Source organism: Bidens hawaiensis, unplaced genomic scaffold (assembly GCF_021521415.1).
Source record: "Bidens hawaiensis isolate Kalapana, Puna unplaced genomic scaffold, B.hawaiensis_p1.1 tig00000458_1, whole genome shotgun sequence".
In the NCBI taxonomy this organism is placed as follows: Eukaryota; Viridiplantae; Streptophyta; class Magnoliopsida; order Asterales; family Asteraceae; genus Bidens; species Bidens hawaiensis.
In genome coordinates, this window is record NW_027491030.1 from 861,816 (window position 1) to 1,005,994 (window position 144,179).

General features: G+C 37.7%; 7 protein-coding genes and 2 pseudogenes across 7 annotated transcripts; 7 read left to right on the forward strand and 2 right to left on the reverse strand.

Moving 5' to 3' along the window:
• The first annotated feature begins 13,894 nt into the window (after window positions 1-13,894).
• On the forward strand, window positions 13,895-16,423 carry LOC143625268 (uncharacterized; annotated as a pseudogene).
• Window positions 16,424-18,104: 1,681 nt separating this feature from the next.
• LOC143626215 (amino acid transporter AVT6C-like) lies at window positions 18,105-20,901 on the forward strand. The gene is made up of 5 exons (XM_077096365.1): window positions 18,105-18,493; window positions 19,147-19,299; window positions 19,397-19,603; window positions 19,739-20,204; window positions 20,775-20,901. Exons 1-5 carry the CDS (start codon window positions 18,106-18,108, stop codon window positions 20,899-20,901), a joined length of 1,341 nt encoding a protein of 446 aa, XP_076952480.1. The 5' UTR covers window position 18,105.
• A 9,873-nt stretch (window positions 20,902-30,774) lies between these two features.
• LOC143627557 (amino acid transporter AVT6C-like) lies at window positions 30,775-33,596 on the forward strand. The gene is made up of 5 exons (XM_077097350.1): window positions 30,775-31,163; window positions 31,817-31,969; window positions 32,067-32,273; window positions 32,409-32,874; window positions 33,445-33,596. Exons 1-5 carry the CDS (start codon window positions 30,776-30,778, stop codon window positions 33,569-33,571), a joined length of 1,341 nt encoding a protein of 446 aa, XP_076953465.1. The 5' UTR covers window position 30,775; the 3' UTR covers window positions 33,572-33,596.
• Window positions 33,597-38,772: 5,176 nt separating this feature from the next.
• On the forward strand, window positions 38,773-46,610 carry LOC143626225 (amino acid transporter AVT6C-like). Its single transcript, XM_077096375.1, has 6 exons — window positions 38,773-39,239; window positions 43,652-43,868; window positions 44,342-44,494; window positions 45,006-45,209; window positions 45,610-46,075; window positions 46,369-46,610. Exons 1-6 carry the CDS (start codon window positions 39,093-39,095, stop codon window positions 46,484-46,486), a joined length of 1,305 nt encoding a protein of 434 aa, XP_076952490.1. The 5' UTR covers window positions 38,773-39,092; the 3' UTR covers window positions 46,487-46,610.
• Window positions 46,611-49,199: 2,589 nt separating this feature from the next.
• LOC143627569 (carbamoyl phosphate synthase arginine-specific large chain, chloroplastic-like) lies at window positions 49,200-53,952 on the reverse strand. The gene is made up of 4 exons (XM_077097359.1): window positions 52,605-53,952; window positions 51,486-52,178; window positions 49,475-50,978; window positions 49,200-49,395 (listed from the first exon to the last, which is right to left on the reverse strand). Exons 1-4 carry the CDS (start codon window positions 53,901-53,903, stop codon window positions 49,361-49,363), a joined length of 3,531 nt encoding a protein of 1,176 aa, XP_076953474.1. The 5' UTR covers window positions 53,904-53,952; the 3' UTR covers window positions 49,200-49,360.
• A 23,416-nt stretch (window positions 53,953-77,368) lies between these two features.
• LOC143625278 (FBD-associated F-box protein At5g22730-like) lies at window positions 77,369-79,949 on the forward strand. The gene is made up of 4 exons (XM_077095661.1): window positions 77,369-77,398; window positions 77,984-78,814; window positions 78,906-79,049; window positions 79,134-79,949. Exons 1-4 carry the CDS (start codon window positions 77,369-77,371, stop codon window positions 79,434-79,436), a joined length of 1,308 nt encoding a protein of 435 aa, XP_076951776.1. The 3' UTR covers window positions 79,437-79,949.
• A 13,640-nt stretch (window positions 79,950-93,589) lies between these two features.
• On the forward strand, window positions 93,590-95,505 carry LOC143625284 (FBD-associated F-box protein At5g38590-like). The gene is made up of 4 exons (XM_077095666.1): window positions 93,590-93,691; window positions 94,104-94,886; window positions 94,954-95,064; window positions 95,158-95,505. Exons 1-4 carry the CDS (start codon window positions 93,590-93,592, stop codon window positions 95,503-95,505), a joined length of 1,344 nt encoding a protein of 447 aa, XP_076951781.1.
• Window positions 95,506-98,317: 2,812 nt separating this feature from the next.
• Window positions 98,318-100,754, reverse strand: LOC143625290 (F-box/LRR-repeat protein At3g26922-like). Its single transcript, XM_077095668.1, has 4 exons — window positions 100,698-100,754; window positions 98,959-99,735; window positions 98,746-98,886; window positions 98,318-98,632 (listed from the first exon to the last, which is right to left on the reverse strand). Exons 1-4 carry the CDS (start codon window positions 100,752-100,754, stop codon window positions 98,318-98,320), a joined length of 1,290 nt encoding a protein of 429 aa, XP_076951783.1.
• Window positions 100,755-143,477: 42,723 nt separating this feature from the next.
• LOC143625295 (F-box/FBD/LRR-repeat protein At4g26340-like) overlaps window positions 143,478-144,179 on the forward strand; it is a 2,475-nt pseudogene continuing 1,773 nt past the window's right edge.

Here is a 144,179-nt window from a genome sequence, read left to right on the forward strand (position 1 = left end):
TACACGCCTAACCCACTATCAGCCTACCCAACTCCCCCTATAGTCCACAACTATGCCTTAACCAATCCCGCACTCCCTGCCCCGCCTCCTAAGAAACCTTACACAGGAACCCAACCCTTTTGCCCAACCTGTAGACTTCACCACCCAACTCAGACCCCGTGTCGACAATGTAACCGATGTGGCCGCGTTGGTCACTCAGCCGAATACTGTAGAGTCCCTCCCGCCAATCCAATTGCGCCAATACCACCAGTCTACCCGCAGAACCCACAACCAACCTACCAAAACCCACGACCCAGATCGTGCTTTAACTGCGGTGATCCCAGTCATTTCCGGAACGCGTGCCCGAGACTACAAGTTCAGATTACGCAAGCGAATCCGGTGAACCAGATTTCGAACCAAGTGACGCGCGGACGAGCTTTTAACATAACCGCGCACCAAGCGCAAGCGAATAATGACGTAGTTAATGGTACATTTTTGCTTAACGGATTTTATGCTTCTGTACTTTTTGATACTGGCGCCGATCGAAGTTTTATTTCTCGCGCGTTTGAGCAGAAGCTTGCGCGACCGCGCAGCGATTTAAAAGAAAATTTTTCAGTTGAATTGGCTAATGGCGAAACTGTTTTAATTAACTCAGTGATTAAAGATTGCACGCTTAACCTTAACGAAAACGATTTTCTGATCGACCTCATCCCCATGCCTCTTGGAAGCTTTGATGTTATCATTGGTATGGACTGGCTCTCGAATAATCGCGCCGAAGTTATTTACGCCAAGAAGTTGATTCGCATTCCTCGAGAAAATGGTGATCTTCATATCTACGGCGAAAAACCCTCCAGTGGTCTTAAACTTATGTCTTGCGCCGAAGCCCAAAGACTCATGCGGAAGAAGTGTATTGCATTTTTAGCCCATGTGGTTAAACCCGATGAAGGAAAGAAGAAGCTTCGCGATATCCCTGTTGTGCGTGATTTCCCTGAAGTTTTTCCTGATGATCTTCCTGGTATCCCTCCCGCTCGTGAAGTCGAGTTCCGTATTGATCTTGTCCCTGGTGCTTCCCCCGTAGCTAAATCTCCTTACCGTCTTGCGCCCGCTGAGATGCAAGAATTGGCAAGTCAACTTCAAGAGTTGACCGCTAAAGGATTCATTCGCCCTAGCTCTTCGCCCTGGGGTGCTCCGGTGTTGTTCGTTAAAAAGAAAGATGGTTCGTTTCGCATGTATATCGATTACCGCGAGTTGAACAAACTCACCATTAAGAACCGGTATCCCTTACCGCGTATTGACGACCTCTTTGATCAACTCCAAGGTGCCTCTTGTTTCTCCAAGATTGATCTCCGCTCTGGCTATCACCAGTTGCGCATCCGCGATGAAGATGTTCCGAAGACTGCTTTTCGAACTCGTTATGGCCATTTTGAATTCTTGGTCATGTCCTTCGGTTTAACCAACGCACCCGCCGTTTTCATGGATCTAATGAATCGGGTGTGTAGGCCTTTCTTGGATAAATTCGTGATTGTGTTTATCGATGACGTTCTGATTTATTCTAAGACCAAGGCCGAGCATGAGCAACATCTTCGGTTGGTGTTGCAAAAGCTTAGAGCCGAGCAGCTCTTTGCCAAGCTCTCCAAGTGTGAATTTTGGTCGGATGAAGTACAGTTTCTTGGCCATGTTGTTAACAAGATGGGTATCCATGTCGACCCATCCAAAATTGAAGCAATCAAGAACTGGATTACGCCATCCACTCCTACCGAAGTCCGTTCCTTTCTGGGCTTAGCTGGTTATTACCGGCGCTTCATTTCGAACTTCTCGAAGATCGCTTTGCCTTTATCAGCTCTAACGCACAAAGGTAAACCGTATATTTGGGGCTCGAAGCAAGAAGAAGCCTTTCTGACGCTCAAGCGTTTGTTGTGTGAAGCTCCTGTCCTTGCGCTACCTGAGGGTAATGAAGATTTTGTCGTGTATTGCGATGCATCCAACCAAGGTCTCGGTTGTGTTCTTATGCAACGAGGCAAGGTTATCGCTTACGCATCAAGGCAACTTAAGATTCATGAAAAGAATTATACAACTCACGACCTTGAACTAGGCGCAGTGGTATTTGCCTTGAAGATATGGAGACACTACCTTAATGGTACTAAGTGTATCCTCTACACTGACCATAAAAGCCTTCAGCATATCTTTGATCAGAAGGAACTCAACATGAGGCAACGCCGATGGAGCGAACTCATCAGCGATTACGATTGTGAGATCCGGTATTATCCTGGTAAGGCTAATGTGGTAGCCGATGCGCTCAGCCGAAAACCCTGCCAGCTTAACTGTATTTTGCCGCGCACGCAGCTTCACTTCGCGCCGATCCAAAGCAACCTTGAATCGCGCATTCGTGACGTGCAGCGCGCATCCATCAGTAATGGTAACCTTCGCGCCGAGTTAGCGTGTGGCGCGGAAGCGCACTTTGTCCCTAATCTGAGTGGAATTCTCTGCTATCTCAATCGCATCTGGATTCCCTTTGATGAGGATCTTCGCGCTGATATCCTGAGTGAAGCGCACAAATCTCGATATTCCGTTCATCCTGGCGCCGATAAAATGTACAAGGATTTGCGCATTACTTATTGGTGGCCCGGTATGAAGAAGGATATTGCTGTGTTCGTAGCTAGATGCCTGACTTGTTCTAAAGTAAAAGCTGAACACCAACGCCCATCTGGTTTGCTCGAACAACCAGAAATTCCTACGTGGAAATGGGAAGGTATAGCGATGGACTTCATTACCAAGTTACCTTTGACAGCAAGCAAACATGATAGCATTTGGGTAATAGTGGATCGTTTGACTAAGTCTGCTCACTTTCTGCCCATTCGTGATAACTACCGTGTTGAGCAACTCGCGCAGCTTTATGTCAAGGAGATTGTCTGCCGCCATGGTACTCCTTTGAGCATCATATCCGATCGCGATGGCCGTTTTATATCTCGCTTTTGGAAATCTCTCCAATCTGCGCTAGGAACTCGCTTGGACATGAGTACGGCATATCATCCTCAGACTGACGGTCAGTCTGAGCGAACTATTCAAACTCTTGAGGATATGCTCCGATCTTGTGTTCTTGATTTTGGAGGTAATTGGGATTCACACCTGCCTTTGATCGAGTTCTCTTATAATAACAGCTATCATTCCAGTATTGGTATGGCCCCATTTGAAGCACTTTACGGTCGTAAGTGCCGCTCCCCGATTTGTTGGAGCGAAGTGGGTGAAACTCAAATCACAGGACCCGAACTTGTTCAAGAGACAACCGATAAAATCGCCAAGATCCGTGATCATCTGCTGACTGCCAGAAGCCGACAGAAGAGTTACGCAGATCGCAGGCGAAAGCCTCTCGAATTTCAAGTTGGTGATCTTGTTCTCCTCAAAGTGTCGCCTTGGAAAGGTGTTGTCCGCTTTGGGAAGAAAGGTAAGCTTGCCCCTCGATATGTTGGACCATTTAAGATTCTCGCGCGTGTGGGAAAAGTTGCCTACAGACTTGACCTGCCGCCCGCGCTCAGTAATGTGCATCCGACGTTCCATGTATCCAATCTTAAGAAGTGTTTAGCTGACGAGAACCTTCACATCCCACTTGATGAAGTTCAAGTTGATGAATCTATGCATTTCGTTGAGAAGCCTGTTGAGATTATGGATCGCGAGGTTAAGCAAACCAAGCGCAGTCGTATCCCTATCGTGAAAATTCGCTGGGAGTCCAAGCGCGGAGCCGAGTTTACATGGGAAAGGGAAGATCAAATGAAGATCAAGTACCCGCACCTGTTCTCTGCGCAACCTACTTCGAGATAAATTTCGGGACGAAATTTCTTAAAGTAGGGGAGACTGTGACATCTGACCCGATCCGACCCGACCCAGGTACCCGTTTCCCTTATCCGATCTCTTTCTTTTATGATTTAATATTTATTTATACTTATATTTTACTTTTAATAATAATAATATATTTTCCTTCCCGCCTCTTCCTCTCTTTTCCTTCCCGCCGTCCCGTCCCTCTTCTTCTCTCCGCCTTCTTTCTCTCTTGTCGCCGTCCCGCCCTTAAGCCTTGAACCCCCCTTCTCTTATTTTTGTGTCCTTTGTTTCTTCCCGCCTAAGGTTGTCTGCGCAGCTCCACGCGCCAGACTCCTTACAAGGAAGCCTGCGCGAAGACCAGTTGTTCCTGCGATACGCGAGGCGAACTGTTCTCGCAGCGCGCTAAGAATTGTAGTTCTTCTCGCAGCGCGTTAAGAACGGTAGTTCTTCCCGCGACGCGCTAAGAATGGTAGTTCTTCCCGCGGCGCGCTAAGAATGGTAATTCTTCCCGCGGCGCGCTAAGGATAATAGTTCTTCCCGCGGCGCGCTAAGGTTTGTTCTGTCAGCCTTCGCCCTCGCGCGTGCGCTCGAGCCTTCTCGCGCTAAACCCTTTGAGTTTCCTTCTGTTTAATCTAGCCGTTTGCTCTTGTGATGTCTTATCTTCTGTGCTGTTGACCTAACCTGCCTTATGTCTGAAAAGTTACTTTCGGCGCAGCATGCGCACCAACCCCATTGGTTGACAGAAAAAGTGACTGACATTATCTTTTGAGATCTGCTTTTTCCATGCTTGACCAGTACCTTTATCTGAACCGCCCATGCTTTTACTGTTACCTGTCAGCTTTTCCCTTGTCCCCTGCAGCTGCCATATCTTTCCATATCTTTTGCTTTTGTTTTCTTATGCTTTTTGATATCTTTTGCTTTTGGAATCTTTTGCTTTTTGAGATCTTTTCCCCTTTTCTAGGGATTGTGTTCCCTAGGGTTTCCCTATAAATAATAATGTTATTTTCCTAACACTTCACACACAAACACTTATTTTAACCTCCTCCTTGATCTCTCTGCCGCCTCCCTCTCTGCCTCCGTCTTCCTCCCTGTTCTGCCCTGCTTTTCCGGTAATATATATTATATATAATAATTTACTTATTAATTATGCTAACTTATAATCAAGACTTAAAACCAATCATTAAAACAATAATCTTTAATTATAGGTTAACTTGTGCTTGTTTAAAGTTGGTTCTTGCTTTATCTTACACCGCATCGTTTATCAAGTGAGTAATCTCGTACCTAATCCCTTTTTATTTTTAAGGTTTTGGGATGTTCATGTGTTCATACAAACTTAGAGTCTTAAACTTATTTATGAACTTTAGTCGCGCAGTATCCCATGTGTTGAGGACGTTACTTGGCTGTTTATTTGTATGTGTGTATCATTAACCGCTTTGTTCGGCCTATTCCGAAGTTTTCATGGATCCATTAGATGAACACGGGAGACCTATCGTTTACGGTTTTCTTTGTTTACACTTGCACAGATGTTTTCTTGTTTTTGTGCTCATTTGGGAGCACGGATTGAACTATGAACTATGAGCTATGATCTATTTAGGCTTGATCACAATCTGATTACACCCTTGTTAAACACCAGACATACACGTGTTGCGCGCAGATTTATTGTTATCTATGTATTGTATTAAACTTGATTTCTCACCAACACGCAAGTGTTTGACGTTTTATTTTAACACATGTTCAGGTTTGCTGTAGCTACATTTGGAGATTGTGGACACGTAGGACGTTTTTACTTTTGGACCTAGATTAAAATGTATCAAGACAAGTTATTGTTGTTCGAATATTCTGCCTTATAATATATTGATTATTGTTGTTTTATGTTATCTTCTGTCTACTTTGCGTGTGCGCGAATGAATGTATTTATTAAATATTGACACCCAATAGTGTCACGAGTAATGAAACAATATGTGGCGCCCCGATGTATAATCCGCCTTTGGTCGGGGTGTTACAGATGAGCTCTGACCTCTTCTTCTAATCGTGCAGTTATAATACTCTTCCGTACCTAAACGCATGTTGTAAAAGATAGTCTAATGTTAGACACAAACACACACTCGCAAAAGAAACAAATAACTACTAATTATTGAATGGCTTACTCTGCATCTGGCATCCATCTATTATATATGGATTTCCATGTATTTCAAAGTAGGTTGGACTGTTGATATTGCATTTCCAAGAGTCCATTGAAGTAGCATTAACCATATCAACCTCCACTTTTAATAGGCGATAACGGCAACAGTCTGGTTGATCATCAACCGAGAGAGTCCACAGCAGTGATACTGGAAGATAAGAGTTGTCCTCTGCAACGGATTTGCGAAAATCCCTTCTTTCATTAAGGTATGACTCCTTATTCACTAATAAGGCAGACCCACAAGCTCTGTCCGAGCCCGTAAGATTCATGCTGTAAGACTTTAGATGATGTGGAAGTGTTGTTTGACAACAAGTGATGCCAAGGCAGTTGTTCTCATCACTAGCACTGTCATTACGACATGTGGTGGAACATCCGGTGAGCGAGGTACCATGATCATCCATCATGATAGCATTACCACACCCCTCAAAAACAAATATATTTTGTAATTTGGAAAAGATGAAAGGGCTTGTACCAAGATCGAGGCTGTTAGTCTGATTGCAGTTAGAGTTGATTGGCGCGTTTATAGTGAAAGTTTGATTTTCTAAGTCAACGCCCAAGACTTCGAGATGGTTAAGTGCAGAGAGATACGGCTTGGAGGAGTTGCAATCAACAGTGTACCATTCGTTGATAGAACAGTTTGCTCCGATTCGAAAAGGGTATGGAATCGTGATGGTCCCACACGTATCATTGCAGCCGTCCTTGGCGTATTTTACAGCCGCTGTTGATGTTAAAGAAAGCAAAATAAGGAAAATGTAAACTTGAATAAAATTCTTCATCTTTTTAAGGACAACTTATGATTGATGCAAGAAAATGTGAGGAGGTGTTTATGCTTATATATTACAAAGATTTGGAATTCAATATTGCCATGCAACAACTGGCAATTTCTAGCAGTCAACCAGTGGCTCAACAAATTTGGAATTAATAATATCTAGTGGCTTAACAAATTGATGTAATTAAGCTCCAATCACCTAGCTAGTCATCCATAGATTAATTACAGTGGTATATTTTAATTATGTATATAACAAGTTGGTGTTTAGATTTTCAACCAAATAGTCAAGGACAGTAATTATAAAAGCAACTGCAAGACACCAGCACTCTTTAGTGAGGTCACTTTGTTTTAATATAGCAGGAAATGAATTGCCTGCAAGCTTTTAATATTAGATTAATAGCATAATCTAATTGCATTTTATTAGGATATAATGTCACCAAGCCACATGATGCAAGCTAGTAACAATAATCAACAGTAATTAGCAGAGTGAAATTCATTGTGAAATTTCAGGTCTTCAAAATTTATTTCATGATATGTTATGTTAAAACTTAAAAAAAATACTAAAATAGACATGGTTGACCAAATCAAACTCTTCAAAATAAGCAAATAATAAAAACCCAACCAAAATAGGCATACGATACCTGATATAATTACAACACATAATTCATTTGGGCACCTCTAGCTAGTAAGCAGGGTAACCAGAATTCCATGTAAAAGTGACTTGGCAAGTTCATTGTATTGACAATTGTCTCAAGTGGACTACACGTGTGTCTAAACGTGAATAAACATGCTACAAAAGTGTCTTGTTTACTAGAGGGTAGGGCTAAGATGGTGCCTCATGATTTTTGCGCTTGGGAAATTTCGGTGCCTGACAAGACTTCTTTTCTTTGATATGATGAACTTTGTAATGGTGATAAGACTAAGGTGGTGCCTCACCTTCAGCGCATGGGCAAGTTCGGTGCCTGATACGTCTTTTTATGTTTCTTTGGAAGGAGGCAAGACACCTTCTTAGGATCTTAGGGGCTGTTTGTTTACATCTGAATGGAACCATTCAGATGTAAACATCTGATTTGTTCAGACTTCAGACTGTTTGGTTCCAAACAGAAAAACATCTGAATGGTTAAAATTAGGTCTGAATCATTCAGACTTGGTGTTGTGGCTGAATGAGACAGATGCTCATTCAGATCTGACTCATTCATATCTGAATGAACCAAACATCCCCTTACTCCCTTAGCCTCTTTATTCACGTTTAGACACTTGTGTAGCTTCACTGAGACACTTATTATTTTGGTGCTTAGAGGTGGCAACGTGGATTATGTATAGAATTGTATTGGTTATACTTATTTTGGATGTAATTTTTATTTTTGCATGTTTTGAAGAGTTTGTCAAGATGCGTATCTTGATAATTTTTCGGGAATATGTTTTGTCTGATAAGGGTCTTCAAAAATATAACTCGTTATAACATTTATGAATACTTCTACTTTAAGATTATGATCGTTACCAACCGGCAACTGCTGCCCTTATTATTTAATAGAACAAGTCTAAGGCCGGCTTTAGAAGGGTTATAAAAGTGTTTGGGTTCATGCATGCCTTCTAAAGGAGTTCAATATTGTAACTTGTATAGTTGTATTATAAACAATAAGCATAAGTCAAAGTACGAATCTTGCAGTGAGACGGAGAGACTTTTAAGAAACATTTTTAATAATCAGTATTTCTGTTTGGTTTTCATTTTCAGATCATTTTCTTGATTTCAATATTGTATTTTCAATCAGTTTTTTTTTTAATTATAGTAATCATACTAACTCTCATCAACCTTATAAAATGATGTCTAATTCTATAACTTTGAAACATCTATCATAAATCTCCTTTCTAAATCGAGCCAACCAGAGATGAGTAAAGCCAACTCAGTTTAAAACCGAGCTTGAGCTACGATTTTCAGCTAGGTTTCAAATTCGAGCAGAGCCCAAGCTTGCGTTAACTCGGGTCATGGGCAACCCTATTTCAAGTAGCTTCATGTTTAATCATATTTTGAAGTATACTATCAGCCATTATATATGCCATTTTCAAAAGAATAAAATATGCATAACTGTTTAAAAAATTGTTATTATTATTTGATTGTATTTCCATGTTATGATGAAAGGTAATAAACATAACATGTTACATTCATGATCAAATGGATTTTTCACAGACTAATATATTGGATTAAGAGCAAGTTATGCTTTTATTATTGGTTTATTGGGGTTTCTTTTAAATGTGAAGGAACCTTTACATCATCATCTAATTTTAAAACCATAAAGACAGTTAATTAAGTATTATATATGAAGTGGATATTTAATTAAATAAAAAATAGCTTTAAAAAAGCAGTTGACTGTTTGTTTGTTTATTTATAATACATCACACTATTAGATATTTGCTGAGCAAACGTGTAAACTAAATTATGTGCTTAATATAAAAGAGTTATTTGTTTTATGCGAAACGTAACTATATTATAAAGTGCATCAAGTGACGGACTAAAGAACAAAATTCATAGGGTCAGAAGAGGTTGGTGTCAAAATTTCAAGGGTCGATTAGGAATTTAATATAGGAATATCTTTAAAAAAAATTTACAGCCGATACATGATTGAACTCATAAAAAGCCAATAAAATTCAAGTTATTATAAACTTGGTTAAACTCTACACAAGCGAGAAAACAAACTCTTGTTGCTACCGCGCAGCCAAAGCCCGCTGACATTGCGCCGAACAAACCCTCTCACGACCCCCCCCCAAGCTGTCGTCTGCGAAGTGCCAAATACGTCTCTCATTTTCTTTAACTTTCGATGTTGGCTTGTCTTTTAATTTCTAGTGGGCTTCTAATCGTTTGTAGTTTGTATATTTTCAGCCCTAGTTCTCTTCTTTTAACTATATCCAGCCCAACTTATTATTGGTAGTTCGGTACCGTCCACCACTTGCTATTGGACTAAAACCACATATGTGAACTAATCACAGAGACGACAAACCGCAGTTTACTCTTTAGTTTTTTATTTCTAAACCTTAGAGCATTGAGCGAGAACTGGATAGGTTGATATTTGAGATGTCGCCCTCTTTCGTGCTACTTTCTTCCGTTTCTTACACTTCTTACCTCACTTAAGTCACATTTCTCATCCGTTATTTAAAATATCGGACACCTAATTCTTTCTCTCTTCCATTTCGACGCCACCTAATCCTTGGGTCATATTCTCTCTCCTTTATCTAGACGCTACTTAGGCTGTGTGTAATGGGGCGTGGAATTGGGCGAGAACACCCCCCCCCCCCCGGCGATATGTGGGCGAAAAGGGGCGGGGGCGGGGTTCTTTTGTCGCCGATTGGGTTAAATAATAATATTATTATAACAATTTGATAATTAAAACAATATATATATATATAAACATACACATTCTTCTCCATTTCATATCCATTTCATACACAATTCATACCCAAATTCTTCAAAAAATCTAGCAAAATGAATCCTACAAACAACCCCAACCAATCGAATTCCGTGGAACTCACCGCTACCCTGAGAGAAATCATCAAAAAACACAAAAAGTGTGTCGACGAACTCAACGATGCCATGAGAGAAAGCAACAAACAACACGAAAAATTACCGCTATGTTGAAATTGTGGGTAATGAGTGAAGAATACGAATCCCTCAAAGCGGCCGGGTTACACGAAGAGGCCGCATTATTGCAACGACAACGAATTGAAAAAATTCGCGAATATTATGGATATTAGTATTTTTTTTTAGTTATGTATTTTTTTAATTTTTAGTTATGTATTTTTTGTATTTCTTTTTAAATTTAATGCATTTTTATTTAATTATTTAAATAAATTGGTTTTTATTTAATTAGTTTAATTATAAAAAGAAAATAATAAAAAAAGATACTGTGAGCCCAACTTGTAGCCCCTACACCATTACACCCCAAAAACAAATTCGCCCCCTTTGCTGACTGGGCGCCACGTGTCACAATTCGTCCCCCATTTGTAGTCCCTCCACTACACATAGCCTTAGACTGACTGCATCAGTTCAGGGCAATTCTTATTACAAACAGCCTAGTCAGCATGCCACATAAGATTTCCATTCATTCTTTTCAGTTTTCACAAACATTTTTTACCTACAACCAATGTTTTGAAGATCGGATCGGACCGGCCGATCTAACCGGTTGAACCGGGATTCAGAGACTAAGCCGGTCTGGTTTACTACCCTAGAACCGTTTTAAAATTAACCGACCGGTTAATGCGATTTTGCGGTTGAACCGGTGAACCGGCCAACTCGGTTGAACCGGCTAACTAATTCTGAAGCACATATGTTTTTTTAGGCTATGCATAGTGGAGGGGCTACAATTGGGGGCGAATTGCGCCGTGTGGCGCCCAATCAGCAAGGGGTAAGAATTTGTTTTTGGGGTGTAATGGTGTAGGGGCTACAACTTGTAATATAATATATATAGGTATTGGATCATTTTAGAAGTTTTTTTACAGCGAGAAGTGCGAGAAGTGAAGGTGTAACTCCATTAATCCCTAATTTCACTCCATTTCTTATATGTAGGTGTGTTGTGTAGGTGCGTATGTACGTGTGTAGGTGTGTATGTACGTGTGTATGTACGTGCGTTTGTATATGTGTAGGTATGTAGGTTTCAATGTGGCTCGGTACATTTGTATGTGTATATGTAGGTTTGAATGTGTATTAAGACATAAATACAACAAACCTACATACATGTAGGTAACATCATAAGCAAGGGAGTGAAAAATTAGAGATTAATGAAGTTACACATTCACTTCTCGCTGTACTATCACTTCTCGCAAGATCCATCCCCTATATATATATATATATGTATATAACACACACACACATCCGTACATGCCGGCCCCACCACCACACATTTCGCCCCTTCTTCCAGGCGACTTCTTCTCCTCGCCCGCGTCCCTTTTCGCCCAGAAAAATCTCAGGGGGGGCGGTGTTCGCGCCCCTTCTCGCCCAATTTCGCCCAAATTCGAGCCCCACTACACTCGGCCTTATAGATAGGGACAAGCTTTTGGTTTTTGTATATGGGCGATGTGGGACATAGAAATACAAAACAAAGAAAGGAAAGCTTTTGAACAAAAAATTTTAGATGACCTTTATAGGTTTCGAACAAGGGAAGTTTGATTGGTGGATTTTGTAATTTATCAACTCAAACAAGTTGATATTGTTGGTGTTTATGTGATTATAAAATAAATTTATAAAATTGAACTTTCAACTTTAAAGAATAAAATTCTAATATATACTAATTAATCAATAGTTTGGAACGAACACTCATTACTCTATATTAAGATACATAAAATTGATAGTAATCTAAGTGTTATGATTTAAACAACTGTTATTTTCAATACATTATACATAAATAAAACAATAAATAAAGTAGACTATTTATTTACTATATTTAAAAGACTAAAAATTAATTATGATGTCATCCGGTTTAACCGGTCCGACCAGTAAACCAATAAGTCCGCCGGTTCGTTTTCCGACCCGGTTATGAAAACATTGCCTACAACAATAACATATTCATTCTTCCCACAAACAATCTCATAATTTTCACATCACCAACATTAGGGACCCACCAACCATCATCCTTCACCATCCTTGAGGAAGGATCTTTAAGGATGGATGACCCTCCACAATACATTTCTTTTTCATCCTTCTAACAAATCTCCTTCACATAAGCCATGGATTGCCTTGATACGGAAGGTCTTACTACTTAGATCATCTTCTCTCTTCTCCATCTAGAAGCCTCCTAATACTTAGATCATCTTATCTCTCATCGATCTAGACGCAAACTAAGATTCAATCTTCCATTTAAAACACATGATCAGATCCTCTTAACATGTCATCACAGAAGACAACTCACTTCCTTTGACAATTTTAGCATATTTTATTATTATATCATCCTCTCCTTCTTTTTTTAAAAAAATATGTTACTTTTCTTGAGTTGAATGACCCCGATTGTAAAAACAAATCCAAACCCCATAATCTTACCTTCTAAGGCTATATGTAGAGGGCGCTGGTTAGGGGCGATTTTCGGCGACAAAGGGCGCAAACACCGCCCCCTAAGCGATATTTGGGCGATTTGGGGCGGGGGGCGGGGTTAGTTTGTCGCCGGCGAGAATGATTAATAATAATATAATAATAATAATATTACCGTTGGGGGGGGGGGGGGGGGGGGTAACGGCTAAATATAAAAAAAAAATTCAAAACTTAATATAAATATCAAACCAATTAAACCATTGCGTGTATAATAATAATAATGTTACCGTTGGGGGGGGGGGTAACGTCTAAATATAAAAAAAAAATTAAAAACTTAATATAATTTAAAGTATATCTAATTTAAAAACCCTATCATACACAAACCCAAACATAAAAATACCAATCATTTTTAATATTTTCATACTTCTTCAAACTCAATGAGTTCCCCGGATTCCACGAACTCTGCCGAGATTTGGATCAATTAATCAACGAGAGTCGAAGAATTCATCAGATTCATCGAAAAGTGGCGGAAGAGCATTTAGAGGTCACGAACGCGGTTCGGGCCGTCGCCAATAACATGGTGTCCGGATTTGCTTCATCTACGGCACCACGCAATGTTGTAAAAGTAGGTTTCCAAGGCCGAGTACTCAACGAGTACTCGCTACAAGGTATGTCGCCGATGCGAGTTTCTTTAATTCCGCCTACAAGCTAAGAACTGATTAAAGGTGGTCAACCTCATTTAGAATCACATCTAGTCGGTGAACTTGAGCCGATTTTTGCTTAAAAAATAAAGTACAACTCGTATATCTTTAATATTAAAGAATAAATATCATTTTTTTTTACTAAATGACTAACAGTTTTTAGAATAATTTATTATTTAAAAATGTATTTCTCTTATTTATATTGATATTTACTTATGTTATTATAAATATTAGTAAATTTATGATATTTGGCATACATATAATATCCAAAAATTAATTTTCTTTATATTTACCATGTCCGAGTACTCTCCGAGTACTCCCAGTACACCTAACTCCCCAGTCGGCCGCCTAGGGTCCGCCTAGCGACTTTTGCAACCTTGGCACCACGTAGACGGTCATATATCATTCGGGATCGTATGCAAGCGAACGCTCGTTTAATGAAGGACTACTTCGACGACACACCTACATTTAACGACGATATGTTTCGACATAGTTTTCGGATGTTCAAGCGTTTATTTTTGCGCATCGTTGGAGATATGGAGCGGGAGTTTGAGTATTTTCAACAGAAACCCGACGCAAGAGGATATTTAGGATTCTCCGCCATCCAAAAGTGTACTTCGGCTCTACGTATCCTCGCATACGGCAACACGACCGATATCAATGACGAGTATTTAAAGAAGGCTGAGAAAACAACGAGAGATGCGTTGGAGAATTTTTTTATCGGTAATATTTAAATTGTTTGTATTAACTATTGTTTTTAATATAAATATTGTTTAATAATTTATTTGTATAGGGATAATACAAGTATACTCTCGTCGTTATTTGAGGATTCCTACTTCAAACGACCTGCCTCACATATATGATGTACACGAAAGCAAACATTCTTTTCCAGGTATGATCGAGAGTATAGATTGCATGCATTGGGAGTGGGCCAACTGTCCAACCGCATGGTGAGGTCAATACACTCGTGGTGACCATGGAGTGCCAACGGTTAGTCTTCAAGCCCACACGACCTCTGGATATGGTCAGCCTACTTCGGCTCAGTCGGGTCCAACAGCGACATAAACGTTCTCAACATGTCACCCGTGTTAGAGTATTACATCAGCCGTAGCATACCGGTCTTACCGTTTTATGCCAACGATACCTTCTATCGTCACGAATACTATTTAGGAGATGGGATATATCTAGAGTACTCGATCATCGTCAAGACGTTTCAAGACCCTATCGAAGAAAAAAGAGATTATTTTAAGAGGAAGCAAGAGTCCGCGAGAAAGGATATTGAGAGGTGTTTCGGGGTTCTAAAAAAACGTTGGCATTATGTGAAAAACCCTTGTCGTGTATGGACGTTGGCAAAAATGAGCGATGCCATGTATACGTGTATCATATTGCATAATATGATTTTAGAAGACGAGGGAAAAGCAATATGTCAACACTATATACCAGGAAGCGTTCCAGAACAGTTCCCTGAACCAACCAAAGACCAACGAACGTATAACATTCACCAGCTCACATCAAGTGATATACATAACCAACTGAAGGTGGATTTGGTTCAACACGTGTGGGATAATCGTCCCGTTGAGGACGAAGATGAGGACGGAGAGGAGGACGAAGACGAGGACGGGGACGAAGATGAAGACGAAGATGAATAGATTAATTTTTTTATTTGTATTTTTATATGTATTTTGTTGTGGTGAGTTTTTTTATTATAATTTATCTTTATTATTCGTGTGTTTTTTTAGTTTTATGTATTTTTTTGTATTTATTTTTTAATTTTAATACATTTTTATTTAATTATTTAAATAAATTGGTTTTTATTTAATTAGTTTAATTATAAAAAGAAAATAATAAAAAAAGACACTGTGGCCTAACTTGTAGCCCCTACATCATTACACCCCAAAAACAAATTTCCACTCAATGCTGACTAGGCGCCACGTGTCACAATTCGCTTCTAATTATAGCCCTGCACTACACATGGTCTAACAACTAAATGTTACTCTCTCTAGGAATTAAACAACTGACCTCATTCTACACAATTGACTTTTATAATTACATTTAACTATAGATATATTGTTAACAATTTATTTAGGAAAATGGTTATTTAAAAAAAAGTTTCCGTCTCTTTTATTTGTTATTCTTTTTTTTTATTTTCTATTTTGTAACTTACCATTTTTTACTTATATTTAAAAATAATCATTAATAGTTGCATAACTCATATCAAAGTTACGTACACTTATAGAAAAGTAGTACTACATATGATATGAACGTTTAGTTGGCACAATACGTAAATACAATACCTTTTTATGAGCTCATTTTGAGTTTATTTACGGTAGCACTTTGTCATAAAAACAAAGCTTTTTATTTTAATAAAAACGTGTGCTTTCTAATGGATAATGTATTTAACGTGTTAAAACTATTATCTGTTTACAACAATTTGAATAACAAAGTTAAATAATGAAAACGACATTAACCATTTCAAAAGTCTATAACTTATTTTTATACAATATATATGGTCATAACATATTATGAAATTGCTGTCTATTAAAAAACTTAAGAAAGTTTTTATTATATGATATAGTTTTGTTAAGTTAAAATAAATAAAACAAAAATGCATATGCATGATACATACTTTGATAACTATCAACTTACATTACTTCTTTTTAGAAAGAAAATAAAAGGTAAACATTTAAATTGTTAAAAACAACCAACTTGAAGTTAATTTTCAATTATTTCGGATAAAATTTATAAGATTCTTCTTTTATAAAAAATATATATATCAAAAGAGTATTGTTACTTTGTTAGGAAACTTATTTATCAAAAATGTGTTGGTTTAAAAATATTTAATGTTTAACAAATTAGATACAAATAGTTGTAAAATTTGTTTGGTAGTCTCTTAATAGACATTAAGAGGCTACCTTTTAACGGTTAATATTCTCTTAATGGTTAGTCTTTTAACCATTCAGACTTAAGGTTAGCTTCTTAATCATTAAAAGACTATGGACCATTAAAAGACAGTCTCCTAATAACCGTTAAGACACTACCAAATAATACCTTAATAAAATTTGTCCTCTCTTTATCCCAAGAGAAACAGAGTATGAATTTGCTTAGGTTCAAGAATCAAGACCAAGTGAATCTATTTATTTATATATCTTCCATAAATAAAATTTATAAGATCTTAATCATCGTCATACACATGTGATCAATTAAAATTATTATAAAAGTTTCGTATAATCAACAACAAATAATGAATTTGTAATACGTAGTGATTGAATACAAAGTAAAATTAGAAAAAAAAATTATTTAATTCTCTCTGTTCACTTTTTTATAGTATCTTTATAAATCATTAATAATAATTAGATTTATCTTTAATTATTAGATTGGATTTAAATCTACTAGATCATTCCTCCAACAAAATACATTTCACGCCTTCATTACCTTTTAGCTTTTGATGATTAAACATTCCAATTTTGGTCGCTTGGGTGTGTGAAACACATGGCCTACAAAAAGGTGTTTGAGATGGGAATTGGATTACTAGAAGTTGGTAGTGATGACCAACCAAAACAAAGTTGCCAAATGCGTAAAGTAACCTACAAACGCACAATTATTTTTGAGCGGATTTACTAAAACACATCGCCACACTTAACCACAACGATCAACTCTAGTTCTTAATCAACTTTATATTATTATCGGGTTGTTAATTTTTTATTGTATTTTAATTAATATATTCTTTTCATTTAAAAAATAATTAATGACGTGACACTTTTCACACCATGTAGAAAGTGAAATCACGCCTCACCTTTTCAGCTTCGTGTAAAAATGAGATGACACTTTAGCGATTGACTCAATGTTTAAGATGTCGTCCCCTTTCGTGCTTCTTTCTTATCTTTCTTCCTATTCTTACCCTTCTCTCTTCACTCGAGTCACATTTCTCATATGTTGTTTAAAAAATAATACACCTAATACTTTCTCTCTTCCATCTCGACGCCACTCTCTCCTCCATCTAAACACCACCTAAGATTTAATCTTTCATTTAAAGAACATGATCATATTCTCTTAGAACATTCACAGCCTAATCCTTATCCATATTCGTATAATTATATTAAACATCATAACTTGTTATCTCCTATGTTCAATTAAATAATAATTTTTTATACATTTATTATTATTATTATTATTTTTCTCACTCCTCTACTCACAACTATTTTCAGAAAATATTAAAAAAATCAAACTGTGAGAAAAGTGAAACCACGAATTTAACTTTTACACATAATATTTCTTTCTCATATACTCACAATAACTTTTTAAAAAGATATTAAAAATTCATTCAATAAGAAACATGAAACTATAAATTTAACTTTCCTATCTAACAAAATTTCTCCTAGTGGGCTACAAAAAGAAAAATCTTCCTTTTGACAATCTTAGCATATTTTATTATTGTCCTTTCCTTGTATTAAAATCTCTTCTTTATATATTTCTTGAGTTGAGTGATGTCGATAATAAAAACAAATCCAAACCCCATAACCTTACCTTTTATAAATCATTTCTGCAATCAACACTGCTGTTGACAATCACACATTTGTTCCTACTTTAATAATAATATTAATATTAATCTCATCACCGTCACCGTCACCGTCACCAAACATCCACCATCATGAAACCCGAAATCAACCCGGATCCAACTTCAACAGTACCCCTTCTACCCAAAACCCACCCGCCGGAAACCGAACTCTCCGGTGAATCTTCCATCTCCGGCGTCGTGTTTAACGTGTCAACCAGCATGATCGGCGCCGGAATCATGTCGATTCCGGCGACCTTAAAGGTTCTTGGAATAATACCCGGGTTTGTTGTTATTATGGTAATGGCGGTGTTGGTGGAAGTGACGGTGGAGTTCTTGTTACGGTACACTAATTACTCCGGCGAGGTGAGTACTTACGGTGGTGTCATGGCGGAGTCGTTTGGGAAGGTGGGTTCGGTTGGGTTGCAGATCTGTGTCATGGTTTCGAACCTTGGTGCACTCATTATTTACTTGATTATTATCGGTAAGTTGTTACTTTTATTATATGTGTTTGATTAATCATTAAAAGATAAATGATCCAATTATAATAAAGAGGCGCACGTATTGATGCTATACATATACATTATGACTCGTATGATGTGCCGGTCTAACATGTTAGACGAACTTGTATGACCGTTTTGACTAGGGTAGAAAATTATAAATGAGTTTATCCGAGTTTGAGTTTGTGTGTTAAAACTTACGAGAGTTTGAGCTTAGCTCATTTCGAACTCTAATGCAACTTTATTTTTAAAGTTTGAGCTCGGCTCATTTTATTACTCTTTAATGATTTAAATGCATTTATATTTTTTTTTTGTATATAGTTTTTTGATTACATATTATACGTTGCTTTTATCATAGTTTTATGTATAATAAATTTATTACAAAAAATAAGTTCAATACAAAAGTTGTATAAATAATATGCTCTAAGCTTGTGAGCTAGCTTGAACTCGAAACGTGAAACCTGGGCTCGTGCTCGGACTCCGTTATTAAAATTAATAGGCCCGAACAAGTTAACTCGGCTTGATTCAAGTTTTTAGGCTTTTAGAACCCTACGTATGAACATTCGACCTTATGGCATGTAGCCATTCAGTTACAGTTTCATTTTCATCAAGCATTTTGATTGATTTCCTTTTGCAGGAGATGTTCTGTCGGGATCCCAATCCGATGGAGTACTACATTCGGGGATCTTACAAGAATGTTTCGGGTTTCATTGGTGGAATTCACGAGCTTATTCGGTCTTGTTCATCGTGCTCTTTGTTATGCTGCCTCTTCTATTGCTTCCTCGAGTAGGTTGGTATTGGTACCCATAATTTTGACTGCTTTTGACTTTCAAAGTCAAACTGACTTAACAACTAATTCATTACTGAGTTACTGTTCTTGTTTACAGAATCATTAGGTCATGCTTCAGCAGTATCAATCCTGTTAGCAGTCGTCTTTGTTGTTGTCATCACGGGGATGGCCATTTACGCAATGCTGGAAGGCAAAACTCAAGAACTCAAACTCGTCCCTGATTTCAGTGACGGGTCTTCTTCGGTTTTCAATCTTTTCACAACCATACCCGTCATCGCCACCGCCTTTTCCTGCCATGTTACTAGTAATATTTTACTTTCATATAATATTATTACATACCCGTTGTTGGGTTGCATGTCAGTGCAACTCAACAACGGGTCTAACTGGTTTGACCATGTGGATATGGTCTGACTCTGACATACTTTTATTTTTCCTATAGTTCACCCAGTGCGAGCGGAGCTTGAAAACCAATCAAACATGAAATCAGCGGTCCGGATATCTCTAGTTCTAAGTGTTGCAATCTACATAGCGGTTGGGTTCGTGGGCTACCTTCTTTTTGGTGACTCGATCATGGCGGATATGTTAGTGAACTTTGATCAAACCGCTAACTTGCCTGGCGGCTTGTTGGTTAACGCGGTTGTTAGATTAAGTTACGCGTTACATTTAATGCTCGTTTTTCCAGTGATCTTTTATAGTCTAAGAGCTAATGTGGACGAAATGATCTTCCCGCGAAAATCCCTTCTAGCCAGTGATACTATGCGATTTGTATCGATCACGTGCGTGTTACTAGCTTTCATCTATTTTGTAGCGATTGCGGTCCCAAACATTTGGTACTTCTTTCAGTTCATGGGATCGACTACCGTTGCTTGCATCGCGTTCGTGTTCCCGGGTGCTATTGTTTTGAGGTAATAATTTCATTCATTTCATATTTGTTGGTTGCAAAATAATTTTAGAAGTTCGTTAATTTATTAAACGAATGAATAAACATGATTGTATGTTCAATTAGTTAAATGAACGCACACAAACAAGGTCTCACTCGTTCATTTTCATACGTATACGTTTGAAAAAGTTTGTGTTCATGTATGCACAAAAATACTATGTGTATTAAATATTTTTACTAGTATGTAATATGAACCAACATGAACAACGTATAAGCCAATATATTCTAAGTATTTATATTTTTCATGAATATATATAATTGTTGTTTGTTCATTTATGTTCATTTCTCTCATAAACGAACAAACATTAGCAAATTTCTTTACATAACAAATGACTACGAATAAGAAAATTTATCAACTTTTTGGTTAAACTTAAACAAGAAAACTGTTCGTGTTTTTTTTGGGTTAAAACTTAAACGAGCCAACGTGAACAAATCCCCTGCTAATGTTTGTGCGGTTCATTTGTTGTCCTTAAAATGTATCTTAAATCTCTCATTTGGAAGGGATCAAAACCGACACCTTATTTTTTATTGCCAGGGATGTTCACGGGATTTCTTCGAAAGTAGATCGGACGATGGCGATAGTGGTGGTGATCCTGGCTGTGGTGACTAGTGTTATTGCCATTTCAACTAATTTGTATAGTTCAACCGGAAACAATTCCTAATTTTTTATTTGTTGTAATCAAAAGGACATAAATGATACTAAATATGATTTATAATACTTTCTTGAAAACTCAGTTCTTCTATGAATTACTGTATAAAGTTATGCATATTGTACTTGTTTTTTAGAATGTTTGGTTGTTCATTATAAAACAAAACGTTTTGTTTGCTAACGTCTCTTCTTTTTCATGTCCTGAATATAATATTAACAACAATTATTAATAAGATTAAAAGGTTATGGCCTACCTATTCATTTTTCTGTCGGTTTATAATGATATTAACAACAATAATAACACTTTATTTTTAAAGCAGAAGGTTTTGGTTTTTCAAGTTGGTTATATAAATAGACCTCTACTTTTATTTAATTATTTAACCAGATAGTAAACCTGCCGCGTTGTGACAGTAGAATACGAATTCAGTTGGTATCATTTTAGTTTTTGCAACACCAAGGCTAAATATAAATTAATTTTGTAAATACCCAAAAGAGTATCGGGACACATACAACTTACAATCCAAGTGACACGAATTTGGTCGCCGTCGATTAGGTTCGTGTCGATATATGCATTAAACCCTAAAAGTTAATTAATAGACGCCCAAAATAGTATTGAAACTCGTATAGCCTATGATACAAAAAAAATAATATATTTAAAACGACGCTTATTCGGTCGGTAATAGACGGACATAGCAGTGGCGAGTCGATGTGAATTCGAGCGTTATCAGCTACGTTTGTTACGTTACCGAAAGTCCGAAACTAAACCCAAAACTAATTTCCTCAAGTTAGTATATTTAAATAAACACGGGAGTTGGGTCGATAAGTTGACGCAAATTTTTCGGTATTAGTTAGGTCTACAATTATGGAACTAAACCTAAAAACATTTATCATATTTTAAACAAAAAAACTTGTTTTTATATGTAAATAGATAATAAAAACACAAAAAAGAGTAGCTAAAACATTTTGTAGCGAAGAGACTTGATTAAGAAAAAAAATTACCGTTAATATAACAACAAAACAACAAACATAACAAAAAAAAACATGAAGCCAGAGGCTCGAACTCAGGTGAGGTGGAATCTTTTGCCTTCGAAAGATTTAGGAAATACCACTTTAGCCATCAGACCAAAGCATCAGTATAGATAAACATTAAAATTAAATATAAAAATCATCAAATAGTTGGTGCTAAAAAGATCCTGTGGCACCGACTTTTTGATATTTATCTATAGTATTAATTCTATATTGAAAGCATTCGAATCTTTATAGTACAAAAGATGTGCACGCAAAAGCCTTGAAACTATACTCTTAAAACCTATTATAAATCTAAAAAGAAGTTACGTTTAGAAAAAAGGACACACTTACAAATGACATTGACCTTCTGGTACAAAACATACGAGTATTGATCAAGACTCGAGACTTTTAAGGTCACATGTTTCTTAAGGGGGTTTTCCGATAGTAGTTAGTTTCCTCGATGTTGTGCTAAGTGAGTTAGGTCTGAAGCGTCAAAATTCAACGTAAACGGTTAATATTTCGTATCTGAAAGACTTACTCGGATAATATAGATGATTTCAAACACTGTGAAAAAAATTGGATACATGTGATGTAGTCACGCCTTGCTTCATAAACTTTTAAAAGATCTCATTTAACATGTGTGATGTTATACAGTACTATTTTTTATAAAATATATTTTTATTGTATCCATTGATGCCTTTCAATTATTTATAATGATTCATGTAGATTACGTTTCAAACCTATATATTTAAATGATTACTAACAAAAAGAATCAACTTCCAAATAAATCCAACCCAATGAGATCTTCTCAAGGATTGAATCCAAGTGGTATTCAACATTGCCAGCACTACTTGTATCTTAAATAACTATATTTTAATTGATAGTTGTGTGAGGTGTCATACAATAATATTTATGATATTATTATTTATAATATTTATAATCATGAATGAAGTTTTCAATATTATAATTAATGATACAACAATAATACATTTCATATATTCATTAATTTAGTAATTTTACATTAAAGACAATATAGTGGGATTCTCTCGCTCAATACGGCCACACAAACAGCATGTACATGTAGTGCATAATATGGGAAAAAAAACACCTTTTAACCAGCTCGTATTAAAACTGAAAACCATAAAAAAAAGGATATTGGTTTTTAATACTCTCAACTTTCACTCATTGGACAATAACACTCTCAACTTACAATTTATCCCTCACCACTCCCAACTTGTAACTTGTTTTCTTCTAACACTCCCGAACTTAACGGACCATAACTCCGTTAGTTTTTTTGCTGATGTGGCATATTTTTGCTGCTTTGGCATGCTATGTGGAAAAGATATTATTTAAAAAAAAATAGAAAACCCAAAAACACAAATACTAGGTATCTATATACACACACAAATGTCTATACACGCACACACATGCAGACACAAACACCACCGCCGTGTACACCACCTCTGTCTACACCACCACCACCACAAAACTCCACCACTTCTGGCCTCTATTGCCAGCTTCACACCACCGTCAGCCTCACTTTCTTCATTACCAGCAGTGGTTTCCGCCGGGGTGGCAGTGGCGGCGGAACTCGCCAATCTCCTTAATCTTATTATGCAGTTTTGTTACTTAATTGTATTGTCCTTTGTGTCTTTGTTGTTAAAAAAGCACCGCCAACAACTACATGCGAATCTAACAAGTAATCTTCAAGTGCCGTCATCACGTTTTTCTGGCGAGTTCTGCCGGTAATAATAGAGTAGCAATTCAAGGTAATAAACATTGTGTTCTACTTTTTTCTTTATTCTGATCAAAAGCCCTATTCTAATGTATTCAAACTGTAAACAAAAGAATTAAATTTTAGCAAAGTTTGGTCTAGGGTTTGGTGGTGATGGTGAAGGCAGTCAGACAGACAGTGGAGGCTGGCGGCGGTTGAAGAAACCGGTGGTGGTGGAGGCCGATGTGGTGGTGTAGACGGTGGTGATGGTTTGTTGGTGGTATTTGTAGTAGTGTGCATGTGTGTATGTATACAATATTTATGTTTTTGGGATTTCTTTTAAATAATGTATTTTCCACGTAGCATGCTAAATCAGCGAATACATGCCACGTTAGCAAAAAAACTAACGGAGTTAGGGTCCGTTAAGTTCGGGAGTGATTGAAGAAAACAAGTTACAAGTTGAGTGGTGAGAGACAAATCGTAAGTTGAGAGTGTTATTGTCGAATAAGAAAAAGTTGAGAGTATTAAAAACCAATATCTCTAAAAAAAATTACCGGTACCGATAACGATGTTGTTTAGTCGATCTCGGATATGTTTGGTACGTTAACAATACAACATTATAGTAGTATGGCATGGTAGAATCGTTTATGATATAATAAAATGTTTTATTTGAACATAACATTGCTCTTAACAAAAATTATGTCCAAACGTAAAAAATATATACACGTGTAGTTGTGTATTTATATTTATTTAAAAAATAACGAACCTAATAGAAAGATCAAATTAAAAGATAAAGTCATAGTAAAATCTAGTGAAAGTCTAAATCATATGAAAAGATTTGATAGGGTGGATACTATTGAGACAGAAATGATAATGATAAAGATATAAAAAAATATTATTTAACTGAATCTTCACTTGAATAGAGATAGCAATGAGGCAAGTCGTGGATAAGCAATTAAGCATCGACAATCTCAATCAAATACCCGAATAAAACAATATTTCATAAACGGTCCTTTACTCAACGTGTACTCAACTGATTATTAACAGACGAGCGTTGATATATCTGCATGCTTCGGGTATATATGTTACTTTGTTAAAAACTATAAGATTCCCGAGTACTTTTGAAACAACCTGCTTTTTATAACTTTATTGCATAAGGAAATTAGAAATATAAAAATGTGAGTTTATTAATATATTACTCTATCACCCATGGACAAAGTAGGATGAAAATAAAATGGAAATGTTTTTTTAGTATTATTTGAGTAAACAAGCATACGTGTTTTAGTTAACAAGGTCATATAACATCTAATCATCTAATACTGTAACGGTTACCATACCAAAATGCCTATTCTATGTTTTGTGTTTTGTCATTGGATTCGGGAATTTTTATTTTATTTTATTAATGTATTTATCTATTTTGTTGTTGTGTCATCCTTCGACAAGTTCGACATATTCATGTACAAATGGGTGCCATTGGAAAATGGGCACATGTTTGAATGAGTGCTTTTGTGCTTATAAGTACAAACATTTCTACACATTTGTTTGCTATTACTAAAATCACATAAATCACTTGTAAAACCCCTATTTTTATTTTATTTTTCTAGTTTTTGACTTTTCATTAGATTAACAAACTGATTAAGTAAAGTAACATATAAACAAGCAACAAGCGATGCCACGATAGCGAAGTAGTTGTAACTTGTTGCTATAGAATCACAGTTTAAGCATCCACAGATTGTTGCAGTATTCGCTATTTCCGTATTTCGTCCAACTTATCATCTTACGTCCATAACCGATTAACATTCTACACACGATATTTAATTATATTTTTTGAGTAAATTCGTGAATTATTAAAAGGAAACTAGCGAAAACAGGAGAGTAAAGTATTTTAAATACAATTATACAAAAGGTTAATTAACTAATAATATAGGTTATAACAAATCCTCACTTGTAATGTTGTTTCAGACATGAGTTGAATTTCCACGTTTGATTGACAAGGACTTTATAGTTTTTAATTTTTTATACTTTTGTTACGTTAATAACAATACATGGTATATGCACACCAAAATTGAGTTTGTCTTGAATACCAAATAAATCCAAGTAAAAAAGAAAAAGAGAAAGAGGACAATGTGTTCCAGGTTGGACGTCCGGATTCATCCCAAGTTAAATTGCTCTTAGTCAAATAATTAAGTATTAAAATGTTGTTAGTCTTTATCATCTTACCTCATTAACGTCTAGATACATTTAATTGTATCTCTAATTACACATGCCACCCTCTTTTTTTCTTTATTTTAGCCTTCAAAAATCTATTCACAAAATAAAAATAAAAAATAAATGTCTATTTTAAACATCGTTTAGTAAAATGCGAATGGATACTTCAGATAATTGAGTCCGGTATCATCTAATAACATTGTCTCTCTCATTTCACATTTTTTTTTTATTACTTTTTATTTCACATGTTTAAATGATAATTTTGCACTTAATTTAAACCAACTTTTTGGCTTAATAAATACACTCCCTACCATTTTTATGCTTACTACAACAATCACACACAAGTACACTGTACACAAAACACTTGCACTCAGTCTTAATCATCTGACCACAAAACCGTCCACATACATTTAACCGTACACCACTCGCCACATCCACCCCTACCTACATTCCAGTTATACATGTCCACATAATTTTCCAATTCTACCCTCCACATAACCACCTCACCATACCCATTTCCGTCATTTCACCCACCCCAATCAAATTATAAAACCAACACCCAATAACAAACTCAACACGTCTAATAATAACAACAAATACAGTGATGACGTCAGCAAACTCCGATACCATAACTCCATTATTACCGGAACACGATACTCCGGAGAAGCAGCCGTCGGTGTCTGGAGCCGTGTTCAATGTTTCCACAAGTATTATCGGTCCCGGAATCATGTCGATTCCGGCGATTCTTAAGGTGCTCGGAGTTGTTCCAGCGTTCGTGTTGATTGTGTTGATTGCGGTTCTGGTGGATGTTTCGGTGGAGTTCTTGTCGAAGCACGAGATGAATCTGACCTGATCCATGACGATGTTTCCACGGATTTCGAGATGAACGAACCACGCCTTGATCTTCTTCTCCGGCTGGTTTGGATCTGCAATGACTTTTTGGGGGTGTGGAGGTGACCGCTAAGAAATCTCCAGGATCTCTTGTTCACAGACACAAAAATATGGTGGTGGCTCTTATTGAGAATGACCAACCCCTAATAAGGAGGTGGAGACCTCCTTATATAGGGAGCCTCATGGCCACCATCATGGTACCCTAATGGGCCTAGCCCAGTTAGGGTTACCTCCACAAAACCCCCTCAGCCCAATAACATTGTATTAGTCCATATAATAAAATAAGCCAAACATAATAAATTTAGGGTCGTAAAACCGGGTTTAGTACCATACCCCTACAAGCCCCCCCCCCCCCAAGTCCAGCGTTGCTCCTGGGCGCGCAAGCGTTTAGGTGGAACGCTGGACTTTATGAGGTGTGTTAGGGCGTGAGGCGGTTTTTTCCCTTTTCTTCGGCCTTATCTTTATTGTCTTTGAGTTTTGGGAGGTTTTCTTCATGATGGTAACGTGTTGTGGTTTTTATGATAATGATGGTGCACTAGCATGAATAAGATATAGCACGCCGAATAATAAAAGCCTGCGCGCGAGGCGACTTATGAGCTATAAGAATAATAAAAGCTTGCGCGCGAGGCGTCTTACGAGCTATAAGAATAATAAAAGCTTGCGCGCGCGGCGTCTTACGAGCTATAAGAATAATAAAGGCTTGCGCGCGCGGCGTCTTACGAGCTATAAGAATAATAAAGGCTTGCGCGCGAGGCGTCTTACGAGCTATGAGAATAATAAAGCTTGCGCGCGAGGCGACTTATGAGCTATGAGAATAATAAAAGCTTGCGCGCGAGACGTCTTACGAGCTATAAGAATAATAAAAGCTTGCGCGCGCGGCGTCTTACGAGCTATGAGAATAATAAAAGCTTGCGCGCGCGGCGTCTTACGAGCTATGAGAATAACAAAGCTTGCGCGCGAGGCGACTTATGAGCTATAAGAATAATCGTCCCGTTGAGGACGAAGATGAGGACGGAGAGGAGGACGAAGACGAGGACGGGGACGAAGATGAAGACGAAGATGAATAGATTAATTTTTTTATTTGTATTTTTATATGTATTTTGTTGTGGTGAGTTTTTTTATTATAATTTATCTTTATTATTCGTGTGTTTTTTTAGTTTTATGTATTTTTTTGTATTTATTTTTTAATTTTAATACATTTTTATTTAATTATTTAAATAAATTGGTTTTTATTTAATTAGTTTAATTATAAAAAGAAAATAATAAAAAAAGACACTGTGGCCTAACTTGTAGCCCCTACATCATTACACCCCAAAAACAAATTTCCACTCAATGCTGACTAGGCGCCACGTGTCACAATTCGCTTCTAATTATAGCCCTGCACTACACATGGTCTAACAACTAAATGTTACTCTCTCTAGGAATTAAACAACTGACCTCATTCTACACAATTGACTTTTATAATTACATTTAACTATAGATATATTGTTAACAATTTATTTAGGAAAATGGTTATTTAAAAAAAAGTTTCCGTCTCTTTTATTTGTTATTCTTTTTTTTTATTTTCTATTTTGTAACTTACCATTTTTTACTTATATTTAAAAATAATCATTAATAGTTGCATAACTCATATCAAAGTTACGTACACTTATAGAAAAGTAGTACTACATATGATATGAACGTTTAGTTGGCACAATACGTAAATACAATACCTTTTTATGAGCTCATTTTGAGTTTATTTACGGTAGCACTTTGTCATAAAAACAAAGCTTTTTATTTTAATAAAAACGTGTGCTTTCTAATGGATAATGTATTTAACGTGTTAAAACTATTATCTGTTTACAACAATTTGAATAACAAAGTTAAATAATGAAAACGACATTAACCATTTCAAAAGTCTATAACTTATTTTTATACAATATATATGGTCATAACATATTATGAAATTGCTGTCTATTAAAAAACTTAAGAAAGTTTTTATTATATGATATAGTTTTGTTAAGTTAAAATAAATAAAACAAAAATGCATATGCATGATACATACTTTGATAACTATCAACTTACATTACTTCTTTTTAGAAAGAAAATAAAAGGTAAACATTTAAATTGTTAAAAACAACCAACTTGAAGTTAATTTTCAATTATTTCGGATAAAATTTATAAGATTCTTCTTTTATAAAAAATATATATATCAAAAGAGTATTGTTACTTTGTTAGGAAACTTATTTATCAAAAATGTGTTGGTTTAAAAATATTTAATGTTTAACAAATTAGATACAAATAGTTGTAAAATTTGTTTGGTAGTCTCTTAATAGACATTAAGAGGCTACCTTTTAACGGTTAATATTCTCTTAATGGTTAGTCTTTTAACCATTCAGACTTAAGGTTAGCTTCTTAATCATTAAAAGACTATGGACCATTAAAAGACAGTCTCCTAATAACCGTTAAGACACTACCAAATAATACCTTAATAAAATTTGTCCTCTCTTTATCCCAAGAGAAACAGAGTATGAATTTGCTTAGGTTCAAGAATCAAGACCAAGTGAATCTATTTATTTATATATCTTCCATAAATAAAATTTATAAGATCTTAATCATCGTCATACACATGTGATCAATTAAAATTATTATAAAAGTTTCGTATAATCAACAACAAATAATGAATTTGTAATACGTAGTGATTGAATACAAAGTAAAATTAGAAAAAAAAATTATTTAATTCTCTCTGTTCACTTTTTTATAGTATCTTTATAAATCATTAATAATAATTAGATTTATCTTTAATTATTAGATTGGATTTAAATCTACTAGATCATTCCTCCAACAAAATACATTTCACGCCTTCATTACCTTTTAGCTTTTGATGATTAAACATTCCAATTTTGGTCGCTTGGGTGTGTGAAACACATGGCCTACAAAAAGGTGTTTGAGATGGGAATTGGATTACTAGAAGTTGGTAGTGATGACCAACCAAAACAAAGTTGCCAAATGCGTAAAGTAACCTACAAACGCACAATTATTTTTGAGCGGATTTACTAAAACACATCGCCACACTTAACCACAACGATCAACTCTAGTTCTTAATCAACTTTATATTATTATCGGGTTGTTAATTTTTTATTGTATTTTAATTAATATATTCTTTTCATTTAAAAAATAATTAATGACGTGACACTTTTCACACCATGTAGAAAGTGAAATCACGCCTCACCTTTTCAGCTTCGTGTAAAAATGAGATGACACTTTAGCGATTGACTCAATGTTTAAGATGTCGTCCCCTTTCGTGCTTCTTTCTTATCTTTCTTCCTATTCTTACCCTTCTCTCTTCACTCGAGTCACATTTCTCATATGTTGTTTAAAAAATAATACACCTAATACTTTCTCTCTTCCATCTCGACGCCACTCTCTCCTCCATCTAAACACCACCTAAGATTTAATCTTTCATTTAAAGAACATGATCATATTCTCTTAGAACATTCACAGCCTAATCCTTATCCATATTCGTATAATTATATTAAACATCATAACTTGTTATCTCCTATGTTCAATTAAATAATAATTTTTTATACATTTATTATTATTATTATTATTTTTCTCACTCCTCTACTCACAACTATTTTCAGAAAATATTAAAAAAATCAAACTGTGAGAAAAGTGAAACCACGAATTTAACTTTTACACATAATATTTCTTTCTCATATACTCACAATAACTTTTTAAAAAGATATTAAAAATTCATTCAATAAGAAACATGAAACTATAAATTTAACTTTCCTATCTAACAAAATTTCTCCTAGTGGGCTACAAAAAGAAAAATCTTCCTTTTGACAATCTTAGCATATTTTATTATTGTCCTTTCCTTGTATTAAAATCTCTTCTTTATATATTTCTTGAGTTGAGTGATGTCGATAATAAAAACAAATCCAAACCCCATAACCTTACCTTTTATAAATCATTTCTGCAATCAACACTGCTGTTGACAATCACACATTTGTTCCTACTTTAATAATAATATTAATATTAATCTCATCACCGTCACCGTCACCGTCACCAAACATCCACCATCATGAAACCCGAAATCAACCCGGATCCAACTTCAACAGTACCCCTTCTACCCAAAACCCACCCGCCGGAAACCGAACTCTCCGGTGAATCTTCCATCTCCGGCGTCGTGTTTAACGTGTCAACCAGCATGATCGGCGCCGGAATCATGTCGATTCCGGCGACCTTAAAGGTTCTTGGAATAATACCCGGGTTTGTTGTTATTATGGTAATGGCGGTGTTGGTGGAAGTGACGGTGGAGTTCTTGTTACGGTACACTAATTACTCCGGCGAGGTGAGTACTTACGGTGGTGTCATGGCGGAGTCGTTTGGGAAGGTGGGTTCGGTTGGGTTGCAGATCTGTGTCATGGTTTCGAACCTTGGTGCACTCATTATTTACTTGATTATTATCGGTAAGTTGTTACTTTTATTATATGTGTTTGATTAATCATTAAAAGATAAATGATCCAATTATAATAAAGAGGCGCACGTATTGATGCTATACATATACATTATGACTCGTATGATGTGCCGGTCTAACATGTTAGACGAACTTGTATGACCGTTTTGACTAGGGTAGAAAATTATAAATGAGTTTATCCGAGTTTGAGTTTGTGTGTTAAAACTTACGAGAGTTTGAGCTTAGCTCATTTCGAACTCTAATGCAACTTTATTTTTAAAGTTTGAGCTCGGCTCATTTTATTACTCTTTAATGATTTAAATGCATTTATATTTTTTTTTTGTATATAGTTTTTTGATTACATATTATACGTTGCTTTTATCATAGTTTTATGTATAATAAATTTATTACAAAAAATAAGTTCAATACAAAAGTTGTATAAATAATATGCTCTAAGCTTGTGAGCTAGCTTGAACTCGAAACGTGAAACCTGGGCTCGTGCTCGGACTCCGTTATTAAAATTAATAGGCCCGAACAAGTTAACTCGGCTTGATTCAAGTTTTTAGGCTTTTAGAACCCTACGTATGAACATTCGACCTTATGGCATGTAGCCATTCAGTTACAGTTTCATTTTCATCAAGCATTTTGATTGATTTCCTTTTGCAGGAGATGTTCTGTCGGGATCCCAATCCGATGGAGTACTACATTCGGGGATCTTACAAGAATGTTTCGGGTTTCATTGGTGGAATTCACGAGCTTATTCGGTCTTGTTCATCGTGCTCTTTGTTATGCTGCCTCTTCTATTGCTTCCTCGAGTAGGTTGGTATTGGTACCCATAATTTTGACTGCTTTTGACTTTCAAAGTCAAACTGACTTAACAACTAATTCATTACTGAGTTACTGTTCTTGTTTACAGAATCATTAGGTCATGCTTCAGCAGTATCAATCCTGTTAGCAGTCGTCTTTGTTGTTGTCATCACGGGGATGGCCATTTACGCAATGCTGGAAGGCAAAACTCAAGAACTCAAACTCGTCCCTGATTTCAGTGACGGGTCTTCTTCGGTTTTCAATCTTTTCACAACCATACCCGTCATCGCCACCGCCTTTTCCTGCCATGTTACTAGTAATATTTTACTTTCATATAATATTATTACATACCCGTTGTTGGGTTGCATGTCAGTGCAACTCAACAACGGGTCTAACTGGTTTGACCATGTGGATATGGTCTGACTCTGACATACTTTTATTTTTCCTATAGTTCACCCAGTGCGAGCGGAGCTTGAAAACCAATCAAACATGAAATCAGCGGTCCGGATATCTCTAGTTCTAAGTGTTGCAATCTACATAGCGGTTGGGTTCGTGGGCTACCTTCTTTTTGGTGACTCGATCATGGCGGATATGTTAGTGAACTTTGATCAAACCGCTAACTTGCCTGGCGGCTTGTTGGTTAACGCGGTTGTTAGATTAAGTTACGCGTTACATTTAATGCTCGTTTTTCCAGTGATCTTTTATAGTCTAAGAGCTAATGTGGACGAAATGATCTTCCCGCGAAAATCCCTTCTAGCCAGTGATACTATGCGATTTGTATCGATCACGTGCGTGTTACTAGCTTTCATCTATTTTGTAGCGATTGCGGTCCCAAACATTTGGTACTTCTTTCAGTTCATGGGATCGACTACCGTTGCTTGCATCGCGTTCGTGTTCCCGGGTGCTATTGTTTTGAGGTAATAATTTCATTCATTTCATATTTGTTGGTTGCAAAATAATTTTAGAAGTTCGTTAATTTATTAAACGAATGAATAAACATGATTGTATGTTCAATTAGTTAAATGAACGCACACAAACAAGGTCTCACTCGTTCATTTTCATACGTATACGTTTGAAAAAGTTTGTGTTCATGTATGCACAAAAATACTATGTGTATTAAATATTTTTACTAGTATGTAATATGAACCAACATGAACAACGTATAAGCCAATATATTCTAAGTATTTATATTTTTCATGAATATATATAATTGTTGTTTGTTCATTTATGTTCATTTCTCTCATAAACGAACAAACATTAGCAAATTTCTTTACATAACAAATGACTACGAATAAGAAAATTTATCAACTTTTTGGTTAAACTTAAACAAGAAAACTGTTCGTGTTTTTTTTGGGTTAAAACTTAAACGAGCCAACGTGAACAAATCCCCTGCTAATGTTTGTGCGGTTCATTTGTTGTCCTTAAAATGTATCTTAAATCTCTCATTTGGAAGGGATCAAAACCGACACCTTATTTTTTATTGCCAGGGATGTTCACGGGATTTCTTCGAAAGTAGATCGGACGATGGCGATAGTGGTGGTGATCCTGGCTGTGGTGACTAGTGTTATTGCCATTTCAACTAATTTGTATAGTTCAATCGGAAACAATTCCTAATTTTTTATTTGTTGTAATCAAAAGGACATAAATGATACTAAATATGATTTATAATACTTTCTTGAAAACTCAGTTCTTCTATGAATTACTGTATAAAGTTATGCATATTGTACTTGTTTTTTAGAATGTTTGGTTGTTCATTATAAAACAAAACGTTTTGTTTGCTAACGTCTCTTCTTTTTCATGTCCTGAATATAATATTAACAACAATTATTAATAAGATTAAAAGGTTATGGCCTACCTATTCATTTTTCTGTCGGTTTATAATGATATTAACAACAATAATAACACTTTATTTTTAAAGCAGAAGGTTTTGGTTTTTCAAGTTGGTTATATAAATAGACCTCTACTTTTATTTAATTATTTAACCAGATAGTAAACCTGCCGCGTTGTGACAGTAGAATACGAATTCAGTTGGTATCATTTTAGTTTTTGCAACACCAAGGCTAAATATAAATTAATTTTGTAAATACCCAAAAGAGTATCGGGACACATACAACTTACAATCCAAGTGACACGAATTTGGTCGCCGTCGATTAGGTTCGTGTCGATATATGCATTAAACCCTAAAAGTTAATTAATAGACGCCCAAAATAGTATTGAAACTCGTATAGCCTATGATACAAAAAAAATAATATATTTAAAACGACGCTTATTCGGTCGGTAATAGACGGACATAGCAGTGGCGAGTCGATGTGAATTCGAGCGTTATCAGCTACGTTTGTTACGTTACCGAAAGTCCGAAACTAAACCCAAAACTAATTTCCTCAAGTTAGTATATTTAAATAAACACGGGAGTTGGGTCGATAAGTTGACGCAAATTTTTCGGTATTAGTTAGGTCTACAATTATGGAACTAAACCTAAAAACATTTATCATATTTTAAACAAAAAAACTTGTTTTTATATGTAAATAGATAATAAAAACACAAAAAAGAGTAGCTAAAACATTTTGTAGCGAAGAGACTTGATTAAGAAAAAAAATTACCGTTAATATAACAACAAAACAACAAACATAACAAAAAAAAACATGAAGCCAGAGGCTCGAACTCAGGTGAGGTGGAATCTTTTGCCTTCGAAAGATTTAGGAAATACCACTTTAGCCATCAGACCAAAGCATCAGTATAGATAAACATTAAAATTAAATATAAAAATCATCAAATAGTTGGTGCTAAAAAGATCCTGTGGCACCGACTTTTTGATATTTATCTATAGTATTAATTCTATATTGAAAGCATTCGAATCTTTATAGTACAAAAGATGTGCACGCAAAAGCCTTGAAACTATACTCTTAAAACCTATTATAAATCTAAAAAGAAGTTACGTTTAGAAAAAAGGACACACTTACAAATGACATTGACCTTCTGGTACAAAACATACGAGTATTGATCAAGACTCGAGACTTTTAAGGTCACATGTTTCTTAAGGGGGTTTTCCGATAGTAGTTAGTTTCCTCGATGTTGTGCTAAGTGAGTTAGGTCTGAAGCGTCAAAATTCAACGTAAACGGTTAATATTTCGTATCTGAAAGACTTACTCGGATAATATAGATGATTTCAAACACTGTGAAAAAAATTGGATACATGTGATGTAGTCACGCCTTGCTTCATAAACTTTTAAAAGATCTCATTTAACATGTGTGATGTTATACAGTACTATTTTTTATAAAATATATTTTTATTGTATCCATTGATGCCTTTCAATTATTTATAATGATTCATGTAGATTACGTTTCAAACCTATATATTTAAATGATTACTAACAAAAAGAATCAACTTCCAAATAAATCCAACCCAATGAGATCTTCTCAAGGATTGAATCCAAGTGGTATTCAACATTGCCAGCACTACTTGTATCTTAAATAACTATATTTTAATTGATAGTTGTGTGAGGTGTCATACAATAATATTTATGATATTATTATTTATAATATTTATAATCATGAATGAAGTTTTCAATATTATAATTAATGATACAACAATAATACATTTCATATATTCATTAATTTAGTAATTTTACATTAAAGACAATATAGTGGGATTCTCTCGCTCAATACGGCCACACAAACAGCATGTACATGTAGTGCATAATATGGGAAAAAAAACACCTTTTAACCAACTCGTATTAAAACTGAAAACCATAAAAAAAAGGATATTGGTTTTTAATACTCTCAACTTTCACTCATTGGACAATAACACTCTCAACTTACAATTTATCCCTCACCACTCCCAACTTGTAACTTGTTTTCTTCTAACACTCCCGAACTTAACGGACCATAACTCCGTTAGTTTTTTTGCTGATGTGGCATATTTTTGCTGCTTTGGCATGCTATGTGGAAAAGATATTATTTAAAAAAAAATAGAAAACCCAAAAACACAAATACTAGGTATCTATATACACACACAAATGTCTATACACGCACACACATGCAGACACAAACACCACCGCCGTGTACACCACCTCTGTCTACACCACCACCACCACAAAACTCCACCACTTCTGGCCTCTATTGCCAGCTTCACACCACCGTCAGCCTCACTTTCTTCATTACCAGCAGTGGTTTCCGCCGGGGTGGCAGTGGCGGCGGAACTCGCCAATCTCCTTAATCTTATTATGCAGTTTTGTTACTTAATTGTATTGTCCTTTGTGTCTTTGTTGTTAAAAAAGCACCGCCAACAACTACATGCGAATCTAACAAGTAATCTTCAAGTGCCGTCATCACGTTTTTCTGGCGAGTTCTGCCGGTAATAATAGAGTAGCAATTCAAGGTAATAAACATTGTGTTCTACTTTTTTCTTTATTCTGATCAAAAGCCCTATTCTAATGTATTCAAACTGTAAACAAAAGAATTAAATTTTAGCAAAGTTTGGTCTAGGGTTTGGTGGTGATGGTGAAGGCAGTCAGACAGACAGTGGAGGCTGGCGGCGGTTGAAGAAACCGGTGGTGGTGGAGGCCGATGTGGTGGTGTAGACGGTGGTGATGGTTTGTTGGTGGTATTTGTAGTAGTGTGCATGTGTGTATGTATACAATATTTATGTTTTTGGGATTTCTTTTAAATAATGTATTTTCCACGTAGCATGCTAAATCAGCGAATACATGCCACGTTAGCAAAAAAACTAACGGAGTTAGGGTCCGTTAAGTTCGGGAGTGATTGAAGAAAACAAGTTACAAGTTGAGTGGTGAGAGACAAATCGTAAGTTGAGAGTGTTATTGTCGAATAAGAAAAAGTTGAGAGTATTAAAAACCAATATCTCTAAAAAAAATTACCGGTACCGATAACGATGTTGTTTAGTCGATCTCGGATATGTTTGGTACGTTAACAATACAACATTATAGTAGTATGGCATGGTAGAATCGTTTATGATATAATAAAATGTTTTATTTGAACATAACATTGCTCTTAACAAAAATTATGTCCAAACGTAAAAAATATATACACGTGTAGTTGTGTATTTATATTTATTTAAAAAATAACGAACCTAATAGAAAGATCAAATTAAAAGATAAAGTCATAGTAAAATCTAGTGAAAGTCTAAATCATATGAAAAGATTTGACAGGGTGGATACTATTGAGACAGAAATGATAATGATAAAGATATAAAAAAATATTATTTAACTGAATCTTCACTTGAATAGAGATAGCAATGAGGCAAGTCGTGGATAAGCAATTAAGCATCGACAATCTCAATCAAATACCCGAATAAAACAATATTTCATAAACGGTCCTTTACTCAACGTGTACTCAACTGATTATTAACAGACGAGCGTTGATATATCTGCATGCTTCGGGTATATATGTTACTTTGTTAAAAACTATAAGATTCCCGAGTACTTTTGAAACAACCTGCTTTTTATAACTTTATTGCATAAGGAAATTAGAAATATAAAAATGTGAGTTTATTAATATATTACTCTATCACCCATGGACAAAGTAGGATGAAAATAAAATGGAAATGTTTTTTTAGTATTATTTGAGTAAACAAGCATACGTGTTTTAGTTAACAAGGTCATATAACATCTAATCATCTAATACTGTAACGGTTACCATACCAAAATGCCTATTCTATGTTTTGTGTTTTGTCATTGGATTCGGGAATTTTTATTTTATTTTATTAATGTATTTATCTATTTTGTTGTTGTGTCATCCTTCGACAAGTTCGACATATTCATGTACAAATGGGTGCCATTGGAAAATGGGCACATGTTTGAATGAGTGCTTTTGTGCTTATAAGTACAAACATTTCTACACATTTGTTTGCTATTACTAAAATCACATAAATCACTTGTAAAACCCCTATTTTTATTTTATTTTTCTAGTTTTTGACTTTTCATTAGATTAACAAACTGATTAAGTAAAGTAACATATAAACAAGCAACAAGCGATGCCACGATAGCGAAGTAGTTGTAACTTGTTGCTATAGAATCACAGTTTAAGCATCCACAGATTGTTGCAGTATTCGCTATTTCCGTATTTCGTCCAACTTATCATCTTACGTCCATAACCGATTAACATTCTACACACGATATTTAATTATATTTTTTGAGTAAATTCGTGAATTATTAAAAGGAAACTAGCGAAAACAGGAGAGTAAAGTATTTTAAATACAATTATACAAAAGGTTAATTAACTAATAATATAGGTTATAACAAATCCTCACTTGTAATGTTGTTTCAGACATGAGTTGAATTTCCACGTTTGATTGACAAGGACTTTATAGTTTTTAATTTTTTATACTTTTGTTACGTTAATAACAATACATGGTATATGCACACCAAAATTGAGTTTGTCTTGAATACCAAATAAATCCAAGTAAAAAAGAAAAAGAGAAAGAGGACAATGTGTTCCAGGTTGGACGTCCGGATTCATCCCAAGTTAAATTGCTCTTAGTCAAATAATTAAGTATTAAAATGTTGTTAGTCTTTATCATCTTACCTCATTAACGTCTAGATACATTTAATTGTATCTCTAATTACACATGCCACCCTCTTTTTTTCTTTATTTTAGCCTTCAAAAATCTATTCACAAAATAAAAATAAAAAATAAATGTCTATTTTAAACATCGTTTAGTAAAATGCGAATGGATACTTCAGATAATTGAGTCCGGTATCATCTAATAACATTGTCTCTCTCATTTCACATTTTTTTTTTATTACTTTTTATTTCACATGTTTAAATGATAATTTTGCACTTAATTTAAACCAACTTTTTGGCTTAATAAATACACTCCCTACCATTTTTATGCTTACTACAACAATCACACACAAGTACACTGTACACAAAACACTTGCACTCAGTCTTAATCATCTGACCACAAAACCGTCCACATACATTTAACCGTACACCACTCGCCACATCCACCCCTACCTACATTCCAGTTATACATGTCCACATAATTTTCCAATTCTACCCTCCACATAACCACCTCACCATACCCATTTCCGTCATTTCACCCACCCCAATCAAATTATAAAACCAACACCCAATAACAAACTCAACACGTCTAATAATAACAACAAATACAGTGATGACGTCAGCAAACTCCGATACCATAACTCCATTATTACCGGAACACGATACTCCGGAGAAGCAGCCGTCGGTGTCTGGAGCCGTGTTCAATGTTTCCACAAGTATTATCGGTCCCGGAATCATGTCGATTCCGGCGATTCTTAAGGTGCTCGGAGTTGTTCCAGCGTTCGTGTTGATTGTGTTGATTGCGGTTCTGGTGGATGTTTCGGTGGAGTTCTTGTCGAAGCACGAGATGAATCTGACCTGATCCATGACGATGTTTCCACGGATTTCGAGATGAACGAACCACGCCTTGATCTTCTTCTCCGGCTGGTTTGGATCTGCAATGACTTTTTGGGGGTGTGGAGGTGACCGCTAAGAAATCTCCAGGATCTCTTGTTCACAGACACAAAAATATGGTGGTGGCTCTTATTGAGAATGACCAACCCCTAATAAGGAGGTGGAGACCTCCTTATATAGGGAGCCTCATGGCCACCATCATGGTACCCTAATGGGCCTAGCCCAGTTAGGGTTACCTCCACAAAACCCCCTCAGCCCAATAACATTGTATTAGTCCATATAATAAAATAAGCCAAACATAATAAATTTAGGGTCGTAAAACCGGGTTTAGTACCATACCCATACAAGCCCCCCCCCCAAGTCCAGCGTTGCTCCTGGGCGCGCAAGCGTTTAGGTGGAACGCTGGACTTTATGAGGTGTGTTAGGGCGTGAGGCGGTTTTTTCCCTTTTCTTCGGCCTTATCTTTATTGTCTTTGAGTTTTGGGAGGTTTTCTTCATGATGGTAACGTGTTGTGGTTTTTATGATAATGATGGTGCACTAGCATGAATAAGATATAGCACGCCGAATAATAAAAGCCTGCGCGCGAGGCGACTTATGAGCTATAAGAATAATAAAAGCTTGCGCGCGAGGCGTCTTACGAGCTATAAGAATAATAAAAGCTTGCGCGCGCGGCGTCTTACGAGCTATAAGAATAATAAAGGCTTGCGCGCGCGGCGTCTTACGAGCTATAAGAATAATAAAGGCTTGCGCGCGAGGCGTCTTACGAGCTATGAGAATAATAAAGCTTGCGCGCGAGGCGACTTATGAGCTATGAGAATAATAAAAGCTTGCGCGCGAGACGTCTTACGAGCTATAAGAATAATAAAAGCTTGCGCGCGCGGCGTCTTACGAGCTATGAGAATAATAAAAGCTTGTGCGCGAGGCGTCTTACGAGCTATAAGAATAATAAAAGCTTGCGCGCGCGGCGTCTTACGAGCTATGAGAATAACAAAGCTTGCGCGCGAGGCGACTTATGAGCTATAAGAATAATAAAAGCTTGCGCGCGTGGCGTCTTACGAGCTATGAGAATAACAAGAGCTTGCGCGCGCGGCGTCTTACGAGCTATGAGAATAACAAGAGCTTGCGCGCGCGGCGTCTTACGAGCTATGAGAATAACAAGAGCTTGCGCGCGCGGCGACTTACGAGCTATAAGAATAATAAGAGCTTGCGCGCGAGGCGTCTTACGAGCTATAAGAATAATAAAAGCTTGCGCGCGCGGCGTCTTACGAGCTATAAGAATAATAAAAGCTTGCGCGCGAGGCGACTTACGAGCTATAAGAATAATAAAAGCTTGCGCCCGCGGCGTCTTACGAGCTATAAGAATAATAAAACCTTGCGCGCGCGGCGTCTTACGAGCTATGAGAATAATAAAAGCTTGCGCGCGAGGCGTCTTACGAGCTATAAGAATAATAAAGGCTTGCGCGCGCGGCGTCTTACGAGCTATAAGAATAATAAAAGCTTGCGCGCGAGGCGTCTTACGAGCTATAAGAATAATAAAAGCTTGCGCGCGCGGTGTCTTATGAGCTATAAGAATAATAAAAGCTTGCGCGCGAGGCGACTTACGAGCTATAAGAATAATAAAAGCTTGCGCGCGCGGCGTCTTACGAGCTATAAGAATAATAAAACCTTGCGCGTGCGGCGTCTTACGAGCTATGAGAATAATAAAAGCTTGCGCGCGCGGCGTCTTACGAGCTATAAGATGATGATAATGACTGGCCCACAAGGGCCTCCTCCGCGCAGGATGGATATCCCGGCCTGTTTTCAAAATAATAATGGAGGCACAAGTGGCCAGATAATAATAATGATGTCATAGGTGTTTGTGCGGCTCGTAGCCGAACCTGCAAAAACATGTCAACTAAAAGTAGATGTATTGCATGGTTCCCATCCTCGGGCAAATTATGAGGTGTGCCCAACCTTTAAGCTTGGCGCGTGGCCTATGGTTTTATGAGGATTCCCAACATTTAAGTTTGGCGCGTAGCCATATGGGATATTATGAGGATTCCCAACCTTTAAGTATGGCGCGTAGCCATATGGGATATTATGAGGATTCCCAACCTTTAAGTATGGCGCGTAGCCATATAGGATATTATGAGGATTCCCAACCTTTAAGTATGGCGCGTAGCCATATGGGATATTATGAGGATTCCCAACCTTTAAGTATGGCTTGTAACCATATGGGATATTATGAGGATTCCCAACCTTTAAGTATGGCGCGTAGCCATATGGGATATTATGAGGATTCCCAACCTTTAAGTATGGCGCGTAGCCATATGGGATATTATGAGGATTCCCAACCTTTAAGTATGGCGCGTAGCCATATGAGTACAATCATGGTTGTTCTTATCCTGATTTGGATTAGACTGTTCATTTGTTATGTCGCTTATGCGCGGCCTGCGCAATGTATCCTTTATTCTCACGCGCAGATGTGGTGCGTGAGCGTGCATGATGCGTGAGCATCTAATATGCATGAGCGTACGTGAAGCCCAATAACATATGTGATGCGTGAGCATATGAGATGCGTGAGCATGTGATATGCGTGAGCATACGTGATGCGTGAGCATATGTGGTATGCGTGAGCATACGTGATACGCGTGAGCATGCGTGATGCGTGAGCATGTGATATGCGTGAGCTGTGGCGTAGAGTAATCGCCGGGAGCGCGCGTGCGATCCGCTGTGGCGTAGAGTAATCGCCGGGAGCGCGCGTGCGATCCGCTGTGGCGTAGAGTAATCGCCGGGAGCGCGCGTGCGATCCGCTGTGGCGTAGAGTAATCGCCGTGAGCGCGCGTGCGATCCGCTGTGGCGTAGAGTAATCGCCGGGAGCGCGCGTGCGATCCGCTGTGGCGTAGAGTAATCGCCGGGAGCGCGCGTGCGATCCGCTGTGGCGTAGAGTAATCGCCGGGAGCGCGCATGCGACCCGCTATGGCGTAGAGTGATCGCCGGGGGCGCGCATGCGACCTGCTGTGGCGTAGAGTGATCGCCGGGAGCGCGCATGCGGCCCGCTGTGGCGTGTAGTGATCGCCGGGAGCGCCCATGCGGCCCGCTGTGACGTAGAGTGATCGCCGGGAGCGCCCATGCGGCCCGCTGTGACGTAGAGTGATCGCCGGGAGCGCGCATGCGACCCGCTGTGGCGTAGAGTGATCGCCGGGGGCGCGCATGCGACCCGCTGTGGCGTAGAGTGATGGCCGGGAGCGCGCATGCGGCCCGCTGTGGCGTGTAGTGATCGCCGGGGGCGCGCATGCCGCCCGCTGTGGCGTAGAGTGATCGCCGGGGGCGCGCATGCGACCCGCTGTGGCGTAGAGTGATCGCCGGGGGCGCGCATGCGACCCGCTGTGGCGTAGAGTGATCGCCGGGGGCGCGCATGCGACCCGCTGTGGCGTAGAGTGATCGCCGGGAGCGCGCATGCGGCCCGCTGTGGCGTGTAGTGATCGCCGGGAGCGCGCATGCGGCCCGCTGTGGCGTGTAGTGATCGCCGGGAGCGCGCATGCGGAATCCGAAGTTGATCCACATGGAGCGATTTTGATCCGCGGTGGCGCGCACGATCTAGAGATTTTGAATATCCACATCAGGTAGGTTTTATGTAAAACCAACATATCTAATAGGATTTATAGAACTACGAATATGAAGTGTGACTGTTGCTCAAACGAACCCAGATCTGAAAAGATCATAACTAGATTTGGTATATTTCACTTAGAAAAAACACAGATCTAAGGGTTTTCCCCAAAAGTTCGGTGGTATTTCTTCCTGTGTATTTCCAGATCTGGAAGTATTTTTAGATCTACGGATTTTTGTATTTCCATAGAACATATCTAAAAGAAGAAACCGTAGACCCGAGATATTGATGAACAGATCGGAGGGCCGAGACTAGAAGCGAAGCGTGGTTCATTGGCGTCCCACGGATGGCGCCAATGTCGAAGCACGAGATGAATCTGACCTGATCCATGACGATGTTTCCACGGATTTCGAGATGAACGAACCACGCTTTGATCTTCTTCTCCGGCTGGTTTGGATCTGCAATGACTTTTTGGGGGTGTGGAGGTGACCGCTAAGAAATCTCCAGGATCTCCTGTTCACAGACACAAAAATATGGTGGTGGCTCTTATTGAGAATGACCAACCCCTAATAAGGAGATGGAGACCTCCTTATATAGGAAGCCTCATGGCCACCATCATGGTACCCTAATGGGCCTAGCCCAGTTAGGGTTACCTCCCGGAATCATGTCGATTCCGGCGACTCTTAAGGTGCTCGGAGTTGTTCCGGCGTTCGTGTTGATTGTGTTGATTGCGGTTCTGGTGGATGTTTCGGTGGAGTTCTTGTTGAGGTTTACGTACGCCGGTGGATCGACGACTTATGCTGGTGTGATGAAGGAGTCGTTTGGACGGGTAGGATCGGTTGCGGTTCAGGTTTCGGTTATGATCACCAACCTCGGGTGTTTGATTATTTATCTTATTATAATCGGTACGTAATTATAACCGAATTAATAAAAAAAAAGCTAGAGACGAGCCTTATTGAGCCCGAGCCTCAAATAAAGCTAATCAGGCCCGAGCTCGAGTCTTGTATGAGAAGCTAGTTTAGGAAAGTTTTTTACTCTTTTGGAATTTTAAATATTAATAGTACACCGCGAAGCCGAGCTTTGGCTTGTTAAGGTACATCACACTGAGCTTAGGCTCATATAAATTAATTAATACATAATAAATAAGCTGAGTTTGAGCTTGAAAAAATGACTCACGAGCCAAGCTTGAGCTCTCGGAAGTCAACTTGAGTCTAGTGGAACTCAGGCTTGACTTGTTTGTAAATTGTAACACCTTGATTTTTGTTTAATTTGGAAGATTTTGGTTTGATTGATTACAATTGTGATTATAGATGATAGATCTACAACAATATTCTTTGATTTGGTTCAATTTCATGATTAGTTTGTGTTGTATAATCAGGAGACGTGTTGTCCGGCGATTCATCGGGAGAATTGGTTCATTTAGGCGTGTTGCAGGAATGGTTCGGTATTCATTGGTGGAATACACGCGCCGTGGCTATCTTGTTTATTGTCATCTTCGTTATGCTTCCGTTGGTCTTATTTCGCCGTGTTGGTAAGTGTAACGGTTATGCTATTGCTATACCACCCTCATCTGATTTCATGTCATCAAATAGTTGTCCACAAAACACTTAGACGACCTTTTTGATAAAAAAAGTCAAACTTCAAAAATTATTGGTCAGAATGGTCATTTGAACAATATTCGGATGATTGTTCTGACCATTGAACGGATCTTGTAGGATTCGCAAGAATTTCTTTCAGAAGCATATTATTAATCGATGGTTGAACTTTGAAATTTATTCATCAGATGGTTGTTTAAATATTATGACAGTCAATCTACGAAAACTTTTTGTTAAAACGGCCATCCGACTTCTATCCGGACAGTCATTTAAAGCGGTGTGAGATTAGATGTCAGACGACGTATGCATATGGGACTTTATTATTATATTGTTTATAACATTGTTTATTGCAAATCTATGAGTGTGACATAAACCTAACTTGCTTCTTTTATTGTTACATTTAATTCGTTATCTTAAATCATTGATGGGTTTGATTCGTACAAACAGAATTGCTATCAATGAGCTCATTAGTTGCCGTACTTCTAGCGGTGGTGTTTGTCGGAATATGTACAGCCATGGCGGTAGCCGCAGCGGTCAAAGGTCAGTCAAGGAGTATTAGACTGTTGCCGCAGCTAGATGATCAAGCGGCATTCTTCAACCTCTTTACCGCCATCCCAGTTATTGTTACAGCTTTTACTTTCCATTTTAATGGTAACAATTGATCAACATGACAACATCTTAGGTTAGACCAAAATATGTGATCATACCAATAAAATGACACTACTAGAGTTATTAAACATGTCACGTGATTGGTTTTTTACATGAGCCACTAAAAAGTTTAGAACAATTTTTTATTTTATTATTTTTTTAAATGGACCTACATGATCAGAACCTTTTAGAAACACACTTGAAGTGCTTAAAATTATCTTTCACATTACAAAATAATAATGAAAACGGACATGAGAAATTATGTATTATTAATCAATTATGTAAACCCTACTAATATATATTATTAACATGCTAACATTTAGTATTCACTCATTTTTAAATGATTATTAAAGATTTAACATTCTTATTTTAATAAAACCTGTATTTGTTTTTGTTACTCTAGTTCATGCTATTGGTATTGAGCTTGGAAGACCGGCTGCAATGGCATCCGCATTTCGAATCTCTCTAATACTATGTGCTCTCATTTACTTCTCTATCGGGATATTCGGCTACATTTTATTTGGAGACTCAATTGAATCCGACATTTTAGTAAACTTTGATCAAGCAACCGGATCAACAATTGGATCATTATTAAATGATACCGTTCGATTAAGCTACGCGTTGCACTTGATGCTTGTGTTCCCTTTATTAAACTTCTCTTTGAGAGCAAACATTGATGAACTACTTTTCCCCAATAAGGCTCTTCTTGTTAAAGACACAAAAAGATTCTTGTGCCTCACATTTTTTCTCTTGGCAATAGCTTACCTTATTGCCATAGCCATTCCGAATATATGGTATTTCTTTCAGTTCATGGGATCAACATCTGCGGTTTGCATTGCTTTCATTTTCCCTGGCGCGCTTGCTTTGAGGTAAGTCGTGTGTGTACGTGACTGCATGCGTAAAAACAAACATATCTTGTAAAAACTTAGTTAGCTATTGGTTGGGTTTGGGGAGGTTGGGATGCGGGAAACCTTTCACAGTAATATGCGTGCGTGCATGTATATTACGTTTATTTATTTTTTTACGCGTTAGTGCAAACAAACCCACAAAATTGCTTTTCCAAATGTTTTTTTTTAATTAAAAAGGTTTGATTATTATTGAAGTAATTTAGAGCAAATAATAACCATTGTATATTCTCAAAAGTTTTAATTTTCTTTTGCAGAGATGTTCATGGTATATCTTCAAGAAAGGACAAGATAATTGGAGCAACAATGATAATTCTGGCTGTGATTACAAGCACAATTGCAATCTCCTCCAACATTTACAGTTTGGGAAGCTAGCTAGCTAGCTATGATTCTTTTGTTGTGTTTTATTGTATAATAGTTATTGCTAGTTTGCTTTCTTCATTTTTGTATGGAAGAGAAGTTGGTATTTTTTATGTGATGTATCACAAATTATATATTATTTATGAGGAAACAGTTAAAAGATTATTGGTATAAAATAATATGTTCTTAATTTTTAAGGAAATAATATGTTCCTAGAAGGCATTTTTAACAATTAAGAAGAGGTGAAGGCTTAAGGTTGAGGGGTGTGGGGCTTCGACGGGGGCGCTAGAGCCCCTCCGCTCGCGCCCCCAGGCGCTAACACCACACCACCGGGGCGCTAACGGGGCGCTAATGCGAAAATCCATGCAGGCGTGAGCCTGTTAGCGGGAGAAGAGAGAGAGGAGCTTGTTAAATTTTAGAAAAAGAGCCGTTGGGCTCTTATTAAATTAAAAAAAAAAAATTTCCTATATAATACTCCATTTCACCCATTTTTATACCACAACTTCAAACCTTCACCCAAAATCAATTCATCTTCTCAACTTTTTTTAAAAAAATGGCTGGAAATTGGTACCCAAACCTTGATTCAGATTATATTGACGACGATTTATGGTCGTCACCGCACCAACCGATGTTTTATTCGGAGCCGCAAGAATCATCCGGCTTTCAACCATCCAACACACAACCGTCTCCTAACTTTGTTGTTCCGGAGACACAAGAATCACACGGTGAAGCTACGGGACCAAAAAGACGCGTCCACCGGAAAAAACAATTTGCAACGGACGGGTCGGGACCGGCTTCGACTCCGAGGACGAAACGGAAAGCCACTCCGTGGTCATCGGATGAGAAGGAAGCCTTGTGTCGGGCTTGGATAGTCATTTCTGAGGATCGGCGTTGCGGTAATTGTTTTAACGTTTTTAAAAATGATTTTTAATAAAAAAGTTAAATATAAAAGTTAAATGGAAATCTAATTTATTTATTCATTTTGCAGCCGACTACCAAAAGAGCAAGATTTTTTGGACAAAGGTTAAGGAGACGTTCTACATGCTCGTTGGGAGTACAGAGCGGAACGCCGATATGATTTCGGGTCGGTGGTCCGAAATCAGAAAATTTGTCGGCTTGTTTACTAATCTTTTCAACAGGAACAGCGGTCGTATGAGACCAAGTGGCGGAGGAGGAAACGTCTTCACCGCCGAGGAGGCGGCCATTGGGAAGGGACGCCAAGGGGAAAAAACCGGCTGAGGGGGAAGCCGTAAACATCGCCAATCTTGTTGAATCCCTCAATAAATTCAACAAAACCATGGAGGTGGTCTCTAATGACAAAAAGGAAAAAAGTCGAATGAGAGATTTGGACTTTCTTACTAGAGACTTCGGTAACCTAAATCTGGTCGATCAAATGCTAATGGAAAAGCAAAAGGAACGTATCCGAAAGAGGTTGATCGAAGAAGACCAAGCCGAAGAATAAGAATAATGTTTTTTTTAGTACTTTAATTTTTATTTTATTTTTAGATATTAATGTGTTTTTTTAAATAATTTATGAGTTTTTTTAATAATACGTTGTTTGAATATATTTATAAAAAAATAAAAAAAAAATTTGCTGGAGCTCCTGCTGGAGCCCAACGGGGGCTCCAACACCCCCCTTATCCAGTTTCTCTCTCTGCCACACGTCATAATATTATTGGTTGGAGCCCCCATTAAAGCCCCCATTAAATCCCCCACACCTCTCAGCCTAATAGAAACAAACTCTACACTCTTTCTAAAGTACAAAATGAGTAGTTAAGGACCCCATACTGACAAAATGATTCATAATAATAAAGGTGATAGGTTCAAACATAAAGTAAACAATCATAACCTTTGGTTTGACATGCTCATTTGGTGGATGGTACATGAGTTCAAGATTAGAAACTCTGTAAATGATTTGATCGTGAGCTGGTCGATATTGGCTTTATAAAATCTTGAATCAAACCGAGCTTTAGTGAGTTTGAGTTTAAGTTGGAGCTATTTAAATAAACGAGTTCCGACCCATGCTTCATATACCAAGTTTGACTAGCCTCGCAATCCCAATATGTATATAGATTTAAGAATTCGTATTTTATATAATAAATTAACTAATAAATAAAAATACGAATATGATTATAAGCTAAATTACGACTAGATTGATTTGCTCCGCTTTATAGACATGATTGAGGACAACAGTTCATGGAGACGTAAGATAAATGATATAAACTTTTAGAGGAGTGTTTAGATCTTTGTATTAGACTTGTTTTTATGACTAGCTTTTCCTACACTCTTTAATATTCTTTTGTGTTAGTTTTGCCTTGGCGTATAGATCGATAGGGAAGTTTATAAGTACTTTCAAGTGAGTTTTTGATACTTTTATAAAAATCCTTGTTTTGCTATGTTGCCTGTTACTGCTATATGTTTCACACCATCACTAGCCCACTCTCCACAAGACGTTGAATAATCTCAGTTAATCCCGATTTAATCGCTAGTCCACACTCCACTGACCGACTAGCGATTACTACAACACTAATCACACCCAATATATTTTTGCACATTCAGACATTTTAACCTTTTGAGTGAACCTGAACCCTTCAAACCTAACAGTAAACATTTTGTATATTGCAATATTTTTTATCTTTGCCAAAAATGCCACCATATTTTCAGCCTAACAACCTACCAAACATTATCAATCACTTATCATATATTCATATCAGTGACATAATTTCCAAAACCAATATTAAAATATTCAAACAGGCTATATAAAAAAATTAGTTCTTACAAATACCACCTTATTATGTGTCATCTGTTAATTAAACAAGCATCACAAAGGTGAAAAACAAAACACTCATGTTCATCATAACACATAAAAAAAACTACTGCAAAACAAACCTACAACTCCCTTGCAACCGCCGCAGCCGTCTTACCTGCAAAAAAAAAAAAAAAAAAAAAGTGACTTTGTACTTAATTATAATAAAACAAAACATAATAAAAATATTGTTTTACCAATTTCTTGCTCCACAAAGTAATCTTGAATAGCAACCATTTTAAACTTGGAATTTTTCAAGCTTCTTATAGCTTCACAAGTAGCCAAAGCACCCGAGACCGTTGTAATAACAGGAATCTTGTAAGCGAGTGCCATTCGCCTCAACTGACGCCCATCAATCTGGTCCAGATCATCGTTAGAACTCGTAATCACCATTAAATTAATTAACCCGTTTGCAACCATATCACCCGCATGCGGTCGACCTTCATGCAACTTCAAAACCCGCTCAACTGGAACCCCATCCATTTCCAAAACATGAGCAGTCCCAGAAGTTGCAACTATCGTAAACCCAAGCTCCAAAAACGCGGGTGCAAGTTTCCCTAGATGTGGTTTTGTCATATCGTTTAGACTAAGGAAAACAGACCCCGAAACAGGTAGTTTTTGGCCCGCTGCAATTTGAGACTTTGCGAACGCGATTGAGAACTCGGTATCCACACCCATTACTTCACCCGTGCTCCGCATCTCGGGCCCGAGAAACACGTCACACCCTTGAAACTTCTCGAATGGTAAAACCGCTTCTTTAACAGAAATGTGTTTTGGGATGATTTCGTGTGTTAAACCGAGCTCGTTAAGCGACATTCCCGACATTACAAGTGATGCATATTTGGCTAACGGGCGTCCTATTGCTTTTGAAACAAATGGCACCGTACGCGAGGCCCGCGGGTTTGCTTCAAGCAAGAAAACTTCTCCCGATCCCGTAATCGCATACTGACAGTTCATAAGCCCGCATACGTTTAACCGTTTAGCTAGTTTTGTGGTCCATGATCGGATAGTTTCAAGGCTAGACTTTGAAACCGTTTTTGTTGGAATCATACACGCGGAATCACCGGAATGAACACCCGCTTGCTCGATATGCTCCATGATTCCACCAATCACCACGTTCCCGTGCAAATCCGCGAGTGAATCAATGTCGATTTCAATAGCATCCGATAGATACCGGTCAACCAAAACGGGTCGCTCCGGGTCAACTTCAACCGCTGTTTCAAGATAAGTTATTAACTTCTCGTCACTGTACACAATCTCCATGGCCCGACCACCCAAAACATAAGACGGTCTGACAACAACCGGATACCCGATTTCAGACGCAATAGCCAACGCATCGGCATCACTTTTAGCAATCCCGCCTTTCGGTTGTTCAATTTGTAACTCTTTTAAAATAGCATTGAACCGTTCTCGGTCCTCCGCTGCATCAATGGAATCAGGTGATGTGCCCCAAATTTGGACCCGACCGCCACTAGCCGATGGTGGTTTGTGTTCATCTAGGTAGCGTTGGATGGGCAGGGCGAGTTTTAGAGGGGTCTGACCACCAAACTGCACGATGATCCCACCAGGCCGTTCGATGTCGATAACGTTAAGCACGTCCTCAACAGTTAAGGGCTCAAAGTAGAGACGGTCACTTGTATCGTAGTCGGTGGATACAGTTTCGGGATTTGAATTCATCATTATAGTTTCATATCCTGCCTCCTACAAAAGTTGAATCAAATTAAAAAAATTAGTAAACTGGTAAAAACTAGTTAAAATTCAGTAAAAAAGTAGTAAAGAATAGCAAAAATTAGTAAGGATCAGTAAATATTAGTAAAAGTTCATAAAAAATTAGTAAAGATTAGCAAAAGTTAGTAAAGATTAGTAAATAATTATAATAAAACTGTCAAAACTTGTTGAAGACTTGAAGTTAGTAACAGAATTAGTAAAGATTAGTAAAACTTGGTAAAAACTTAGTAAAAACTAAAAAATTAACAGCTAAATAAAAAAAGAAAATATTAGTAAAGCTTAAATAAAATAGGAAAGCTAGTAAAACTAAATATAAATTATAAAATCTTAGTACAAAACACGAAGGATTGGTAACAACTGGTAAGAAAATAGTAAAAATTAAAAAAGATTAGTAAAAATAGTACAAGTTGGTAAAAGAATTAGTACAAATTAGTAAAAAACAGCTAGTGACATAGAACAGAGTAAAGAAATAAGACTAACCTGAAGAGCAAATGAAGCATGACAGCAACAATAGTCAAACTCAATCCCTTGACCAATTCGATTGGGCCCACCACCCAAAATCAAAACTTTTTTCGTTTTAGTTGGAGCCGATTCACATTCGTAATCATAAGATGAATACATATAAGGAGTGTTTGCTTCAAACTCAGCAGCACAAGTATCAACCCGTTTGTAAGCCGGAACAACTCCTAAAGTCAACCGTTTGACCCGAACTTCTTTCTCAGTAGACTTTGTAGCAAACGCAATCTGTTTATCACTAAACCCGCGTTTCTTAACCTCGTAAAACTCATCTTTACTCAACCGAGATAAACTTTTCGCCATTATATACTGTTCAACATCTACTAATTCTTTAAGTTGCGTTAAAAACCATTTGTCAATGAAACTTATTTCATGAATCGCATCCACTTTCATGCCTCGTTTCATTGCAGCGTATAGGGCGTGAATACGGTCCGGGTTTGGGACCCGCAAACTGTACTTGATTTTTTCCCAGTCCCAATCAAGCTCTTTGATTAGTGCACAGCCCCAACCCGAGTAACCACATTCAAGTGATCTAACCGCCTTCTGAAAAGATTCTTGAAATGTGCGTCCAACTGCCATGGATTCACCAACCGACATCATTTGTGTTGTCAATACCGGTTGAGATCCTGGGAATTTCTCGAATGCAAATCTCGGTATCTGAAAACAAATTGTAGATTTATGAAATTAATAGCAACATATATAATTAACCAAAAAGACCATTTTTGTCAAAAAAAAATGTAAAAATCTTATAAAATCCCAGGTAAAAAATCTCTCAAATTAAGATAAAAGAATAAGTCAGTAACTTCAATTTATCTTACTCTCATTATATTCCTTGACCCATAAAAAAAATCAGCCACTTGGAAACTGAAATTGTTTATACAAATATTAAAATCTGATGATAAATTTAATAACTCAAATCCAGACATCCCCTAACATAAGATTAAATATTCAAATCAATTAACTAATCCTACAGGTCAATAACTAAATTATCACTTTAGATATCACACATCCAAACACCAACATTTAACATGAAGTCGTGAACAAAGTGAAAAACATAATATAAAGGTTAACAATGGTTCTAACCTTTGTGACAACATAATCAATCGACGGTTCAAAACTAGCCGGTGTCTTCATAGTAATATCATTCGGAATCTGATCCAAAGAATACCCAACCGACAACTTAGCAGCCATTTTAGCAATCGGAAAGCCCGTAGCTTTAGAAGCCAAAGCAGACGACCTCGAAACCCGAGGATTCATCTCGATAACCATAACCTCACCATCTGCAGGATTCACCGCAAATTGCACATTCGACCCACCGCATTCAACCCCAATTTCCCTAATAATCGCAATCGAATAATCACGAAGCCGTTGATACTCCTTATCGGTCAAAGTCTGCGCAGGCGCAACAGTAATCGAATCACCCGTGTGCACACCCATCGGATCGATATTCTCGATTGAACAAATAATAACCACATTATCCGCCAAATCCCTCATAACCTCCAGTTCATATTCTTTCCATCCTAATAAAGACTTCTCAACTAAAACCTGTGATGTCACACTCGCTGCAAGTCCCGACTTACAAATCGCCTCGAATTCCTCTTTATTATACGCAATACCCCCACCCGAACCACCTAATGTAAAAGCAGGCCTAATAATCAATGGAAACTCACCAATTTCATCGGCAATTCGGAAGCATTCTTCGAGGGTGGTACCAATACCAGACGGTGGCGTTTTGAGCCCAATATTCTTCATTGCCTGCTTAAACAACTCTCTATCTTCCGCCTTCTTAATTGCTTCAAGTTTCGCCCCGATTAACTCCACATTGTACTTATCAAGCACCCCTCTTTCAGCCAACGCCACCGCAAGATTAAGCGCGGTTTGCCCGCCCATCGTGGGCAAAATCGCGTCCGGTCTCTCTTGCTCAATCACCTGCTCGACTAATTCCGGTGTCATTGGCTCGATATAAGTCCGGTCCGCCATCTCAGGGTCAGTCATAATAGTAGCAGGGTTCGAATTAATCAGCACAACCTCATACCCATTTTCCCTCAAAGCTTTACACGCCTGAGTACCGGAGTAATCGAACTCGCACGCTTGCCCGATAACAATCGGGCCAGCGCCCAAAATCATAATCTTTTTAATGTCAGTTCGCTTACCCACATGGGGTTTGTGATCTTGAGTCGATTTGGTGGGTGTTTGAGTGGTTTTTGAAGTGCAGGCAATTCGTCGAACACTTGGTGTGCGTGTTTCAGAAGTGGAAAATTGACGGGTTGTTTTGGAGAATAAAGAAAAGGGGTATGATTTGGGTTTGTGGGTGATGAAAGCTGAGGTGTTGGTGGGTGTGATGAGGATGTTGTCACATGGGTTGAAGCAATGAGCCGCCATAGTTGCAGGTTGAAAATGGTTGAAGAGTGAAGAAGATGATGTGAAGGATATAAAAAGATAGCGGCGTATATTAGGTTTATTTGATCACTACTCAACTTTACTTTAGTTTGTCCAAAATATCATGTTCCACTTAGAAGAAGGTATGGCTTGTGGCCCATGTGACACAACCCTCGTAGGGCAAGATGGAGACTAGAGAGTAGCACTTATTTTAACTCGTTGTCGTAAACGGGTTAAGCTGCTCGTGAGCTATTAAATTGTTTGTTAAAAGTTTAAGTTATACCGAGTTGAAACAATGTTGAGTTTATTTAAAAAAAATGATTTATTTAATAAACCAGCTTGTAATTAAGTTATATTTATCGAGTTTGAGAGGGCTGCTAGTTATTTTTATCTTACATTTAATATACCAACTATTTATTATACACTAGCAGGAAACCCGCGCGATGCTGCGGTAACAATAATTCGCAACGCGATGCTCGTTTCTGTTAGTTTATCAATCTATCTCGTGATATTGTATAGTACTTTTGTTAGTTTATACATATTGTATGGAACCCAATTATTATTCTAACATAATAACATTTAGTAATAAACAAAAGATAACATAACATCTTTTAGTAGGATTTACAAAAGTTGAACACAATATAGATATTCTAAACAAAAGAAGCATTGTTGATTTGTTAAATGTTTAGTCATATGAACAAGATTCCATAGTGTGTACCTCAAGTAGATTCCAAATCTTACCCATGGTAACGGATTTGCCACAAGAAGAATCCAAACCAAGACTTTCTTATGCACTCTTGAAAGCAATAGGCCGGCAAACAGAACATATTCACTCACATACATGTTTATTGAGTCCATAAAAGAAAATAAATTAGTGATTAACAATTAGCAAACTTACTTTAAAAGTTAAACCATGTTGTCTGACATCATTAAGAGTCTGACAACCTTAGCATATGCTTCTACATTTTATCAATGGCTGGCTTATCACCTACCGGCATAAGCTCCATGCTAGAAGGACTGGATGAAATATGGGGGCTAGATGTTAAAGAGAATGCTGGTCCTGAATGAGTAGCCCCAAAGCTTGACTCATTTAAATTGGTCTCGGTAATGTTGAAATTCAGTTCATACTGTGAAGAAAATCCCTTTTTCCTTTCGCCGGTCATCCTAACATATATATAAAAAGATAATTAAATTACATGCATAATTGTGTATTAAGATAATTTAGTAAATACCAAATGACAAAATTAACAAGCAACTAACCTCTAAAAGTTTACGAGACTCTCTTTCTGAGCTTATGGAACAGAGACCATGTTACACCCCCTTTTAGGGCCTAGGAGTGCGACCCATAAGTTGGTATCGTGTTTGTAAATAAATCAGAGTTGCGTTAGTTTGCGGAAGACTTATAAAACTTTAAGGATCAAAAGTGTAATATTTATATATATTCAAAAGACGGGATTATAAACACCCGTTTAAGTTATCAAAAGATTATTTGTTTATAATTACAAACCACCATTTAAGATATTAAGTTCACAAAAAGAATCCGAGCCATCGGATATCATAATACTTCGTTATTCCAAGCTCTAACTTTGTTCACCTGCAAAATGTAAGAAAATACGTCAGCAACGAATGCTGGTGAACACGCTGACGCAAAAACATTTCTTTTACTTTATTACCCCTCGAGACTACGCCTGCCTCGGCCCAACGTGGCTTAGGAATAACAAAGTCAAATAACACATTATAAATATGAGTCTCTACTCTAGGTCACCTCAGCAAACACCGCAGCGTTCGACTTAGTTAAGTACCCGTAAATATACACATAAGGTCGTACTCCCTGCAGGAGAGCATCCTACGACCAAGGGTGGTGCGATCATGCCCATACATCGCATAGTACCACCTATGTAAGGATCCAGACATACGTATACCACAGCCTGAGGGCTAGGTTTATACCCTTTATTTATAACGGTTTTAGGAACACATAGTTCCTTATAAACAATTTCAAATAACACGTTTGACTCATTTTTAAATAAGTAAAAGTTTGGGGGCGTATTCACCTTGTCTCTTTAGGGTCGGCTTCACTCACCGTCCAAGGGTCTTTCCCTTTCTTTATCTCGCACCTATAGTACGAGTATAAATATTTGTTAGTCGGATACACGATCCGGCTTAAGACCTTTAGTCTTATATCTCAATCCTCGATTGAACCTTTAGTTCAATTCTTATTTACTTGAAAGCCTTTAGTTTAAAAGTAAGTTATAAACCTTTAGTTTATATAGAAACCCGACGTTTCTTCTTCTCCAAGAAACGTAATCTTTTTCTTTTATTATTTAAGAGTACTCTTTATTCATTAAATAATATTTTCATAACAAAGAATATATATACATATATACTTACACACATATATATGTAATCACAATATTCAATACTCAATCTTTTATTCATTTCTTTGTTATGTTTATATTTCTTTTCTTTTCTTTTATCGAGGTATCGAGTATAACCTCGACTTAAGGCTCAAGCCTTTAATATAATATTGAATTATATTGAATTCGATATTACGCCTAACCTTAGTGGCGTATGGGAACTTTAGGGACTCGAGCAGCACTCCAACGCCGCTTTTCTTTTCTCGACACATAAATCGAGGTACGCCAAATCTTCAACACACGATGGCACGTACTTTGAGAACAAACACCATTCTTGATTGAGTGTGGGTGGAGGGTGGCACGCACTTCGAGGAAACGTTGTACACAAACGAGGGATCGAGGCACGCTTGTCGAGGCAAATTGATTATACGAACTTGGGATTCTTGTGAGATGTTAGAGAGAGAAGAGAGAAAGCAGGTTTTGGTGTGCCAAGAATGAGACCCCGACCTTACTATTTATAGACATCATATGATGTCCCATCGCGTACCGCGCCCGGGTTCCTGGGCACCCCGTCGCGTACCGCGACGTAGCCCAGGTGAGTCACAACGTAGCCTTGCCACGTGGTGACATGTGGCAGGCACCGCTCCACGTGGCGACACGTGGTGGCACTGTTGCCACGTGGTGACACGTGTCGGCAACCGATGCCATCGTGTGCCACGTGGCACACGTGTCACACATTGTCAGACACCCCATCGCATACCGCGATGGGTGTTTCTTCTGACCTGTCGCGTACCGCGATGGGTCAGGAAAATCAGAATTTACATTTTAAACCCTCCACTTTGGAATTTGACAATTTTAGTCCCTATACTTTGGAAAGTTGATACTTTGAACTCGAAATTTTCACGTTGTTACAGACCATTGCCATTTAATAAACCTGAAATATAAAAGTTTGACAAGCATATTTAGTTAATTGATTTCATGCATTGGAGACAAACTTGTGAAATGTGCTGGTCGGGTCAGCATGGGTGCGGTTCCGATCGGGCCATATCATGATTGTTCACAGACAAAGAATGGTGCCTATTCGGTTAAAACATCTGACTTAGATACGGTTCCCAGGCTGGGATTTCAACCAAAAAGTTGGACATTAGTTACTTGGTAGGTTTTGTCTCAAACCAAACCAAAAATCGAAATATCTTTTTATGACTTTTTAAAAAACCATTCGGTTTGGTTTCGATTTCCGTTTTTTGGTTTTGTTTTGGTTTTTTCAGTTTTTATTTGTGGTTTGATTTCGGATTTTTCAAATTTTGGTTTCGATTCCGTTTCATTTAGGTGTTTGCAATCTTTCGTTTCGTACGGTTTCAAAATTTTCGTCTTTTGATTTCGCTTTGTTTATTGGTTTGGCTTCAGTATTTCGGGTGTTGGTTTCGGTCCGGTTTTATTTATTTATTTCATTTTTAATTTCATGCTTGTTGCTTTTGGTTTCGCTTTGGTTTGGTTTCAATTTTTTGGTCGTCCTGTTTCTTTCTGTTCGATTTCTTTGGTTATTGGTTTCGTTTCAGATTTTTGTGTTTTGCGATTTTTGTTTCATTTCACTTTATTCGGTTTTTTGTGTTTGTTCGGTTTTGGTTTTTTTAGTTCGGTGTCAGTTTGGGTTGGCTTTTTTAGTTTAGTTTTGTTTTGGTTCAGTTTCAGTTTATTTGGTTTTTGCTTTCGTTTAGGTTTGGTTTCAGTTTTGGTTTCAAATTCGTTTCGTATCACTTTCATTTGGAATCAGTGATGTGTTAGTTCCAATTGGTTCGGTAAAAAAGGATTCATTAACGCCATTTTCAGAACGAGCTTCATCGATCAATAAGGTGTGTTTCTTTTTATTTGTTGCTTGATTTACTTACCTTTTATGACCCATTAAGTAACCTGACTCGGCCTATTCTGACTCGCAAAGTAGCGTGCCTCGGACCATTCTGACCAGCTCTTCCTTGTCGAGAATTTTTTATGTTGTCCAGTTTGACCCGTTCTTGAGTTGACATACACAAAATAACCTGAAAAGCATAAAACCTGCCCGTTAACGATGACACAGGTTGTTATTGTGAGGTCTAGGTACATGTGCTAAGTACTTGCTGCAAGTAATCCTCAACACTCGTATCCTTAGCCACAAAAACATACTCAAGTTGTTTACAAATAGAGTTAACAGAATACATTTCTGAAAACAACAAAAAAACATTGAAAAACTAAATAACATAGAAAATTTAACAGAATAACTAAAGTCAAATTCTAAAAAATAATATTTGCATTAAAAAGACCCAACTCGTCGCCCTAGTGAAACAGACTACACATATAATGGTACACTACACATAATCAATAAAATTATATTTGTATGGCACACATCAAACTATTGACCAATACCTTCAACTCAAATGATGTTAGCAGATTCCCTCATATGATTTTCCAGTTGCTCAACATTTATTCCTCACTTGGCAGGCGCTACTTATCAGACACTTGAGTTAATAACAACAAACATCTGAACTTCACTACACTAATTATAAAAACGATAGTATCCATCATCCTAGATCAAAGTATAAATAACATCCTTACATCTATAGCCTTTTTGTAATACATTTTAGTTGTTTCCTTGTGTGTTGTATGAAAAGAACGAAGTGGAACTAAATATGAACAAAAAATTCAGGGATGTTGAGAATTAATCGTCAAAATTAACAATTGAAAAAAAAGTACATGTATAAGAAACCATCCATACCTTATCCGCCACGTCATTGGAGATAATCATCACTTCCATACTCATTAAAGCATCTCCAACTAAACATAGTTACCAAATAACACCATACGCTTATGTTTGTGAATATGGCTTCACTGTAAACTATAATAAAGATGGTAACTGCATAGCATAGTTGGAGGGAACAGTTTTCCCTTTATCAGCCAATTTTAAAAATTATAATTAATTCGAATTAAATGACATTATTATTATTATTATTATGACTTGTACATTGATGCATTAGTGACTTGTACATCATAATTAATATATCGATATTAAACAAAGTTTACATCAAAACGTCAACAAAAATAAGCACATCGTAACAGTAAGTTCGTTTTTTTTTAAATCACAATATATTTAATGATATAAAAGTAAACAAAAATAACAATAAACTTGTCAAATATATAAGAAAAGATGAGGGGCAAAAGTTGTACATATTACATATATTTACATATAGTGGACTAAAGTTAAAGGACTATTACTGTAACTTTGTTTTTATCCGTGTAGACATGTAGTTGATTGTGCCAAAAGACCATTAACAACCTTTAATATGCATCAAGTGTTGGAATTTGTGTAATATAATTTGTACCTCTTAAAATTTAAGAGGTCCGTGACTTCTCTATTATATATAGTAGAGATAATAACATTAATAAATATATGTGTTAATGAATTAAAAATAATTATAAACATGTATAAATTAATTAAAAAATAGCAAATGAGTTATGTTTAAGTTGTTTTTTAGTTATAGAAATTACTTACGAACTGAGCTAGAGCTTTAGAGGTTGGGCTCGACTCTGCTTATTTATACACCTTTAAACTTCCGAGGTTAAAGCATTGCCCTTTTATTTTTGCTGGTCTAATCAATTATTTAAATGCGTTTTTATTTTTCTCTTAATTTTCAATTTAATCTTTAGTGCTTTATCCACATATGCACGGATACACCACGTCCTTTAATGATTTTTATATAATATTTAATTTCTATTTTAAGTCATTTAAAGTATAGTATAGTAATTATATAAAATAATAAAATATGTAATATTTATATATTAAAAATATTATTTTCATAACAAACTTCAATTTTTATAAGTTATCTTAACAAAGTTTATTTATAATTTTTAAACTAATTTGATTTGGTTAAAAAATCATTTGATTATAAAGAATAAAAAGTATGGATGAAATCGGTGTCGTATCGGTACCGAACAAAAAAACACTGATAACGAAAACAAGTTAAACCATATAACGAATACCGCCTGATCAGTGTCGGTATCATTGAAAATACCGAAACTGAAAACATGAAAAACGAGTATATGTATCGAAATTGTTCAGTCGGTACCGTTATTTGGTAAAAAAAATGTTCTCCCTATTAAAAGTGCGGAGGTGGTCTTAGCTAAACGGGTTTTATAATCTAGTCAGATAACTCGTCTCATATTTCGGGTTATTAGCGTCGGTATCAGGTTTACCTGTTATTATTAAAGATCACACCTTAAGACTTTCATATGCATTTTTTAATGTGGGTGTGCATGGTTTACTTTCTGTTTGAAAACCGCTTGGATTTTTTTCGGCTTCAAAATTGCTAGTTTGGTTTTAGATCTTCGGTAATCGGTATTACTATTTGACCCTGAAAACTTGAGAACAAAAAAGGCCCAAATAATGAATTTTGGCCCAAAAACTTTGGACCTAAAATTATTTTGTTAAACTTTAGAGTTAAAATTATTTTATTAGTTGATGATTAATTGAGTATTACACACTTGAATATAAAGTTTTGTGTTACATCATTTAGTATTATCTATATGAATTAAAATTGACATTTTTCAATATTTCATTTGCTTTGATTCCAATTAATTCGCTTCGGTTTTTTCAGTACAGGCTATGCCCTTTAATACATTTATTTGATAAACGAAACAGGCTACCAGCCTACCAAGAGCAACAAGCATGAGCAAGTGATGCAATTACAGATCAAGTTCTAATCTAACTCGAACCTGCAACGAACTGTGACTAAATGTGTTTTGTTTGAGTTGGTTGGAAGGTTTTATTTTCTTTGGAGAAGACCATGACGTTATCTTTTATTTTGTTGGTTTATGTTTTATTATTTTATGTTTATTTTGTTTTCATGTTTACCTCTTTTGAGTTTAGTATAAGGAGGGGGATGCCTAAGACAGGGCTAGTGACTGGAGTGAAGTCGTAATAAGGTAGCCGTATTAGAAGGTGCGGCTGGATCACCTCATTTTCAGGGAGGGCTAATGTATGTTGGGTATTTTGGCTTGACATTGCTTCACATCAAAAAGGAGCTACGTCTGAGTTAAACTTGGAGACGTAAGTCTTCTTGTATTTTTTTTAGTTTTGATTATTGTAAAAATCACCTTTGAGGTTTCTGAGAACCCTTTAGTTGGTAAAGTTTTTGATTTTTAATCGAGTTATTAACTAATTTGATAATTTTTGTTCTTGCGTCACTTAATTTTAATGATTCTGCATCCACATAATTACTTAAATGACTCAAGAACATAACGAGTTATTCATTGACTTTGAACCGAATAGTTCCAGCGGATTGTCTCGAAATCTCTAAAGAGGAATACTATGTTCTTTGATCAAAGCAGTATACCCAAACCTAACCAAATCTCTCTCTCTCTATATATAAACTAAACAAACTAGAAAATAATTAAAACAAGAATTTGAAATAATAATAATAATAGACAGGCACAACGACTGTCAAGTGGCAACCGACGATATGGTTTTCTCGGAGAACGTTCAAGCCAAACTCTGAAGCCAGCATAAGCCCTGTTACGAAAACGTAGTAAGGCTAGAGTGGGGCAACGAGGCTCTCCAAATTAATGGATCCGACGGAATTTCTTAAAAAACCGTTGTAACCGATAGAATTTTAGTGGGTCCGACGTAATTCTACATCTTCTGCCTCTCAAATCCTAAACCTCCATAACCAACCTCCATCTCAATCTTTATTATTTATCCACAAAATAAGGCAAATCAATGGTGCAAATCACTTAGTTTTTCGAGGAGAACACAACCATAGTGTTTAACCTCACTTTAGAACTCAAAATCAAAAACCCCTGAATTGTAAAATCTAGGGTTCGCCGGACAAAATTAAACAATCGGATCAAACGGAAGCATTATTATTACGTCGGTTTGTTTCATTAATCCTTCGGACAAAACCGTAATCTGTCGGATCCGACAAAATAGTATGCTTTATGGCGCGTCCTGATAGGGTCATTAATCCGTCGGATCAGGGGCGGTTTCCGTCGGATCCGACGGAAATTTTAGGCTAGTTTTGAAAGTTTGGTTGGTCTTAGGATATTTCTGGAAAAGTAATTTGGTGCTATAATTCGGAAATTTCCCTTTATTTTTTGGTATATAAATGGGCACAATCAGAACATACAAACAGAAAAGACATCGAAGCATAAAATTTTTGCATCCAACATAAATATATCCATATAAGAGTTCATATATGAATAAAAACTATAGAGCTTTAATACCATATTACCAGCAATATCTAAGGTAGTTCAGTTAATTAACATATCCGAAATAGCTACTTTACTCATGATCTACACAAAGGTGATTTATAGAGTGATAAGCTTCACACCAGGAAGCTTCTTTGTAACATTCTTTTCAGCTGGCACTCAGTAGAAGATCTTGCAGCTTCCTCCTTCAACAAGTGCTTTTCAATTCAGTTTGCATCCGGTTCTTGAGCGAATAGATCAATCACAATGCTTTTCAGTGCATTGTCCACATGGTCTATCACTTACTCAACAAGTTCAAGATCACTAATTTGACAATAATAACCCAAAATTTTGAAACGCTTGAGGTTTCCAAGGCGATGATCATTAGCAACATGTCTTGCTTTCGTTCTCCTTTTTTCCGGTGAACACCAAAGTTGCTGCAAATGCCCATGGAATATTTATCCAAGTTTTAACATTATTACAATATACGTGGCCGGTTAAAGTAAATTATTAATTAACTGGATAGATATACCTTAATCATAAAAGTCTCTAACTTTGTACATGCTTTAGAAATGATAAGCGGATAACAAACTCTAGTAGGCAATCGTCTTCCCATGCTCCGATTTCCAGGTTCAGGGACGAAACACAAGAAAAAATCTGGTTGAAAACATTCCTATCCAACCCTTGACAAATGTTTACTTCTCTCAAGTTTCCGAGATTAGTGAGACGTAAATTAATCTATTGATATACCCATGTATGCGAATGATACAAGGTCAAAGTCAGATAAATAAAGGGACTGAAGATGCCGACATGCTTTTCTTTCAAAGTGCTTTAAGTTATGGTCGCGTCCACCAATACGAATATGATTCAAGAAGTATCTCGCGTGATGGATAGTTATCAACTCAGGATGTGGAGGTGCTGTTAATAATTCTTCAAGAACTGCATTTATCGGCATACAAATTTCAGTAGTGCGGACCTAGATCTTTAGATTGTAAAAATTTTGTGATAATCGATATCGGATCTTCACACTCACCTTATAGATTTATTTAATTAATCAAAGGTAACATCGATTGAATTTGATCGCTAGATCAATAATTAAAGAAGTGAGATAGACATATAACCTTTTTTAGAGCCGATTGACAACTTTGGTTCCTCATTTTGGATTATTAGATTATCAAGAAATTGATGAGAGCAGCAAAAGCTGATGAAGACCTTTAATCTCTGGTCTTTAAGTGGTGCTTTTGACTTTTTAACCAAAATTTTGGATATATGGAGAAAATGTATTCTAGATATTTTTAAGGCCTCTTCAATTGAAATCGGGCCTTGGTTGGATTCATCAACATCGATGTATAATTACCAGGATACACAGATTCATCTACTGCTTTGAAATAAGAAAAGCATATTATATAAGTTTCCTTAATTTACAGCCACTTAGCCAAGTATGTAGTTGTTTATTAGTAGTAGTTAAAACTCTAATGACAACAAAAAATAATTTTCCTTCAGAAAACTTGACTCGGGCTAGGGTCACTTTACAACTCAAAAATAACCTCTGGCAAACGATGTTTCAATGGCTAAAGCCGGCAATTTAACATGCAAGCACTTCATAAGGGGCAAACGATTGTTTTCCAGGTTTATTAATTTTTATTAGTTTGGCTGATCTGAATTGGTTAGGCCTGTTACATCAGACTCTTACTATGTAAGACTCATGATTGTAGTGAATACATCATTAAATCGACGTAGTTACAAGATCATAATTCGGGTGTTGTAGGGATTTAGTGTCTATTTTTGGTTTGATATGAAATACATGATTTTCAATGTGTAATCTAAATCAAGCTCAACCTTCAGTAAACAGTCATGTAAGCCTTGATCAAACTAAGATTAACTTATAATGTAAACTTTTCACATGATGTAGCAATGATTTAACACAAAAATCACTAACATCCGCTCCTATATTAGCGTGTCCCTTGAATCAACAAGGAAACAAACATGTAAACTGAAATCACATGTAAATGGAAACGCCTTATAAAAAGAATTTCAATTTTCGTATGCTACACATTCCGAATATTTTAAAATACAGAGCCCTACGGAATAAAAATAAACACATGTGGATATAATAGTACCATGCATTCTAGTTTATGCGTTTTTCGAAGGTACATAACATTATTATAGGCAATGTATTGAATCAGTTCTTAAACATATAGTAAATCATGTCCAACATATTTAGATAAGTAAAAGTGCACAATACAACCATCATCAAGGGCCAAAAACCAAAAGAAAATAAAAAAAAAAATCCAGTTAAGCTTCGAAAACTTTCCTTCAATACTAAAAAGTATTCTCATATTTTAGTCATTGTTCATTGAACTTTGAATTAAAGTAGGAGCAGCTTAACGTCTGATGGCTTCATTCGAATGATACTTTTCAGCTGGCGCTGAGCAGAAGATCTAGCGGCTTTCTCCACTTGCAAGATCGAGCGCTTTGGAGGCGTCCTTACAAACTTTGTAAAGCGTGGACCAATCACGATTTTTTTTAGTGCAGGCGCATTGCCAATCACATATTTAGCAATTTCAAGATCACTAGTTCGACTATAATACCTCAAAAATTTGAAAAACTTGAGGTTTTCAAAGGGATGATCGGTAGCAACACACCTGGTTTTCCTTCTCGTTTTAATAGGAGATGCCCACAGTAGCTGCAAATTAAGACCAATGGTAGTTTTCGTCTAAGTTGACACCAATTTAACACGGTTAACATTTTATAATATATGCTTTTAAAGGAACTCATTAATTAAATAGATAAATGTACCTCAATTATAAAAGTCTCTAAAATTGGGCATGCCTCAGCAATGGAAGCACACTCGAGTAGACAATCATTTTGTTCAGCACCCATTCGTAATGTCAGTTTCTTGACATGTGGTACTTGAGGAATGTTATCAAGCTTTGCTCTCTGCAAAAGAAGAAAGCAATCTCCATTAGTGGTTGACAATATACACATAATTAGGTTGAACTACAACAGCCAATATAATAACCCGAACTTTGATATTGGATAATAAATATATATATATATATATATATATATATATATATGATAATAATAATAATAATAATAATGGATGGGTTCAAACTCAAGACTAACCACATGTGCATTATTTTAAATTTCCATTTATCATCAAGTTGGCTTCTTCAAATTCAAACTTTCGGATATATCTGAGATGATCGATTCGTTTCTTTTTAAGCACCCTAACTCTATCAACATCACAAAAACCCAAAATCACTGTTTCTTCCCTGCTCATTCACGCCACCCACCGTCCCCGTTCAAACGCCCATACCACATCCCTCACCGCCGCCAGCCACGTTCCGTTTTTCAGCCGCCGCGAATCAAACGTCACCCGCCACCGCTGCTGCAATCTTATGCCACCGGCAACCTCTGCTAGCCTTTAAATTTATCTTCTGTCAACAACTTCCATTCGCGATTAGATAGTCCCGGTAACCATTCGATGGTTCGCAGTTCCCGATTCTACATTCTTCAAACCCCTACCAGGTCGAGGTATGGTTCCTCGTTTATGTGATTTCGTTTGTTCCGGCGACTTACACACATAATAAATCTGAGATTTCTTTTACTAATAAAGAAAATAGTCACACATGTAAAATAAGAGTTCTGTTCGGCTTTTGTGCACATATAATTTGTTATAATCAAATTGCTATAATATGGATTATTTTTCACAAATAGATATCATAATTAAATCCATATAAAATGTTTTGTAAGTTGGTGTCTATATTGATCCAGAAGTTTTGCTATAACCAAAGTAGTAATTTATTAATTTTGATAAATGGTTACAAAGTCAACTTGATTTTTGTATTGATTTATTATTTTGAAATACCAATGGAACAAAACGATGAAGATCTTTAAATTCTCCGTCGCCGGATCATCGGTTAACCGACTAACAAGGCAACTAACTTGAAGTTTCATGAATCTGATTTAATAATTAAAGTGTAGGGTCTTGATCTAGTTAAAGGCAACTCGTTAGGTTTTTGCCCTGCTTTTGCGTTGCTTTTCCTTGCTAAACTAAGGTACGGAATCTGTTATCGTTTACTCTTAGTATTATATATACATTCCGTTACTTTGTTGTACGGATTCTGTTTTTGTTTCCTTTTAGTATTATTTATACTCCGTTACTTTGTTGTACGGATTCTGTTTTTGTTTCCTTTTAGTATTATTTATACTCCGTTACTTTAGAGTACGGTTTCTGTTTTTGTTTACTCGTAGTATAAATTATATTCCATTTTATATTCGGCATCCGTCACTTTGTAGCGCGGACTTTTCAGTTTGAGTTCGGTTTATTTATTTGGTATGTTTTATATTTGTTTTTGTACCATGCAATAGATTATATATTTTGTACTCGTCATTGCATGTTCCGTTAGTAACAATTTTATTCGGATATTAAAACTATCTTTGTTATGATCCTTAAAACCGAAAACCATTATGTTGATTCAAGTCAAGAAGTGATTGTTAATTAAGGGTTAAGTTATTGTTGGGTTAAATTGATAAACACTTAAATCTGTGATCAATAAAGGTGACCTACTGGTCTTTCCTCACCTTCTTATTTTATAAAACTAAACGTTTAGAAACAGAATCTGATTTAAGGGTCTCAAAATAGTTTTATCCTTTTACAAATTATTTTATTAGATAATATTAAAGAGTATAATATAATATGGTTTGATAACTAAATATGAAAATAACTCTGAAAGGTTACGATGAATATGAAAGTTCAATTCAACAATAATTATTATTTAATTATTAATGGTGATCTATACACACACATATATGGAACTTATTTGCAAATACCGAAAATGATAGAATAAACGTGAGCATCACAACTATAAATTAAACTACCATAATATTATAGGTTCGCGTACGAGCTAAGGACCGGGACTGTTTATACTTAGTGTGTCCTTGTTCATCGGATCAAGTACGGATTCCGTGTTTTTCTTCTTTTAGCTTTATATTGTTTTCACCGTTCTCGTAGTGGTACGGATTCTGTTTCTTGTTACTTCATAGTACGGTTTCTGTTTTTGTTACTCTTAGTATTAATTATATTATGTTACTTGGTAGTACGGTTTCTGGTTTCTTTCTCTAATAGTATTAATTATATTCCGTTACTTCGTAGTGCGGCTTTTGTTCTCGTTTACCAATAGTATTGAATCTATTCCGTTACTTTGTAGTACGGATTTTCGTTACGTGTCGGTTATATTTTGAGTTCAGTTATTTTATATAATATATTTTAGTTATATGTTTTTAGTTTTAGTACTCTGTTACCCGAGCATTTCTGACTTGTCGTTGGGGCGTCAACGACATGGCACTTATCGTGACAGTGCGTAATCAAAGTTCACGGCGTCTCTGAAAGTACTCATGTAGTACCTTGGCCACTTAGAGGCGTATAGATCGATCTTAGCTCCGACTCCTGACTCCTGACATGGCACTTATCGTGACAGTGCGTAATCAAAGTTCACGGCGTCTCTGAAAGTACTCATGTAGTACCTTGGCCACTTAGAGGCGTATAGATCGATCTTAGCTCCGACTCCTGACTCCTGACTCCTGACTTCTGTTTGAGATGGAACAATGTGTGCACGCCACCCACACCGTCTCCTTGGTGCATGGACTAGCTAGCTGTGTACCCCTCTGTTTGGGCTCTGGGTGATTCCGTATTACACGACCTATTTATTTTAACATCATCGTCGTGTATTTTAGTAATTATATTTTGTTTCGCTATATTTCTGGTCCGTTTTGATATGTGTATACGCATTTGGTTAAATTTGAGTATATTCAGATTACGTCCCGATCGTGTATCGGATTATGTTTCGCATTTAATTATAGTTCAGTTAAATGTTACACGTTATATGTTACACGTCACACATTATATGCTACAAGTTATATGTTTCTGGCTCTGGGTGTTTTTGTTATAGTTCTGATATATTTCCGCATGCGTTTGACCATGTTCTGGCCAAGTGTCGGATCATACATCCGAATTTTATTAAGTATATGTTTAGGTAAAAAGGGTTGGTTTCGAGTTTGAATTGAAGTTCGTATATTTATTCTCTTACGTCTGTCCTTACCTATACTATTGTTCTTTCCGTTACTGGGCAATTTTTGGCTCAGCCGTGTTTTCTTGTTTTGTTTTTCTTATTTTGTTTTCAGGTAATCCGGGATTCTGGGAATTTAGTGATGAGAGATAAAAAAATGAAGTTCAAGCTTCTAAAAGTTAATTCATTTTGTTTAATAATATGACGTATGTTGCATTAATTTTTGTTGTATTTTGGATTGTGGCGTTGATTTGATATCTGTAATAGTAACACGTTAGCCTGTTCCGGGTTGGGGTGTTACAGTTATGGTATCAGAGCTAAGGCTCTTTCCTGTAGAAAACTTAAACCTTAAAATTAGACTTGTGAGATAATGGGTAGACGTTGGGTTAGGATTAATATTTTATATCAATCTTCGTGCCGCTGAGGGCAGTCTCTGATCACGTCATTTTTTTTTATATAAGTTTAGTCTTTAAGATGTGTAATGGAAGGACCGTTAGGACACACTCGTAAGGTAAATTGATGATTATGGTCGCGAACGTAACCATGAATTTACAGGTATGTGTGTGTGCTACTAAAATCCATTTTGCAGCTTAATGTTCCTCTAATATTTAGATACGACATTGTCTTAAGTTTTCGCTATTATCTGCTAGTGTTACGTGTCTTTTATTATATATTTATTTATTTTTATATCAGTGTAGAAATGCATGTTAATATTCAAAATATGTTTTTGAAAATTTACGTTTTAAGTCTTGATTTTTTTTTTTTTATTTTTTTTATTTTTTTTTATTCCATTAGTTATCACTTTTTATTTCCACTTATAAGTCACATGTTTCAGTTATCTGTCTTTCGTTTTGGTTATTAGTTACACAATTTAGTCATAGGCTTTAGCTTATCAAAATTTATTTATTTTAGTTATTAGTTATCCACTATGTTATATGTAATTCTGTGTTCAAATGAAATTTTTGATTTCCGTTTATAAGAACTAGTATTATCCGATACAAGTTTTAGGTTACCCATAGTTTCGTTCAATATCATCATGGCAACGAGTCAGCTATTTCAGTTTGGATGGTTTTGATTTCATATGAATTCTGTTTTATATGTCCTAATATTTGTTTCCAAGACTTTGCAATTGTCATGTCTGAATTTATGAAAATTTTAAGTTTGTTTCGTTTCCGTGATATCCGAAAGTATGTGTCACCGTCTTACAATTTCGAGGACGAAATTTTTTTTTAGGGGAGTATAATTATAATAACCCGAACTTTGATATTGGATAATAAATATATATATATATATATATATATATATATATATATGATAATAATAATAATAATAATGGATGGGTTCAAACTCAAGACTAACCACATGTGCATTATTTTAAATTTCCATTTATCATCAAGTTGGCTTCTTCAAATTCAAACTTTCGGATATATCTGAGATGATCGATTCGTTTCTTTTTAAGCACCCTAACTCTATCAACATCACAAAAACCCAAAATCACTGTTTCTTCCCTGCTCATTCACGCCACCCACCGTCCCCGTTCAAACGCCCATACCACATCCCTCACCGCCGCCAGCCACGTTCCGTTTTTCAGCCGCCGCGAATCAAACGTCACCCGCCACCGCTGCTGCAATCTTATGCCACCGGCAACCTCTGCTAGCCTTTAAATTTATCTTCTGTCAACAACTTCCATTCGCGATTAGATAGTCCCGGTAACCATTCGATGGTTCGCAGTTCCCGATTCTACATTCTTCAAACCCCTACCAGGTCGAGGTATGGTTCCTCGTTTATGTGATTTCGTTTGTTCCGGCGACTTACACACATAATAAATCTGAGATTTCTTTTACTAATAAAGAAAATAGTCACACATGTAAAATAAGAGTTCTGTTCGGCTTTTGTGCACATATAATTTGTTATAATCAAATTGCTATAATATGGATTATTTTTCACAAATAGATATCATAATTAAATCCATATAAAATGTTTTGTAAGTTGGTGTCTATATTGATCCAGAAGTTTTGCTATAACCAAAGTAGTAATTTATTAATTTTGATAAATGGTTACAAAGTCAACTTGATTTTTGTATTGATTTATTATTTTGAAATACCAATGGAACAAAACGATGAAGATCTTTAAATTCTCCGTCGCCGGATCATCGGTTAACCGACTAACAAGGCAACTAACTTGAAGTTTCATGAATCTGATTTAATAATTAAAGTGTAGGGTCTTGATCTAGTTAAAGGCAACTCGTTAGGTTTTTGCCCTGCTTTTGCGTTGCTTTTCCTTGCTAAACTAAGGTACGGAATCTGTTATCGTTTACTCTTAGTATTATATATACATTCCGTTACTTTGTTGTACGGATTCTGTTTTTGTTTCCTTTTAGTATTATTTATACTCCGTTACTTTGTTGTACGGATTCTGTTTTTGTTTCCTTTTAGTATTATTTATACTCCGTTACTTTAGAGTACGGTTTCTGTTTTTGTTTACTCGTAGTATAAATTATATTCCATTTTATATTCGGCATCCGTCACTTTGTAGCGCGGACTTTTCAGTTTGAGTTCGGTTTATTTATTTGGTATGTTTTATATTTGTTTTTGTACCATGCAATAGATTATATATTTTGTACTCGTCATTGCATGTTCCGTTAGTAACAATTTTATTCGGATATTAAAACTATCTTTGTTATGATCCTTAAAACCGAAAACCATTATGTTGATTCAAGTCAAGAAGTGATTGTTAATTAAGGGTTAAGTTATTGTTGGGTTAAATTGATAAACACTTAAATCTGTGATCAATAAAGGTGACCTACTGGTCTTTCCTCACCTTCTTATTTTATAAAACTAAACGTTTAGAAACAGAATCTGATTTAAGGGTCTCAAAATAGTTTTATCCTTTTACAAATTATTTTATTAGATAATATTAAAGAGTATAATATAATATGGTTTGATAACTAAATATGAAAATAACTCTGAAAGGTTACGATGAATATGAAAGTTCAATTCAACAATAATTATTATTTAATTATTAATGGTGATCTATACACACACATATATGGAACTTATTTGCAAATACCGAAAATGATAGAATAAACGTGAGCATCACAACTATAAATTAAACTACCATAATATTATAGGTTCGCGTACGAGCTAAGGACCGGGACTGTTTATACTTAGTGTGTCCTTGTTCATCGGATCAAGTACGGATTCCGTGTTTTTCTTCTTTTAGCTTTATATTGTTTTCACCGTTCTCGTAGTGGTACGGATTCTGTTTCTTGTTACTTCATAGTACGGTTTCTGTTTTTGTTACTCTTAGTATTAATTATATTATGTTACTTGGTAGTACGGTTTCTGGTTTCTTTCTCTAATAGTATTAATTATATTCCGTTACTTCGTAGTGCGGCTTTTGTTCTCGTTTACTAATAGTATTGAATCTATTCCGTTACTTTGTAGTACGGATTTTCGTTACGTGTCGGTTATATTTTGAGTTCAGTTATTTTATATAATATATTTTAGTTATATGTTTTTAGTTTTAGTACTCTGTTACCCGAGCATTTCTGACTTGTCGTTGGGGCGTCAACGACATGGCACTTATCGTGACAGTGCGTAATCAAAGTTCACGGCGTCTCTGAAAGTACTCATGTAGTACCTTGGCCACTTAGAGGCGTATAGATCGATCTTAGCTCCGACTCCTGACTCCTGACATGGCACTTATCGTGACAGTGCGTAATCAAAGTTCACGGCGTCTCTGAAAGTACTCATGTAGTACCTTGGCCACTTAGAGGCGTATAGATCGATCTTAGCTCCGACTCCTGACTCCTGACTCCTGACTTCTGTTTGAGATGGAACAATGTGTGCACGCCACCCACACCGTCTCCTTGGTGCATGGACTAGCTAGCTGTGTACCCCTCTGTTTAGGCTCTGGGTGATTCCGTATTACACGACCTATTTATTTTAACATCATCGTCGTGTATTTTAGTAATTATATTTTGTTTCGCTATATTTCTGGTCCGTTTTGATATGTGTATACGCATTTGGTTAAATTTGAGTATATTCAGATTACGTCCCGATCGTGTATCGGATTATGTTTCGCATTTAATTATAGTTCAGTTAAATGTTACACGTTATATGTTACACGTCACACATTATATGCTACAAGTTATATGTTTCTGGCTCTGGGTGTTTTTGTTATAGTTCTGATATATTTCCGCATGCGTTTGACCATGTTCTGGCCAAGTGTCGGATCATACATCCGAATTTTATTAAGTATATGTTTAGGTAAAAAGGGTTGGTTTCGAGTTTGAATTGAAGTTCGTATATTTATTCTCTTACGTCTGTCCTTACCTATACTATTGTTCTTTCCGTTACTGGGCAATTTTTGGCTCAGCCGTGTTTTCTTGTTTTGTTTTTCTTATTTTGTTTTCAGGTAATCCGGGATTCTGGGAATTTAGTGATGAGAGATAAAAAAATGAAGTTCAAGCTTCTAAAAGTTAATTCATTTTGTTTAATAATATGACGTATGTTGCATTAATTTTTGTTGTATTTTGGATTGTGGCGTTGATTTGATATCTGTAATAGTAACACGTTAGCCTGTTCCGGGTTGGGGTGTTACAGCCAACCAACCTTTGGATGATGTATAGTGAAAGTAACAGTCTGCAGGGACGAAAAACAGGAAGATATCAGGGAGAACACATTTGCCAGCCCGGACAATCCATGACAAATATTGGCTTCTTTAAGTTTCGGAAGATTAGCGATATGTAAGTCTATTAGCTTACCCTCGTAGGTGAATGATTCAAGGTCAAAGTCAGATAAATAAAGGGAATGAAGATCACCACAGTTCTTTATATCAAAATGTTTTAAGTTAAGTTGTCGTCCACCAACATGAATATCGATCAAGGACCCACAGCAGTCGACAGATACCGACTCAAGATGTGGAGATCTTGCTAATATCTCCTCAAGAACTTTGTCTCTCACCTCAACACAAGTCAAGCAAAGTTTTTTTAAATACACTAGCTCTGCAACGATATCATTTGATAATGTTATCGGGAATTCATTGTGTTCCATATTCAATTCAAGAATCTCAACCTTTTTGTTTACTGCAAACTGGAGCCATTCATCAATCTCTATCTGATTAAAATAACTCGTAAGAAGATAGATCCGGAATCTATGAACCACAGGATTGTTGTGATTTCTGATGACACTGTTCACTTGCTCGATTTGCTTACTCCGCTCACTATCGAGATTCCCACTAGAAAGAAAGTTCAACTGGGTTAAACCACACCATAAGAACCTCCATTGTTTGCAAACACTACTGGTGACCACCGCCTCTTACAGACAAAAGTGACAGTATCATAACAAGAATTTCGTTTGGCAGGTTGGTGATCGAAGTCTTTGAATTTAATTCTCCACGACCTTGCTTCGCCTAGGACACCAGAATATTGAACCATGAATGCATAATATACAACTCATCAATAAAACAAGTAAACAAATAATTACAACCAAAAGAAGAAAAATATAACAATTGCAACATTCCGTTGCTAACCATATATGAATGCAAAGATAACCCTAAAGCTTGAACAATCACCGAGGTCATATCTACAATTGCACAAGCAAAACAAAAGAAACTACATCGGCATACAAATTTCAGTAGATGCTGACCTAGATCGTAGATTAAATTTTGGGATAATCAATGTCTGATTTTGACATATACCTTATAAATTTTAATGAATCGATAACCTCAACAAGTAACAATTGAACTAGTAAACAGATAATCACAACTAAAAAGAAAGAAAAAGAACAACTACAATTGCAATATTAACCACAGATCGATGCAAGATTTTCTTTCAAAACAGGAAAAAAAAATAAAGAGTTTAAATAATTTCTTGGTAAAAGCTTTTGATTTCTAGGTGATCCGTCATTAATTTAATATGTAGGATATATCAAAAAGTTGGTACATCAAATCAAAGCATGTACTTGTATGAGTTAAGATCCAAGATCAATTCAAACTCGTTCCGTCCTTTTGGAATGGCATAACACATTGGAAACCTCCAAGTCACCAGCAAATCGCTAACATTTTGACACTTCTTTGGATATGACATTTCGCCTAGAAACCGAAAACCTTTTTTCTCTCTTCTAGAAACCATTAAACCCATTTGAGAAAAAAAAAATTTATTGTTGCAAAGATAACCCTAAAGCTTGAACAATCACCAATAGCATATACAATTGCTCAAGCAAATTTAAAAAAATTGGGTCGGCATACACATTTCAGTAGATGCTGACCTAGATCGTTCATTTTGGGATAATCAATGTCTGATTTTTACATATAAATCCATCGAAATACAAAATTTGATAGCTAAAATTTGATATATTAAATCACCTTTTTGATAGCAGCTTGACGCCTTTGCTTCTTCATTTTGATAATTCCGAAGTGAGGTTTAGACTTCAGACTTTAGAGGCGAAAGTTGGTTTTTAGTTCTGAATCATAAATTTGGATATATTTATAGAGAGAAGCCGAGAACCTAGGTATATTCCAGATATTTCTATGGCCATGTAAGTTGTAACTGGGCCTTGTGTGAGTCCATCAACGTTCATGTATTATTACCATAAAACACAGATTCATCTACTAAAATGAAATAAGAAAAGCACATTATATAATTTTTCTTTAAAGCCAATGAGCCTCATATGTAGTTATTGATTAGTAATTAGGGGGTGTTTGGGATTCCTTATTTTTACCTCCTTATAACTTATTGAAAAGCTAAATAGATGTTTGGGATCGCTTAATGTGTGAGTGAAAAAGTTCCATAAGTTACAAGATTGAGACTTATGACTTATGAAGAAATCATAAGAAGGTAAAAATAAGGAATCCCAAACACCCCCTTAAAGCTCTTTACAATTCATATGGCAAAACATAATAACTTTCCTTCAGAACATTGGATTCGGGCTATGGTCACTGTACAACTCCAAATTTACCTAGGGCATGTTTTAACATACACGTCATAAGGACACCTATATGGGTAGGGTGCATAGCTTATAAACCACGTGTCAACACCTCCGCTACCCATGTGGGTAGGGTTTATGGCTCAGTTCCATGGAAAATATTTGTCACATAAAATTGATTCATTATTGTGAAGAATTAAATGAATTTATAAAGTTTTGGGGTACTTGTGGGTATGTGCTCACGGTAATTTTGTAGTTTGTGGGTAATTAAGGGTACAAATGAAGCGGCAGTACGGGATTGGCCGGTAAATGGGTAATACCCATTAGTGTCCATTCCCCCTAATTGGCTATCAAAACACTTGAACTAGATTTCTTAGCAGTATGAGTATCGACAGACGAAAAAAGTGTGTAATGACGGTCCTATATCTTTAATATTTCATTACTTTTAATCTATTTTACACAAAAAAAACAAAAAACTAAAACTTACTAATAACCTACATTTGTTACTTTTTCATATACACATTCGTAATACTACCAACACTATACATGAATTTATGTAGGCAATACATGAATCCGTATAGGCTATACATAAACTTATATTTGACGCATTAGACTAATTATTTTTGGCTGGAAAATCGCCGTAACCGCTAATTTTGGCCGGAATTTCACCGAAAACCATTGATTTTAGCAGGAATTTCGCCGAAAACTGCCAATTTGGCCAGAATCTCATCAGAAAAGATCAATTTAGTCCGATTAATCTTGATTTTGGCCGGATTAGACCATTGACTGATTAGTTCAAACTAGTCAGTGAAGTGAGGACTAACGATTAATCAATCGGGATTTTCGCAACACTGTTCCTAGTCAATTAGGGATGAATAAATGGTACCGAGATGAACAAGTGGCACCGGCTACGAGTATCAAAGCGGTTTCATACCTATACCATTATCGAAACAACATATCAGTACCGGCACCAAGTTTTTAACAAAATCATAATCGTAAAATTTAGGATCGACACCGATATTACCGAATTTCTCCTGCGGTACCAATACCGAAGCGAGTTTTTTTTGGGTACCATTATCGGTACCAAGACTTTGGGAAATTCGGGACGAGCTCAATCCTACACTTAATCAATGGCTCGCACTTTTCACACTAATATCACTTCTTGCATGAAGCATCTATATATATTTGTGAATAATCTATAATTATTATATTATAATACATTTTTGAAGCACATTTTAAGAATTTTTATTTTAAGAGTTTACAAGCTTTTATTTATGTTACAACACACCTTATGCATTTACTTAAAGTAATATAATTTTTTAAAGGTAAAATTATCTTTTATAGCCACTAATAATAATAAGCATACATTATTTAATAATGCATATTTAGTTATTTAATTCACTGTATTTAGTAATGTATGTTTAAATCACTACATTATATAATGTGACTACTACTAATTGTTAATTTTTTTAACATAAAAAAATACCCCAAATACAATCAGGGTTTTTAAGGCAAGTTTGGTTAGATTAAACTCTTGCAAACCTATTGCGAAGTACGGATCACCCGGCACCCACTAGTATATATATAGAATGATATTGACCATAATCCTGTAAATTAAGTATTGATTTATGTTATAATTATACGAGCATAAGAACCAGAAGGTTCCTTCCTATCCTATCAGAATCCTCAGCATTAAATAAAAGCATACACAAAATCAATATTAAAATCGGTTTTTGATTTGTACTAGGAAAACTGTCACTGTCACTCTAACTCCAGCAGCTCCAGCTCATAATCCGATAAGCCCGGCCCGGCCCGGCCCAATAGCAATCACAAATTCCATATAAAATAGATCGCAAGTTTAATGCAAAATCACCGTTTTTTCCGCACTCCTTTGCAAAATGATGCTTCGATCTGCTACTAGAAAGAAGGTGATTATTTTTTTTAGTTTCAATTTATTAATTCACTATAAAGTCAGGCATGAATTCATCAAGTGATTTGACAATTGAATATTTATTGTAATCACTAATCATTACTGTTTACCTAATTTATAAGGATTCACCAAATGAACATGGAAAATAGCTTAACTAAAATTGAACATATATAGTTAAGTGATTTAAATACTGAAATTTGCATATTATTGTTCTAGGGTTTCACTTAATTATGTGATTGTTGCACATAATGGGTTTAATCCTAGTCGGGTTTGAAGTGGGTTCGAGATAAATCAAAAGGTTGAAGATAAAGTATGTTTTGGTTTAATTATGGAGTTGTTAGGTCTAGTTAATTATTAGTATTTATATTTAAGTGGGTTATGCTTATCTAGTTTGGATTTAATATTTATTAAAATATGTGTTTGGTCCTACTAGGTTTAGGATTGTGTCTTTATAAATAGGGTTTTATGTAGTTGTTTTTTTTATTTTATAATAATAAATGAGTCGAACGAGTTTGTTCAGTCTCGTGTTTGTTTACTTGTGTATGGGATTTCTCTTAACTGTTGATGACTTTCATTTTTGAAGGGTTTGATTGATCACATCAGCAAAATGCCAGATGATGTTCTTCTAATGATCCTATCTCGTTTGATTGTAAAAGACGCGGTGGTCACAGGCAGTCTGTCGACAAGATGGAAGCACTTGTGGCGTAATTCGAGCCAACTGAACTTTGATGGTACCGAAACTTTAGATAAGATGGGTGATGATGAGATGCTCTGTGATTTAGAGCGGCGTAAGTTCATCAAGCAGGTGAACGATGTCATTAGCAGTCACAACGGGATGGTCCAACTTTTTCGGATTCGCTTCGAGTTGGATAGCAGTTGCTCTGAATGTGTTAATGAATGGGTTCAGTTTGCTATAGAGAGGAAAGTTCGGGCACTGGAACTGAATTTACTAGACAAAAGTAATGGTGTTCGTGATATAGATAAAAACTACAATTTCATGTTACCATCAATAAATGCGATGTCTCTTACTCTTAAAGTGCTGATCTTGCGTAGTGTCAACTTAAACGAACCAACCCTCAACGCAATCTTGAAGAATTCGCCACTTCTTGAAGGCATATCCATGTTTGGCTCCATTTTGTTCCGTCATATTCGTTTTGGTGGGCGGGGCATTAACTTGAAAAAATTTCAACTAGTGGCTTGTTCTGGGATCGAATCTGTCTCTTTATTTAATTTTGACCTTAAATTTTTCCAATACCATGGTCAAAAGATAGAATTGCATCTTACTGATCTTCCAAAGCTTGCAATACTCGGATTTGGTGACACTAGTGTAGGATTGGAGAATAACGTGTTCAGGAAGATCTCATTTTGTGCTTCCTATCTTGAGGATCTTCTCTTGGAAGTGAGGCATCCAGAGGTTAGTAATTATTTTCTATTTTTGTTTATAATCTTCAATAAATTAAAATACGGTGAATGTTTTCATGGTGAATGTTTTCGTGTTTTTTCAGAAAAAATTAGATGATAATGCCATTCTAAAATTTCCGAATGTCAAGAAGCTAAAGCTGGCAGTGGGAGCTGAAGAAGATAATTGCCTACTAGAGTTTATGTCAATAGCTCAGGCCTGTCCAAGGTTGGAGACATTTTCAATATCTGTAAGTACTTGTGCTATATATGTCAATATATTTAAATTAAACGCACTATAACTAGACCATAAAGTGGTTATTTTGTTTTTGCAGCTGATATGGTTATCACCTCTGAAAAGGAGGAGGAAAGTAAGACGAGTTGTAGCTCCAGAAGGTCACAGACACCTTAAGATTGTGGAGATTAATGGATATCCTGGCCGAATTAGCAACCTCGAGCTTGCTGTATATGCAATAGACAACGCTGTTGCATTAAAAGATATTATCATAGTTCCTGGCTACCACTCTTATGGGGTAACTACATATGAAAAGTTGAAGAGAGAACGAGCTGCTCGATCTGCTGCAAAGCGCCAGATCACACCACTATTGCCTCCAGGTGTCAATTTGGCTATACTGTAACGTCTCACTCATGTACAAGTGTTGGCATGTCTTACAAGTTTCTTCTGCTTCATTGCTTCAATTTATCCCTCATAAAAGTTCTACTTTATGTTTTTACATCTATAAACTCCTGTAGGAACGTGTAAACGCTTTTGGATGCTAAGAATTATTAAAATGCCATCTCATTAATTATCCTTAGTTTTATTGAGTGATCTTGAAAAAATCGAACTTGCTCTTGTTTTGAAACTTATTATGCAAATTTGGTGTGTACATTTGGTTGATAACCATTTAATAATGTTAGCATTGGTTTCATTTTCAAGAAATCAATATGTGATAGGATAAGTCACTCTTATAAAAGTTGCCAACTTAGTCGTCACAGACACCGCAACGTTAATAGTTCTTCAAGATCGGCGTCTCTCACCCCAATGTTTGTCAAGTAATCAAGTAAAGTTTCTTTAAATAGACTGGCTCAACAGCCCTAGCATTTGATAATGCTATAGGAAGGACATTGGTTTGCTTATCTAGTTCAAGAATCTCAACCTTTTTATTTACTGCAAACTGGAGCCATTCATCAATAATTCTCTGATTGAAATAACTCGTACAAAAATAAATCTGGGATTTTATGAACCACAGATGGATGACATGGTTCACCTGTTCGACTTGTTTAGACCGCTCAGTATAGAATCACTAGATAAAAAGTTTAACTGGTTAAACCACACCGCAAGAACCTTCATATTTTGCAAACACTGCTGGTGACCAAAATGTATTTTACGGTAAAAAATGACAGTATCAAAATAAGAATTTCGAATGGCAATGGTACGGTGGCGACGACGGTGGTGGTGGCGGTTATGGTCAGGTGGTGGTGGTAGCTCTGGTGATGGTGGTAGTGGCGGCGGAGGTGGCGACGGTGACTGTCAGTTTGTGGTGGTGGTGATGGTAGTGGTGGTGTTGAGAAAGTAGGGGGAGGGAGGAATGAAATGAAAAAAAAAGAAGGGGTGTGGGAAGGAATGGTTTTGATGGAATGAGATTTCATGTGTAATGGATGATTTTATTCCATTGAGTAACCAAACACCACTCTCTTCATTCCCACGTAATGAATCATTCCATTCTCACTGTCATTCATGCAGACCAAACACTATCTTAGTTTTATTATAATAAAGATGTATTGGTTTTCATTAATCACAACATCATTTTTTGGTCGTTGTCGGCCTCAACTAACGAATTGGCTGATAGCGATCCCACCTTTTATCATATGTGTTTCCCGATGGTCCGCGACTAACACAATTCTAACGTCATTAGTTGCAGGTCGTTAGAAAAACGTTTTTGGCCGGAAACTTACATTTATCAGACTAAACTAGAATTATCAAATCAATACCACTTATGAAATATATCCGATGAAAAATCGGTGTTCTCTAGGTGAGTATGGAGTCGAAGAAGAACACATAATTAAACATTTTTTTTCGCTCGTAAATACGCCTCCTACTATGCAATCTAGTTCAATCAAGTGACTTGATAGGCACTTATGATAAAATTAGAGAGTTTTAACTACTAATCAACAATTACATACCTGGCTAAGTGGCTGAAGAAACGTGGATCTACTCACTGGTAGCAGATCTACTTTCCTCGGGTGTGATTATACTATTTCACCGATGGTTCTTCTGGATCAGTGTTCTTCCACCTACAAAATGAACAGCGCCGTTACTTACCCCTCAGAAAGGGACAGAGGGGTCCTCTTTGGGGTAACCCTCCGGCGTGAGAATCAGTATATTGTGGAGAAGATGATAATGTGTGTAAGAGAATCTCAAGAGTATTGCTTAATTGCTCAATACCCTCTGGTTGTGAGACTGTGTGATTGTATGTAACTGACTGTGAGTGAATGTAATTCAATATGATTGAATGTGATATCACTGCCTGTAACTGTCAATGATTGAGTATGAATGTGTTCATCAAAGTGGAGTTGATGCTGTATTTATAGTGCTAGGGTTTCCCCTGATTAGGCTCAACCTCGTTGGCCTCCTCCAATCGCACTGCGCCACGTGTCCTCTGGGACACCTGGCGCTTTCTCGTTGGTTGTAATCACGTGGTAGCACATGTGTCATGCTGAGTTGTCGACCTTTCATTTGGCAGCTGTCAATATCAGCATATTCTTATTCCTTAAAAAGATGCCTTCTGGAAGGTTGTCTGACGTGCACAATCAAGGTTGCCCTAATCCTGATTTGGATAAGGACGAGGTCGATTATGTGCATGTGTGATATGCGCCCATCCTGAGGATGCGCGAGGTCTTCTCTTTATTCTCACGCGCAGATATTCCATGCGCAGATGTGATATGCACGAGCATGTGATATGCGCCGCGCACTGATGCGCCGCGCGCATATGTGATGCGCGAGCATATGTGTGCCTGGGCAGGTGTGATATGCATGAGCATGTGATATGCGCCGCGCGCTGATGCGCCGCGCGCATATGTGATGCGCGAGCATATGTGTGCCTGGGCATATGATGCCTGAGCATGTTTTGTATGCGCCATGCGCATAGGTTTTGGCTTTGTGCCTTCATAATGTCTTTATCTTGTGGGTTGACCCGCCTTGCTCGGTGTTGAGGCGGGTACATACCTCTTCAAGCCCCCCCAGTCTAATGTGTGTCTTATCTCGCGCGAGCGCGGTAAGATAGATATTAGACTTACTGATTTGGTCTTTTAAAAGGGGTTTTGTCTTTTTCTTGGTTGTTTCCCTCGCTGCGCGAAGTTCTATCCATTTGGTTGAAACGAAGGGTCCAAGCACGTGGTTGGTTGGTGGTGACGTGCGCCGTAAACGTGTCAGACGTTTCGTGTGCTCGAGGTGCTACAGTTGCCTTTCATGTCCCCTCACACAGCTGTCTGGAACACGTGTCGCGCTCGCATTGGTTTGCACCTGCGAGTGGGGGCGCGTCTCTGTTCCGTGGCAGGTCGGTTACATTTTTATGTCCCCTCAACAGTGTTAGGGACACGTGCCGCGCTCTCGTTGGCTTGCACCTGCGAGTGGGGGCGCGTGAAATCCGATCAGTTACCACTTTTCTCTCTCCTGGGCCTATAAAAGCAGGCCCTTAGGAAAAATTTTTTATCTTCATCTTCATTGTTGCTAATTTTCGAATTCTGTCTTTCATATTCTGAATTGAGTGTTTTCATCGTTTCGAAACTTCGATTATCTGCTGCTGCAGTTGTATGTCTGATAGTTCAGACTCGTCTAGCCCCTCAATCACCTCTATTGCCTCTCGAAGACGCCGTGTGAAATCTGTGGTAATGTCGACATTGAAGCAAAAGGGGAAGGGGAAGAGGGTTGTTGAGACCACATCGGAGGAAGTAGGGAGGACCAAGGCCACCAAAAGGTGGAATGAAATCCCCTGCAAATTGAGGCAGGTCGATTTCGACAGCCTCATCGCCTCTCAGGGTTTTCCCACCCTGTTTGGCTGCATGTTGCCTGTGGCCGGGCAGACGGCGGCGGACCCGCCCCCCGGCTATATTTCACTGTACACCCATTTTTTCACCCACTGCAACCTTCGTCTTCCGATGACAAGGTTTGTAGGCGCGGTGTTACGTTTTTTCGGGATTCATATATCCCAAGTCCATCCGTTTGGACTTGTGCGCATGACTCATTTCGAGTTCATGTGCAAATCACAGCGCGAGGAGCCCACCCCTCGGCGCTTTCAATTTTTTTACAAGCCCAAGATCCAAGATTCTTGGATCTCCTTTATTCCTCGCAGTCAGAAGGTTAAGTGCTCCACTGTTTCATTCAAGAGCCTTCATGACTGGTCTGAGAGGTTCTTCTATATCAGGGCTGGTGTAATCCCCATCCGCATGACGATGCGCTCCATCTCTTCTGCGCCTGCGGATGTGGGTGTCCTCAAGAACCCAACTGGCGCCTGGGTTAAGAAACTGACCGATGAGCCATCCCCCGCGAAGAAAATTTGCGAGGAGGCGCTGGTGGGGGTCGGCATGAGTAAGCTATGGGCCGACAGCGCGCTTGAGCCCGTTATCCAAGTCGACGGGTTGTGTAAGTTTATTTCATTGCTTTATTTCTTTTTCTGCGCGAACATAATTCTTTTTCTGATATCAGTTGACTTGTTTTTGCGCAGTCACCAAGGACTATATCCACACCGCTTATGATGATCAAGTGGAGGGTGGCTCCGTCGCGCTTGGCGCTGGGGAGGTTGGTTTCCCAGATCGCTTCGATGACATGTTCATCCCAGTGGATCTGGAATTTGACTTTGATGGCGACGCGCCTGGTAAGCCTTCACACTTATGTTTATTCCTTGAGAATACCAAATTTTGCTAACACTTGTGTTACATGTATTGTAGATGCGCTGGAGAACTACGAGCTGGAGCTCGCGGAGGAGGAGGAGGAGGAGGAGGAGGAGGAAGAGGAGGCGCCCTTACTAAAGCGCAAAGCTAAGGGGAAATCAGGCGCAGGGGGCAGTAAGAGACAAAAGAAAGATGACACCCCTGTCGTTCATCCCCATGCTCAAACGAAGGGACCTAAGGAAACCCAGGTGTTTACCACCATGGGTTCTTTAGCTTCCCTGCCTGTGAAAGTGGGCAGACCTCCTGTCCACTTGAGGTATGGTGGCGTCACCTCCTCCGTTCGCGCGGCTGAAGAGAGAAGCAGTGTTGCGCCTGCGACAGGTATACTTTGCTTATTTTCATCTGATTGAATTATTATTAAACCTTTGCTCCTTTGACTGTTTGCAGGACCGGCGACGGTTGCAGATCAGCCGCAAGCGCCACAAGGTGCTGAGGCTGCGCCGGGGTCTGCTTCGAAGTCCCCCGTTCTACCCTCTGAGAAGGGTAGAATGAACTTTATGGCAATGTTCGCCGCGCGAACAGAATTGCGCCAAGGTATGTTTTGCACATTTGTCTCCTGAATTTTTTGTTTTGGATCCAGTCGTAAACCAATTTTCGTTGTTGATTTGTTCATAGGAGTTGTAGCTGGCGTACAAGTTGCTGGCGACACACCTGGCGCCGTTGCCGGCGCCGCTGGTTCTGGTCCTGCTCCTGCTAGTGCTGAGTCTCCTCTTATTGGGATTACAAAGGAGCAGGAAGCCGTATTGCGCGCCGAACTGGCGGCGTCGAGACCTCCCTCGCCTCCTCCTACGCGCAGCCCTCTCCGCGAGGCTGGTTTGGAGCCCTCCAGGTCGCAGGAGAAGAGGCCTATTGAGGAAGATGAGGAGGATGAGGGGGCTCCAGCTGAAGACTCCTTGGGAGACCGCGCCAGCCCTGCGATGCCACAAGACTTCGCAGCGCATACTTCTGGTGGGGCTGGCGCTGACTTTTCTGCTTCATCCCCGCAGGTATGTTTTAATTTGTTGCTCCGCTGCGCGTACCTCCATATAAGTATGTTTTATGACTTAGAACATTTCTTGTGTTTTGTAGGAAGGTGACCACGTTTATCGCCCGAGATGGAATATTAATGAAGAAAGTTCCTTCCAATCCATGGGCGTATGCGAGGACTTCTGGGCTCATGCCGTGCCTCCTACTGAAAGGAGGTATCAGGAGGAGCGCACTCGCGCTGACTTGCTCAACGATCACATTTTCACTGGGTCAGCTTTCTTTGCTGCCTCCCAAGAGCTTCATCGCGATTATATTAAAGTACGCGATGCTCTTGTGGCAGCCCAGCAAGAGGCTAAGGTGGCTGCCTGGAACCTTTCTGATGCTCGCGCATGAGCTGAGAAACTCCAGGCGGAGCTCAGCGAAAATAGAGCAAGTGCCAACACCGCCTATATTAAGCGCGGGCATGAGCTCCAGGCTGCGCGGGAGAAGCAGCAGGTGGCGGAGGCCGAAGTTGCCAAGTACGCGCGGAGAGTGCGTGTCTTGGAACAGCAGGCCGAGGCGCGTGACCAATCTATCGTCCAGAGTATCACTGAGAAATCATCACTGGAGAGCGAGGTTGCGCGCCTGAAGAGGGAATTAGCGGCCGCGCAGGCCGATAGAGATGAGGCCTTGGCGACGGCAGCGTCCAGCCAGGAGGCACTTGGTGCTGCGCAGGCGGAGAAAGAAAAAATTTTGGCGGCAGCAGCGTCTGATAAGGAGGAGCTAAAAAAGACCAAAGAAACTGTTGAGTTATTAAACTCACAGGTTCCCGCCCTCGAGACGTCTGTTGCTGGCCTCGCGCAGGATCGCCAATGGCTGGTGTCACAGGGCATGACTCGTTGCGCTTTGGCGATGAAATATTCCGCCGAGTTTCAGGCCCTTGTGATGGACCGCAATGCTGCCGCGCGCCTGGTAGGTCGCGCTGAAGGGTTTACGGATGGGTATGAATATGGCATGTTGAAGAAGAACCCATCCGAGTACCCTTACAAGAGCGACGCGGCCTGCGCGGACATGGCCGCGGTGGGGGAGAAGTACATGAATACTCCCATCCCCATCCTTATGCAGGTACCTTGACCCTAATGAGTTTTACTTGATTAATTTTCCAAGTGTTTTGTACTCAATACTTTTCTATTGATTTTGCAGATAACTGCGCTTGCTGACCAGCCCGACCTCGGCGCGCTAAAGAAGTTGCTCGATGAATGCGAGAGGGCTGGTGGCGATGATGGTGGCGCGGGGGATGTTGCCCCTACCAGCGGTTCTGGCGCGGCGAAAGAATCTGCTCCTGACACCGTCGTGATAGAAGACTCCAATGAGGAGGATGAACTTGATTATGGTCAGTTTGGAGATGAAGAGGAGCAGGCTGCGCCAGATGCCGAGGGCGATGATGAGGATGATGAAGAGGCTAATGTCAACGTGGAGACTTGAGAAGCCCTTCATGTTTTTATTTTTATTTGTAATTTGTAACTCATCATACTTGTAAATTTCAACGCAATGGAATGAAATTTGTTTTCCCTTTTTCACATCTTGCGCATTTCCATTCATCTCTTCATGTTTGCTTGTATAGATATAAGATATGCTTGCACGTTAAAATAAGAACAAGGTTGTAAGGAAATTATTCACTTAACCATAGTCCTATTTTGTAAGTGGTTTCGCAGTATCTTGTTTATGCTGACATGCGCGATATCTTTTCTCAATTCCTTTTTTGCGCGTCGAGGTCGCGCGGTCTTAATATGGAAGTATGAGTTTTAGCCATTACATGTCAGCATGTGTTACTCAGATATCCACTATGATTCCGCGCGCGACCTCGACCTGAGACCTTAACAACTATGATATGGCATGTACTTTGCCTTAGTTGTGTTTAAGGATTTTTATGATCAGGCTGCGCGAGATGTAAGATGGATGTTTGTGAGTGTTTTGAGCTAAGGCTCTTTGTTTTGGGCTAAGGCCCTGACGTTTTTAGAGTTAAGACTCATTAACGTGTTTGAGCTAAGGCTCGTAGGTTTGGGCTAAGGCCCTGACGTTTTAGAGTTAAGACTCGTTAACGCGTTTGAGCTAAGGCTCGCGCATGTATGTTTTACTTCGTTTTATTTCGTTTTGAAGTCAATATAGTGTTGTCATATTGCTCCAAATTAATAAAGGAAGTGTGAAACATGTATGCAAAGGTAATAGAACAAATATTGAAAGATAGCGCGAATCATCATTCATGATGGCTTAAAAGCCTTGATTACATATTTGAACTTTTACATGAAGCATTTTCTAAGTTGTGCCGCGTTCCACGCGCGCGGTATCTTTTTTCCATTCAAATCTTTTAAAGTGTACGCGCCTTTCCCCAAATCTTCTGAAATTTGATAAGGTCCCTCCCAATTGGGGGACATTTTTCCTGGGGGTATTGCGCGACTAGCTTCATTGTTTCGAAGGACAAAATCATTTTTCTTGAAGTGGCACTCTTTAACGCGCTGATTATAATATTTTTCCAGCTTTTTCTTGTATCTGGCTTCATTGATGATAGCCGCTTCTCTGCGCCCTTCAAGCAAGTTAAGGTCCAATCTTCTTTCGCGCTCGTTATCAGTTTTGCTCATCATGAGTACCCTATGGGATGGGCATCCAATTTCTGCTGGGATCATAGCCTCTGTCCCATAGGTTAGGCTGAACGGGGATTCGCCATTGCTAGTTTTGCTTAATGTCCTGTGCGCCCACAGGACATTAGGTAACTCTTCGACCCAAGAATGGGATTCTCCCTCCAACCTTTTCTTCAGCCCATTTAGCAAACTTTGATTCGCGCGCTCCACTTGGCCATTCCCCTGAGGGTGGTAGACCGAAGTGAAGATTTGGTTGATGTGCAATTCTTTGAGCCAGCTTGATATCTTCCTGTCAGTGAATTGTTTGCCATTGTCGCTCACAATTTCCATAGGAAGGCCAAAACGGCAAATGATGTGGCTCCAGATAAATTGCTTCATCGCCTCAGCTGTGATTTTTGCTAGTGGCTTGGCCTCAACCCATTTTGTGAAATAGTCTATCGCCACTACCAAAAATTTCACTCGCCCTTGCGCTTGCGGCAGGGGCCCCACAATATCAATGGCCCATTTGTGGAAAGGCCATGCAGAGGTCACCGGAATCAAGTTGTTCTTTGGCCGCATGGTGTTTGGCGCGTAGCTCTGACATGCCTTGCATTTTTGTATTTCTTTTAGCGCATCCAAGTACATGCCCGGCCAATAGTAGCCCGAGCTCATTGCCTTGGCAACCACCATGCGCGGGCCAGCGTGTATGCCGCAGATTCCTTCGTGAATCTCCCTAATCACATAGCTTGCTTCTTCAGCATCCAGGCATTTCATGAGCGGTCCAAGATAAGAGCGTCGATATAATGTACCATCAAGTAGTTCATAGTTCTGCGCCTTGTGTCTTATCTTTCTCGCCTGTGCGCGATCGTCCGGTAACGTCCCCTCCTTCAGGAATTCCATTATTGGAGTAATCCAGGATGAAGGGGATGTATGAATTACAAGGACCGATTGCGTTTGTACTGACGGGTTGCTCATCACTTCCACCCTGACATCTTTGGCAAAGTGATCAAAATTAGTTGATGCCATCTTACTCAACGCGTCAGCGGACTTGTTTTCGCTGTGCGAGATGTGTATGATTTTGAAGAAGTCAAACTGCTCAACGATCTTTTTTGCCTGCTCTAGATATAGAGGCATGGTGTTCTCCTTGGCATCATAAAGGCCATTGACCTGCGCAGCTACCAAGTAAGAATCAACATGTGCCTCTAGCCTTTTAACTCCAAACTTGCGCGCAATGCGCAGACCAGCCAGCAGGGCTTCATACTCAGCCTCATTGTTGGTACTTTTGAAGTCCAACCTAATAGCATAAGTATATTCATGATTATCAGGGTCCACCAGTTTGAGGCCTGCGCCGGACCCTTCGCTGTTGGAGGCTCCATCAGTGAATAGCCTCCAAACATCTTCTTCATCATTTGCACGCGGAGGGTCTACCTCGCGCTGAGCTTCCTCAATCTTTCCCTCTGGGATTTCCGTGATGAAATCCGCCAAAATTTGACCCTTTATTGCTGGACGGGGCTTATAAGTGATCGTGTGTTCACCCAATTCCAGCGCCCACTTTGTCAGCCTTCCGGAGAGCGCGGGGCGTCGCAAGACTTGCTGGATGTTGTAACCTGTCAGAACTTCAATCGGATGACCATTGAAGTATCTGTGAAGCTTGCGCGACGCGTGTGTTAGTGACAAAACTAACTTTTCCATGATGGAATAGCGCGTCTCAGGGTCTGTCAGCACCCGACTCACATAGTATATTGGCGTTTGGATCCCCTTGCGATCCACCAATAATACTGCGCCGATGGCGTGGTCTCCAGCTGACAAGTACAATGTAAGGGTTTCGCCAGGAAGTGGAGCTGTGAGCGCGGGGGGCTTTATGAGACATTCTTTTATCTCACTGAAAGCTTGCTCAGCCTCAGGCGTCCACTTGAATTGGCTCTTCTTCAAGCAGTTCCTCAAAGTGTTAACGAATGGAGTAGATTTGCTGGCGTGGTTCGCTAGGAACCTGTTGATTGACACCAATCTACCATTCAGCTTCTGAACCTCTTTCATGGTGGATGGTGAAGGCATGTCAAGGATGGCTTCCACCTTTTCAGGGTTCACCTTGAAACCATCCTTAGTAACCATTACACCAAGAAATTTCCCCTCTTCCGCGCCGAAAGTACATTTGCTCGGGTTGAGCTTCATGTTAACTTCCGTTAGGCGCTGAAGAGTTTCCTTGATTTGTTCACTGAAAACCGAATCCATAAGCCTCTGATAGGTTGCGCCCGCATTCTTTAAACCAAAGGGCATTTTTGTGTAACAAAAAACACCCTTGTCGGTTCTGAAGGCAGTCTTGTCTTCGTCCTGTGGTGCCATTTGAATCTGGTGATAGCCTTTGTAGGCATCCAGGAAACATTTGAGCTTGAATGGCGCCACGGAGTCCACCTTTGCGTCGATGTTTGGGAGGGGGTAACAGTCTTTCGGACATGCTTTGTTGAGGTCCTTGAAGTCAATACACATCCTCCATGACCCGTTGCTTTTCTTTACCATCACAGGATTGGCTACCCACGTCTGGTATCGGATCCGGCGGATGATGTTTGCGCGCAACAGGTCCTCCACTTGCTCATTCATGGCCTTCGCCTTTTCATCCCCCATGATTCTCTTTTTCTGAGCAATTGGCTCCACCGACTTGAACGTGTTAAGAGAATGTTGCGCCAAGTCTCGCGGGACCCCCGTCATATCGGAGTGTTGCCACGCGAAAACCGACGTGTATTTTGTGAGCAACTTTTTCATTCTCAATCTCGTTTCGTCTGAAATGGTAGCGCCAATTGTGACCGTTTGCTCTGGGAATTTTGGGTTTAAAATCCACTTCTCTGGCGCATTGTCCGCCATTGGAAGTTTCATTCTCCCTTCCCGCGGCGTGCTTGTCACTGCGCACAAATGATCACGGTAAACAAATGTTACGCCTGTTGGTGTAGGGAACCCCAATGCGCCGTGCGCTGGCGACGGTACAGCATTAAATTGGGCAATCGTTCCCCTACCCAGGATCATATTGTGGCATGACGTGGTGGGCAAGACCAAGAAGTTGACCACTTCGGCTCGCTTGTGCTCATCATCCCCCATAGTTAGTTCAAACTGAATCTGGCCTAGGGGATGGATGATTTCATTTGAGACACCACAGATTGGTGCGTTCACAATTTCGAGCCGCGCTTGGTCTGCCGGGTCTAACTTTCTGAAACATTGCTCATACATAATGTCAGATTCGCTTCCAGTGTCCACCAGGACCTTTGACACTTCGTAATGAGCAATGTGTGTGGTGATGACGAGAGGACTGCTTATTGAAGGGCCTCCCCTGATTCTTGGGAAGATGACTTGCTGTTCGCGCCAATCTCCGTGGATTTGCGCGCTTCTCTTTTTTGACGTCTGCCCTTGTCGTCCCCCCTCAGCCACACAGATTCTTTTGTATTTCTTGGTGGCAGAGGCTCCTTCCGGTTGCTCATCTTCTATTCTTTGGTTTTTCACCAAGTGAGCCAGCCTGCCTGATTTTACATCCTTCTCGATCGCATCCTTTAAATGATGGCATGCGTCGGTGTTGTGGCCCGGGGACCTGTGAAATTCACAATATTTGCCACTGTTTTGCGGTCCCTTGTAGTGTAGTTGCTTGGGGGGCTTGAATTGAACATTCTCAGTACTTAACACCTGTGAAGGTGTTTTAGTGAGTGGAGTCCATATTCTTGGCAGAGGTCTGCTAGGATCTCTGCCGCCCTCCCTCTTGTCACCATCCCCACGACTACGAACATCTTTTTGGGGCTGGGGTGAGCTTGGTTGCGCTTGCTTTTCTGCTGAAGAAAAACTTGTTGGCTGCAACCTGGACCATACAGAGTTCTGTTTGGCCCTCTTCTCTTTGCTGCGCGGTGATTCAGCCTGATGCGCTCTTTCTCTTGCCCTATCTTGGGCAATCTGTTTTTCATTTCTCGCGAAGACTCGCGAGGCTTCCATTAGTTTTGCCCAAGTGGTGGGCATACCATCTTTGCTTACGAGAGCTCGGCGGAGTTGATCACTGCGCGCGCCTTGTATAAAGGCCACACGCAGGAGCTGCTCAGTTATACCCCCGATTGCCAGGGACTCCTGATTGAAACGAGTGATGTAATCTTCAATCGTTTCATCATTCCTGCGTACGCAGTGCATGATGTCATCAGGATCGCGCGTGTGCCTGCGCTGCTGTACGAAGTGGGCTTGGAACTTTTCTAATAGTTCCTCGAACCCATCAATTTGCCCAGTCGGCAAGCTCTCGAACCATACCCGCGCTGCGCCTGTGAGGCAGCGAGCAAACATATGACACCATGTTGGCATCGTCCAGCTCTCTAGGTTTCCCGTGTTATAGAAACCTTGCAAGAAGTCATCTGGATCCGTTGTGCCATCATATTTGCCCAGACCACTTGGCATCTTGGTCTTGTGCTGGATGGGAGCCTGCGCGATGCGCGCAGTAAACTTTGAGTGCTTTACCAAGATGGCTGGTCTGTAGGGTGTGGTTACGTCCACTTGCCCTCTGACCGGTGGGCTGTACGGCATGTGCAGATCCAGATCTGCTCTGGCTCCAGGCGCCATGTTCACAGGCGCGCGGAGCTGTGAGCCTCCTGCATGAGTATCCCGTGTCTTCCTCATGCTATGCACTTCTTCATCACTGAACTCAGTGTGTGCAGTGTGAACAGAATGTCCTTCTTCCGGCGCGCGCGGCCTCTTTGTAGTCTGCTTATCAAACGCTTGCCTTTGTGTTTGGTCGGCCAGCTTCTTCTGTTTGACCATTTCGTTGTACTTTTCTATCAGACGCCGCTGCTCGTTTATGAGCCATTCATTCGGATCATTTGTTTCCTCTTCTGGACCCATTGGTCCTTTCAGTTTCGCGCCGGCCATATTTTGTAACGCGAGATCGTCTGGAGGAGTTTCAGTCTGGCCGTGAGGGGTTGTGACGAAGGGACGGTTGCTGGTGGTACGCGTAGAATCACGCGGAACCCTCAGAACCTGCTGTCCGTCGTTAACACCCTCACGTTCAATATCCTCCAGAGCTTGATCAACGTTACGAATGCCAGAAACCATGGTGATTGATTTTTTTTTTTTTTTTTGTAGATCTGATTAGATCTGATTGCCGAACGTAACAGCAGATGGCGCCAATGAAGAAACGTGGATCTACTCACTGGTAGCAGATCTACTTTCCTCGGGTGTGATTATACTATTTCACCGATGGTTCTTCTGGATCAGTGTTCTTCCACCTACAAAATGAACAGCGCCGTTACTTACCCCTCAGAAAGGGACAGAGGGGTCCTCTTTGGGGTAACCCTCCGGCGTGAGAATCAGTATATTGTGGAGAAGATGATAATGTGTGTAAGAGAATCTCAAGAGTATTGCTTAATTGCTCAATACCCTCTGGTTGTGAGACTGTGTGATTGTATGTAACTGACTGTGAGTGAATGTAATTCAATATGATTGAATGTGATATCACTGCCTGTAACTGTCAATGATTGAGTATGAATGTGTTCATCAAAGTGGAGTTGATGCTGTATTTATAGTGCTAGGGTTTCCCCTGATTAGGCTCAACCTCGTTGGCCTCCTCCAATCGCACTGCGCCACGTGTCCTCTGGGACACCTGGCGCTTTCTCGTTGGTTGTAATCACGTGGTAGCACATGTGTCATGCTGAGTTGTCGACCTTTCATTTGGCAGCTGTCAATATCAGCATATTCTTATTCCTTAAAAAGATGCCTTCTGGAAGGTTGTCTGACGTGCACAATCAAGGTTGCCCTAATCCTGATTTGGATAAGGACGAGGTCGATTATGTGCATGTGTGATATGCGCCCATCCTGAGGATGCGCGAGGTCTTCTCTTTATTCTCACGCGCAGATATTCCATGCGCAGATGTGATATGCACGAGCATGTGATATGCGCCGCGCACTGATGCGCCGCGCGCATATGTGATGCGCGAGCATATGTGTGCCTGGGCAGGTGTGATATGCATGAGCATGTGATATGCGCCGCGCGCTGATGCGCCGCGCGCATATGTGATGCGCGAGCATATGTGTGCCTGGGCATATGATGCCTGAGCATGTTTTGTATGCGCCATGCGCATAGGTTTTGGCTTTGTGCCTTCATAATGTCTTTATCTTGTGGGTTGACCCGCCTTGCTCGGTGTTGAGGCGGGTACATACCTCTTCAGTGGCTTTTAATGATCCTGTGTGTTTCGGTAATAATTATACATCAAAGTTGATGGACCCAAACGAGGCCCAATTTCAATTGAAGAGGCCATAGAAATATCACTATGACTATATATCCGGAATTTTGGTCAAAAAAGTCAAAACCACCGCTTAAAGACCTGAAATCAAATTTCTTCATCAACTTCACTTCAGCTTTGGCTGCTCTCGTCATTTTCTTGTTCATCTAATCATCCAAAATGAAGAACCAAAAGCGTCAATCTGCTCTTAAAAAGGTGATCTAATTTATTTTCAGACTAAATTTTGTAAATTTGATGGATTTAGTTTTGTTGTGTGACTGTGTCTGTTGATGTTACATTGGATTCATTTAAAATTTTAAGGTTTATGTCAAACTCAGATACCGATCTTCCAAAAAAATGGACAATTTACGATCTAGGTTTGCGTCTACTGAAATTTGTTCGCCGATGCAATTTCTTTAGTTTTGATAATTATATGTTCAATCTTTAGGGTTATCTTTACATCTATTTGTGATTATTTGTTTACCCTTTCAATTGTTACATCTTTTTATGGTTATTTTTATGATTATCTTTTTCTGATGACTAATTGCATTTTGTGAATTAGGGGCGTCACGGAGAATCGAAATCAAAGACTTCCATCACCAACCTGCCATACGAAATTCTTCTTATGATACTGTCACTTTTGTCCGTAAAAGACGCTGTGGCCACGAGCTGTGCTTGCAAACACTGGAGGTTCTTGTGGTGTCAATTAACCGACTTGAACTTTTTTTCTAATGTGAATTTCTATCCTAGGCATGCTAAGCAAATCGAGCAAGTGGACAGTGTCATCCGACGTCATACCCATCCCGTGATTCATAGATTCCGGATTAATTTTCGTACTAGTTTTTTCACTCCGGAAATTATTGATGAATGGCTCCAGTTTGCAGTAAACAAAAAGGTTGAGATTCTTGATCTAGATATGCAAACCAATATCCTTGTTATAACATTATCAAATGCTAGGCTTGCTGAGCTAGTGTATTTAAAGAAACTTTACTTGACTGACGTTGTGGTGAGAGACGCAGATCTTGAAGTATTATTAAAGAGATCTCCGCATCTTGAGTCGATATCTATAGACGGCTCCAGATTCTTGACTCATATTCGTGTTGGTGGACGACGACTTAATTTAAAACATTTTAAGATAACGTTCTGTCTTGATCTTGAATCCCTTTATTTATCTGACTTTGACCTTGAATCATTCATCTACGACGGTCACCGAATGGACTTACGTCTTGCAACACTTAAAGAAGCCAATATAAGTGGACTGTTCGGGTTGGAAGATGTGTTCAGCAAGTTATCTTCTAGTTATTCGTCCCTGCAGGATGTTACTTTCGACATATATGGTCCAAAGGTTTGTAGTTCAACCCGAATTATGTGTATATAGTCATATGGAGATTAAATGTTTCCTTCTTTTGCAGACAACAAAGCTTCATAACATTCCTCAATTACCAAATGTCCGGGTACTGACACTGATAATCACTGCTGAAAAAGATTATTCTCTACTAGACTTTGTTTCCATTGCCGGGCATGTCCAAACTTAGAGACTTTTATAGTTGAGGTACATTTGTCCATTTGATTAATAAGTTCCTTTAACTGCATATGTTAATAATGTTAAAATGTAGTCAACTAAGAAGAAAAATACCATTGGTCTTAATTTGCAGCTACGTTGGTTTTCCCCAAACAAAAGCAGAAGGAAAGCGAGGCGTGTTGCTACTGATCATCCCCTTCAAAACCTCAAGTTTTTCAAAATTTTGAGGTATTATAGTCGAAGCAGTGATCTCGAACTTGTTTCATATGTAATTGACCATGCAGCTGCACTCAAGAAATTAGTGATTGATACACGCGTTCCGGTTGGGTATGTGTTCGCACCTCCAAAGGACATGGAGAAAAAAGCTCGATCTTCTGCTAAGCGCCAACTGAAAAGAATCATTCCATTGAAGCCACCAGGCGTGAAGCTGGTCGTACTTTAATTCACATTTCAATATACCATGACTAAATTTTATTTTTCAGTTTGCTAATTTTGATGAACTGTCCACATATATTGGCTTCTTTTAGAATCGGTAGAGTGTGAGTCTATTAGGTGACCCTTACAGAACTATATGTCCATTTGTTTTAAGTTTAGTTGTCATCCACCAACACGAATACAGGTCTAGGAGCTGGTGCATTCGATAGATATCTACTCAAGATGTGGGGATCTTGTTAATAATACTTCAAGATCTGCATCTCTCACCATAACGTTCGTCAAGTAAAGTTTCATCAAATACACCATAACGGTTTGGCATCATAAGATAAAAATGTAAGAACCAATCAACCGTTTGCAGAAAGTTATCTTTAAACACTTTACGTCGGGACCAAACTTCGTTTGCTTTTTCGATCAAATCCAACATAGCAACACAATCATCAAAGGAACTAAATTCTAGATCATTTATCATGTTATTTATTTTGTGAAACCGAGTTTGATCTTGACATAATTCCAAGAGTTCAAAGTAAGAGTTAAGATACTCTTGCTCATAATTATCATTAACTGATGGATTCCCAGATTATATAACAAATTAGTGTTGTTTGAAACAACATCATGGGATTGTTCAAACATATATTTGAGTTAACATTTGTAACCCTCATTTCAATCAGTCCCTTGAAGCCTTAATTGCCGTAGGCTTAACACATTCTTATCTAGACTAGGGGAATAATAAACACTGTCAATTCTGATCTTATTTTCATTAATACCCAAAATTACATGTCCATTTCCCCTGATGAATGCAATAGTATTTCCTCCTATTCAGGTTTTTCTATCCCAAACGATTGTTTAATATTCTTAAACCGAGAAAAATTACCCGACAATTGTTTAATCTTCTTAAACCGAGGGGTTTTTTTATTGTCGAACTTGGCTTTGATACCAGATTATTAAAATTCCATGCTGAAATAAATATAAGTCTTACATATATGGTCCAAATGTCTCGTTTAACACTATAGTCTGTCAAAGCACTATATTACAAACCATAAAAAAAAAACCCCACAGGAACATGGGCCTTTATTATAAAACACAAACATGCATGTATCGATCCCACAGGCTATGGCATTCAATAGTAGCCTTCACCTTCATCATCGCTTTCTGGTGGCGGCAGGTTCAAATCAGGCGCCTGGTATCTCCTCTGTGTCTCTGCGGCCATCAAGGCTGCGATCCCATAGCCCGCAGCGAGTCTTGCTTCCGGGGTATGCCATCTCATATGCCCGTTAAGGGCATTTTTATGACATAAGTTTCTACCGCACACCGGGCATATGCCCGGATTCAGATTCTGCCTTCGCTGGGCTACCTGACGGCCGGTATTCCATGTCTGCCTCGGGCGATGGGGGCGGAGCTGACGAGGAGGACGTCATCGTCATTTTGGTGCTGCTTCTTGAACTCCCGTTAACCATTGTTGATGCTTGACTGCTTGATTTTAGGTCTTCAAAGCGGCTGTTTGGATTTTTGAATCAAAATTTAGGATAATATATAGCCAAACCGAGAAGCTAGATATTTAGATTCTGACCGTTGTAGTTGGATATATTGGGCCTTGTTTGAGTCCATCAACATTGATGCATGTATCATTACCATAATACTTCACAGATACATCTACTGTTTTGAAATAAAAAAATAGCACATTATATATAACTTTCATTAAAACCCAGTTAGCCTCATATGTAGTTGTTGGTTAGTAGTTAAAACCCTTTACGATTCATATGGCAAAACATAATAATTTTCCTCGAGAACATTGGATTTGATCTGGCTAGGCCGGGCATAAAGAGAGTGCGACGGACCCAGGCCCACTCTCCCGAGAGACCCATAATTGTTTAAAAAAATTATACAAACACTCTCTAATCAACCAAAGCACTCAATATACTTCCCAAACCTTCAAATTCAAAAAATACACTCTACTCCAAACCAAAAATGATCGCAATTTGTTTGTTACCTGCCTAAAAGTAACACCAGGTTCGGTTTTAGCATACGAAGATTTTATCAAGTGGCGACAATACCTTGAACAACAAGGCTGTTCACGACAAACCCCTCAAATCGAAGAGGATGTTCAAAAGGTGGTTCCGGAAATCCAACCGGAACCTGCGAAGAAGCGGGCCAATAAAGAACCCGATGAATCATCAGGAAGAGATAAATACATTATTTAGACTTCGGTCGAAGAAAACGCTTTGGCATAAGCTTCGGTTTGCGAAAGCGAGAATGTGGCAAAGGGTATTGTTTTTCATATTTATATTTCTAACATTAGTAATAGTTCAAAATTGTTTATATCTTATTAGGAAACACATAATCAAAACCGTGTTTTTTTAGGCTGCCAAGTTCAAATTTCATGAAATTCTATGACAACTAATTTGAAAAATAATTCCCTAAACGGAAAGTGGAGGGAGATGTGTAGAAAGTTGTTGTGGTTTAACTTGATATACAGTAACGCCATGAACAATCGAAAGACTGGTAGCAGTGATTGACTCCGATGTTTACAAGTTGGCAAACGACCAATATCTTGCCAAATATAAACAAATCTTACGTTTTTCAAAGGTGTACACATATAACATTATTATAAGCTACGTATCGGTATCAATTCTTAAACTGTTAAACATATAGGAAACCATGTCCAACACTTCATTAATTCTTTAGTAAGTAAAAGTGCAGACTACAACCATCAACACGCGCCAAAAACCAAAAGAAAATAGACATCCAGTTAAGCCTTGATAATTTTTATTCAATACCAAAAAATATTCTCCTATTTTAGTCATTCTCCATTGAAATTTGAATTAAAGTATGACCAGCTTAATGCCTGATGGCTTCTGGACGATTCTTTTCAGTTGGCGCGCAGCAGAAGATCGAGCGACTTTCTTCATCTTCAACAAATCCTTTTGTGCCGTTAGATTCACACCCGGAACGCGTGAGTCAATCACAATTTTCTTGAGTGCAACCACATTGTCAATCACATATGCAGCAAGTTCAAAATCACTAACTCGACTGCAATACCCCAAAAATTTGAAAAGCTTGAGTTTTTCAAAAGGATGATCAGTAACAACACGCATTGCTTTCCTCGATCTACTGTTGATACCAGAGAACCAAAGTAGCTGTAAATTAAGACCGATGGTAGTTTTCGTGTAAGTTGACAACATTTTAACATGGTAAAATTTTAATGATATACTCTGTTAATGCAACTCATTAATTAAATAGATAAATGTACCTCAACTATAAAAGTCTCTAAAATTGGATATGCCTCAGCAATGGAAGCACACTCGAGCAGACAATCATCTTCTTCAGCACCCATTATTAGTGTCAGTTTCTGGACATTTGGTAGCTGAGGAATCTTATCAAGCTTTGTTTTCTGCAAAAGAAGAAAGCAATCTCCATTAGTGGTTGACAATATACACATAATTAGAGTTGAACTACAACAAACCTTTGGATGATATATAGTGAAAGTAACAGCCTGCAGAGACGAAAGACAAGAAGATATCTTGTTGAACACATTTTCCAACCTGAACAATCCGCTTATATTGGATTCTTTAAGTGTCGGAAGATTAGCAAGCTGTAAGTCTATTGGCTTACCCTTGTAGGTGAATGATTCAAGTTCAAAGTCAGATATATAAAGGGATCGAAGATTCACGCAGAATGTTATCTTGAAATGTTTCAAGTTAAGACGTCGTCCACCAACACGAATATGAGTCAAGAATCTGGAGCCGTCTATAGATATCGACTCAAGATGCGGAGATCCCTTTAATAACTCTTCAAGATCTGCGTCTCTCACCGCAATGTCAGTCAAGCAAAGTTTCTTTAAATGCACTAGCTCTACAACCCTAGCATTTGATAATGCTATATCTAGGACATTAATATTAATATGTAGTTCAAGAATCTCAACCTTTTTGTTTGCTGCAAACTGGAGCCATTCATCAATATTCCTCTGATTAATATTACCAATACCAAAATAAATCTGGAATTCATGAACCACAGGATTGTTGTAACTTCGAATGACACTGTTCACTTGCTCCACTTGCTTAGACGACACGCTAGAAATAAAGTTCAAGTGGGTTAAACCACGCCACAAGAACCTCCAATTTTTGCAAACACTGCTGATGACCACAGCGTCTTTTACGGACAAAAGTGACAGTATCATAAGAAGAATTTCAGATGGCAGGTTGGTGATGGAAGTCTTTGATTTCGATTCTCCGTGACCCCCCTTCACAAAATACAAGTCATGTAACAATTGAATGAGTAAACTGATCATCACTACCATATAAAGATGAAAATATAACCTTAAATTCTGACAAATTTCAATATATATACAATTGCACAATTAAACAAAACTAAAGAAACTGCACCGGCTCACAAATTACAGTAGATGGTGTTGATTGACGAAATTTTGTGATAATCAATGTCTTACTTTGACATCGACCTTGTGTATTTAAACGAATCGGAGGTAACATAAAAAAATACAACAAAACTCAATTTACCAAAATTACAAAATTCCATCTTTAAATCAGTAATTATGGATAGATTAGATCACCTTTTTGTTAATAGCTTGACGCCTTTGGTTCCTCATTTTGGACGAACAAGAAAATGACCAGAATAAGAAAAGCCGAAGTGAAGTTGAAGAAGTTTGATCAAGCGGTGGTTTTGATTTTTTTTAATCAAAATATTTGGATATATGGAGATATTTCTGTCGCCTCTTCTTTGACATTGGGCCTAGTTAAGGTCCATCAAGTATTTAAGTTTGATGTATAATTACCAAAATAAGAAAAGCACATTAAATAAGGTAATTTCCTTTGAAGCCACTTAGCCAGGTATGGAATCGTTCAAACATAAATCGGCTCCTTTTATATTTCATAGAAACATCCAAACGATTTACAATGATGTGGCAGGTAAGCGGGCAACAAGCTGCGCCACAACCCCCTTTTGGATAGCAAACCCAATCGTTCATTAGTAGTTAAAACTCTTGTATTTCAAATGGCAAAACATACTAATTTTCCTTTAGAGCCCTGGATTTGTATCACCTAGAGCAGACCATATTTGTATCATAAGTGCCTATCAAATCACTTGATTGAACTAGCTATTGCACCGTATGAGGCGTATCTGCGGGAGAAAAAGTGTTTAATTATGCCTTCTTTTTTCTTTTCCACTTCAAAATCACCTAGAGAATACAGATGATTCATCTGATATATCTGAAGCGGCTATCAAATCACTTGAAGTAGATGGCATTGTTAAATATCGATGATCGTTTGTAAAATTGTCTCATCTACTTAACGCAACATTTATGATTAGTGTTCCATGCTCACAACCATGATGAGGTTTATATTGTTTTTCATGTTTATCAATTGGTATTGATTTGATAATTCTTTGCGCAACATTGTAGGCGAATTCAATTGTAACATGTAGAGGTGTACAAACCGGGTATTTTCAGGAACACGAAATGACCAGCAAAGCTCAGACACCAATTGTAAGTCCTCGAGAATGATATGGATCTAATAATGTATCAGATCAATCCATATTGTGAACCACGGAATATACAACAATATCTAAATCTCGGTTCGTGAAGTGGAAATGCAAAACGAGAGTAAACACTTTTACGTTATTAGGTGACTTGATACGACAACCCTATATATAGTAATAGGCTCCCTAGGATTACATGGAGGCCCAATAGCCCGCCCAATAGGCCCAAATACGAGCAAATACACAAAACAAGCAACCGACTATTCTGTTGTTACATTAGCCTATCTAATTTAGCCTTACAGTCATAAGCATTAACAAAATACAATACACAATTAAATTATGATTTATTATTTACAAATAAAATAGATGTAAATATTAAACTAAGAATTTCAAAAAAGGATGAGGCTTAATGTGTGGGTAACAAGTGACAAAAGTTGTAGCTTTTTATAGAAATTATAGACAGATACGAACAGTTCCTTCCCATCCCAACAGACCCCTTAACATTATACTAAAGCATACTCAATTAGAGGTGCATAAATTGTGTTTTTCTCATACCAGGTTCCATGTATGGAATTGGGTTCGGGTATGACCTTGTATTGAAAAATAGGGTATTGGTAATTCCAGGGCCGGGTTCGGGGTATTATCTCTAAAAACTATACCCTATGCACCAGGTTCGGGTATAAAACCGTGTATTTTAAAACCAGGTATTTTAATTCCTATTGAAAAAATCTATTTTTGGGTTTTTTTTAATGCTTTTTTTTCCGGGTATTTTTCGGTCGGGTCCGGTTCTGAGTTCGAGTTTTTTTTCACCTCTATACACAATTAAAAGGATCACAAAGGCCCCTCCCTACATCTAAATTTGGGCAACATCCTATTTTCTTAAGCCCATAAATATATGCCCCCCAAAACCCGATAAAACCCACATATATACTAATAACAGGTTGAAATAAAATCACATATATTATTGTAAACATTAATATTACCATATCATTAAATTGCCTTCTATGAACAATCAACATGTTATGTGGTGTTATGTGTTCTTCACTGACCTGCATCATGAAATCGATAACAAGTGAGGCTGTAATATTCGTGAAAGAATCGAAAGTTTACAATAAAATCTAAACATATTTCTCTAACAATAATAGCCTCATACAAGATAGAAAAAGAAAAAATACGGTAACGAAACAAGAACTAAAGAATGCTTACCCTTCGATGATGTTTCTTTTCCTCTAACATTATCAATGAGTCATTACCATTTAGGGTTGTAGACGGCGGCGACGGCTTAAAGTTATTGAATTAACAAATGCAAAATTAGGTTAATGATTCAGGTGGAGTGTGGTGTGATATTTAATAGTTTTTGTTATGGTCCATCAAAGAAAATTGGTTAACATATTGGGCCTACACGGCGGCGGTGGCAGCTTAAAGTTATTGCATTAACAAATGCAAAATTAGGTTAATGATTTCGGGTGAAGTGTTGTGTGATATTTAATAGTTTATGTTATGGGCCATTAAAGAAAACTGTTTAACATATTGGGCCTATATACACGGCATGCCTACACCAAAATGAATGCTAAAATATACGAAAAGTTAATAAGCACAATGCGGAGATTTTAACCAAGATCAAGAAGGCCACATTGTGGAATACTTGTAATAAATAACAACATAATTGATCAAATAATCAGATTACATTATAATATCCCATTACATGTGTATTTCTTTTATGTGGCGAGAGAGTCCCTTACTTATCTTCATATGAAATTAAAAACTATATTAGGCTTCACATACACATGTAAATCATATGTACTTATATGTATAGACATGTTATTTTTCATATTGGTATCTATAAACAAATAAAATAACCTACAAAATCAGAGACATATGCACGCGCATGCATGCATGTAAAGAAAGAGAGTGAGTATCTGTTGAGGAATAATAACGTGATTGTTAGTAAGGAGATACTCAAGGAACCGTTATCATCTCTGTATTTAATTAATCAAATCCGGTTAATGACTTTTATATCACAAGACATAAATGAACATTATTGTCAGTTATGCTTTTGTAGAATTATGTTTTTGATTTCTTAAATATGATGAAGATCCATTTGGTTGTTTAACTCTCAACATGGAGAATAAGAGGGCTTGGTTGTTTAACTCTCAACATGGAGAATAAGAGGGCTTAAAAACTTAAAAACAAGTGAGAGGGCTTTTCAACACTCAAATATGGTGCCCAGTTATGTTTTTGATTGGAACGGTTTAGTTCCGAAGAAAGTCGGGTTCGTGGCATGGAGGGCGGTACTAGGTCGACTACCAACTTATGACACCTTGAAGAAAAGGTATTCCTGTTAGTTCGACTTTATGCTAGATTTGTGGAGAGGTTGAGGAAACGGTCGAACATGTGTTTATTTCGTGTGGCATTACGCAAACATTGTGAAGTTTGATTTCCCAATGGTGTAAGACGCCCGATTTCATTATATTTTGTGTTCAATATTTGGTGGAGTTGCATAGGTTTTCCTCGTTTTGAAAGGAGAAGGCGAATGTGTTTCATGCCATTTGTTTAGTTGTTGTATGGTGCCTATGAAAGAAGAGGAATGGTTTGGTTTACAACAAGACATAAATTCATGTCTCGAGTTTGGTGAAGTCAAACGCTTGGCTTTCCTTGATCAAGAATAGATCGTGGAGGCTCAGGTGGTCTTGGGTGGATTGATGCGGGGTTCGGGTGTGACGACGACATGTTGTAAAGTGGGTTGTTTTCCATTGCTAGTTTGCATTTTGTATTATGCTCATTTGTTTTTTGTTTTGTTGTTTTGGCGGCGTTGCTTGTTTGGCAAGTCTAGCTTTTTGCTAGCGTGTCAAATTAAACAATTTTTTTGTTGGTTGTTAAAAAAAAATACAAATTCAATATAAGTTAGTGCATGTGATATTGTTAACTAAAAGAATTTGATATTTAACGTAATATCATTTCTTATTTAACCAGAAATTATTTACATTTATTTAAATCGTACTCTGAAACTAAACACACTAAAACTAAGGATAATGAGATGGCGTATATTTAATAATTCTCAATGCATCCAAAAACAATATGGTGTTGTTTGTTTTTTCAAAGGTATGATGGTCGGGCAAAAGTCGTGTATATTATTATATTATTTGTTTAATTTTAGTTTAAATATTATGTGAACTTTGTTACTTCAAGCATGTTTATGTGTTTCAGGATACTTACTTGACGTTAAGGACGCTTATCGGGATGAATTACGGGCTTGGAACGAAGATATGGAAGACTCATGATGATTGACACGCTTTCCTATGCAAAATAAATGAAGAAAATAAAAAAAATTATGTCAGACGCCCTTAGCGCGGCGCTAAGGGGTCCTGATGGTGATTTCAGCGTATCTCTAAGATCATTAGAATTTTGAGTCTTTAGCGCGGCGCTAAAGTCTCACCCCTGGAATGTTAGCGCCGCGCTAACATCCTTTTTTTAAAAAAAAAAAAAACAAAAACTAACATCAATATACACAAACAAATGACCCGAGACATACGTACATTGTGTACTATACTCGACAAACAACTTAAATACAACTCTTAACATACCAAGTTTCATCCACAGGGTTAAAACAAAAGGCCAAGGCAAACACGACTTGTAATGTGGGTTTAAACAAACGAAACGGAAAAGGCACAAACTTGGCTCCTAAGGGATAATGTAGGGATTGGAGTATTATTTTATTTTTTTAATATGTAAGGCCAATATAAAGTGGTTTTCTACAGTCTATTTCTCCATACAGGTGGTGTTATTAAGATCTCGAAATGCATGAGACAACCAAGTTCTAGATATGGACATACTGGTTACTCTCTATAATGGCACTCGTATGACATGTGTATATACTATGTATTATATGTGTATTATATATATGTGGTCAACTTACACACGTACCGGAGGAATAAGGTTGCCGATATAAACATGTGTACCTGTCCCCATAACTCGTTATCCCATCTAAACAATTTTTTTTTTTAAAAAAAGAGGATGTTAGCGCCGCGCTAAAGACTCAAAATTCTGATGATCTTAGAGATACGCTGAAATCACCATCAGGACCCCTTAGCGCCGCGCTAAGGGCGTCTGACAGAATTTTCTTTATTTTCTTCATTTAGTTTGCATAGGAAAGCATGCCAATCATCATGAGTCTTCTATATCTTCGTTCCAAGCCCGTAATTCATCCCGATAAGCGTCCTTAACGTCAAGTATCCTGAAACACATAAACACGCTTGAAGTACCAAAGTGCACATAATATTTAAACTAAAATTAAACAAATAATATAATAATATACACGACTTTTGCCCGACCATCAAGGTAAAATGTTTGTAGTGTGCAGACCATATCTGCAGACATCTGTAGAAGAAGAGGTAGACCAAACCTCTGCAGTCTGCAAAAAGAAATCTGCTTGTTTTTTAACGTCTGCAGACTGCTAAAATCAAACAGAAACTTTTAAATAGAGCTCAAATTTAAATAAAAAAAATCCTTCAACATATAAATTTAAATAACAGTCAAACAAGACTGAAATAATATTTATAAAACCACAATAACATTTTTTTTAAAATCACTTGTTTTGTACTTTGCATAAACAATGTTATTTGATAGATGTTGTGCTTAAAACAATGTTGAAGGTGAATTCTGAAAGTTGAGAACAATTCCTCTTATGTAGATATTCTTTCTTTTGCTAACATATAAAAATATACAACAAAGATGCAAATAGAAAGAAACTTGCTTTAGGGTAAATTATTATGTTCAAAAAGATTATTAGATGTCAACAAAACCTAAGCCCAATTCATCCTATTTTAAAGCCTAAATGCCCAATCCTTGAATCCTAGGTTCATTCTCGTCAAATCTTATAACTTTATTTCTTTAGCAGAAACATACATGACCATTTGTAATATGTACAGAACACATATGTAGATTGCTAAAATAAATGCTAACGTCAGTATATTGCTAAAATAAACTAGTGGTGGTGTATGAACTGTGGTAGTGGGTGGTGGAGCTACTGGATGGTGATAGTGGTAGTGGTGGGTGGTGATGATGGACGGTAGGTGGTGGTGATAGATGGTGGTGGTGGTGGATGGTGGCAGGTGGTGGTGGTGTTGGATGGTGATAGTGGTGGTGGTGGATGGTGGTGATAGAAGGCGGTGGTGGACAGTGCTTGTGGTAGACGGTGGTGGTGGGTGGTGAACGATGGCGGTGGCAAACGATGGGTGTGTTGGACTCGGTCTGCCCAAGAGACATATTAAATTGATGTGGCTAGTACGTTATGATCCAAGTCGGGTCATACCCAATAACAAGCTAGACAAACACCGATAATATTCGTTCATATATGATGTGATCATAACAAATGAATATTAACACTTGAGTTATTTGGAAAGGGGTTTCTAAATAAAATGTACTTGTGTAATAAACAAATCATATGGATGATTTATGTTTTATGAAAGAACATTACATAGTGTTATTTAAGTTGGTTAAATAACAATATGTGAATAATAATAACCAAGCATGTCTCTTAACATATAATAGGTTTTATAAGTTATAAGTTATAAACTTATAAAAGTATATATGTATGGATATATATATATATATATATGTTTAAAGTTTTATAAAAGAAAAAAATAATAACTCTTTCAAATGTAATATTATTGTATGTTTGAGTGGAGACATGCAAGGTGAGTGGAGACATGCAATGGTTATTATTGGTGGAGAGAAAGATGCCTTTATATAAAACCAAGTCTTTCTCTTTCATTCTTTCATAACACACATAATTTCCAAGTAAACTTTTCTCTCTTCCTCTCTTGGGTATTTTCATCCAACATAAGAAAAGAAGAAGAAAATTTCAAGTGCAAATCCTAGCTAGAAATGGTGTGTTGTTGAAGCTTGGGGTATGCTAGCTTGAGGAGCTTCCATATTCAAGTTCTTACTTTCAATCATCATCTCTTTCACCCGGTTTTGTCATATTGAAAGGTAGTAGTAACATGCATGGACTTATAGTGACATGCATGTATTTGATAGTGTGTAATTCGTATTTGGATCCGGGTTTGGGTTTTGCATGTTTAAAATTGGTTTTATACATATCATATTAACAAGAATTAAAACTTTTATATCCGCTGCGTTTTTGGTAAAATAGGGATTTTATCACTTTGATAATCTTATTAAAACCCAACAATGGCATCAAGAGCCGCTTATACGAATGCATGCTTCATTAGACCCAAAATTTTTCGGGTTTATGGTGGGTTTCACCATTTGGCCGAAACTTTTTGGGGTTTTGGTTACCCCATGGTTTTTCAAGGTTATACTTTACATGCATGTGGTAATCTTGAAAAACCAAGTCATTTGGATGATTGTTTAGTTTGTTTGGACAAAACCCGAAACTTTCGGTTTGCTTAAGCTTTGGCCGAAAGTTTTGAGGCAAAAAGGGGAACCATTTTGGTCTTGTATTATTGCATATTTGGATGTGTAATAGATGTTCATAACCTAGCCATGGCCTTGTGTTTGGTTGAATGATTGTGTTGGTTGTTTGTTCATTCGATTTGGTTGTAATATTTATTTGGGTTTGTAATCTATTTATTCATTCATATGGCTTGTAATAATAAGTAGATTAGATGTATTTATTTTACTAGAAAAATGTATTAGGATATATTTTGTAAAAGAAGATGCATGGATGGAAGCCCAAATAAAATGATGAAGACCACAACACCGGGAGTAAATACTTGGAGCATATGGATGCGGAATCAAGTGGGAGTTCACCGACACAAGTGCATGTTCTTTTGGGTCCCTTAGGAGAGACTTTTTGACACACTTGTCTTCGGTCAACAAGTGTGGTCAATATTAGGAGGCTATGGTTATGAACTTGTGGTTGTGTATATTTTATGCTTGCATGGTTGATTTACTTATTATTTGCAATATGGTTTGCTTAACAACTTAAAATCAACTAGCAAAAAATTGGTTCCTTAGAAATCGTTAGGTAATAAAAATTGGTTTTATTAATAACTAATGATTTCATAATAAAAATGGGTTTTATTAATTGGAACTTTGAAAATGAGTTTTTCAACTAAGTACCATACATTTGAATGCATGCAAATGAAAGATACAATAAATAGTTTTCCAATCTAGAATTTAGAAAACTAAAATCCCTTTTTAAAAACAAGTTAAACACCATCCTTTTATACGACACTTAAGTCACTTGTAGACTTGAAAGTGAGTTAAGATCACCTAAGCACTTTTAAGAAAATTTGTGATCTTAAGGTGATTTTACAAGTACTTTTGGCATTAGGATCACCTAACCACTTGTATGAGTAAACTCACACATGTGTATAAGTAGGACGACTTGATTTGAAACCATGACTATAGGATCACCTTAACATGGCGTTCAAAGGTGTTGATGGGATTTAACATACCAACTAAACATATGATGTTTAACCGATCCCATAAAACTAGAAGTTGCAAAGGGTTGCAATTGTCAAACGTTGACTACCTTGTTAATTCGAATAGTAGGATAAAGGTCACCTAACTACTATTTGAATGAAACGTTGGGTTCTAGATTTTAATCAATAATTGTCTTGGAGACATTTAAAGGGTATTAAAGATTAAAATTTTATTAATATCGAAAATACTAATTTGAACTTTGTTAAAATTCTTTTAGATGGCCGCAAACAACGCACCGAACGCAATTATCCCACACGTGCATAATCTATCACTAAGATCCATTCTGGATAAGGATCGTCTAAACTTTAACAACTTCATGGATTGGTATCGAAACTTGAGAATTGTTCTCAAGCAAGAAAAGAAGTCTTATATTTTAGACGATCCTATTCCCGATGAACCCGATGTCAATAACTTGGATGCCTATGCGGATTGGTTAAAATACACCGAGGATTCGGTGCAAGTTTCTTGCCTCATGTTGGGAACAATGATTCCCGAGATCCAAAAGGATTTCGAGAATCATGGGGCGTATGACATGTTCCTTACTCAAGCTCGGGTTGAGCGATTCGAAACGGTTCGAGCGCTTCATGCATGTCATATGGAAGAAACCCAATCTGTTTCATCTTATGTACTTAAGATGAAGAGCCACATTGATGGCTTGAACGGCTTAACTGTCCCGTCTCAAAAGAGTTAGCCACGGATTTAATCCTAAATGGCTTAACTAAAAGGTTTGAGACATTCGTCATGAACTACAACATGAATGGATGGGACAAAAGCATTGGTGAGCTTCACTCAATGCTTAAGACAGCCGAGGCCGGCATGGGTAAAAAGGTTTTACCCGTTCTTGCGATCAATGAGGGTGGCTCAAAGAAAAGGCATCACCCGGAACCAAAAGCAAAGGTTGTCGTTGGTAAGGAGCAAGTCAAGAAGGGGTTCAAGGGAAAGGCAAAGGCGGAGCCAAAGCCAAAGAAGCTAAAGGTTAGCGCTGAGGATCCGTGCTTTGGTTGTGGTGAGATAGGTCATTGGATGAGAAACTGTCCGACCTATCTCAAGGAGTTGAAAGCTAAGAGGGATGCGGGGCAAACCTCAGGTACAACTTTCATGATTCACATTGATCTTAATATTATTTCTTCTAACACATGGGTATTGGATACCGGATGTGGAACTCACATATGCAATTCATTGCAGGGGTTCAAAAGAAGAAATGAGGTGAAGAAAGGAGATATAAGTCTCTTCATGGGCAATGGAGCAAAGGTTGACGTCCAAGCCCGAGGAGATTATGTTTTAAAGCTTCCAAATGGTTTGGAAATTGTTTTGAAAAACATTTTATATTCCCCTAGTTTGACTAGGAATATTATCTCTGTTTCTGTATTAAGACAATCTGGTTATGACTTTAAGTTTGTTGATAATGGTATTTATGTTTTCATGGATAATGTCTTTTATTTTAAAGCGATGCCGTTTTATGGCATTTATGAATTAATTCATGATGACTCATACATTGATAACTCGTTGTACCAAGCTAACACCAAAAGACTCAAATTGGATTTGAGTAATACTTTTCTTTGGCATTGTCGTCTTGGTCACATAAACAAGAATCGTATTCATACACTTCAAAAGAATGGTCTTTTGAAATCAAATGTTGATTCATTTGATGAATGTGAATCTTGTTTATTGGGAAAGATGACCAAAGAACCCTTTAATGGAACAAATGAAAGGGCGAAAGACTTATTAGGTATCATACATTCGGATGTATGTGGACCTTTTAGGACAATGACAAGAAATGGTGAAAGATACTTCATTACCTTTACCGACGATTATAGTCGCTATGGGTATGTGTTCTTGTTAAGACACAAAAACGAGGCCTTTGAAATGTTCAAAGTCTTCCAAAATGAAGTACAAAATCAACTCAACAAAACAATCAAAATACTACGTTCCGATAGAGGAGGTGAATACCTCAATGATGCGTTTCTAGAACATCTTAGGAGTTGTGGGATTGTCTCACAACTTACTCCACCTGGAACACCACAACATAATGGTGTGTCCGAAAGGAGGAATCGAACTTTATTGGACATGGTTCGATCCATGATGGCTAGAAGCTCATTACCTCTATCATTTTGGGGTTTCGCTGTGATCTCTGTTGCCCGTATTTTAAATATGGCACCAACCAAGAAAGTGGATAGGACACTTTTTGAAATATGGCATGGAAAGGCTCCAAAATTTTCATATTTAAAGGTATGGGGTTGTGAGGCTTATGTTAAGATCTACACCCCTGACAAACTTGAATGTCGATCCACTAAGTGTATATTTGTAGGATATCCCACGGATTCGATGGGATATTATTTCTACAATCCAAGCGAGCATAAAGTGTTTATAGATCGAAAGGCTAAGTTCTTGGAAAGAAGGTTCCTTATGGAAGGAACTCATAGAACTGTAGAACTCGAAGAGGATCGAGAACTACAAGCCGATACACGTTTGGTTGACACTAGCAATCAATAAGAGGTTGTTGAGGATGATCAAATGGTTGATCAAAACACACAAAACATTCGCAAATCTGGTAGAGTTAGCACCCCACCTGAGAGATATGGATTTTTCATGGATGGATGCTACGTGGTTGATTCGGATGAACCCACCACATACCGAGATGCAATGTCGCAATCTGATTGTGACAAATGGCTAGAAGCCATGAATGTTGAGATGCAATCCATGCATGACAATCAAGTATGGGACTTGGTTGCTCCACCTCTAAATTCCAAGCTGGTTGGAAGTAAGTGGGTTTTCAAGAAGAAAACTGATATGCATGGAAACTTGGATACTTATAAAGCTAGACTTGTAGCAAAGGGTTTCACTCAAACTCAAGGGGTTGATTATGATGAAACTTTCTCGCCCGTGGCGATGCTAAAGTCTATAAGGATATTGTTTGCCATAGCCGTATATTATGACTATGAGATATGGCAAATGGATGTCAAAACTGCTTTTCTAAATGGGCATCTTAATGAAGATGTTTATATGGTTCAGCCTGAAGGTTTTGTCGATCCACAACATCCTAACAAAGTATGCAAGTTGAAGAAATCAATCTATGGATTGAAACAAGCATCCAGAAGTTGGAATCACCATTTTGATGATGAAGTTAAGAAATTTGGATTAATCAAAAATGCTAATGAAGCTTGTGTGTATAAGAAAGCTAGTGGGAGCATCATAACCTTTCTGGTATTATATGTCGATGACATATTACTGTTTGGAAATGACATTCCAACCTTGGAAGGTGTGAAAGCCTGGCTTGGAAGCTGTTTTTCCATAAAGGATCTTGGTGAAGCCGCCTATATTCTGGGAATAAGAATCTATAGGGATAGATCAAGGCGGTTGATAGGTTTGAATCAAAGTGCATACATTGACAAGATCTTGAAAAGGTTCAAGATGGAAAACTCTAAGAAAGGTTTAGTACCTATTCAAAGAGGAACGATGTTGAGTGCTTATCAATGTCCAAGCTCAAAGGATGAGCAAGACAAAATGAGTGGTATCCCATATGCATCTGCTATAGGATCCATCATGTATGCCATGATTTGCACTAGACCGGATGTGTCATGCGCCTTGAGCATGACAAGTCGATACCAACAAAATCTGGGAACTAGCCATTGGATGGCTGTAAAGAGCATATTGAAATACCTTAGAAGGACTAAGGATATGTTTCTAATATATGGCTCTGGTGAGGAGGAACTCGTTGTAAAGTGTTACACTGATGCGAGTTTCCAAACTGATCGAGATGATTCTCGATCACAATCGGGATACGTTTTTGTTCTCAATGGTGGTGCTGTCTCATGGAAGAGTGCAAAACAAGACGTGGTAGCTTTATCCACCACTGAATCTGAATACATCGCCGCCTCCCTGGCAGCTCAAGAAGCTGCATGGATTAGAAAGTTCATTGCCGATCTAGGAGTGGTTCGTACCATTCAGGACCCTCTAGAGATCTTTTGTGACAACGAGGGTGCGATTGCTCAAATCAAGGAACCCCGCGCACATCAAAAGACTAGGCACATTGAGCGGAGATTCAACTACATAAGGGATGAAGTTGAAAAGGGAAAGATATGTATTCGCAAAGTTCACACTGATCAAAACATTGCGGACCCACTCACGAAACTCCTTGAAAGGCCGAAGCATGAGAGTCATACTTGCGCCTTAGGACTTCGATATTCTAGTGATTGGATTTGATCAAAATTTGTACTTGGATATTGGAACAATTTTATTTTAACTCAATCATATGGTTTTGGTTATGGTCATGTTCTTGAGTTATGTTCCATTTTAGTATGTTTAAATCAGTGAATAATTTGAATTATTCTAAACGTCCGTAGTCGTTAATATTTGTGGGAACAAATGTGAAAGTAAGACTATTATGAACTTGGATTGGTAGATATTCATGAGGTATGAATATAGCAAAGGGTTGCTGCCAAGGTTCATAGATATTTATGGGATAAATATTGGACTAACCCGCTCTCAATTTTACTGCATGGAATCCTTGGGATTTGTGATCATAAGTAAATTTGAGTAAAGGCGAACTTCATAGTATCCTCCGACCTGAGATACATATTGGGTCTTGATATTCATCATCGACTATTATGCTTTGACTTAGTTCTTCGCTGCTCTGAAATATGTTAGTACATAAGGCTAAGCTCAAGTATAGTACAAGGTGATAGTGAGAGACGTATGTAGTCAATATGGGATTTGTTCCTCTTATTCGTTGAGAGTTAAATGTCTAAGGCCTGACAAGTTAAATCAACAGAGAATGATCACTCTGTGTCTCTGGATTTAACATAACATTTGTGGCAAAAGGATAAATGATAGTTTCACCTAAATTATTTTCAAGTATGGGACTTGAAAGGGATGATGTTATTGAATGGCACTTCGTCATATGTATTAGGGGTAGTAAACCGTAGTTAGGCGGTATTTGCTACTTGCATCAATCTTCTATGTATCTTGTGCAAGTGGGAGATTGTTGGACTCGGTCTGCCCAAGAGACATATTAAATTGATGTGGCTAGTACGTTATGATCCAAGTCGGGTCATACCAAATAAAAAGCTAGACAAACACCGATAATATTCGTTCATATATGATGTGATCATAACAAATGAATATTAACACTTGAGTTATTTGGAAAGGGGTTTCTAAATAAAATGTACTTGTGTAATAAACAAATCATATGGATGATTTATGTTTTATGAAAGAACATTACATAGTGTTATTTAAGTTGGTTAAATAACAATATGTGAATAATAATAACCAAGCATGTCTCTTAACATATAATAGGTTTTATAAGTTATAAGTTATAAACTTATAAAAGTATATATGTATGGATATATATATATATATATATATATATATATGTTTAAAGTTTTATAAAAGAAAAAGATAATAACTCTTTCAAATGTAATATTATTATATGTTTGAGTGGAGACATGCAAGGTGAGTGGAGACATGCAATGGTTATTATTGGTGGAGAGAAAGATGCCTTTATATAAAACCAAGTATTTCTCTTTCATTCTTTCATAACACACATAATTTCCAAGTAAACTTTTCTCTCTTCCTCTATTGGGTATTTTCATCCAACATAAGAAAAGAAGAAGAAAATTTCAAGTGCAAATCCTAGCTAGAAGTGGTGTGTTGTTGAAGCTTGGGGTATGCTAGCTTGAGGAGCTTCCATATTCAAGTTCTTACCTTTCAATCATCATCTCTTTCACCCGGTTTTGTCATATTGAAAGGTAGTAGTAACATGCATGGACTTATAGTGACATGTATGTATTTGATAGTGTGTAATTCGTATTTGGATCCGGGTTTGGGTTTTGCATGTTTAAAATTGGTTTTATACATATCATATTAACAAGAATTAAAACTTTTATATCCGCTGCGTTTTTGGTAAAATAGGGATTTTATCACTTTGATAATCTTGTTAAAACCCAACAGGGTGGTGGGTGGTGGGGTGGGTGATGGTGGTGATGGTGGACAGTGGGTGTTGGTAGGATGTGATGTTTTAACTTTTTGTAGACCTTTTAAGATCTCAGAAGTGGATGGGTCAAGTCGTAGTGAAATTTGATATACATTAACGCCAAGAACAATCGAAAGAGTGGACCAGTGAGTGACGTCGCCGATGTTTACAAGTTGGCAAACGACCAATATCTTGACAAATATAAGCAGATCTTTGCCTACGTTTTTCAAAGGTGTACACATATAACATGCATTATTATAAGCTATGTATCGGTATCAATTCTTAAACTGTTAAACATATAGAAAACCATGTCCAACACTTCATTAATTCTTTGGTAAGCAAAAGTGCATAATACAACCATCAACACGGGCCATAAACCAAAAGAAAATAGACATCCAGTTAAGCTTTGAAAATTTTCATCTAATACCAAAATACATTCTCCTATTTCAGTCATTGTCTATTGAAATTTGAATTAAAGTATGACCAGCTTAATGCCTGATGGCTTCGGAATGATTCTTTTCAGTTGGCGCACAGCAGAATATCGAGCGACTTTCTTCATCTTCAACAAGTCCTTTTGATGTGCCATTAGGTTCACATCCGGAATGCGTGAATCAATCACAATTTTCTTGAGTGCAACCACATTGTCAATCACATATGCAGCAAGTTCAAAATCACTAATTCAACTGCAATACCCCAAAATTTTGAAAAGCTTGAGGTTTTCAAAGGGATGATCAGTAATAACACGCATTGCTTTTTGAATCAAAATTTGGGATGATATATAGCCAAACCGAGAAGCTAGGTATTTAGATATTTCTGACCGTTGTAGTTGGATATTGGGCCTTGTTTGAGTCCATCAACATTGATGCATGTATCATTACAATAATAATTCACATATACATCTACTGTTACGAAATAAAAAAATAGCACATTACATATAACTTTCATTAAAACACCCAGTTAGCCTCATATGTAGTTGTTGATTAGTAGTTAAAACCCCTTTACGATTCTTAAGGCAAAACATAATAACTTTCCTTGAGAACATTGGATTCGATCTTGTAGGTTCTCTTTTGATGGATCTAACAACTTTACTCGGATCAATCTGTGTTGTTAGCTAGCGGAAATCACTAACAACACTCGGATCTTAGTTTTGAAGAACAAAATAGAGAAAAGATAGAAAAGGTGAAGTAGGTGAGAGAGAAAGTTTTCTTTTCTCTTTATATCCAAGTGGGTGAGAAGTTGTGAAGAGTTGATGGAGAAACGGGTTAAGTGACCCTTTATATAGGGTCCCCATTTTTCCAACTTTTACAATTTGTTCTTACAAAATAAATGTACCGAGGTACGTATTACACCGACTCTAGCAAATATAAAGACATACACGATCCTAAAACACTACTAGAAAAAGGCCTTTAATGACATGCGCACTATGACAAGCGATGATTTATGACTTGCAAATGCGTGTGTCATTAAAAAAAAGTCATATTTTTGAAAATCTGAAAGATTTACGACTTGCATTTTTGTACGTCATTGATTCAGTGTCATAAATAAAAAGATAGTCATCTTATAATTTAAAACAAATATATATCAAACCTAATCCTTATCACAATAAGATTGCAAACACTCACGTTCCTTCTCCACAGCACCCCGCCTCCTTCTCCAACTGGTCGGAAACTCTCTCATGATCCGGCGATGGCTGCCGTCGACCCTCAATACCCTTCTCATATATGTCGCCCATTTTCTCTTCCCGTCTCATAACTAGGTTTTCCCAAATTCCTAACCCTAACCCTAACCCAATCTAAATCCCAATCTTATCAATGAAAACCCTAATTCTAATTGGACCTTCAATTCCACATAGGGTCATCTACAGGTCAACAATCAGGTAAATACTTATTGATTTAGATGAAATTTAAAGGTGTTCTTTTTGTTATACATAAATAGATACTTTTCTAAGTTACTTATCAAGATATTGGATTTAGATCAATTAGTTTAGTAAATAGTTAAGGTATGAGATTTGTTTTTTTTCCTACACCTCATAATATGTTTTTGTTTGGTTAATTGATCTATTAGAGTTCTTAATAGACGTTAATGGGTGTTAATTTCACCCTTTTTTTAAACAAGTATTAGGTGTTTCGTTTTCATTCACTTCACAAAATATTGATTTGAGGCTTAGCACCCCAAAGCAAATCAGAAGTATATTGTTATGTTAAAACCATAATCATAAAAAAACTACATCACAATTAATAAGCCAACTTTATCCAGTATTTTACTTACATAAACAATATAGGCAACATGCATTACTTACATACATTAAAATTAAATTAGCAGTAAAAACTAATGCAAATATGAAATTAACAATGAACTTAAAAGATTATGTACTAACAGCTAACCTTAAGACATGACTGAAAACATAAAAAATTAGCATAAATACCTAAATTACTTAAGCACATGAAAACAAACGAAAAGTAAAATTAGATAATAATTTTACTCTCAACGGGTCAATTTGAGTTATGTTTAATCTCTTAACTGGCCAATTCGGGTTATGTTTTGTCTTTTAATGGTTAATTCGGGTTATCTTTCGTCTTTAACGTGTAAACTCAGGTTATGTTTAGTCAACATATTGTACTTGGCCATGGTTATCTAGCAAGTTGAACTCAAACAGAGGGCTGATTTTGGTTTAGCCTGTTGGTATCAAGTACTTTATAAATGATTTTTTTTTCAATTAATGTGCATCTAGGTACTTTATAAATGTTTTTTTCCATTTAATCTGCAGGTGTCGCATTTACTTGTTTGGAATATCTGTATGTCATTTTATTGCACCCAATGTTTCGTTTTGGCTCTGTTTTATTAGTTAGGATTTGATCCTAAAAAGATTTTATGCTCAAGTTTAATTTAAGCATCTTATGCAGACCAGACACAAATGGCCTGATGAGTTCTTTAACATACATCCATGTAAGTTCCTTTTGTTGTTATTAGTCTTTTATTTAATGGAATATTCAACTGTCAAGATATGTATTGTTTGACCCTTTATTTTCATATATTGTTATCATTTTCTTTTAATTGATTAAACCAGGAAAATGAAGTGTTCTTTATTATATCCATAGCGTGGCTCTTATTCAGCCTCTTCGCTATACTAGTAAAGTAGTAAGTTACAAATCATTGTTTATTTCTATGATTAATAGTTTTATTTATGCTTGTTTCCTTGTTAAACTCTTGAACATGTGTTTTTTTTGTCTTGTGAATTCAGCTTTCAGATTTATTTCTTGAAGTTGGACACTGATGGTGGTCAGGAATCCACGGACACAGGTTTTAGATTTATTTTTGGTCTTTGCATACAACTTGGCTGATGAAATGGCTGTTGGAATTTCGTATGCCCGAGACACGTATTTAGATTAATGTGGCTAACTGTGCTTGATCCAAGTCGGGTCATACCCAATAACGAGCTAGATAGACATCGGATTGTATTTGTTTAAGATATGATCTTTAAACAAATACCAAACACAAAGTTTAGGAAATCGGTTTTTCTGAAAAATTGCACTTGAAAGATTAAAATAAATAATTTGGATTATTTATTTATTTATTTAATTATTTAATTGGTTAAATAATTAAGAAAAGATTATAAAATAGTTTTATAATAGTGTAGGCTAGTTTTATATATATGTGATATATATAAATGAATGAATAAAAAAAAAAAAAAAAAAAAAAAAAGGAAGGGATGGGTGGCCGGTTTGGGTGGGACCCACCACCACCCCAACAAGCCAATGTGATCAAGGTCTCTTGGTTATTTTTTTGGTTAAAAACCCCACTAGCCTACACATGCAATGGATCACTTTTTCTTTAAAATTTAAAAAAGTGCAAAAACCTTCTACTCTCCCTCTCCTTTTCTTCTCGGCCGAAACAAGCAAGGGAGGAGGGCTTGGGTGCTCGGTTTTCTAGTGTTCTTGTCCTAACACTCATCCGTGTTGCTCGTGGGTATCACCTCTTGAGGCATCCTACTCTTGGAGGCTAGTCCATCTTCCTCTTCATATCATCCTACTCTTTTGAGGTAAAAGAGTTATTGTTATTATTAATTTTGTAAGCCTTTAGTTCTTGTAGATTGATCCTATTTCGGGTTTTAGCCTTGTTACATATTGGTATGTTTCATAAAATTAACAATAGGTTGTTGATATTATCATGCTTCCGTTGCTAGATTAGTAAAAAATGTTTCAACTAATAATCTAAAATAGATGCCGAAACCCAACAATTGGCATCAAGAGCCGGTTACAAGGACATAGGTTTACTTTTAGTTTTTCCCCTTTGGTTTTATAAAATTAACATGCATGAGATTTTATAAAACCCAAGATCTTAACATATGGATGTTAAAGTTCAAAAAAAAAAAAATTTTTTTTTTTTTTGGCCAAATGGGCCGAAACCCATTTGGGCCGTGAGGTTAAAATGGGCCGAAGCCCTTTGGGCCGGCGTTTTTTTTAATAGGGCCGAAGCCCAATAACTTTTGTTGGGCCGAAGCCCAATAACAACCGTGAGGGGTTTTTTTTTTTTTGTCTTTAAATATATATTTGGATATGTATTTATTTGTAAGTTAGTCCCTAAACCGAGCCTAGACCGATGTGGATGTTGTGATTGTGTGTTGTGATTTATCTATATTATTACTCATTTGGAATGTAATAGTAATTATGGCTTGTATTTATTTTTTACAAATGGTTGTAATAGTAAATAGGTTGTTTGTAATTTTCTTTATTTTAGACCAAATGTATTAGGATATATTTGTTGTAAATTGAAGAATTACAAGATTTTGGTGGATTGGGCCTATTGGGCTTATTTGGGTTAATTGGGCCTCACAAGCCGATTTGGGATTCAAAGCCCATTAAAGCCCAAATTTACCTTTTAGGCCCAAGGAAGCTTATGGAAGTCCAAGGCCCACTAAGAAGCCCAAGTTGAAATCACAACAAATTAAAGAGGAGACACTTGTAGCATTGGATGCAAGATCAAGTGGGAGCATATCACTCATCCTTGTGTCATGTTATGTCCCTTAGGATAAGACTAGGACACACACTTGTTTCGGCCAACAAGTGTGGTCCGCTTAGAGGCTCGTGTTTATGGTTGACCTTATGGTGTTTGTATGCTTGTTTGATTGTGTTTGAATGGTAGATATAGGATATCAATCCGTCACATAGATCTTATAAAACAAACATATAAAATGGGTTCTAATAATTATTGGTAATTGACGTGACACGTAGTATTTATAAAATAATTAAATAGCCGTCTCACGCCTATAATAAAAATGGTTTTATTATAATTAGAACCGGTGAAAATCGTTTTCATTTAACCATGTTACTAAATGCATGTTAGAACATGGTAAATAAGTTTCCTAAATCTAGAATATTGGAAAACTTAAAATCCCTTTTTCTTAATTACCAAGGAAACAAGTCTAAACACCATCCTTTTGTATAACACTTAACGTATTAGGGAACTTTAAATGGGATAAAGGTCACCTAACCATTTCAAGCAAACTAATATACTTAGGGTAATATTAACATATTTGTGGGATAAAGGTCACCTAACCACTTGTATGTTAATCTTACATGTTTATGCAAGTAGGACGACTTGAATTGGAAACCATGTGATAAAGGTCACCTAAGCATGGGATCCAATGGTGTTGATGGGATAAACATGCCAACACGAAATAAGGATTTCGAATGGTCCCATACCTCTAGAAGTTGCAAAGGGTTGCAATTGTCAAGGTTGACTACCTTGTTAAATCAAATGACGGGATAAAGGTCACCTAACCGAAATTTGATTTATCGTTGGATTCTAGAATTTAATTATTATTTAAAATGTGGTATAAAAGGGTATTAATAATTAAAATTGTTTATAATACTAAAATAGAACTTTGTTAAATTTTGTAGATGGCCGCTAACAATGCAAACACCTCTACCCATAACACCCGTAACCTATCCTTAAGAACCATTCTTGAAAAGGATCGTCTAAACCATAATAACTTTATGGATTGGTATCGCAACTTGAGAATAGTTCTCAAGCAAGAAGAGATATCATATGTCTTAGACGATCCCATTCCCGACGAGCCTAACGTGGAAGATGAGGAGGCTTATAACGATTGGGTCACGTACACCAAAGATTCGGTACAAGCCTCTTGCCTCATGTTAGCAACTATGATTCCCGAAATCCAAAAGGATTTCGAGCATCATGGGGCATACGACATGATAACTCAATTGAAGGAAATGTTCCTTCAACAAGCTAGAGCGGAACGTTTCGAAACGGTTCGAGCGTTTCATGCATGTCGTATGGAGGAAACCCAAAGCGTCTCATCTTATGTCCTAAAGATGAAAAGCTACATTGAAAAGCTTCGTAGGTTGAATTGTCCCGTCTCAAATGAGTTGGCTACGGATTTGATCCTCAACTCTTTGACCAAAAGGTTTGAAACCTTTGTCATGAACTATAACATGAACGGGTGGGACAAAAGCATTGGTGAGCTTCACGCAATGCTAAGAACGGCCGAAGCGGGAATGGGTAAAAGGGTTTTACCCGTTCTAACAATCAATGAAGGCAAAAGGGGACATAACTCCAACCCCAAAGCAAGTGTTGCTAAGGGCAAGGGCCACGTCCAAGGAAAGGGAAAGAGGAAAGCCATCACGCCCTACAAACCGAAGGAAAAGAAGCAAAAGGTTGCGACGCAAGATCCATGCTTTGAGTGTGGAGAGATAGGTCATTGGAAAAGGAATTGTCCGACCTATCTCAAAGCGTTAAAAGATAAGAGGGATGCGGAGCAAACCTCAGGTATTATCTTTACTATATATGTTGAACTAAATGTTATTTCTTCAAATACATGGGTACTTGATACCGGATGTGGAACTCACATTTGCAATTTGTTGCAGGGGTTCAAAAGAAGTAAACAACTCAACAAAGGGGACATTAGTCTCTTTATGGGCAATGGAGCAAGAGTTGAAGTCCAAGCCCAAGGAGACTACTTGTTAAAGCTTCCAAGTGGTTTGGAAGTAATTTTGAAGAATGTTTTGTATGCTCCTAAGTTAAGGAGAAACATTATTTCCGTGTCCCTTTTAAAACAATGTGGCTTTGATCTTAAATTTATAAATTGTGATATTCATGTTTTGATGAATGGCATGTTTTATTTTAAAGCTATACCCATGAATGGTATATATGAAATAGATCAAAGTGGTATGTCACATAGTAGTTCAATGTACAATGTCAACACCAAGAAACTCAAGAAGGACTTGGGTGATTCCTATCTTTGGCATTGTCGCCTTGGACATATAAGTAAGAATCGCATGCAAACTCTTCGCAAGAGTGGTATTCTAGAAACAAATGAGTTTGATTCATTTGATGTATGTGAATCTTGTTTACAAGGCAAAATGACAAAGCAACCCTTTAATAAAACTTTTGAAAGGTCAAAAGAATTATTGGGTATCATACATTCGGATGTATGTGGTCCTTTTAGACCAATGACTAGGAATGGTGAAAGATACTTCATTACCTTTATTGACGATTATAGTCGATATGGTTATGTGTACTTAATGAAACACAAAGATGAAGCTTTTGAAATGTTCAAAGACTTCAAAACTGAAGTAGAAAGACAACTCAAGACCACAATCAAAGTACTTCGTAGTGATAGAGGAGGTGAATACCTAAGTGGTGTTTTTCAAGATCATCTAAAGAGTTGTGGAATTATTTCACAACTTACTCCACCTGGAACACCACAACATAATGGTGTGTCTGAAAGGAGAAATCGTACCCTATTAGATATGGTTCGATCGATGATGGCTAGAAGCACTTTACCTCTATCATTTTGGGGCTATGCTTTACTTTCCGCTGTTCGCATATTGAATATGGCTCCAACCAAGAAAGTGGAGAAGACACCTTTTGAAGTATGGCATGGAAAGGCTCCATCGCTATCATTCTTAAGAGTTTGGGGTTGTGAAGCTTATGTAAAGCAATACACCCCAAACAAATTAGAAGTCCGATCCACTAAGTGTATCTTTATAGGTTATCCTAAAGATGATTTAGGATATTACTTTTACGATCCTAGTGAGCAAAATGTTATTATTGCTCGAAAGGGTAAGTTCTTGGAAACTAAGTTCCTTGAGGAAGGAACTAATAGTAGAACAGTGAAATTTGATGAGGATCAAGAATCACAAGATGATACACAATTGGTTGATACTAGCACTCAACAAGAGGTTGTTGAAAGTGATCAAGTGGTTGATCAAAACACACAAAACGTTCGCAGATCTGGTAGAGTTAGCAATCCACCCGAAAGATATGGATTTTTTGTAGAAGGTTGCTACGTGGTAGATTCGGATGAACCAACCACATACCGTGATGCAATGTCCAAGAATGATTGTGACAAATGGCTTGAAGCCATGAACGTTGAGATGCAATCCATGTATGACAACCAAGTTTGGGAATTGGTTGAACCACCACTTAACACCAAAACTGTTGGAAGTAAGTGGGTTTTCAAAAGAAAATCTGATATGCATGGAAACTTGGATACTTATAAAGCAAGACTTGTAGCTAAAGGTTTCACTCAAACTCAAGGGGTTGATTATGATGAAACTTTTTCGCCTGTGGCAATGCTAAAGTCTATTAGGATATTATTTGCCATAGCTGCACATTATGATTATGAAATTTGGCAAATGGATGTCAAGACCGCTTTCCTAAATGGATATCTTGAGGAAGATGTCTATATGGTTCAGCCTGAAGGTTTTGTCGATCCAAAACATCCTAATAAAGTATGCAAGTTAAAGAAATCAATCTATGGATTGAAACAAGCATCTAGAACTTGGAATCATCGTTTTGATGAAGAAATCAAAAGTTTTGGATTCATCAAGAACGCTGATGAGGCTTGTGTGTATAAGAAAGCTAGTGGGAGTATAATTACCTTCTTAGTATTGTATGTCGATGACATTCTACTATTTGGAAATGACATTCCAACCATGGAAAGCGTTAAGGCTTGGCTTGGAAGTAGATTTTCCATCAAGGATCTTGGTGAAGCTGCCTATATTTTGGGAATAAAGATCTATAGGGATAGGTCAAGGCGCTTGATAGGTTTGAACCAAAGTACATACATTGATAAAATCTTGAAAAGGTTCAAGATGGAAAACTCCAAGAAAGGTTTTGTACCTATTCAAAGAGGGACCATATTGAGTTCAGATCAATGTCCAAGCTCAAAGGGTGAGCAAGAGATGATGAAACAAATCCCATATGCTTCAGCTATAGGATCCATCATGTATGCGATGATATGTACTAGACCGGATGTGTCATGCGCTTTGAGCATGACAAGCAGATATCAACAGAATCCAGGAAACAGTCATTGGATGGCTGTTAAGAGCATATTGAAATACCTTAGGAGAACTAAGGATATGTTTCTGATATATGGATCTGGTGAGGAGGAACTCGCTATAAAAGGTTACACGGATGCGAGCTTCCAAACTGATCGAGATGATTCTCGATCACAATCTGGGTATGTGTTCACTCTTAATGGAGGAGCTGTCTCTTGGAAGAGCTCAAAACAGGAAGTGGTAGCATTGTCCACTACAGAATCAGAATACATCGCCGCTTCATTGGCAGCTCAGGAAGCTGCATGGTTGAAGAAGTTCATTTCTGATCTAGGGGTGGTCTCTTCCATTCAAGACCCCCTAGAAATCTTTTGTGACAACGAGGGTGCGATTGCTCAAATCAAGGAACCTCGTTCGCACCAAAAGACTAGGCACATAGAGCGGAGATTCAACTACATAAGGGATGAAGTTGAAAAGGGAAAGATATGTATTCGCAAAGTTGGAACTGATCAAAATCTTGCGGATCCATTTACGAAGCTCCTAGAAAGACCGAAACATGAGCGTCATGCGAGTAGCTTAGGACTTCGATATTCTAGTAATTGGATTTGATCTATTTTGTATTAACGTTTAAAAGACTTTTGTAATTTAACTCTTTTAATATGATTATGGAATCTTGAGTTAAAATTCTAATTTTGCATGTTTAATCCATGAATAAGTTATCTTATTCTAAAAGTCCGTAGTCGATCACGTTTGTGGGAACAAATATGAAGCAAGACTATTATGAACTAGGATTGGTGGATATTCATAAGGAATGAATATGGAGCATGGGTTTGCTGCCAAGGTTCATAGATATTTGTGGGATACAAATATTGGACTGACCCGCTCTCAATATTACTACATGGAGTCTTTGGACCTGATCATTAGTAATTTTGAGTAAAGGAGAATTTCATATTATCCTTAGACCTGAGATGTATACTGGGTCTTGATTTTCACCGAGTATTACACTTTGACTCTCCCCTTCGCTATTCGTAAAAGATGGTACATAAGGATGAGCTCGGGTAGAGTACAAAGTGATAATGAGAGGCGTATACAGTCAAGATGGAATTTGTTCCTCTTATGTGTTGAGAGTTTAGATGTCTAAGGCCTGATAAAGTTGAATTGAAAAGAGAATGATCACCTATGTCTCTTAGATCCAACATGACATCTAGTAACAAAGGGATATAATGATAGATTCACCTAAATCATATCAAGTAAGGAACTTGAAGGGATGATGTTATTGAATGGCACTTCGTCAAACACATTAGGGGTGGTGGACCGAGTTAGGCGGGATTCACCACTAGCATTAATTGTCTACGTATCTCGTTCAAGTGGGAGATTGTTGGAATTTCGTATGCCCGAGACACGTATTTAGATTAATGTGGCTAACTGTGCTTGATCCAAGTCGGGTCATACCCAATAACGAGCTAGATAGACATCGGATTGTATTTGTTTAAGATATGATCTTTAAACAAATACCAAACACAAAGTTTAGGAAATCGGTTTTTCTGAAAAATTGCACTTGAAAGATTAAAATAAATAATTTGGATTATTTATTTATTTATTTAATTATTTAATTGGTTAAATAATTAAGAAAAGATTATAAAATAGTTTTATAATAGTGTAGGCTAGTTTTATATATATGTGATATATATAAATGAATGAATAAAAAAAAAAAAAAAAAAAAAAAAAGGAAGGGATGGGTGGCCGGTTTGGGTGGGACCCACCACCACCCCAACAAGCCAATGTGATCAAGGTCTCTTGGTTATTTTTTTGGTTAAAAACCCCACTAGCCTACACATGCAATGGATCACTTTTTCTTTAAAATTTAAAAAAGTGCAAAAACCTTCTACTCTCCCTCTCCTTTTCTTCTCGGCCGAAACAAGCAAGGGAGGAGGGCTTGGGTGCTCGGTTTTCTAGTGTTCTTGTCCTAACACTCATCCGTGTTGCTCGTGGGTATCACCTCTTGAGGCATCCTACTCTTGGAGGCTAGTCCATCTTCCTCTTCATATCATCCTACTCTTTTGAGGTAAAAGAGTTATTGTTATTATTAATTTTGTAAGCCTTTAGTTCTTGTAGATTGATCCTATTTCGGGTTTTAGCCTTGTTACATATTGGTATGTTTCATAAAATTAACAATAGGTTGTTGATATTATCATGCTTCCGTTGCTAGATTAGTAAAAAATGTTTCAACTAATAATCTAAAATAGATGCCGAAACCCAACAATGGCAACCATTTGCATCTATACTATAAACTAACCAGTTTTAAACCCAAATTTTTTTATTAAAAAAGGGTCGTTGGTTCAGACTGACCCGTTCGCACCCATACCAGAAAGTAACCTGTTAAAGCTAAATAAGTGTGATTTGTTGAATATGTGAGTTTTTTAGGCATTACATTTATAATGCAGAGATCTACAAATACAGAGAGCTTCTGACGAAGTTTCCATTTGAATGTGAGTATTTTCCTTTTTGCTAATATTTTTTTACTCTAGTCTTCTAAATTCACAATAGAATTAGCATTTCAAGTTTAGATGTGATTTTGAAGCCACGTTTCATTTATGGTAGTCGTTGAGTTGGCAGTATAAAATTATATTTTGAAAAAATATATATTATATCATTTGATATGTTTCGTAGTTTATTTGCAGGGCAATGGTATTGGACGGTGTAAAAACTGGATCCGACATGCGGGTAAAAATAAACTGGGTCAACAGCAAGGTGAGCATTTAATTCCTTGTTTGTGAGATATCATATAAATTGAATTGCGAAAGCAGATTTATATCAATGCTTTAGGGCTTGTTTGTTTGTTTCTTTTTAACCAAGTATCGTGGATCACTTCAATCTATAATTTGTAATGTCAATAATTGTTAGATATATGGGCCTCTTTTAGTTTTAGCTTGCCCAAACACACTATAATAAAGTGGTGTATAGTAGAGTTACATTACTATTGAAGTTTGGAACTTTGGACAGGAAGTTTGTTTTGAACAGGTTTTGAGCATCTTATGACAAGTTGTTATATATCTTGACTGCATGTTATAAGCTTAAAATATGTATAGTTTCATTAAACTATGGCTTAATTATTTTACATCATTAGAAAGCTTTATTATATGTCTTATTTATTTTACTGTTTGTAATTTTGTAGTGTCCGACTTCAGCTGGGAAGTACCTGAGTGTGGTTATTATATCTTAAACTTCATGAAGGAAATCGTTCATGGAGGACTTCAAATACTCGTCAATAATAATGTAAGTATAATTTAGATGTTTGATTATGTTTATATTGGGTTGTTTTGACCCAGTTCGTTTAACTCGGCCAAATTTTGTATCGTTTTTGTTTGTTTAATTTCTTAGGTTGGGGGAGGCAAAGATGAGTACATGGATGCGGATTTTAATGCAATTTGAGAAGAATGGTCGAGTTACGCATCACAATTTATTTTCGGGTAGTGATATATGTATAGGGTTGAAATTAACAAATACTTTTGTTAACTTCAAAATATTTGTAATACTTTGACTTAGAATGTTTAATTATGAAATAAAATGGATGTTTTTGATGCTATATTTGTGTAATTAATTTACAAATTAGTAATTATGCAATATATATATATATATAATAATTTTTTTTTTAAAAAAGTATACGATGACACGCGTAAATGCTAGTCGTAAATTGGTGTCATAAATGCGTGTCACAAAGGAGTATCATTAATGCGTGTCATATAATATGACACGCAGGTGCATGTCATATTTTGTTTATGACTGGGGCTTCAACGACGCGCAATTGCGTGTCATCTGTACCCATTAATGCGCAATGCGCGTCGTTAAAGGCCTTTTTTCTAGTAGTGAAACTAATATAGAATATTAGCCCTACAATCTTCCTCTAGGATTGAGTATCTCCAGGAACCTTCATCAAGTTCCTTGCTTCGTCTTTATTTCTCGAAATCTAGTACTTGTTTTGATCCAAGAGCTTGAACTAGATTGGATCTTAAACAATTCTTTATTTTCCGATCTTGAAGACCAGAATTTCAACCTTATTTTCTGGGAAGGCTCGACAACAGCAAATTTTAGAAACATCAGATGCGGAAGGCTCGACATCTAATTTTCTTTCTGTTGACTTTCTTGTGCCGACTTGTTTCTTTTCTTTGTCCTTCGACTGATCTTTAGATACGATTAGTTCATTTTGGGGTTCAACCGCCAACTGTCACGTTCTCGTTTTCTTTTAAACGCTTCAGCATCTCCAACTTCAGTCTCTGCAGCCCAGTACACTTGATCTTGATCTACCTGTCCATGTACAGCTGCACAAAACTTAGACCGAATAAGATTCATTCATAGACCCTCTTGAGGGTCAAAGAAGTATTTTCTTTTTCAAAACATGCTCTTGGTTTGAAGTATTTGCAAGATAACTCTGAAATTTTTATTTTAAATCGACTTCTCATAAAATATCAATTTCAGTCCCACAACTTGTAAATGATTTATTTAAGTCCCAGGTTTCCAACGAACTTTGTATGAACGACCTTAACAACAAAACACATGATTTTGAATAAAACAAAGATTTAACAAAATATGTACAAAAACATAAAAAAATAAAATCTTTTTGGAATTTTCATATATTATAGTATTACGAATATATATACATAATAAATAAAACCAAAAAAGATAAAAATAAAATTAAGATAAGAGTAAAGATGAAATTAATATAATATAAAAATAATATTCACAAAATTTTCTAATGACTTTAATATATTTGCGAGAAAGATCAAAACATGGAATCACATTGATCAATAATGTCCTGGATCGCACTTCTATTTGGATGTTATTATGCCAAGAACCCAAAGTCGATTGTAGATATATTTGTCAACTTTAAACTTAACAAGTATTTTGATTTCACTATGATACGTTAAGGTATTAATTAGGCACTGTACTTATGCGGTCCCCTGTTAATCCGACATGTTACAAACTCCATCATACCTCATACCTCAGGCATAGTTTAAGGTATTAATTAGGCACTGTACTTATGCGGTCCCCTGTTAATCCGACATGTTACAAACTCCATCATACCTCATACCTCAGGCACAGTTTGTGTTCATCAGTATCACCCCGAATTGACTCCGACCCCCTAATGATGGATCAAAACATTTTAAGCTTTGTAGGTTCCCTGGACGGATCGCACGAGATATCTCGATCAACTCAGGTGCGGAATCCCTGCGTAGATCGTTGCGAGTATAGAACACGAATCACACGAACACACGAAACGAACACACGTTATATATTATAACTCAAACACGTGATGTAATATCACTGTTACAGACTCTCGTCCTCACGTTACAAATGAACTCGAACTACTGAAACAAACAACTTCTCGATTAACCTAACCAAGCCATAAGCTAGGTATATAAATACACGTCAACTTCGCCTGGCATGTTCAGGCGAAGTTGTCCATAACTTCGCTTGACTAACAAGTTCGCCTGTTAAGCGAACTTGTCAGTAACTTCGCTTAAACATACAAAACATAATTAAACATTACAGACTCGATTACAGACACTAGACTATGAACTACTGACATTATGCACCAACAGACTCCCCCTTGGCAGTAGCTTCATATCTTGATCTTTAAGCACTTGTCTTGTAATCTTCAATCTTGTATCTTCACGCATGCACTCCTTCTCTAACACAAACTGACACAACTCTTTGATACTTCCTCGCTTCGTCCTTCCAAGCAGGAATATAAAAGATTTTCTTCTCATTGAGCACCTGCAGATCAGCTTGCGATAAGTTTACCAAATGCATCGGATCGTAAACTCTTAGGAGCTCTTGTTCATCCTCGTCTTCCATCACTGCCTCTGCTGTCTCACAATCCACATACCACCACTTTAGATCTTTAAGCACATCCTTGGGCATAAGCTTCATCGGTACTTCTTTCAAACACCGGATCGGTTTATACTTCATGACCATCCAAGGTTTTCCATCAGCTCTCAAACCTCTATCCTTGTCTTCAACAAGTTTTCCCTTCTGCGGTTTCAACAGCTCAAACTTCTTCTCTTTTATACTCTCTCTCCATACAATTTTCTCAATGACTCTAGCCATATTATCGTCATTTCGATTGATTAACCCTAATCTGGCTAAGTCTTTCACTTCACATTCCGGCAGTGTATTCAACGACCTTAACATTCTTTTAAAATACTGAACGCCGTCATACCGTTTAATCACAAAGAGCTTCAACTGCTCATCATAGATCCAGCAAATAATCCCTTTCTTCGCTTCAGCATAGCCTTTAATATTGTAACTCTTCTTAAACATTGTAGGGACCGCTGGTTTCTTCGTTTTGACGAACCACTGAGCATAGCCTTCCTTCCACCTAGGCTGCTCTTCCCATTCAGTCTCATCGATTACTGTCTCATTACCCATATCTGCTTTCTCCACACCTAGAATGTCATGCTCCACATTCTCTTCAACTATTTCACCTTCTTCAACATCTTCTTCAATCACAATCTGAGCTCCAATCTTCTCAATCTCCTCAATTGGCAGCACATCATCATCAAACAACACATCATCACTAAACATATCATCATCTAATTCTTTCAAAGCATCAATCACATCATCTCCCATTCCTTCATCATCAACCATCACCACCTAATCACCACCAGAACTGCCAGCCGCACCTGCAGACTCCCCCTGAGCTGTGGAAGTCCCAAGAGCTTGAGTAGTTCTTGGCAACTCACCACCTGCACCTTTCGATGCATTGGGATCATCGTCTCTGTCATTCCTCTTCTTTGTCCTTAACTCGTCACCTTTACAGCTTGTCTCCCCCTGAGATGCCAAGAACTCCTTCATAGCATCTATAATTCTCCCATGTTCAACCAGGAGGGACGACTGTAGTTGATTTTCTGCTACAAGGCGTTGAATAGCCTGGGTCTGGACTAGATTCACCCTTGACTGTTCTGCCACGACCCGCTCAAGTGCAGCTATTCTCTCCGAGTCTGAGAGGGTTGCATCGAAATCAAACCTCATGTGAGATGTGTCTTGAGAATACTGAGGTGGGATTTCACATGTAACCGGGATTGACCAACTGAAGAAAGTCAAATTGAACTGAAGGTTTTTGTCATTACTGGATTGCGGTCAGAGCATATTATTTATGTTATTTTCAAGGCGTTCGAGAATTGGATCCTGAAACGTGATGCTTGTTTATTAGAGTGAAAATTCTGGAACAAGTTGGATTTAATTGGGAACTAAAGTGTTTGTGTTCTTGATCGTTATCCCTGGTGATTGAAGATGCTTCGGATTAATTAATGGTCATGTGTTAGATTCTGTCAAGGTGGTTTTGTGATGAAATTGATCACTTGATGTTGAGTAGTTGAAGATTAAACCTTATCGTATGCCGACGAGTTGGTGAAGTTGTGGAGGAAGCCCAACTTCACGTGTTGGTGAAGTCAGATGGACTCACGTGATTGGTTGAGATGATCTATTGGCACGAGGATGCATGCATTTCAAAGACCTCAATCGTTATAGTCGGAGAAGCTTACACTGAATGGAAGATCTGATATGGAAGACGCTGGGTGATTGGTAGATTTGTGAAGCTACATGACATATTCAGACACGGCTGGTTGACTGCAAACAGAAGATCATCAGTTAAGAGGGGGATTGTTGGTGCATGTCGTGTAACAGATGATCTTTTGTGTTTGTTAGAATTGAGAGCAACGGTCAAAGGGGAGACTGTTGGTGCATTTTGTGACCGTCGCTATGCAATTCTGATCAGCGAAAACGAAGTACGAAGTTAGAACAACTTCGCCATAGGCGAAGTTATAACAACTTCGCCGTAGGCGAAGTTGTAACAACTTCTGCCATAGGCGAAGTTAGAATAACTTCGCCATAGGCGAAGTTATAACAACTTCGCCTACTGAAGCCCAGGCCCGAGAATGTTTTATATATATATACGTGTGTCTTGTTTAGGTTTAGTAATCCAGAAATTAGTGTGTGTTTTGAGCAGTTTGTTTGTTTAGATAGAGTAAGAGACAAGGAGAGTCGTGTGAGACGACCCGAGGTAGAGCTCACCTCGGGTCAGTCGTGTTTTCTGTTTGGTTACGGTATGTAACGTGTTTTGATTATTATATAAGAATCTTCAGATTTGATTATCCCGTTCTTGTATTTGTTCGTGTATTTGTTCGTGTACGTGTTTGTGTTCTTCGTCTTCTACACCATAGACGAGTCTAGGAGGATTCCGCACTCCTAGACCTCGTGCGGATCTCGTATCGATCGGCGATGCCCCGTGAGGACTTACATGTGGTATCAGAGCCTTAGGCTCTTATGCTATGGTTCGAGATCTGCGTTTTGGTGTTTCTGGCACGTTTCTGATCGTTTCTGGCAGATCAGCGCCGCAGGCGAAGTTATTGGGTTCAGGCGAAGTTGTCGCTTAAATTTTAGGGTTTAGGCGAAAATATAAGGTTAAGCGAAGTTATCCACAACTTCGCCTACCTCACAAGTTCGCTTATCAGTCAGGCGATGTTATGGAATAGGCGAAGTTATGGACATGCGAAGTTGACTTTATGCGAAGTTAACGAGAAAAAAAAAAAAAAAGAGTGTTTTGGAGTTTTCGTCTGTATGGCCAGGTGTACACGATTATTGTGAGACCGGAGATGTTGTTCCGTCAACGAGTGAAACTTGTTATCTCTGGGTCTTACGTGTGAACAAATACGTGTCAACTCTGGATATGGAGTTGAGTTTGTGAATGGGATATTGATTGAAACTGGATATTGACACATATTTGGGTGTTTTAGGGAAATGAAATTATTTTTCAAGTCTGCTACTTCGTAAGAAGTTCGTTTGCTATGTTTAACAGAAAATTGATCCAACCTTGGAAAATGATAAATATACTGATTCTGTGTGCTTAACTAGTGAAGTTATTAGGCTTAAAAGGCTTTAGGACAGTTATTGTATGTCATGGTAGCTTTTTATGGTGCGTAAAAATAGATGTGATACAAACTAAATCTACTTGATTTTACGTGGAAACTCCTTACGAGTTTTGCATGTCTCCATATATATCTTTCCGAATGATAGGCAGAAAAGCGATTACCCAGTCATACACGAGCCCGTACGTGTTCTGATTCCCGTAAAGATAGTGTGTGAAGAAACTGCAGTGATCCAGATTCGGGACTTGCAGTTGTTTACTACTCTAAAGTCTATGTAAATGTTTATCATAAAAAAAAAATTAAATTAGGAGTTATTGAAACATTCTATAGCTGAAAATGTCAAGACTTCTCAATCATGGAGTAAGAAAGAGAACGGGAACCAGATGAAGAGTACTTACAAACTTAATCAGACACTATGGGTCGAGGTCAATTCGGGGTGACTTGGGAAAAGCCAAATACGCTTTGAGAATAGATAGGAGGCATCATAATCTCTGAGTTGTTGCCCACTTAAATTTTGAGGCATAATTGAACCTAACTCGTATCACAGAAACGATGAAAACCATCTTAAGTTATTTACCTGCTTACAACCTGTCTCTTTATGTCATAATACAGCTAAACACGGATCTATGTGATAGTCACGTAATTAGTATGATTCCTGTTCGGATCTTTTCTAAAACGTAGTAGTCCCTATCGAGACTGAAATTTGATCCCTTATACTTTAATTTTTAAAAGTTTTTTGTACTTAGGTAGTTTTATGATTTTGTATATGGTTACTTGGACTTGATCGTATCATTTAATTCTTAAAGGGAAGTTTTTAAAAGTTAATTGAAAAATGTTCAAATTATAAGGTTTGATTTTGTAAATATAGGCGAGGTTGTTAAACAGGCGAACTTGTGAATAACTTCGCCTAGGCGAAGTTAACCGTAACTTCGCCTGTGTAACTCCGCCCCTATATAAAGAATTCTTAAGGTCATTCGTTCTTTCAATATCAGCGAACTTATACTCTCCGTTTATTCAGCGAACTTATCGATCTTATCTTTCGATCTTCTTTGTTATCTTTCTTCGATTTCAATCAGTATTCAAGGTGTGTTTGGGTTCTTAAATATGATAATCGATGTTCATTGATGTTAATCTGAGGTCGTTTCGACCTGTTTCGTGACCTCGGTCGATCGACCTTTATTACCGATTTTCATAACTTGTTTTTACGTGTTCATAATCATTCTGATCGTCTACATATCCTTAAAATCTTGTGTTTTAGAGTCCTCAATCGTCAATCTAACCAAAACATCAGATTTTCCGGATTTTAATCGACCTTACTGTCGCCGATTCAGATTCAGGCGAACTTAAGGTTTGGGCGAAGTTATCCGTAACTTCGCCTGAGGCTTAAATTCGCCTGAGGCGATGTTGTGGTGAGGCGAAATTAACATTAACTTCGCCTGGACCTTTTAACTTATTAGTTATCAGACGAACTTAAAGATGAAGCGAAGTTGTTCCCAACTTCGCCCCAACTTTAACTTCGCCTATACAGATTTTATCACAACTTCGCTCGAGGTAACAAGCGAACTTGTGTTATGCTTTAACGTTTATCTAACTTGATTCGTTTGTTGCAGATATGGCTGCAGTAGCAGGTGCTGGAGGTGCTGGAGGAGATGACGGAGATAATCAGAGGCAATTCTTCCCGGGTCACAATATGTTTATCACCTTAGACCCGGAAGCGAGTGGTGTGGAGGATTACCGCGAGATAATCACATTCCTCCTTCGCTCGAGGATATTCCACGCAATCACTACGACTCTGCCGATTTCCTTACCCAATATTGAGGATTTCTGGCAGACAGTGGAATACGATTGCCGCGTTGAGCCCCCGGTTATGCGAGCAACCGTCAACAATCAAGAAGTTCAGTTCTCGTCTGAACAAATTCGGGTGGCTTTACGTTTTGGGGAGGAGACTAGGGATGACCCTACAGAGTTTGTTGCTCCGTTCCGCGATGGAGCATTTCTACGAATGGGCTATTCTGGTCCATTGGGCGATACACAACGGAGGAAGGGTTTCCTACTTGATCAGTGGCGCTTCCTCATGCACGTAATGATTGTCTGCATGTCTGGGAGGAAGGCGGGCACTGATGGTATGGGTGCGACCATGCAGTCAGCAATGACTGCTCTGACTTATAACAAACGTCATAGCTTTAGTCAGATGGTCTTTTACGAGATCGATAGACAGAGAAGAGTGATGGCCCGTGAGAGGTTCATCATGTATCCAAGATTCATTCAGATGATCTTGAATCATGTTGCTCCCACGTTGCCTCAACGACGTCCAATACGATACGTGGAGAGTGTGAGCAAACGTATCTTCGCTCAATGCCGAACATCCAGTGCGAGGAGCAAGCCTGAACTGCGTCCAAGGCATACTCCACTCTTTGGGTACTTAATAAACCCGGGGTATGTGCCAGCTCGTGGGGATGAGTTCAGAGACCCGGCACCACAACAGGCAGGAGCATCTCATGCTATACCTGCTGCTCCTGTTGTGTCACCGGAGGAGGAAGTGGACCTTGATACAGAATTCGGAGGTCAAGGATTCTTCGATATGGATCGGGTGGATCCAGAGGAGAACGTTCAGATCCCAGTTGAACGTGTCTCGACTGTGCGTATTACTAGAGCAGCTACGACGGTGGCTGACTCAGATCTTGATGATGTTATGGATGAGGCGAGAAGGATGTTGGTGACTCAAGAGAGAACATTTGGGAAGAGAAAGAGGACAGTTGATGATAGCGAGTCAGAAGAAGAAGAGGATATTCACAAGTTGATTAGACGTTCAAGACGGGAAAGGACAGGTGCAGGTATGGGAGCTGGAGAGACTTCAAGAGTTGTACGTTTCGCTCCGCCCGCACTGTCAGGTATGTCGATTATTCCTACATCACTACAGGTCACAGGTTTAAGCGCCGCGGATGTTCCCGTGGTGGCTACATCATCAGCTTTTGGCATCCCAATCACTACTATCCAGCTGACGACTCCGGAGATTGTGTCTTTACCACCTCCAACGCTTACTCCTTCAGAGGTGGTTGCACAATTTGTAGAGTCCACAGTCGTTGCAACTGCAGGGTTGTCGGTCACGATACCACCTGCGGTTACGTCCACAACTACTTCAGATGTCCCGGTTACATGTGAAATCCCACCTCAGTATTCTCAAGACACATCTCACATGAGGTTTGATTTCGATGCAACCCTCTCAGACTCGGAGAGAATAGCTGCACTTGAGCGGGTCGTGGCAGAACAGTCAAGGGTGAATCTAGTCCAGACCCAGGCTATTCAACGCCTTGTAGTAGAAAATCAACTACAGTCGTCCCTCCTGGTTGAACATGGGAGAATTATAGATGCTATGAAGGAGTTCTTGGCATCTCAAGGGGAGACAAGCTGTAAAGGCGACGAGTTAAGGACAAAGAAGAGGAATGACAGAGACGATGATCCCAATGCATCAGAAGGTGCAGGTGGTGAGTTGCCAAGAACTACTCAAGCTCTTGGGACTTCCACAGCTCAGGGGGAGTCTGCAGGTGCGGCTGGCAGTTCTGGTGGTGATTAGGTGGTGATGGTTGATGATGAAGGAATGGGAGATGATGTGATTGATGCTTTGAAAGAATTAGATGATGATATGTTTAGTGATGATGTGTTGTTTGATGATGATGTGCTGCCAATTGAGGAGATTGAGAAGATTGGAGCTCAGATTGTGATTGAAGAAGATGTTGAAGAAGGTGAAATAGTTGAAGAGAATGTGGAGCATGACATTCTAGGTGTGGAGAAAGCAGATATGGGTAATGAGACAGTAATCGATGAGACTGAATGGGAAGAGCAGCCTAGGTGGAAGGAAGGCTATGCTCAGTGGTTCGTCAAAACGAAGAAACCAGCGGTCCCTACAATGTTTAAGAAGAGTTACAATATTAAAGGCTATGCTGAAGCGAAGAAAGGGATTATTTGCTGGATCTATGATGAGCAGTTGAAGCTCTTTGTGATTAAACGGTATGACGGCGTTCAGTATTTTAAAAGAATGTTAAGGTCATTGAATACACTGCCGGAATGTGAAGTGAAAGACTTAGCCAGATTGGGGTTAATCAATCGAAATGACGATAATATGGCTAGAGTCATTGAGAAAATTGTATGGAGAGAGAGTATAAAAGAGAAGAAGTTTGAGCTGTTGAAACCGCAGAAGTGAAAACTTGTTGAAGACAAGGATAGAGGTTTGAGAGCTGATGGAAAACCTTGGATGGTCATGAAGTATAAACCGATCCGGTGTTTGAAAGAAGTACCGATGAAGCTTATGCCCAAGGATGTGCTTAAAGATCTAAAGTGGTGGTATGTGGATTGTGAGACAGCAGAGGCAGTGATGGAAGACGAGGATGAACAAGAGCTCCTAAGAGTTTACGATCCGATGCATTTGGTAAACTTATCGCAAGCTGATCTGCAGGTGCTCAATGAGAAGAAAATCTTTTATATTCCTGCTTGGAAGGACGAAGCGAGGAAGTATCAAAGAGTTGTGTCAGTTTGTGTTAGAGAAGGAGTGCATGCGTGAAGATACAAGATTGAAGATTACAAGACAAGTGCTTAAAGATCAAGATATGAAGCTACTGCCAAGGGGGAGTCTGTTGGTGCATAATGTCAGTAGTTCATAGTCTAGTGTCTGTAATCGAGTCTGTAATGTTTAATTATGTTTTGTATGTTTAAGCGAAGTTACTGACAAGTTCGCTTAACAGGCGAACTTGTTAGTCAAGCGAAATTATGGACAACTTCGCCTGAACATGCCAGGCGAAGTTGTCGTGTATTTATATACCTAGCTTACGGCTTGGTTAGGTTAATTGAGAAGTTGTTTGTTTCAGTAGTTCGAGTTCATTTGTAACGTGAGGACGAGAGTCTGTAACAGTGATATTACATCACGTGTTTGAGTTATAATATATAACGTGTGTTCGTTTCGTGTGTTCGTGTGATTCGTGTTCTATACTCGCAACGATCTACGCAGGGATTCCGCACCTGAGTTGATCGAGATATCTCGTGCGATCCGTCCAGGGAACCTACAATTGATCTGAGATGGGTTCATGCCAGGCTGGGTGCAGTGGCCAAGGCAAGATTTGATACCCATCATCTCGAGGAGTACGCCCAGACTTCAGCAGCGCTCGAGAAAGCTACAAGTGCATTGGCTCAACTTGAAGGAGAGTTGTCTCGGCGTAGTGAAACTGCTTCTGCCCATTTGGTGAACAACTCTGTTGCTACTAAAATGAAACATTTTCCCCTCGAGGGAGTGGTTATTTTCCCGATGAAATCGAGGGCACAAGTTTGAAATGGGTAGTAGGTTCCCTGGACGGATCGCACGAGATATCTCGATCAACTCAGGTGCGGAATCCCTGCGTAGATCGTTGCGAGTATAGAACACGAATCACACGAACACACGAAACGAACACACGTTATATATTATAACTCAAACACGTGATGTAATATCACTGTTACAGACTCTCGTCCTCACGTTACAAATGAACTCGAACTACTGAAACAAACAACTTCTCAATTAACCTAACCAAGCCGTAAGCTAGGTATATAAATACACGACAACTTCGCCTGGCATGTTCAGGCGAAGTTGTCCATAACTTCGCTTGACTAACAAGTTCGCCTGTTAAGCGAACTTGTCAGTAACTTCTCTTAAACATACAAAACATAATTAAACATTACAGACTCGATTACAGACACTAGACTATGAACTACTGACATTATGCACCAACAAGCTTATATAAACTTTTTGCAAATTTTCTTTCAAACAATATTAAAGGTTGAACCATGGACTTACATGCCATACGGACTTACACGCCTTCATATAAAGTGTTTAGAACTTACTTGTTTGCCTCACGTTACGTAGTTCTAATATACCCATAAAATATCAATATTTTTGTTGTTGATTTTTGAATACTTTTTGAGCATTTTGCAGTTTTTCTGCTTTTTCAATAATTTTGATATTTTCCAATATTTGAAACTAAAGCAAGAAATAATTTTCATTGTGACCAATCACCAACGGGCTCGTGTATGACTGACTATTAACATTTTTGCCTTCATTGATATGACTTATTTTGGAGTCGGAAATCGCTTCATAAGAGTGTAACCACTAGCGTAGGCAGGAATTTATGTTTATATCACTATGATACTTACTCATTTGTTAAGTCTATCTACACATCAGACAATGATCTTGTTGGCTTTTGATCTACTATTTTCATGTGCTATTATCACTAAAGACAATTTCTTATCATTTTCCAAAGGTCGGATCAATTTCTCAAAATTTGATACTTTTATATTATCCGACTCCCTCTAAGCAGGAGCATATTCTAAACGAGAGAATATCTTTTTGAATCTTTTTCAGATTTTCTTAACGAAATATAATTAAATAATATAAAATCCTTTTGGTTAGTCAAGTAACTCATTTTTCAATATTTAAAGAAGGTAAAATCTTTTTGTTAAGTTAAGGTTAACTCATTTTCTCCCTCTAAAATTGTGACATGTTTGAAAAATATTTACAATTTTATATACAAAAAGATAAATAGGTTGTTTTAATCAAAATAGAACAATGGCTTTAGTGAAAAGGTCAACAAAGCTGTTGTCAGATGGACCATCCTAAACATGCATTGTCACATCATATAACAAAGTTGAAAAGATTCAAACTGAAGCCCCAGCAACTGTGCTGGATCCATCACTTGAGAAACGCTCGACAAGTTTTGGTTAAACCATTTGAACAAGGTTGGCATTATTGAAGCACAAAGTATGAAACATTTCCCATTTCCTGAAGTTTGTCCTATTATGTCACTTACGAAAGACTCGAATCCGTCATCGAATGGTTTAGCATAAAATAGAAAGGGTTCGTCTTCCATCATATGTCGAGTGCAACCACTATCTAAGTACCGAATACCCTTGATAGTCCTCCTTGAATGACCCTACATGCACTAAGCGTTTAAATGGACATGGGTTCCCGAGATTTAGTTGTCTCGGGAAAGTCGACCATAGATCGACCAAACTTGATTTTATTTCTTGAAAACAATTTATTTCTTGGCGACTCATCGCTTGAAATACAGTCCTTAGGAATCCAAGCGCAAGCTTGTTCCTAGGTTTTGAAGATTTTGGACTTTTGTTTTCTAAATTTTAAAACTGTTTTTGTTGAATCCTTAGACTTTTCAATCTTAGAATCCTTTTTGATTTTATCCTTTTTTGTTTTCCAAAATGGTTTCCTCTTGCGTTTTACTTTATTGACTTTGGATCTCACATCCACTTAACTGGCTTCACTATCAGCTTGATCAGTCCTTGAATCTGGGCTACTAAAAACATCTTTTGGGGACTGACTAAGTCGTCTCTGAATATCAAGTTGTTGCTTGAACCAATGCTTGCAATGTCTTGCAAGGTGAGAAGAATGACCACAAACAAAACAACACTTTCTCCTAGAAGCACTATAGAACCCATCAGAACTATAAAATGGTTGGTGTGGTGGGAAAGGTGATCTGTGGAAAGGAATTATAAAACACATTTGATGATTGACCCGATCACAAAAAACATTAGTGTAATATGGATAAACAAAATTTTGTTGATAATGATCATAGTAGTTATTATCAAAACAGTTGTATGACTAATGATTTTGTGACTGATTAGTTGTTTGAGAAAATGATCTTTTATTTGGTGGCACATATTTACATGAAGTACTAGTTTGATTATCATTTTCAAACACTTTGCTTTTACTTGTATTATCATCAGTCTTACAACTTGATGATGAACAACTTGATATGTTCACCTTAACAAGCTTTTCCACATACCCACTAATTAAAGCATACACAATTAGAGGTGCATAAATTGGGTTTTTCTAACACCCGTTTCAGGTATGGAATCGGGTTCGAGTATGACCTAGTATTGGAAAATCGGGTATTGACAATACCAGGTTCTAGTCCGGGTATTGTCTTTAAAAACTATACGCTATGCACTAGGTTCGGGTATTGATACAGGCATTCTAAAACCAAGTAATTTAATTCCCTATTTTCAGGCATTGAAAAAACCTATATTTCGGTTGTTTTTTTTGTTTTTTTAGGGTATTTTTCGGTCGGGTCGGGTCCGGTTCTGAGTTCGAGTGTATTTTTCACCTCTATCTATACTATATATAATACACCAAACAAGGGCAGATTAAGACACCCATTTTTTAGTAATTTACAACACTTAGAACATGAGGTACATGTGTTAGTAAGGATAAACATGTCTTTTAAACACAATACATTCAACTTACAAGTTTGGCCCCTCATCTTTAACCATATTATGTTTTTAATTTAACTTGTAAACTAACTTCCCACCCATGATTTTTAAATGACTGTAGCATTTCATACGTTAATATTTTTATAAACAAATTGCACCATAAAAACGCGCATTTTATTCTCTTTAATTTGGGTATGATATTGTTGTAATTTTTTTTTCATTTTAAATAAATTAATATGTAACGTAGGGGTGTTAAGTGTCGGTTTTGATGGTTTTTAAGTTAAACTTGTGAGTCCAACCATTAATACTGATTTTTTGTCGTCCAAAACCAAACTCAGCCATTGAAAGTTGAAACCGAATTGTTACTAACGGCTTGGTTCCAGTTTGGTTTCACAGTTTAAACTTTAATAATAAATTTAGTTTAAAATAATTAATAATTTAAATGTACCATCAATTTTAACTAAAAACCAACATAATATGATACTTGAGATGATTATAAATAAAAAATGATAATTTTAGCCACATAAATAGTAAATATTAATGGAAGATATAAGACGTGAAATAATAACAACAAAGATTACAAAAGGAATCATATTGCAATTACGTTAATTTACAGTCTTTTCTGGTTTCATATGGCCGGTTGCCGATATAAACCGCGAACCAACCGTTCACTACGTTTTGAAAATTTTGAAACCGACCAACACACCGAAAGTAAAAAAGAAATAAGAAGTCACACCAATGACCGATTTAAACGATTTCAAAGTTTTAACCGAATCATAAACACTTATATCTGTACATGACTAACAGGTTCAAACATCCGCTGCATCACGCGGGCACCCGTCTAGTACGCAATTAAAAGGATCGCAAAGGCCCCTACATCTAAATTTGGGCAGCATTCTATTTCCTTAAGCCCATAAATATATGCCCCCCTGCCAGCTCATAATACGATAGGCCCAACCCAGCCAGCAATCACAGATGCCATTAAAAGGATCGCAAGTTTAATTATCCAAAACTACCGTTTTTTTTTTAAACTCCTTTGCAGAATGTGGCTTCGATCAGCTCGAAAGAAGGTGATCAGATTTTTAGTTTCAGTTTATTAATTCACTATAAAGTCGGCAGGGATATTATTATTAATCAAGTGATTTAACAGTTGAATTTTTATTGTCTATTTTTAATGTATAATATCTCGGTGAATTTCATTACAACGGTTAATATCTTAACGAGTTTTATTCTATGTTATCCGACATAATACCTAATCTATAATACTAAGTCCGTTAATTACAATATACAATTAATAATTAAATTTAGCTCAGATTATCTAATATCTCCCCTTAAGCTAAACTTTATTCTTCAAGTTCTTCGGCAGGAATTTGTTTACTTCCTCTAATTGGCAGCCTTTGCAAAGTTGAAACTTCTCGTTGATAAAACGTTCAACTTTCTGAGTTTGCTTCATTTGTGGCTGATTCTTCAATCTTCTTTGCCAGTTGAGATATTTGATAGTTCCGTTCCATATCGTCTAAGTATGATATCCCATCACACATGCTTGCGGTAACAAACTTCATTCTTGACTGTTTCCATAATTGAGATAATCACTATATCTTTTTCTTTGATGTATCCGTGATGAATGGTATGCCCCGGTTCTCGAAATCAATAGCGTCTTGTTTCTTGATCTTGTAAATTTCCAGATGTTTTCATAATTAAGATTGTTAAATCTCCTTTCTGTCACTGATATTCCTTGTTGCTAAAGTATGTCACAAAATCTGATTTTCTTTTACTTTTCTGTCGAGGCAAAGTTTGCCTTTTCAAAACAGGGACATTCAATTCAATTCTATTCTGTTTCTTTCATCAAAGTTTCATTCATTTTCACAAACAACAATGGGATTAACGTCTTTGCATAAATCTCCATATCTTCCTTGAAGAATAAATCATCGAGATTCATGTCATTCAATTCCTTTATCGTTGCCTGTGTTGGTCTCCTGCTTTCTTTCATGTATCTTGGATTCCCCTGTTTCTCGAAGATTAATTTCTGGTATCATCGGATTCTCGAATTGTTCTGCGTGTTCCAATTGCAATTTCTCGTTTCAATTTTGCAATTGCGTGTAATCACGGGGCTAGCTTTGTTGATGTCTCGCCCGGTTTTGTATCCGCTACTCATCATCTTCATCCGTGTGTTCTCATGATCACGCAAATAGAATCGTTACACGCGATTTCTAAGAATGCCTTTTTGTCTTGCTTCAATTCCATATAAATTACTTAAATTTTTTGAATAAATGTTTATTACCACAGACGTGTAATTTCCGGGTTAGGCCTACAAACCATATGTCATTCCAGCCTACTCCATCGGTTCCCTTGACCATAAATTCAGAACTTCGACTTCTTGATTGACATACGTTTTTGTTGTGGCCCGGCTGTTTACAGTAAAAACAAATGTGATTTTTTAAAGCATACCAATTTCGATTGGATATCCTGTCCCTGAATTTTTCTTGGTAGCGACTTCATGTCTTCTCTCCACAGAAGATGCGCTTGACTGTTGATTCAGATATTCACCAATTCCATCATAGATAACATCGATACTTCGATCATCAGACAGATCATGTACAGGCATTGGACTTTCAGGCATCACATCACTGCCGTCCTACGTAATGTGCTAGTATCTTTACAGTTGAATTACTGAATTCGAATTTTAGGGTTTAAAATAGGCATGATAATCAAATCACTCGATTTCTCACAAATGAAATTCATTGATCGCAAATGATAGGTACAGCGGGTATTTATAGTTTTCCAAGCTGTGCCTTGTGAAGGCCTATTTCTAATAATTATAATTCCACCCTTTCAGTTTATATAATAATACAACTAATAACATAAGTTTATAATTATGTTTCTTCCAGCATATTTTGATGACTTGATTTAACGGGCCAATACTAGCTAGTGTTCATATGGAAACAGCTGCAAAAAAAGTTGAGGGGTAGCGTGGAGTAATTTTTTTTTTTTTTTTTTGTTTAGGGATAACCGATACATAAAAAGAAAGAAGAAAAACAAAAACAAAAACAAAAACTTTGCACTAAAAATGTACTTCGCCAAGAATGTTTAGGGGTGGCAAATGTACCCCTCAACATAAAGTAGATCCGCCCCTAAGCTGAATTAAAATTGATCATAAAGTGAAGTGATTTAAACACTGAAATTTCGATATTATTGTTCTAAAAGGTTTCACTTAATTATGTGAATGCTGCACAACCAGTACATTAGGATTACTGTTTTACTTGTGTATGAAATTACTCTTAACTGTTGATGACGT

Coding starts and splice junctions, on each gene's coding strand:
- LOC143626215 (XM_077096365.1), top strand. CDS start 18,106: ATGAAACCCGAAATCAACCCGGATCCAACTTCAACAGTACCCCTTCTA. Junction 18,494..19,146: donor TATTTACTTGATTATTATCG/GTAAGTTGTTAC, acceptor TTCCTTTTGCAG/GAGATGTTCTGTCGGGATCC. Junction 19,300..19,396: donor TCTATTGCTTCCTCGAGTAG/GTTGGTATTGGT, acceptor TCTTGTTTACAG/AATCATTAGGTCATGCTTCA.
- LOC143627557 (XM_077097350.1), top strand. CDS start 30,776: ATGAAACCCGAAATCAACCCGGATCCAACTTCAACAGTACCCCTTCTA. Junction 31,970..32,066: donor TCTATTGCTTCCTCGAGTAG/GTTGGTATTGGT, acceptor TCTTGTTTACAG/AATCATTAGGTCATGCTTCA. Junction 32,274..32,408: donor CTTTTCCTGCCATGTTACTA/GTAATATTTTAC, acceptor TTTTTCCTATAG/TTCACCCAGTGCGAGCGGAG.
- LOC143626225 (XM_077096375.1), top strand. CDS start 39,093: ATGACGTCAGCAAACTCCGATACCATAACTCCATTATTACCGGAACAC. Junction 43,869..44,341: donor TATTTATCTTATTATAATCG/GTACGTAATTAT, acceptor TTGTATAATCAG/GAGACGTGTTGTCCGGCGAT. Junction 45,210..45,609: donor TTTTACTTTCCATTTTAATG/GTAACAATTGAT, acceptor TTGTTACTCTAG/TTCATGCTATTGGTATTGAG.
- LOC143627569 (XM_077097359.1), bottom strand. CDS start 53,903: ATGGCGGCTCATTGCTTCAACCCATGTGACAACATCCTCATCACACCC. Junction 52,179..52,604: donor TTGATTATGTTGTCACAAAG/GTTAGAACCATT, acceptor ATTTGTTTTCAG/ATACCGAGATTTGCATTCGA. Junction 49,396..49,474: donor CTTTGTGGAGCAAGAAATTG/GTAAAACAATAT, acceptor TTTTTTTTGCAG/GTAAGACGGCTGCGGCGGTT.
- LOC143625278 (XM_077095661.1), top strand. CDS start 77,369: ATGATGCTTCGATCTGCTACTAGAAAGAAG. Junction 77,399..77,983: donor GATCTGCTACTAGAAAGAAG/GTGATTATTTTT, acceptor TCATTTTTGAAG/GGTTTGATTGATCACATCAG. Junction 78,815..78,905: donor TGGAAGTGAGGCATCCAGAG/GTTAGTAATTAT, acceptor GTGTTTTTTCAG/AAAAAATTAGATGATAATGC.
- LOC143625284 (XM_077095666.1), top strand. CDS start 93,590: ATGACTATATATCCGGAATTTTGGTCAAAAAAGTCAAAACCACCGCTT. Junction 93,692..94,103: donor CTTCAGCTTTGGCTGCTCTC/GTCATTTTCTTG, acceptor TTTGTGAATTAG/GGGCGTCACGGAGAATCGAA. Junction 94,887..94,953: donor TCGACATATATGGTCCAAAG/GTTTGTAGTTCA, acceptor CTTCTTTTGCAG/ACAACAAAGCTTCATAACAT.
- LOC143625290 (XM_077095668.1), bottom strand. CDS start 100,754: ATGCCATCTACTTCAAGTGATTTGATAGCCGCTTCAGATATATCAGAT. Junction 99,736..100,697: donor ATATATCAGATGAATCATCT/GTATTCTCTAGG, acceptor TATTTTGTGAAG/GGGGGTCACGGAGAATCGAA. Junction 98,887..98,958: donor TCACTATATATCATCCAAAG/GTTTGTTGTAGT, acceptor CTTCTTTTGCAG/AAAACAAAGCTTGATAAGAT.